Source organism: Perca flavescens, chromosome 13, assembly GCF_004354835.1.
Source record: "Perca flavescens isolate YP-PL-M2 chromosome 13, PFLA_1.0, whole genome shotgun sequence".
Classification (NCBI taxonomy): domain Eukaryota; kingdom Metazoa; phylum Chordata; class Actinopteri; order Perciformes; family Percidae; genus Perca; species Perca flavescens.
This window is the reverse complement of record NC_041343.1, coordinates 19,868,887-19,990,782: the sequence shown is the minus strand read 5'-3', so window position 1 is coordinate 19,990,782 and position 121,896 is coordinate 19,868,887. Positions and strand designations below refer to the sequence as shown.

General features: G+C 40.2%; 4 protein-coding genes across 16 annotated transcripts in view; 2 read left to right on the top strand and 2 right to left on the bottom strand.

The window, feature by feature from the left end:
* Positions 1-569: 569 nt before the first annotated feature.
* On the bottom strand, positions 570-17,933 carry afap1l1b (actin filament associated protein 1-like 1b). Of its 3 annotated transcripts, none has more exons than XM_028595154.1 (19): positions 17,777-17,933; positions 11,131-11,259; positions 9,178-9,258; positions 8,929-9,014; positions 8,731-8,851; positions 8,528-8,617; positions 8,162-8,373; positions 7,798-7,977; positions 7,574-7,666; positions 6,922-7,024; positions 5,794-5,949; positions 5,180-5,394; positions 4,817-4,962; positions 4,615-4,696; positions 3,500-3,608; positions 3,126-3,293; positions 2,286-2,452; positions 1,593-1,718; positions 570-1,450 (listed from the first exon to the last, which is right to left on the bottom strand). In XM_028595154.1, exons 1-19 carry the CDS (start codon positions 17,796-17,798, stop codon positions 1,424-1,426), a joined length of 2,313 nt encoding a protein of 770 aa, XP_028450955.1. In that variant the 5' UTR covers positions 17,799-17,933; the 3' UTR covers positions 570-1,423. The 3 variants fall into 3 exon arrangements, with proteins under 3 accessions (XP_028450955.1, XP_028450957.1, XP_028450954.1); XM_028595156.1 differs by lacking the exon at positions 17,777-17,933 and adding an exon at positions 17,067-17,232; XM_028595153.1 differs by lacking the exon at positions 17,777-17,933 and adding an exon at positions 11,518-11,720.
* A 1,150-nt stretch (positions 17,934-19,083) lies between these two features.
* LOC114566479 (actin-binding LIM protein 3) lies at positions 19,084-67,251 on the bottom strand. 9 transcript variants are annotated; one of them, XM_028594974.1, is made up of 23 exons: positions 66,438-67,250; positions 61,905-62,069; positions 48,754-48,937; positions 45,462-45,574; positions 43,424-43,550; positions 42,491-42,584; positions 41,973-42,060; positions 37,794-37,852; positions 35,772-35,852; positions 34,990-35,151; positions 34,773-34,802; positions 33,625-33,727; positions 33,244-33,348; positions 31,504-31,554; positions 29,347-29,484; positions 29,162-29,226; positions 28,665-28,806; positions 24,198-24,227; positions 22,356-22,414; positions 21,987-22,056; positions 21,803-21,810; positions 20,733-20,813; positions 19,084-20,545 (listed from the first exon to the last, which is right to left on the bottom strand). In XM_028594974.1, the coding sequence occupies exons 1-23, from the start codon at positions 66,454-66,456 to the stop codon at positions 20,432-20,434; spliced, it is 2,088 nt and encodes a 695-aa protein (XP_028450775.1). In that variant the 5' UTR covers positions 66,457-67,250; the 3' UTR covers positions 19,084-20,431. The 9 variants fall into 9 exon arrangements, 6 of the variants coding, with proteins under 6 accessions (XP_028450775.1, XP_028450776.1, XP_028450777.1 ...); XM_028594975.1 differs by having other exon boundaries at positions 21,987-22,053; XM_028594976.1 differs by having other exon boundaries at positions 29,347-29,463.
* A 17,269-nt stretch (positions 67,252-84,520) lies between these two features.
* Positions 84,521-92,835, top strand: adrb2b (adrenoceptor beta 2, surface b). 3 transcript variants are annotated; one of them, XM_028595496.1, is made up of 5 exons: positions 84,521-84,808; positions 87,225-87,282; positions 88,917-89,073; positions 89,187-89,478; positions 91,170-92,835. In XM_028595496.1, the coding sequence occupies exons 2-5, from the start codon at positions 87,244-87,246 to the stop codon at positions 92,212-92,214; spliced, it is 1,533 nt and encodes a 510-aa protein (XP_028451297.1). In that variant the 5' UTR covers positions 84,521-84,808; positions 87,225-87,243; the 3' UTR covers positions 92,215-92,835. The 3 variants fall into 3 exon arrangements, with proteins under 3 accessions (XP_028451297.1, XP_028451300.1, XP_028451299.1); XM_028595499.1 differs by lacking the exon at positions 87,225-87,282; XM_028595498.1 differs by lacking the exons at positions 84,521-84,808; positions 87,225-87,282 and adding an exon at positions 87,503-87,540.
* A 23,733-nt stretch (positions 92,836-116,568) lies between these two features.
* Positions 116,569-121,896, top strand: part of ubtd2 (ubiquitin domain containing 2) — a 15,049-nt gene continuing 9,721 nt past the window's right edge. The window contains exons 1-2 of the mRNA XM_028595404.1: positions 116,569-116,708; positions 120,204-120,440. Of these exons, the coding sequence (XP_028451205.1) occupies positions 116,639-116,708; positions 120,204-120,440 (307 nt within the window). The 5' untranslated portion in view covers positions 116,569-116,638. The remainder of the gene's footprint in view (positions 116,709-120,203; positions 120,441-121,896) is intronic.

Genomic DNA, 121,896 nt, shown 5'->3' with positions numbered 1-121,896 from the left:
CGGTACGTAACGTTAGCTTAGACCTCACAATGCGTTGCATTTCTCACTCCTGCTAAATTATTGTTCATAAGATGTGACATGAGTGACACATGCGGGTAGGCCAAGGCGAGAAGAGGGAGATTAGCTAACGTGGTGCCAACATATTCATAAAAAAAGTCATATTTGAATAGTAATTTCAGCATTTGAATAGTGTTGATTGGTTTACTATTCGAATTATATTCGAATTTCGGTATTTGTTCCTACAATGTACAGACAGGAAATGGAGGAGCAGCTCACACCTGAAAATAATTCTGACTAATTCTCAATCAGCTCTATGAACACATCAGGAAAATATAACTATAAAAGTATTGTATCATTGTCAGTTAGTACAAAGTGGCAAACTATATTGATTTCATGTATACTAACTGCAAAAGTGTGGAAATTTGATACCCAAACAATGTTCAAAGTGCTACAGTTTAACTTTGCCACTAGATGGCACTTATAGGTCACAGTTGTAATTCTGCTGTTGGTTTCTTAGAGTGAAATTGTAACAAAAAAAACAACACAATTAAACAGTCCGGTGTACAAAGTCTCTTGATATAATTTACTCCAACATGTGTGTATGTTATCTCTGTGATGAAAGCAGACACAGGCATTTATCTTCACGATTCTGAATTGGGGTGCTAAGGCTAATTTCCAAGACATTTGTGTAATTACAAATTACAACAAGATAAAGTGCAATAGGCAAATATATATATATATATAAAAAAAAAAAAAAATACACATGCAATGGTTAAAAACCAATGGTTTCACATTGCAATAATAAACATTTACTCATTTGTTTTTAGGAACAGTGTCATACTCAATATCCTTTCTTAATTGTTTAACACACCTAACAAGATATGGGAAAATTCTCTCACTAATAAAGATAACTTAAGGTAATAATAATAATTTCTTTACTTTAGTTTTTAATTTTACATTGACAAACATCCTGAAAAAAAGGAATAAAATCAGTGAAAGTCTTGCCTGGAACTCTGAACTTTGTGTTGATGAACCACACTCTCCCTTTGCGATGAATTTTTATGAAATAATCACATTTTCATGTTTTGCAGCCCTGTGCAAATGTAAACAGACATGCAAACTTACACAAACATATACATTTCATGTTCATAGTGATCCACATTAATACTGTACTGGTATATCAGTGAAGTCTGTCATATTTACAGTGGTTGAGACAGCACCTGTCCTTGCAAAGTTTCCTCTTTTTCTTGATAGGTAGGGGGAGGAAAGATTGTGTCAGGGTCTGTCCTCTTCCCCTTTCTCCTCCTCTTTTTCTTCGTCTTCTTCCCAGTTATCTTCATCGGTTTCTTCTTTTACACATCCTCCTGTCACAGCTCAGTTTTCTCTCTCCATGAATCCATCTGTCAACCCGTTTATGTTCAGTCTAGGTCCCCTTCTTTGACTCCCACTCCTGGAAGACATGACACAGCACAAAGTGAGGAAAACACACACACACACACACACACACACACACACACACACACACACACACACACACACACACACACACACACACACACACACACACACATACAAACAAACACACACCCTACCTTTGCCTTCTGCATGACGTTCCCCTTGGAGGAGGCGTGAAGAGACGGAGGGCGTTTACGAAGCTCCAATGCTGAGTTGATCGGCACAGTCTCATTGTAAACCTTTTCAACCTTGCTGCCCTGTGCCTGTACACACAAACACAAATGCCAGAGTCCACTCATTCAAAGGAAAAGTCAAATTTTGCTTTCATGGATTATTTCGTGGAGTCTTGTTGTCAACATGAGGTGGCCACGCATCCAGAGGAGACTCCAGGAGGTCACTGGCCACAGGTAAGGAACAGTCCAGCAGGTAAATCGCTGTAAGTCCGCAATGTGTCGATTTTAGGCTTTGGTTTTTGTACGGATTAAACACACACACAAGATACACATGTTAATTAGTGAACTTTAAAAGTGCTGACAGGCAGATTTTGCTGCTGGCTGTAGTTTAATTTAGCAGGCAGACATGAGAGTGTCTCATCTAACTCTCAGCAAGAAGGTGAATGAGCGTATATCCCACAATGTCCAAGTATTCTAAAGCAGTGATAAATCTGAAAAGATACATGTACTGAGATTTAGTATTACAATCCAGTGATGGGATATGTTCGCCATCTAAATGCACTTTAAGAATCTGACATCTACCAAAGATTTTCTCTTGACAGTTTATAGTTTTCTATAAGAATGATACAGGAGAGCATCTCTGCTGTAGCAACCTACCTTAATGCTGAGCTTGGTGTCAGTGGGAGGACCCAGTGCTCCTCTAGCTAACGATTTCTTCAGGTTTTCTTTGACCTCTGTCAGTCTGAGCTCCAGCTCCACCCTCTCCTCTTCTTTTTGTTTACACAATGTCTCCAGCTTGGCTAACCGCTGTTCCAGACCATGACCTGCGCACACACACACACACACACACACACACACACACACACACACACATACACAAACGCACACAAACACACACACACACACACACACACACACACACGTTAGTACTGCTACATAACTGAAGTTTAAAGTGCTTATATTATGCTTTTTTGTTTTTTCCCTTACCTTTATTGTGTCATATATCTTTTCTGTGCACATTATAGGTTTACAAAGTGAAAAAGCCCAAAGTCCACCCCAAAGGGACTTACCATCTCCAACAGAAAACACTGTTCACAAACTGCTCCAAACAGCTCTATTGCAGTCGAGCCTTTACTTCTGTGACAAATGTTCGTCACTTTGTAACACACGTTATAATGCTCGCCTAGCTGCTAGCGTGGCACGCCCTCATACTCTGCTTCTGACTGGCTGGTAGTCCTTACCTAGCTACTGTGCATGTGCGACTCCCAACAAAGATGGTACAGAAGTGTGATGCCTCAATCTGTAGCTAAAACAGAGAGCTCAACACACAGGGTGAAAAGAGGAGCTGCAGCAATGTGCAGTACAACAAAAATATAGTGTTTTTTGAAAATTAAACCATGTAAACCTATCCTGGTACAACCTTTAAATACAATTATGAACCTGAAAATGAGCATAATATGAGCACTTTAAACAGTGCTGGTGTGATTTGTCTCTGACCTGTAACACTCTTCATCTCCTCTTTCACGTCCTTCTTCTCCCTGCGGAAGGAAATCAGTGCATGTCTGAGCTCTTCCTTTTGCTTCTCCAGCTCTTCCTTCTGAGTCAGGTACCGCCTGGCGTCCTCCTCTGCACGCGTCTTCCCATACCGTCCATACTGATTTACATCTAACACAATACATGGCAGAAAATAAATCAACCTGCACCAGCATTGCTATGTATATGATGAGAAAAAATGACAAACTTGTACTTTTCACCACAATCATGAGCAGGGGGAGCCAGATGTAACATATCTAACAATTTTCAGCCAAATTTTCTATCATATCATTTTTATGTAGCCTGTCTAATCAATTATAAAACCAAAGGAGACTCACTGGAGGCGTGTCTTTTGACGGCGGCCTGTTGCTCAGTTTTTTCAGAGTCCCTGCTGGAGAAGGAGGCATGACGTCTCACTGGTGCAGCTATGCTCTCAACATCCCCCTCCTATAGGAAAAACAAGTACATTTTAAAAATCTAAATTTCCAGAGCCCAATTTATTTGAATGTATATATACACTCACCTAAAGGATTATTAGGAACACTTGTAAGATTTCTAATTAATGCAATTATCTAATCAACCAATCACATGGCAGCAGGTTCAATGCATTTAGGGGTGTCGTCCAGGTCTAGACAATCTCCTGAACTCCAAACTGAATGTCAGAATGGGAAAGAAAGGTGATCTAAGCAACTTTGAGCGTGGTATGGTTGTTGGTGCCAGATGGGCTGGTCTGAGTATTTCACAATCTGCTCAGTTACTGGGATTTTCACACACAACCATTTCTAGGTTTTACAAAGAATGGTCTGAAAAAGGAAAAACATCCAGTATGCGGCAGTCCTGGGGGGCGAAAATGCCTTGTTGATGCTAGAGGTCAGAGGACAATGGGCCGACTGATTCAAGCTGATAGAAGATCAACTTTGACTCAAATAACCACTCGTTACAACCGAGGTATGCAGCAAAGCATTTGTGAAGCCACAACACGCACAACCTTGAGGCGGATGGGCTACACCAGCAGAAGACCCCACTGGGTACCACTCATCTCCACTAAAAATAGGAAAATGAGGCTACAACTTGCACAAGCTCATCAAAATTGGACAGTTGAAGACTGGAAAAATGTTGCCTGGTCTGATGAGTTTCGATTTCTGTTGAGACATTCAGATGGTAGAGTCAGAATTTGGTGTAAACAGAATGAGAACATGGATCCGTCATGCTTTGTTACCACTGGGCAGGCTGGTGGTGGTGTAATGGTGTGGGGGATTTTCTTGGCACACTTTAGGCCCCTTAGTACCAAGTGGGCATCATTTAAATGCCACAGCCTACCTGAGCATTGTTTTGTTCTGACCATGTCCATCCTTTTATGACCACCATGTACCCATCCTCTGATGGCTACTTCCAGCAGGATAATGCACCATGATATTGTATTTTATCACTGGTACACGTGATGGTTCCTCACCATAACACTTTCATAGACGTCATCATATGTTCTGGAGTCTGTCGAGGCACTGCTGGAGGAGGTAGCAGTGGTAGTGGCCCACCTGAGAGGAAGAAAACAGAGACAGATGTATTTCAGCATAAAAGCCCATGAGACAGAAAGAGATAGAAAACTCTGGATACGTGCGGAAACACGCAAACATATACTATAGGAAGTGACTCACTGGAAGGAGTGTCTGGCAGCATGCCGGATGTCAGTAAGCGTATCGACGTCGATGTAGTCATAGTGCAGTTCTTCAGGGAGAGTGGTGCTGCCGGTCTCTGCAAACAACACACCCAGCCAGCGGCCAAGATCCTCTGAGCAGCTGGCCTGATGGACATACACACACACATATACACAGACACGCACACAAACGCACATAAACAAAGGTACTTGGTTTGCCAGAAAAATGTAGGTGTGTCTTCCCTGTGCACATATAAAACTTTCTGTCTCATCTGTGTCTACAGTGACATACAAATCATCAATCTGTCTACATTAAATCTCCTCTACCAGTTAAAATGGATCTTTTGATACCACAATACATTACCTCTAAAGATGCTAGTTCGCTGCCCGCCTGCAGGATGCAGAAAGAGAAAGGATGTTTGGGGCCGAGGCCTCCAGTCACCACCTCTGCACCTTGGAGTGGCACCACAATGACTGGTGGGCGCTGGTCCCCGGGGTCCTTCTGCAGGTACAAGCTACCTCCTCGCACAACACACCAACGCTCCTTCCAAGAGCCGCTCAGACACACACTGAGGAAGCCTGCAGAGAAAGACAGGAGGCATTTGGCAGTGATGAAAAGACGGCAGACATGTTTAGTCGCTATATACATGTATATATATATATATTCACACTTGTGAAATAAGTTGTCTGTTTCTTAATGTGTAAAGGATATATATTTAAGCAGTTTAACAAAATACAATTATGAATTATGAAACAATACTTTTACAGCACAATGGTGGTTTTTGCCTACAGCCTTTCTCACATATTTGGTATGTATATCATCTGCATCAACTTGTTTCAAACCAAACTAATGTTAAATTGCAAATACTTTGGAAAATAATCTAATCATCAATCAGTCACTTAAATAAGCATTCCACAAACTAACCAACCAGACAGTCAATCAACCAAAATAGCGTCGTGATCAATTTGTGTCCTCACCACAGCGTGGGTTGTCATGATGACCAGAGGACGAGGCAGGCTCTCCCGGTAAAGGAGGCTTCCGTTTGGAGAAAGTGATGATCCGATTAATTTTCTTCCCAGCTGCTCGGCTCATCGACCCCGTCAGCTCTGAGAATGCTCCGCGCTTCCCCCTGTCTGAAATCAAACATACCCTGGTCAGACTGGGCTGGGGCTGACAATGTGGTCGTGGAGTCGAGGAGAATTTCATATACCAACATATAGACCTCATCACTTTTTCTTGCTGCGTTTGTGTTAAATAATACTTTCTAATACAAAAAACATTTACAATTACATTAAAACAAAAACTTGTAATGTAACGTGGAAGACAATAAAAGGTTTCAAGTGGACATTCTTGCGAAACCACCAATTCACGACTCATTGTACTTTTAGAATTGAAAAATAATATGTTGTATTTAATTACAGAGATTTTTTTATATTCAGCATATCCCTAGAGTGTTTGAATGTCCAAACTGCATGTACCAGATGCCGCAGTGCTCTGTCCACCCTACTTCCTATGATGTCAGTGGGAGACAATCGCAGGAAGAGGACAGGAAGGATGTCATATCTGTCCGTGCCTCACTTCCTGTCTCTCCCTCTCTCTCATGTCTCTTTAGGTTCAGAGCCGCTCGGACAGTAAACGGGTTGTAACAACATCGAAACAACATGACTATGTTTGACCTATATTTTGACCCAACATCAAGGATCGCTCAGTTTATCTTTCCTGATTTTGTGGCTAGACAAACAAAAATATTGTACGTGCTTTTTATCAGACTCTTATAAGGATGTGTGTGTGTGTGTGTGTGTGTGTGTGTGTGTGTGTGTGTGTGTGTTTGTACTCGTGGGGACTTGAGTTCAGGACCGTGAGGACATTTTAGTGTTCACTTCCTTTAAAGACCATTTGAGTGTTAAGGCTCGGTTTTAGGTAGATTTGTGGTGCTAGCTTACCCTGCCCATTTACTGGACTTGACCGTTAGCTTGTGGCTAGCCAGTAGAGCAATATAGCATATAAGAGTAGTCTGCTGTATCCCTCAGCTTGACTAACTGAAACAACAATTATAAAAGAGTCAATAATAATCAATAATTGTTATCTTATGAAGGTAAACCTACTCAGTGAGTCTATGGTGTCCCGTCCTGGTCCCTGTGCAGTGGACTGGTTTTCTGCTGTCGGCCCGCTGTCTGAGTCTGATGCCTGCCGGTCACACTGCAGCACCTGGCAAAACAAAAAAGAAGAAACCTTTATTACTTCTTTTTCCTTGTTAAAGAAGTGGAGAGGAATGTTACATATCAACACATATATCTACCCTGTTTTGACAAATCCCTCTGTCCTTTAACAAAGCAAAATCATGTCAACAAAAATGACAGAAGTTTCTTGATGAATGGTTTATTGACTTTATGCATTTTTAAGCCTATTCTGAACATCTGGGTGTAACTGCCATGTCACCATGCATTCAGCTCGTTGGCTCTGCAGCTGTGTGCCAAAATTTTGTTGAGGGTATGAAGCTCTTTGAAAACTGGCCAGCTCAGCAACCGCAATAATGTCACCTCACTCACTGCTTATAACTAGAAGCCAAAGGAACAGTTGTGTCATGCGTGGGCTGAAAAAGCTGATGTCAGCGAAAGACAGTGAAATGTAAAAACTAGAGTATAGATTCAGAATGAAACACACCTCAGTAAATGAAGAAAAAATAGATATTACAGTAAAAGTCATTACTGTCAAATACTGTAGATAAACACAGTACATGCAGAAACACGTGCATACCTTGTCAAGCTCCAACTTCCTCTGTATGATGGGAGAAGTGGATCCATCCAGTCCTTCAGTGTTGCTACATTGGCTGCCAACATCTTGAACCACCTGGTTCAAGAAAAAGAAAATATTCACTTTAAAACAACCCTGTGTTGTCCCCCACAGCCCTATTCCCCCCACGTCGTGCCCCACTCCTGTCTGTCTCGGCACCAGCCCTCTGCTATAGTGAATATAGGTACCTTGAGCCACCGCTGGGCCTGCTCTTTACTCTGAACAGCCAGGACTAGAGCTTCGCCTCCAGGCAACGAGAATCGCAACTCATGTCTCTTTTTCCGGCCTTCCTTTGGGACGTAGATGACGTTGCACAGATTCAGCGGGAGCTCTGTGTGGGGAGTGCTCTCTTTGATGCTCTTATAGCACTGTAAAGGAGAGATATTGAGATACTGTAACTCCAAGTCACAAAAAAATTACTTTCATGTATCGTTTGATGCTATTTGATGCTATTTCACTTTGTACGAAAATCAGCACAAAATAACACCAGATTTTACATTAGACCCTTTGGTTCAAAAGTTTAAATAAAGACACATGAGCAGCTCTATTTACCTGCAGTTTATTGTCCCGGACAACGATAAGCTGTTTAGCCCATTGGCCAAAGCGTTTCTTTCGCAGCAGGAAGGCACAGATGCGGCAGTCTTTCACTGGTCCGTCGGGACTCTCCTCAGCCGTCCATCCCTGAGGTTGTTCTCGCCCTTTGGCCTCTTCTTCTTCTTCCTCGTAAGACTCGTAGGAGCTGCTCAGAGCATCGGAGTCATTGTCTGAGTACCGAAAATAACATGAATCATTTATTTACAACAACTTCTGGTTCTGTTCATTCGTGTATTCTAATTACTTCCAACCAGAACATGCCTCTGTTTATATTTGTATATTTGAATTGCTAACAGGAGTAAGCACAACAGAGGGTAGACTCACAGGAGTTTTTAGGCGGCCCATTAAGCCTGGTAATGGGGTAGTTATTGTCTGCATCTTCATAGTAGGCATCCTCCACAGAGTTCCTAGAAGCTGCAACAGAGGAGCGGAAGAGTCGAGATGAGATAAAAGAGAAACTTCTAATAATTCAGTAGGTTACAATATTTCATGAGTGTGCAAATCTGTGTTTTGGAGTTTTACGGAACTGTTCATGTTGGTGGTAAAGTACTGAGGGGTGGATCCAGGATGTAGAGGAACAGCCTCTTCATAGTAGTCATCAGGAAGGGGGGTGGTTGGCAGAGGAGGGGGGGGCGTGTCAGTTGGCGTCTGAGGTGAAAGTTAAACCAAAGTTTTAGTTTCCAGGACAACAGATGGACTGACAGTAGATACTGTAAAGGACTTACAGATTTATTGGGATGAGTCTTCTCTTCTTCGTCTTTGTGCTCTTTCTGCTCCACTGGAGACACACTGAGCATGTGCAGATCACAGTCTGGAAGAGGATTAATGTTACCATAACTATAATATATAATACCGGTACATGTTATAATATTGTACGTTTTGTAGATGTTGTGGTATGATGATTGGAAATAAACACTAATGTAACTAACTAACTAAGTCTTCATAACACTGAGCTGGTTTGAAGGTCTACTCACCAAAATCCTCAAACAGAGACTCTACAAAACTAGTGCCGTTGCCATAGAGACAGCTGTTCACGTAGACGTCTGATCCATTGACTGTGGAAAAGATAAATTAGGGGTTAGAAATAGGATCAAAGTTAGGGTTAGGATTGTGGTGTATGCTTAGGGAGTGGTGTAGTGCTCAGAGAGCTCTCAGTGACTATCAATACTGGACAATCTGCATCTTTAGACAAATATTGTATGAAATTGTATGGAGACCTACGTTTGTAAGTCAGACAACAAAGGAGCGAAGGTTGGCGCTTGAACATCTTTGTAACCAGAAGAACAAAGATAACTAAAGTCATAAAATGTGTGTGAAAGTTTGCTAAACCTCCCGAATCAGCTTAAGAAATAAATGCTCAAGGTATCTGGCTGTAAAAAGCTGAATTGAAGTGGAATATGCTAATGTGCTGTGTAAAAACCTGAAGAGAATGAATGGGCAGGGCAGCCTGGGTCCATTCATACAATTGTGAGGACGTGTTACTATCAGGATGTTTTGCTTTTCTCCTTTCTTTGACCTCCTCTCATTATCCTCTCTTAACTTTACATTTCATTATCCTCTTACTGCAATCCTTTTATCCTCTCTGACATCCTGCATCTCAGAGATAAAAAAGGATCTACTGTAAAGACCTCGATAAGATTTGATGTCCATGTGCATGTTTCTTAATGCAATACAACTACAGTACTTATGCGGTGTTGTGCATTTGCTGTATGGCTGGCTCATGACAGGAAGGATGCCCCATTGCAAGAAGATGAGTAAGAGAGAAATGCTCTGTCCTTGTCTGAGTAAACACTGTTGTAGTAACCTTGAACAAATTGCTCAACTCAGAAATGCTTCAGCTGCAAGAGTCACACTGAATGAATGTGTTGCAGGATGAAGCTGAAAAACCGCAAGCATGCTCCAATTACATCAAATAAATAAAATCTCATTTGTAGTTGTGCCTCATTTAACACTCTAAATTTACTTTTCCCTGTTAGACATTTAACATGTAGTCCTTGTTAAATGACATATTCTACCTTTGATGTGTCAACCCCCAGCAGCTTGAAATTAAGTGCTTACTTACTGACGCAAAAAGACTCAATTCAGGCTCAATGAAAGAATAAAAAATGTGTTTGGAAAAAGTAATTTAAAGGTCCCATGGCATGAAAGTTTCACTTTATGAGGTTTTTAACATTAATCAGCCTGCCTATGGTCCCCCAGTGGCCAGAAATGGCAATGGGTGTAAACCGAGCCCTGGGTATCCTGCTCTGCCTTTGAGAAAATGAAAGCTCAGATGGGCCGATCTGGAATCTTCTCCTTATGAGGTCATAAGGAGCAAGGTTACCTCCCCTTTCTCCGCTTTGCCCGCCCAGAGAATTTGGCCCACCCATGAAAAAGAGAGAGACATCATGGCTTGCAAACAAGCAAAGTGGCAGTTGGTCAAGGCCACACCCCCACCCTCCAACTTGCCCCCCCTCTTTCCTCTTCAATAGCATTTAAAGCTACAGACACAGAAATGGCACGTACTAAGAAAAGCTCATTGTGGGACTGGCTCTAGTGGCTGTAATTCTGCACCAAGGCTGAATTTCGGGAAAGAGACTTCAGATACAGTATTAGGGGACCACTGAGGCCTATATAAAAGCATCCAAAGAGCACCATATCATGGGACCTTTAATGCTTTGGGTCGAATGAATTAACTATATAAACAAATATGTGAGTGTTGTTTTTCCACGCTGTACAATAATTAATGGAAGCTATGTTTTGCCAACTGTAAAAATCACATCAGCAGGAGTTTATCCAAAATAAATATTACCATAGTTGTTGCAGTGAATTAATAAAGTTCAAAGGTGTTTGTCACATCACTGCACCTAACGATGCTTATAAGGTGAGAAATATATACCAGAGATGTTATGCACAATGCCCCCTCCATCTGAGACGTTTTTCTGTACCTGACAGCTGCATCGAGTCCAGGATGTTACGTATGGAGGCCATCTTGTCAGCAGTGGCAGGACTGACCGTCTCGTGGTCCAGCATCTTTAGCAGAGAGCCTAGCTCATTCACAAGTCGCTCCATTACAACTGAAAAACACAGAAGAACATACTATTATTATGTTTGCAGAATGAAATATAGCATATAGTATAAATGTATTTGTTGGTGTCGAGCACCATCATAAAAGGCCCATGCTGCGGACTCTTGGAACATGGTTAAAATTCTTATGCTATTACAACAAGTGCATCAAATATCAATTTAACAAACACATGCAAGGCCATACAAGCAAGTGCGAGCAAAACTGGCAGTCCACGAGGGGCATTAAGCCAGTTTGGAACTCAGCTTACCGCCTGTCGCAACAGCTGATAGGGAGGAGACATTTAGCATCCTAACACATTGCCCTATTAGTTTCCCTAGTCGGTGTTGTTGTGTATTAGTGAGTCTGTTCTCTCGTCGCTGCACCACCACGATAAAGTCCTTCTTTCAGTTTGGACATTTCAAGCTGTCTTTGAAAAATAAATTTTCATGTTCAACGCTGACATCCTGTGTGTGTGTGTGTCTGTGTGTGTGTTTTGTTGACCTTGACAATTGTTCCAAAAGCTCTGCCACACATCCTGCTCAGAGCCGACAGAGAGGAGGAGGAGGAGGAGGGGGGGGGGTGTTAGAGAGAAAGGAGGTGAAGAGGAGGGGGCAGGAAGCTTCCAGGAAATGGAGCCAAAGAAAAGAGGAAAATCTGTAATTTCACTAGAGATAGAATAGGATCTGGTTACCAAACTGCCTGAGTTTGGTTCATTCAGTTGGTCATTCATTCATAAGAGAGGCAGATGTTTGACATAAAGGACATTTGAGTCTTAAGCAGACAGCTCCAGTTCTATAGTAGAGTAATCAGCTGACCTTTCATTAAATACTGGCTATTGGCCACTATTAATATGATAAAGTATCATTCCTGCCATTGTACAGATGGAGTGGATCATTATGAGTTTAAGAGCTGCTGCTAACCCTAAAATTACTACATTTCTGTTTGGATTTCAGTGGAAAGTTTTACTGTCTCACCATGGCCCACATGCTCTTTAAGTGGCTTTTTCCACACTGCCAAGAAAAATATTTTGGGGAAACATTAAATCTTTGTCATTTTTGTCATTCAAATTTTTTTTTTTGTTTCACCCAAAACACAAACAATGTCGACAGGAAGTTCATGGACACTTCAGCAGGCATGCTGAAATCTCAACATGGGACATCAAATTGAGAAGTGTTTTCTTTAAACCACTGAGAAAGTAATCTACCTCCTCTTTAAATCTTCTCCCCGAATAAATTGAAAAGAAATCCCTTTTGACCTCTTGTCCTTCTTACAGTCTTACAGTCTGAATAAACTCTGAAAGCACCATACCAAATGTTTAATTTCATTTTTATTAGGAAGAACATTTCTAATAGGCCGTACAGTAGCCAGAAAAACTGACCACGTCCTCAGTGGTGACAAATCAGATGTTAAAATTCATGTAAAAAAAAAAGTTTTTAGTAGCAGGTAAGTAAAGATGTTCAAGGATGAAATACACTGAAAAAAGTGCAAGAGCTAAGAGTTAAAATAAGATCAAAACAGTCTCTTTCTTTCTCTCACACACAGTGTGAAGACAGAGAGAGAGTGAGAGAAAAGCCCTCAGTCTTCCAACCCCCGCGCCCCCAGTCTGACAATACTCTATTGTCTCCACAAGAGCCAAAATTAGATGACTACAATGCTCCGCAAGACCAGAGCAAACAACACAATGTCAGAAACCCGAACAAAAAAACAAAACAGGAACCAACACACACAGTCTAAGAGGGGTGTGGTGCAACACAGCTGCATGGTCTCGATCTATGGGCATTCAGGGTTAAAGGATACAGTATATCTCCAGCAGCTGTGTGTGTGTGTGTGTGTGTGTGTGTGTGTGTGTGTGTGTGTGTGTAGTAGTATTTCTCGGCCAGCAGCTGTGGTTTCCGGTCTTAGCTGTCGACAGAAGCGTCCCTCCACTCCTTCCTGATCTTGACTCTCTCCTCCATCCTACTGTGGGTCTCACCTCCTCTCGCTCACCCCCCTCCTTCTGCTTTCCCCTCTCTCTTTTTCCATTTCTCTCCGCCCTGCTGTTTCTCATTCTGTCCCAACCATAGACTGTAAAGGTCCCAACATCCTCGGTCGTCCTAAACTCTCTGTCCATCTCAGTTCACACTTGCTTCCAGATGTTTTTCTGTCACCATTCTCAGTTTATTCACTATCTATTGAATAAGCAGTTCAAGAAGTTTCTCTATTGATCTATTGTACTTCACGTATTCAGGAAATGTGGCAACACAAGCTAAAAAATAACAAGAGGCAATGTAATCAATCTCAGAGTAAACAAAGCCAGCAGTATGCATTTGGTCTATTTTCTGTTTCTTGAAGTCTAACTTTACAGTCAAGGCCGTCCATTCAATTATGTCTCTCTCCCTCCTCCAAGTCTGTGTACATCTCTCTCTCTCTCTCTCTCTCTCTCTCTCTCTGTGGGGGGACCGGAGGGTTCAGAGGCTGAGAATCAGCTGTTCTGGAGGCTTGCGGTCGGTCTCACCCACAGAGGGATCTTTGTAACCCCCCATTCCACACACACACGCTCAAACACACACACACACACACACACACACACACACACACACACGCAGCACAGATTTCCTTTTAGAATTTGGTAATGGACAGTCACTTACCTCCCCTACTCTACAGGGAGCACACACACACTTTTTTTAATTTGTCTCTTAAAAAGAAGATATAACCCTATACAGAGCAAGCATACAGTCACAAGAGTACTTTGGGAAATGTGTTTGTGTCTTTTACCCACATTTTTGTGTGTCCGCAGACAGGAGGAAGGTCAGTCATGAGACCTGAGCCATGCGACTCCCATTTGAACTGATTTAGCGTGTTTGGTTACAGCTCAGAACAAAACAACTACTACTACTCACTGATGGTGCTGTTTATCCCACCACAAAATGCCTATGGACAGCAGAGTGACAGAGAAAAGATACTTTTCTCCTCCTAACCTGAGGCTTTTGACTCCCATCCATTACACGTCTAACCTATCAATCACGCCAATCCAAGGCTAACCTTCTCCCTGACTTGCTGCTCCCATCCAAACAATCCCTCCTTTTTATTTTCCAACACTTTAGGACTAGGAAGAAATATATGAGTAGACTGCATTGAATTGTTGTTTCAATGAATCATGTTGCCTGAGGTACATAATTATCTGTAACAGTAACATTCACATTATACTTATGTAACATACGTTGTCATGCCTTTTTCAAGTTAAGAGAATTTCAAGCCTCCAAAATGTATAAAGCTGCTGTTTTGCACTAAAGCAGGCGCCCTCTTCCTGCCTCCCCCACACTCCCAGAGGTTGAGGTCCCTCCAGATCCCACATTCTCTATTCCACTCCTTTCTTTCTCTCCCCCCCTTTCTGATCCTTTCCTTTTAACTCCTTTCCCTCGCCTGCCTCCCTCCATCCCTTCTCCAGACACCCATCCTCTTCGGACGAAGGTCAGAGTTCAAGTCTTGGCGACCAAAGCAGCTCCCTCTCAGACAAAAGTCTACTTCAGAGATTCTGCATCCTGTAATTCATATTTTCGTGACAACGGAAGATGGTGTCACTGCTCGCCCGGGGTTAGCATTCAGTCTTATACTTCCCCTTCCCTTATAAGTCCCCTCCAGAAACCAAACTAGCGAAATCTTTGAAAAGAAACAGCTGGGGGAAATAAGTCGTGAAATCCTCTCTTTTTTCACATTCTTTCAGTATCTTATCATTGTCCTCAGATAGGAAATGGTGAGGAGACACTGTGGCACAGCATGAGTCTAATTAAAAACCCAGACTGTTGTGCTGTGGTTTCACCAGGTATGAAGCCATACCGCCATGGGAAAGCCACACTCCTTAATTAGCTCAACAAAGAACATGTTGATGCATTCTGGAGTAAAAAAGAATCCCCTTTCTTCCAGCTGAAAGAAACATTTTGACATTTTTGAATATAAAGCTTTCTTGCCGAGACTGATCTTCTAATCTATCTCTCTGCAAGAAACTAATTACACATCTTTCACAAAATATTAATCATTTCCTTTCAACCTGCAATGACGTATTTGTGTTTACACACACACATAGACAGAGACACCAACACAAACACTAGTATTTTAGTGTTTTTTCAGGTGTGATATGGTGGTGGTGATAACTGTCAGCTGGACAAAACATGATTCAGGATTTTTCCTGTATACAGTATAGTAGCAGAGTTATCGCCTTAGTTTCCACCTACACCACACCAACGTACAGACCTGCTGCTTTGGATATCTCTGTCGCAGAAAGTTGCAACTGCAGTAGATTAGCAGTACAGCTCACTCTGGGTTTACAGAGGAAAAGTCATTTCCCTGCCCTTTGAACAACAACTTAGAATTAAATCAATAAAGAGTTCTGGCCTTTTCTAACTCTGAAAGAGAGTTGAGCGAGGGGGGTGGGGGGAGGATCGCTGTGTGAGGAGGAGGGAAAGGGAAAAGGAAATATAAGGGAACCATGGTCGAGGTCAAGGCTTGTGACAGTCGTTAAAACAGAATGTTGCCCCTGTAGTTTTAACGCCGCCGTATCAAAAGCCATTTTAAGACCTTCAATTGGTACAAATTTGTTGCAGCTGTTGAGTTATTGGCTCAGAACACCATAATCAATTATTCCTGTTTTTTTTCCACAGTGAGAGTATGTTCTTTTGTAGGGCACAGCTGCACACTTGTTTGGCCACAAAGCTTGTGTCAGGTGTTTGAGAGGCCTTCTTCATGGAAAATATTTGGAGTTGTCACAGTACATTTAATGATGGCTGATTAATGATGGTCTCAGGGTCCAGGTGTTATGCATGCTGGCTCACTGTCCTGACTTACTGGGACACTTGAATAAAACAAGGGGGTAAGTCTCTCTCCACAACCCGTAGCTCCTATGGTGCCATTTTGATGCTAACAAGCCATCACCCGCCATAGGCATTCCATTGACTGCCATTCATTTTGATGTCACTTTGACAGTGAATAACTTTACATCTGAAGCGTTTAAAGACTCTATTTGTCCATTGTTTATTTCGAAAGAAACACGACAATGTAGGCTCCATTACCTTGTATCTCACGGTATGGCTCCCTAGCAGATTTTTTGTGAAAATAGGCTAACGATTGTGTCATAACCATGCAACTTACTGTCGCATAATAGAGGAATTACCGTATAGTACAGGAGAACCTTGCAGGCAGTTTCGACTCACATTAGCTGTTTAAGTTTAATAACTAATTTTAACTAGCATTTCAGTAAGCAATAATTAGCCGGTGCCTATGTTATCTCCTTACATATACCTACGCTCTCCGTCTCCGCAAGATTGGGAATGATTGAGATTTCTCTTGGCACAGCTACCAGAAGACTTACAACTTTCAGACAGGTTGCTCACGTCACATCTACGTCGTCAAGCTCAGTTGGAGGCTGCGCAGTAACGCTCAGCCATCACCGGAAAAAGTGCTTCTAATAGACTTCACTAGTCTCCGTCCAGAGCAACGGGATCTGTTGGTCCATTTATTTAACTGCCTACGGAATAAAACAGCCATTGTTAAAAATACAACAGCCATTGTTAGTGTTAGCAACACCTGTGCTTCTCCTACTATAACAAGTCAAAATGTCTGATGTAACTAATGTAACACTGGTAGTGAGTATGCTGTAACGCTGCACCCAGTGTGCAAATCCATATGCATAATGGGCCTATTAGATCAATCATCTGTAGGCAACATACAGGGGTGTTTTAACAAAGCATGAATGAATGCTTCATAATAGCCATTGTTTCCTTTCAGATAATCACTTGTAAGCCTTGTTTGCCAGATTTTCAATTCAGGCCACAGCTTCATCACCTGGTGTCACATAATGCAGCTTCCTGTTTGCAGCACTGTCGCCTGAAGGAGTTTGAAAACAGAGCAGCCATTGAGCTGCTTCTGCTGCTGCTTCACTTCCAGCGGCGCTGCTTCCAGCGGGGCAAATCTCCGTTGGTATCAGATTGCATCACTACCTGAGTGAGGACACCTCCTCCTCCATCCACACACACACACACACACACACACACACACACACACACACACACACACACACACACACACACACACACACACACACACACACACACACACAGCGCACCAACCGGCGTGTAGGTATTATGACATCACTCTCCAGTTACTCCAGCACACAGTAACCGGGAGCAGCAGCCAGCAGGGCGCGAGGCGGTTTTACTCAGATAAACTGACTGATAGTGCTTTCCTTTACATTTGTTAAATGGGAACTCAAATTAAATACAACGGTTGTAGCTCTGTTGTTTTATATGTTAATATGTAGCCTATCTCTTCAAAGCAACAAGCATGTAGGCTATATGCTATTTTAGTGTAGGGTATTTATCCTGTTTTGAATTGTGTCGCGCGTTTGTAACTATTTAACGTTATCTCCTTAGAAGTGTGCTTAAATATACATATGCCTTTATATTTATGGAGACTTCTTTACAAAGTTATTACATGGTTACTGTAGTTTTTCGCGGATATGAACATGCGATATTAAAAGAGAGACTGTTACTCACCACTTTGGCGTTTGGAGTCCATGTCGTTTTATATTTTAAAGTCTGGGTGCTTATTTCCGGTTAGTTGTTTGATTTAAAAGTTACGGTTGTGAACATGTGAGGCGTGTTCGCCACAGACACAGCGGAGCTCTGTCAGCCTGCTGTGCGGCCAAGTGAGTCAGAGTGGCCGCTACAGTTTATAGTTTGACTCGGCAGCCGCTGGTTCATCATCCAGAGCTCAACTGGGTCCTAGTGCTAGTCCGAGCAAGTCTACTAAACACTGGGTTTACCCATAGACCGTTTACTACACATTGTAAAGCTATAACTTTACATGTTACATGTGAATTACTGGAATTGTTGGGTCTTTGTAAATTATAGAGTGTGGTATCTGTAAAGTGTCTTGAGATAGCTCTTGTTATGATTGGATACTATAAATAAAATTGAATTGAATAACTCTAAGAGACTCCTATTGGAGCCACACTAGTCACATTTGAGGAGATGCAATCCACACTATACTGCTCATTAGTGTCTTCATTGTATAACTGCCAGTATTAAAATAATGTGAGGCACTTCACAAGAGTTTCTCTATTTCTTATATTCTACCACAATCCAGAAGGAAATTGTAGTTTTTACTCCACTAACGTTACATTTATCTGCCAACTATTGTTACTTTACAGATTAAGATTTTAAATACAAAAAACAAGTTTATAAAATATGATGCACTTTCATAAATAAAACTACGCAACCACTGAAAAGGGTAAACTCTAGGTATTCCTATACAGTCTGTGGCAGTGGTTTTCCAAGGGGTCACAAGAGCAGATAAACCAGAAACAACAACACATTTTTGTTACACAACCTCAGACTTTAAGTGAATTATTTTATCCCCTCAGGCCTCACGTTTTGGTTGAATTGGTGACAACTGGTGATGAGGCGTCACAATTAGACAGTGAGTGCTTAATGAGATCATAGGACAAAGTAAAAAATGTTGGCAACTACTGGTCTCTGTACTAATCTCTAGTACTGTTGGTCTGCTTTGCTGAACACAGTGAATGGTAAAGTGAAAGCTATCATGAGTAGTCATTAATTAATTTCTGGCAAACTACCTCAAATTACATTACAGCTCAGAATCTAATTACAATGAAGTCCAACATTTCCAGATATTCATGGAAGAACCACTTGAATCCTTTCAAGAAACCACTGACCCAATCACACCTGAACCTAAAACTAGAAGCCAAAAACAAACATACCTGTGCACCATCCCAACCCTCATCCTGTAGTCTACATTCAGGGGTCATGAAAAATAACAATGAAGACGATACATAATAAAATAGAGATGCTCAAATAATTTATTCAGAAGTTGTAGTGACAGACATGGGTTTGAAAATTATGATTGTTACTCCAAAAAATAAAAAATAAGTTAGTACTCAACACATTTAATGTGGACCTGCAACACACACACACACACACACACACACACACACACACAAACACACACACACACACACCTACCTCATGGTTTCTGTTTAGAGCAACATTTTTTCCATCTTTTTTTTTTCCATTTTCACATTCAATTACAAACTATGCAACACATTGTGTTCCCATTAGATCCATTTCAGCTCAGTTTCTGACACACCTGTGGTTGTATCCCTTCACCTTTTTCCTATTTCCTTTCTTCATTTTGAGCATTGTTTTGCATAATCATCCATGGAAATCCTCTATTTGTTATTTGCTGTAATTACACACACACAAACATGATTCAGTCTGGCGTAATCCAACAGCTGAAATTCTGAGCCGCTTCATGAGTGCAGCTGAGTATGAATTGAGAAAAACCTTGATTTCTTTAAATAAAATAAGAAAAAAACATCTTATTTTAAAGTGTGTGTACAGTACTACAACCTGATTTCTATGACACAGTTCATTCATAGTAAACCTTACAATCACATCATACTTCCAAAACCACTTCAGTCAACTGCACGGTCTGCTCATGTCATAGAGAAGAACTCTAAGCACTGATATGGCTTCAGAAAAACTGTACAATCATCTAACTAACTTGGAAGCAGGAAAAGAGACACACAGACATACATACAGGTATGTCTCGCTTCATTAGATAAATAAAAACACCATGTGTATGTCACATTCAATAAGCCTAATGTTAATGAGAATCACACTATTCTCGTCAGCTTATGAGTCGCTGATGATGATGATGATGATAGCGTATGTGTGACTAAATCTGGATCCTTTTTGCCTCCAACAATATGCCGGTCTGTCTTCCAGGCAGACTATTCGCTACCCAAGCTCTCTCACTAATTTAGGGCATAGGTGCAAGTTTGGCGCAGTGTGGCAAACCCTAAGTATGGTAGGATGTCCTCATCTGCTGCCTCTCAAAGTCCTCATGATCTCCTTCCTCTGATTCCTGTTTCTTTCCCCTTTTGGCCAGTTGGCTGACTTCATATGTATTGTTTAAGATGTCCACGTACACACAGGATCAGGACCCAAGAACAGTTCTGCTCTTGTTACCTCAAAGGAGGAGAGTCTTTTATTTCAGCCAGTTCCTCTTCCACTGTGAAACAGAGTCAATCTGGGGTCCACAGGCCTCTCTGTAGGCTCCTTTTCAGAGCTTGTTGTTGTTGGCGGAGGACCTGCACTCAGTTAGATGGTTCTCCTGGCTTAATTTTCTCAGAAGAGTCTGACCTGTTTCTTCAGTTCGTTCTTCTTCCACTGAGCAAGATGATCAAAGGCAGACATGGACATGCCAAAGACTCTGTAGAAGTCCTCTGGTGAGAGGTGACGCTGGGAGGACAGAGGAGACGGAGACATTTAGAGACATCCCTGTCGGTTTCAGAAATGTAATCAATAAACATTTTTTTTTTTTTAGACATGGCTCTATTGATAGCAAAGCTGGTCTGTCTGTTTTCATTATACTTTTGTCTGTCTATATAAGAAGTATATTTTGTAAAAGAGTCCTGTAGCTGTTTACCTCCAGTCTGGCTCGATCCACATCACTCGGGAGACGCTGCTGCCCTCTGACTGACACTATTAGGGCTTCATACGGGTAGATCTAACACACACACACACACACACACACTTTTTATATATTTTAGTCTAGTTAGCATTCTTACATACATCTGTGTAATTGTTGTAATTTCCTGATGCACTGCAAGTGGCTGGTCTTCATTTCTTTATGTATGTAAGTACACAATGAACTATAAAAATAAATAGGGCTGCAACTAACGATTATTTTAATAAATCGATTAATCTGTCGAATCAGATAAAAAAAAAGCATTAATTTACATCAACTCAATACATACATACTTGTTGTTTTAGTTAATAGTTGTGTAAAGGTAAGTAACCCAAATAGCAGATACAGACAAGACACACAGACAGACAGAAAGACAGACAGACAGACAGACAGACAGACAGACAGACAGACACACACACACACACACACACACTTATTCATTAAATTATTACCATCATTGTAGTAAGTGCAAGTTAAGTTCGTTTATACACCTCACACTATTATATTTGTCAACAATAACTGATATGGGACAAAGCACATAATATATACATGACAACAGATTGAAAAATTAATGGGTTAAAAAAGGCGAGTGAATAAAACCGTGTATTTAGTCTTGCAAAGTGTCAAAGCTTTTTTTCAGTTTCTAGGATTTAAAAGAAAAGTGTGGATTTGATGAATTGCTCTCAACTCTTTCTAATCCCACAAAAAATGATTAAGTTTGACAAAGTTCAACTCTGTTTTAATCTATTTTCTAGTTCATAAATCAGTTGTTGGACTTTGAAAGATTGACAGAATTTCCCCCAAGAAATGCCACAAAAAAGTCATAGCAAATTATTCCGTAAAGATCTCCACTCTTTTTTTGATTGAGAAGAAAGAGTAGTGAAACATATTGGAGTACTGTAAATATTATAGGAGTCAGTCAGCTTCACAAGTGGGTGTTACTGAGTGAGTTACTCTATTATCCACTGATCCAGACCTTTCACTCTTGGTTCAGTAACAGTTTGCTAGTTTTGGCTAGAGCATCTTACCTTGTATTCTGAAAGAAAATGAGAAGAGAAAAATACAGTCTCAGTCAGTTAACTGTTGGATCTGTTGTCACCTCTATTCCATCATAATATACAGTCTGACTAATGTGAATCCGGAGGGGAAGTAAATCTGGAGAAAACTAGAAGAACTGCGGATAAGCAGATTTAAACCGTACAATAGGCTTACCTCTGATCTGCCAATTAACTGCATTACTGCTGTCGTACTGGTAATGATCTGCACCCGCACTCCCAGGCTGCTAGAACACGAGAGCAGTTTAGCAAACATGGAGCGAGAGGATGTATTCCATGATTATAATGGAGGGAAAGGACCAAGTAAAGTATACAGATACCATATAGTATCTATAAAAAGTCCCATCAGTGAGGCATTATGTCTAATAATTTACCACACTGACAAATACAATAAAAATATAAAGATGTTAATTACTGTCTCAGTTAGCTTCACAGTTGAGTGAATGGCCATGCCTGTCTTAGTCTCTCTCTCCATCACACACATACACACAAAGATACACAGTAAGCATGGCATGACAAACATTACCCTGTTTAGTCCATTTCTGCCGTAGCCTGGCAACGAGGACGATTTGGCAATGTATGAGTCTGGAAGAACAAATATAAACACATAACCATAAACAAACACAGGAATTATGCACAATTAATATTCATGAATAGGAGCACAGTACCTCTGTATTCTGACAGTTGCTAAAGGATTAGAAAAGGGTTTCTAACATCTTTGTCATACAGTTTCTGGAAGTATCACTCTGGGGAAACAGTTTCTCCCATTTAGTCCAAGATTTCAAAAAATTACTGGAACTGCTTTTTAAACCTCGAGGCAACCACTGCCTCCCGAACACCCACCTGAGAGACTCCAAATAGGAAACGCAGATTGGTAAAATCAGATTGATATTTCAGTTATTTAGATGTGCCATTTCAGCCTCTGGTTATTACACTTACACTGTAAATAAAAATAAAGAAAAACCACAGTATATCTGCCTGCAAAAACAGGCCAATCTGTTGGAGGAACATTATTGCTGCTTCCTCTCACCGTTTAAAATTTGAACATGAACACCCTACCACTACACCGATAACATTAATCTTTTCTTTTGTTGTCACTCCTCCAGCATGCGTTGCATCTCCCTTGTAACCATTGGTAACCACCAGCATCCTAAGCATCCTTTGGCAGGCCTTTTTCTGTGTTGTGCACTGCTGCAGTTGAAGCAGCAGAGGGTAGTGGAGTCACATCGATCCCCTCAAGTCCTACTTCTGTCTTTCTCACGTCTACCTTCCCCTGCCTCTTCTTCACTATCTTCGTTTCTCGGCTTCATCATTCATACTTCCTCAGTCTTTTGCTCGTCTCTTCCCTCTCCTTCCTCCCTCTCTTCTGCTTTCATGCTCTGCCCTCCTCTTCTCTTTCAACCTTTTTCTCTCTCTCTCTCTCTCTTGTTTACTCCAGTGTTGAAGGGAATTAAATTACACAGCGATGTCAAAGAGCCAGGATGAAACACCATGATGCAGTAGAATGCTGGCCAGTGTGTAAACCTACTTTACAGCGTGTTTGAGACGCTGAACTCCAATGGGTTTGTCATTTACAACTCTCTCCTAATCTCTCCCAACAAAGAAATAAGATACAGTTTCATAGATTAATCATGGTGTGTGTCTCAGAAATATGCTTATTTCAACAAAGTGTGCCCTAATGCCAAACAGTGTAACTAATAGCCTAAACATCTCAGTTATCAATGCCTTTATAGTAGAAGTGCTGGTCTATAATCTCTGCTGCTATGTGAATCCTCACAGGTGTTCTAATCTAATGGCACAATCATGCTTCATATGGCAGTCTGCATTCACAAGAATGCATCTTTATGATGTTAAAAAACATATTTAGAGACCAAGTTGGAAGTTATTGGATTAAAATCAATGCAAGAGCTATACAAGAGATGGGGAAAGAGATCACAATACATACATTTTACAAAATGCAGCTGCATAACAGGTATTTAAAGTCCAAGTGTGGGCAATGTGATCCCATAAAACACATCTATCTTTACAATCAGAAGTGTAGTGTGTAACTGTGTTTTGTGAAACAGATGGCTGAGGGGTTCAGGTCAATGATCCTGGATCAGTGCTTCGGCTAAAGAAAAGCTGCTAAATGCAGGCCTAAGCTACAGCACCATTCATCTTCCCACCTGTAGCCTAAAAGAAAAGCAGGGCGTGTGTGTGTGTTTGTGTGTGTGTGTGTGTGTGAGGTGATAACAATCTCCGACTTAAAGCTCTGCCGCTGTCACAGCAGAACGGACAGGGTGGAGGGGATCAGAGGAAAGACGGCCCGCTGTGTTGCCGTCCTCTTGAGATGACCTCAGAGATCAAAACGCACTGATGAACCACTCACCGCTGTCTGCACTGTAGACAGATCTGGGAGCTGAGGACAGAGAGATAGCGGAGGGACACACACACACACACACACACACACACACACACACACACACACACACACACACACACACACACACACACACACACACACACACACACACACACACACACACACACACACACACGGGACAATATATTAATTTCATCAGCAAATCCACCTAGGAAATATAAAATACTTTGCATCAGAAGTCCTGTCTTAAGCCCAATAACACTGTAGTCCTAATCAATTACAATCAACCTATTTCTTAAAGAAATATTTGCTTTTAGAATAGATAACTTTCCTAAACACTGGTTTAAAAGCTTCTATGGAACTAAAGTTGTTTACATGATGTGTGCCAACTGAGCAATCAGCTGATGTTTCCCGACACCTGTAACTGCCCCTGATGAAAAACAAAAGCCTAAAACTAAAACAATGCCTCTGTTCAATATATATATATATATATATATATATATATATATATATATATATATATATATATATATATATATATATATATATATATATATATATATATATATATCAATAATATTCTCAGAAACGTAACGAAGAACGTAACATATTTTGTCATTTTTTGTGTCTACACATGGATACATGCATATTAGTGTCTGTATGATTGTTGAAACATGCACAGTATGTGAGACTGTGTTAAGTGTGGTTGATAAACCTGTCACATAATAAGAGTATGAGGACAAACGGTAATCTGAAACGAGAGAGTTAATTTTTTAGTTGAAGGAAAATAAAGAAGGCCAGCTGCAACATGCAGACAAATCACCATTAGGACCTACACATCATATAAAATATGAAGCAGCATGGGCCACTCATGTTAAAAATGCACATAATTATGGCATCTACTCACTGAACTTTGTAATTTTAATGGACTGTGCTGCAGCTTGAGATTATTTTTCTCAAACACAGGTGCAAGAATACGAAACAAAATATAGAGATCTTTATAGAGGAACAGATCTTTCATTTTATTATTTTCAATTTTATTATCATAACTGATGAAGTAACAATACTAAGAGTCTACAACCATGCTAGCAGCTCTGAGTCTCTACTTAGGTACAGCGGTGCTTTGAGGTAAATGTTAACGTCAGCTAGCTAACATGCCATTGCTTAGCAGGTATAATGTTCACCATAGCATGCTAACATTTGCTAATAAGCAGTAAATACAAAGTACAGTTGAGGCTGATGGGAACAACATTAGTTTGGCATGTATTTAGTCATATAACAAAGTATGTGACAGATTAAGAGTTTACCTGGTGAGGGCGCTCAGAGTCAGGGATCACCAAAGTTATTACAATTCATCCTAAGGGGAACATGAATGTGTGTACCAAATTTCATGGCGATCAACCAAATAGTTGTTAAAGGTCCCATGACATGCTGCTTTTTTGATGCTTTTATATAGACCTTAGTGGTCCCCTAATACTGTATCTGAAGTCTCTTTCCCGAAATTCAGCCTTGGTGCAGAATTACAGCCACTAGAACCAGTCCCATAATGAGCTTTCCTTAGAATGTGCCATTACTGTGTCTGTAGCTTTAAATGATATTGAGGAGGAGGGGGGGCAAGGTGGAGGGTGGGGGTTTGACCTTGACCAACTGCCACATTGCTTGTTTGAAAGCCATGATGTCTCTCCCTCATGGGTGGGCCAAATTCTCTGGGCGGGCAAAGCAGAGAAAGGGGAGGTAACCTTGCTCCTTATGACCTCATAAGGAGAAGATTCCAGATCGGCCCATCTGAGCTTTCATTTTCTCAAAGGCAGAGCAGGATACCCAGGGCTCGGTTCATACTTATCGCCATGTCTAGCCACTGGGGGACCATAGGCAGGCTGGGGGAACTCATATTAATGTTAAAAAAAACTCATAAAGTGAAATTTTCAAGCCATGGGACCTTTAAGATATTTCAGTTAAAACCACAAATGTGAACCTCATGGTGGCGCTAATGGAAAAGTCAGGGGATAACAAAAATCATTAGAATTCATCTTCTGGGGACCGTGAATGTTTGTACAAATGTTCATGGAAATCCATGTAATACAATAATAAGTAATAACATTGAGATATTCCAGTCTTGGCCAAAGTTGAGCTGGACCATTCAGTCACGCTGCTGACATGCCATAAAAATGGACATAAATCTGTTAAGTTAAATTAACTCACAAAGCGTCAATTATTTTGTAGGAGTTCATGTCACTTCTATCAAACTGTGGACATCCCATTTTGGAATGCGCGTGCTCTGAATAATAGATGACCACACAATATTTTTCTAATCACAATAATAACAGCAGACACTATAAACCAACAGTGATTACGCAGAACCAAATATCAACATTATCCACACCTCTCTCTGTCTGACCTCCCTGTGCACAAAGCTCATTTCCCCCCTCTCTGACCCTGATTTACCTCCTGGCTCCATGTCGTACATCTTCTCTGAACAGCTCCAAATTGCTTTAGCTTCTCACTCCCTCTCTCTTTTAAAGTTAATTCTCTCTCTCTCTCTCCTGTTATAACACCCTCTCTTTTATTCCCATTTGACCTCCACCTAAACACTCTCTCTCTCTCTCTCTTTCTCTCTCAGAGTCTCTCCATCTTTGTCTTGCCCTTACCTGTGCTGAATGCAATCAGGAATGGGATTAATGGGAGAGTTAATACAGAGCTGGGAAACTCCCCCCACTGTGGCTTGGTCGGCATCACAACGAGACACACATTCCTTTTCCTCTAAAGGTGACTATTTTCATTACCGGACCTCTAACCCTCACCACCACAGCCCAATCATCACCATTACATTAACTTGAACCTGAACCACAGTCTCAACCCTGATATAACCTTAAAGGACCATGTCAGTGTTTACCGATCATACTTTATAGTATTGACAACCGCAGAGCCGACCATGGTTCTTTAGATCAATTTTTAGCCATGCTAGCAGCTGGTCTGTCTGTCCATAACTTTGGTCCAAACTGAAATATCTCAACAACTAATTGTTCGATTGCTGTGAAAATCTGTAAAGAAATCATGGTGGCCAGAGGATGAAGCCTGCCGAGTTTGGTGGGGATCTCCTGACTTTTCCTCTAACTCCTCCATAAGGTTTTGTGTGAAAGGTCTACCTGAATTCTGTACACACGTGCCACGATTAACTGTAATAACTTTGGTGATCCCTTTACTTTTCATCTAGTGCCGGCAACAGTAGGGCTGCAACAACTAATCGATAAAATTTGATTACTAAAAAAGTTGGCAACGAATTTAATTATCGATTTGTTGTGTCGCGCAACTATTAGGCAACCTAGTCACGGAGATAAAAAGAAAATTGAGTTAAGCGCGGGGCGGAGCAGCGCGGAGCGAAAGAAAAGAAAAAAGAGCAGAGCGGGGGTAGAGGAAATACGGAGAGAGACCGGAGAGAACCGTAACGTTGTTCTGAAACACTCGGCGGAGGCAGAGAAATCAGTACGACCCAAGTCATCCAAGGTGTGGGAGCATTTCACACTAAATAAATCAAAAACGTGTTAATTGCAAGATAAGCAAAAGCGACACGGCATGGCACGGGCGCACCACGGTGATGAGTCAGCACCTAAAACGTAAACATGTTGGAGTCCTTGATGAGGAGGAAGGGAGTTCAACAGCAGGGTAAAGTCACTACACTATCCTACTTCTGTTCCGTTCTGAAGTGAGGAACGTACCGTCCCTCCAGTAGCTCTTCTGGTGCTGATGTTTACTCGTTATCCAGCAGACTAGCATGACAAGCTAGCGTTAGCTCGGTAATAACAGTAATAAAGCAGGGGTGGTATACTTTGCAAGACTAAATACACGGTTTTATTCACTCGCCTTTTTTAGCCCATTCATTTTTCAATCTGTTGTCATGTATATATTATGTGCTTTGTCCTATATCAGTTATTGTTGACAAATATAATAGTGTGTGGTGTATAAAAAAACTTAACTTGCACTTACTACAATGATGGTAATAATTTAATGAATAAGTGTGTGTGTGTGTGTGTGTGTGTCTGTCTGTCTGTCTGTCTGTCTGTGTGTCTTGTCTGTATCAGCTATTTGGGTTACTTACCTTTACACAACTATTAACTAAAACAACAAGTATGTATGTATTGAGTTGATGTAAATTAATGCTTTTTTTTTTAATCCGATTCATCGATTAATCGAAAAAATAATCGACAGATTAATCGATTATTAAAATAATAGTTAGTTGCAGCCATAATCAACAGGTAAACTTTCAACGTGGCAAATACTTTAGTTTATGGCCAAATACCTGCAAAACTAATGACATTTCCATCAGCCTCAGCTGTGCTTTGTATTTAGTGCTAATCAGCAAATGATGTCAAGTATGCAACATGTAGTAAACTGAGTAAATCTACAAAAACCAACCCTTACCGACAGATTGAAGAAGTGACAAAAACAGACACACACTCACGACCACAGACTTACAGCCATTGAGAGAGCTGTATTCCATATTATTCAGCGCCTCCTTGCTGCTACTGCGGGAACTGCGTCTGCTCCCCCACTGGTCATTGTCATGACAACCTGAACGCGCTTTCATCTCCTCCTTCAGGATCATCCTGCCAATTCCCTGTGGGGAGGGAAGGAGGGAGAAGGAAGGGAGAGTAGAGGGGAGGAATAGAAGGATGAGTTAAATAAAGGGGCCAGAAAAATGGGAAAATGGACAGATACACAGAGCAATAAGAGTTGGTTGAGTGGGATGGATGCATGGGTTGATAGATGGTGATGTGAAAGGTGGATGGTTGTTGTTTGAAAACATAGAGGAATGAACATAAAATGATAGAAGCAGAGGGGAGCATCATTTTGTATCATGTCCAGTGGGTGAGGTTGGTAAGAAACTTTGAATTAACCAGCAGCTCATTAAATATTGACAAACTCACTTAAAATATAAAAGGGAGAAGCAGGAGAACATCTTTCTTTCTTACCTTGTTTATATTCTGATTCCATCCATCATCCTCTCCCCCGGTCGAAAACCTCCTGACCCTGGAGACTAGAGAGAGAGAGATGGAGGAAATAAAAGGCAATGAATGAAAGATGGTAAGTAAAGAGTAAATACAGTTTATAAGCACGTGTGTGAAGAAGTGTGTTTCAGAACGAGAGGGAGCAGTACCTTTTGGCGAGCCAGTATATGGGTAGTAGTTGGAGTCTGGGTGATAAAGGCTGTTGCCGTTGGAGGTGGAAAGGCGACTGGAACTGAGGAGGTTTTCATTAGTCTTACTCTTACTGGCTGCCGGAGAGGAAGATATGGCTGAAGGAGAGACAATCAGAGAAAGCGAGAGAGAGAAATTGCAGAATTCTTCAACAAAATTTGTGATAACCCCCCCCCAAAAAAAGCATTTCTAGGCTGATTTACATGCTTAAAATAACAATAAAATGCAACTGCTTTAACGAAAATGTATTTGTTTGTTGTAGGTCTCTAATATGTTTCATTGAGGTGTCTTTTTGTGTGTGCGTGCAGGAGAAACAAGATGGACAAAGTAGTGCATTTACTTACAGAGGGGGTGGGCAACAGCAGGGGGGAAAGACGGGAGGAGGAGAAGGCATCAAAAGCAAGGGTACAAAGAACAGAAAGGAGGTCAGAGAAAATGTGATGGGATCTGATGCACAACTTCCAGTAAGCAAGCAAAGGTGTAAAGCGTGAGGATGAAATATCTTGAAGGAAATAGTTGAAGGGGGTTTGTGGCTATTGTTAGACAGTGAAAAGAGCGAGCGAGTGACATATAACAAAGGTCATATTTTGACTAAGGCTGTGGTTGCTTTAATGTAACTTTTAGGATGTGGACAATCCAAACTTACACTGGACACACAAGTCCAATGGAGCAATCTGTCCCCATATTTGTGATTTGTTAAACAGGGACAAATGCATTCATCATTGTTTCATGTTAAACATGCAGGACAGATGCCATGCAACATTGTTGATTTAAAACAGATATTAAAAAAGCATTAAGAAAAACATAAAACAAATCTCTCAAACTCTCGCTATCTTTCTCAGTTGTACCGTTGTGTACATGTCTGATAATGTAACCAAACACCACCTTGGTAGCTCTAAAAAGGTTTGTTTTTGAGCTGCAGCCAGGTTTGACTATGACATACAGTACATTATGGTACTAAATATACAGCACATATAACTGATTATGGTCCTTTGCCTTAATATGAAAACTGGCCTATAAATGATTTGTGCTGTAAATTAAAACTCATTCACAGAGCCCAGATCACAGATTGCTTGCTCAGACTAAAGAGAGATAGGTTTGTCAGCATTTTGTAGCTCAGCGTAACTCATCCAGAGGTGTTTCTGAGGACCTGCCATCTGAGCACTGATGGATCACCTAAACACTTAAGAGTATTTGGCGCTGCTTCTCTCAGTTTTACTTCACCTCTTGAATCCCCAATTGAATATGTGATCTCGCCTCTGATGTGGCTACAACTATCTAACATCACAGCTGTAGTTTAGTTTTAGCCAAGTCAGCTGTTATTTACAGTAACATTGTTATCCCCCAGGGGATTCACTTATTTATTAGGACCCAACAGATAATAAGGGATGTGATGTGTAGAGAATACCACAATCCAACTGTTTTCATTCAACATTGATTCCTGATCTGATGCAGTACTGTTGTTTTTCCAAATTACAAACATCTCTCTGCTTATAACTTGTTTTTAGATAAAGGTAACATAAGGCCAGGGATTGCTATGGTGCTAAACATGGAGCAGGTGGCCCACTGTGACTGTAATGTAGCTGAGCCTTACATAGTAGAAGATATTTTATTTAGAGATATTTAATCTACAAGGGTATAAAAGCAGCAAATCCTCACATTTGAGAAGATGGAACCTGTGAATGTCATTTGTCTTCTAAATTCAAACCAAAATAGTTGTTGAACAACTCATTGGTTAACTGAATAATCATTAAAGCACTAGAATAGAGTTTCAGACCTTACAGGACACAGGCATAATCTGCTGGTTGGTTACCAGACAAACAAAGAGCAAAATTTGAGATATTTTAAACACAGCATAATCTGATCCTCCATTCAGATTATCCTGCATCATCTGAGGAAATGCTTTCACTTCCTCTAACTACTTTCCTTTGAGAGAAGTTGTAGATGACTGAATGTCACCAGAAGCACCCGGTGTTAGACAGATCTTTTCTATGATTCATTAAATCAGACAAACAGAAGCATCTTTCATACTGAGAAAGCATTGACAACCAACCGCTGACAGGTAGATAGCCTGACAAAAGCTATTAAAAGCACAACATTGTGAGGAATCGACTAACCTTGTCTTTTATAGATGGGGGGTTTCCTGTAGATGTTGGTTTCCTCAGAAGCTAAGAGCAGAAACAACAACACAATGAGTCTGGAAAGCAAGAAGGAGAGGATAGGAGGAGAAGAGAGGAGAAGAGAGGAGAGGAGAGGAGAGGAGAGGAGAGGAGAGGAATCTGGATTGCCTTACTCATCCTGTCCCACCAAATTAGTTGTATAGATTAACAGTCTCTGAAACCGTAAAGCTGACAGCATGGTTAATAAACTTCTATGGCAAAGACAGTGCCATGCATCCAGACAACCTGACTGACGTGCAGAGAGGCTGATTATTACAGATTCACAGGCTTATTACTGGAAAGAGCAGCAGATGGCACAGGAATAAAGAAGAGGGAGGAGAGCACTTGAAGGGTAGAGAGAGGGCTGGATGAAGATGCAGAGGAAAAGATAAAGGTGAGAAGAGAGAAACTAAGAAATGAGAGGAGAAAGTGGCACCTTGTAGTTCTCATTTGATAGAGTTTTCTGTAAGCATTCAGCTTTGAGTGCTTGAAAAGCACTATAACATAGTATAGTTTGAGCTGCAATAAAACAACAACTAAAGCAACAAAAAAAACTATAAGAAAATACTTTCAAATTCTGCACAGTGCGTGCCACTAAACCTGGCAAAGTTAAGAGGTTTGACTCCTAATGGGCCATCCAAGCTAAATTTGTATGCACTTGTGATACTATGAGGCACTTTGGATAAAAGCATCTACCAAATACATTTTGCGCCATTTTGAAAAGCATGAAGGGAGTGCTGTCGCAGGGGCTGGCAAGGAATAACAGCCTCGGAAAAACTGGAGAGAGGGAACATGTAGTGAGAAATGGACTGAAGGCAGGAGGAGGGAATGATGGAGGGAAACCAAATGCACAGCTTGCAGTGAAAAGTAAAGGCCTTTTAAAATGAAGGGAACAAAGACAGAGTGAGCATTCAGGGGGGAGATTGATCAATAACTTGAGGCAATAACTTGATAAAATGGAGGGTTGATGGAGTGTTTAAATAAAATGGACTGGTATAAATTGTTAGATTAAAGCGCTCATATGTTATACAAGAGCTCCAGATCAGTAAGATAAATCAGACAGAGACTACCAACTGGAGTACAATAAAATAAGGATAACTACTGTATATTTTTTGGGATGGATGATTAATTTACTTCTCTGCTTAGATGGTTTGGAAAACTTTTAAGCATCATGACACCATTTTTATTATCGATGAATCTTTATAAAATATATAGCAAAAAAGGAAAAATCCCAGCCACAATTTCCCACAGCCCAAAGTGATGTTTTCAATTTATTTTTCTTTGTTCATTCAAAACCCAAAGATGTTTCCAATAATATAAAATGGAGAAAAGCAGCAAATCCCCACATTTGGCATTTCTGCTTGAAAAATGATAATGTATCAATTATCAGAATCATTGTTCATACATTTTCTGTCAACAGCTAACTTTAGCACTTGTCAAAAAATGTCAAATGACCACAGTCCGGTTAAAGGCTCACTGGGAATGAGGTTGTGTGTCTGTTAGGAGAGCATCTTGTGTAGATCTGGATGTGGGTCAGGGCCTTGGCTAGGATTTAAATACATTTGATGATTATTGGTTCCATAGAGTCTGGACTTTAAGAATGAGTACCGGTACATATTTGGAGGGTAGGTTACGATCTGACGTGGGTCAATTCGGGTTAGTAAACAGGTCAGGTCAGTGTTTCGGATGTCGGCCTACCTGGCACATGGAAATGCTTTGGGGCTTGGAAGATGGTGGTGGTGGGTGTGGCACACCTGGGCTCTGGCTGACTGTAATAGGGTGAACTCCTGCCACTCTCACTGCCTGCAGCCAGCACAGCCAATCACAGTTAGAGAAACCAAAGCATGAGCAACAGAATGGCCCACGTCCCCAAACAGACAGACAGGCAGACTGATAACCTGTGTGAGCATGTATATGTGTGTGTCAGGAGTGGTGCTGGGAATCCCGGAGCTCTGAACGGGACGTTACACCTTATTGCACCTACCTAAAGAGCTGGTATAGCTCTTCAGTTAGGGACTTTATATTTTTTCTGTGCATATGTGTGTGGTACGTGTGTCTCTGCTTGAGTGGGCACATTACCAGGGAGATAATAATGCAGTGGGGAGCCTCCGTTTGCGGGAGAGTCAGTGAAGGCAGAGCTGGAGGAACGCCTCGTTCTTAGTTCCACGCCATCCAAGAGATCCTGGAGAGAGAGAGAGAGAGAGAGGGAGAGAGGGAGAGGGAGAGAAAGAGAGAGAGAGGGAGAGAGGCTGTCTTAGAGTTATGTGCTTTCATTTACTAAATGCCGTAACTTTGACTACACAAGGCTACTTTTAAAACACAAATTTACGTTGAGAGCAGTTTAATATTCCATAATATGCGTGTGCCCCTAAAAGTTCCCTTAGCACACACATGCACGTTCATACACATTGATATACTGCAAGTTCTCTGGATATTAAGTCAGTGATGTGTGAATGTTTAAACCAGTTATGAGAAAAGATGGCACACAGCAAACTGTTTCTTTTGGGTGTCATTGCCCTTTAACTGCAAATAAACTATACTTTAAAGCAGGGGTCTTCAACGTTCTTAAAGCCAAGGATCCCTTAAGTGAAGGAGAGACAGAGCAGGGACCCCCTACTGCATATATTGTATTAAATGAAGTTCCATATTCAACTGGGCCTACAATAACGTGTAGGGCGGCCTAAAGCCTTTATACATGTATACTCCTTTTTTGCATAGAATACTAAGCTATTAAAAAAATAACTGGCATCAAGAATTGAGTTGGCACTAGTGATGTGTGACTGGTGGCTGTCTTGTTAGAAGAAGAAGAAGATGATGGCTGCGTATAAGCTAAAGCAAAATATATAAGAGTGTTTCAAGCATCCTGAAAGAAGGAGTTTTCTTGGGTGGTAGTAGAAGATGTCAATGAAACAACTGCAATGTTTTGCAAAGTTCGAGTCCAAGGCAGATAAAAGTGGATCACTTTTCAAAGGAACGTCTTCATTCGGGAAAACAAATGCTGGATTGCCATGATAAAAGCAGGCAGCATCTCACTTTTTTGTATAGGGTCCAGTAAAAATTGACTTTGGGCAAGCATAATTTTTTTTAACGTTGAACCCTGGTAGGTAAGTTAACATGAGGCCAGGGGTTGCTATGGCGCTAACAAGTGATTTGGTGGCCTGCTGTGACTCAATACATGCATTTATGACAGTGACCTCCAGAATAAAATTGTTGGGTGGAGTACTTACATGAGAGTATTGTGATAAGGAGACCAAGGACTGGATGAGAAGGAGAAAAAAAAATATTACTATAAGTTATGGCAACAAAAATGACTGGTCAATTACCATTAATCAAACTTTGTGTGTTTGTGTGTTTGTGTGTGTGTGTGTGTGTGTGTGTGTGTGTGTGTGTGTGTGTGTGTGTGTGTGTGTGTGTGTGTGTGAGAGTGTGTTTGTGTGTGTGTACCTGTCTGCAGCTGTATCGCTCCAAAGTGTCATCTGAGAGGTCTGTGTGGGCTTGGTCGGCCTGATAAGGGATGATGTCAGGCCTCTGGATGTCATATATGGCTTTGACCCTGGGCAGAGCTGCCAGCTCCTTATAGCCTAAAACATCACTGTCGGCTTTAGACTGGAGAGATAGAGAGAGACAGAGAGAGACAGAGAGGAAATGGAAACAGAGTCACAAATAGAACTTTTGACATAAAAAGAAATTCAGAAATAAAAACATAGACTAAAAATAAAGGGCATAGACAAAAACATGTAAATACAAAAACACACATAAATGGAGGAAGCAAAACTGACAAAGTTAAACAGAGGTGTGATCATAAACATGAACAGACAGTTGGCAGACTCACAGAAAAATACAGATACGCAGAAAATAACATAAGGCAGACTGACAGATGAGTAGGTTATATTAACATACCGGAAGGCGTGTTGAACGTCATAACTTCATACAAAATGAAAGAAGATTCTAACATTGACTGTAGACCCATAACTAAGGCTTTAAGGTGCTGCAGACATCCCAATATTTACGGACATAGTGAAGCAGGGGGACAGACGGGTGGTGAGACAGACAAACACACGGACCAGAAAGTCTGCTTGCAGACAGATAGGGTGGGCAGAAAGAGCTTTAAGGGACTCTTTGTGCATCTGTCGCCGTCAGTTATATTTTGATTGAAGGCTGTGACAGTGACAGATGAGGCCTAAGCATGGCATTGTTGGCGTAACCATGGCGACAGCTGTACTCACACAGATGAGCCGGTGAGGGGAGCCGAGGAGAGGAGAGGAGCCTGGAGGAGAAATGGATGCCGTCTCCGAGGTGCGCCTCAGCTGGTAGGACAAGTTTAAGAGAGTCAGAGTAGGCCTGAGGTCATAGTAAAGTAGTAGTTCAAGTACAACAGCCAGTTTTACTACATGTAATTACATTATAAAGATATTATAATAATAATTAGGGCGGCAAGTAACGATTATTTTAATAATCGATTAATCTGTCAATTATTTTTTCGATTAATCGATGAATCGGATAAGAAAAAAAGCATTAATTTACATCACCTCAATACATACATACTTGTTGTTTTAGTTAATAGTTGTGTAAAGGTAAGTAACCCAAATAGCAGATACAGACAGACAGACAGACAGACAGACACACACACACACACACACACACACACACTTATTCATTAAATTATTACCATCATTGTAGTAAGTGCAAGTTAAGTTCGTTTATACACCTCACACTATTATATTTGTCAACAATAACTGATATGGGACAAAGCACATAATATATACATGACAACAGATTAAAAAATTAATGGGCTAAAAAAGGCGAGTGAATAAAACCGTGTATTTAGTCTTGCAAAGTATACCACCCCTGCTTTATTACTGTTATTACCGAGCTAACGCTAGCTTGTCATGCTAGTCTGCTGGATAACGAGTAAACAGCAGCACCAGAAGAGCTACTGGAGGGACGGTACGTTCCTCACTTCAGAACGGAACAGAAGTAGGATAGTGTAGTGACTTTACCCTGCTGTTGAACTTCCTCCTCATCAAGGACTCCAACATGTTTACGTTTTAGGTGCTGACTCATCACCGTGGTGCGCCCGTGCCATGCCGTGTCGCTTTTGCTTATCTTGCAATTAACACGTTTTTGATTTATTTAGTGTGAAATGCTCCCACACCTTGGATGACTTGGGTCGTACTGATTTCTCTGCCTCCGCCGAGTGTTTCAGAACAACGTTACGGGTCTCTCCGGTCTCTCTCCGTATTTCCTCTACCCCCGCTCTGCTCTTTTTTTCTTTTCTTTCGCACCGCGCTGCTCCGCTCCGCGCTCAACTCAATTTGTTTTTTATCTCCGCGACTAGGTTGCCTAATAGTTGCGCGACACAACGAATCGATAATTAAATTCGTTGCCAACTTTTTTAGTAATCGAATTTTATCGATTAGTTGTTGCAGCCCTAATAATAATAATAATAATAATAATAATAATAATAATAATAATAATAATAACAAAGACATCATGCATATCTACTAGTGAAAAATAAAGAAGTCTATAAACTCTTGACACTTACCGTAAAAACAAAATTCACGCTTCATGACAACTGTGAGAGGGGTGATTTTTTTTTTATAACTCACCCGTTTAAATTATATTCATGGTTAAAGTTCTGCATAATTGAGGGCGTTACGCTTTGGGTGACAGGTGGCTGCCGTCACAGGAGGTGAGCATAGACTGTAGGCTTCATTCAGCCCGCCTCACCTCCATCCATGCTCCACCTCTTTGCCCATTTTTCGAATAATTGATGTCAAGCAATGCCAAGATGGCGACGGCTTGAGCCACTATTGACAGGCCACTTTAAGCTTCATGTTGGCTGTGCAGGTGACGTCACGGAGACTACACCCATATTTTATACAGTCTATGGTATGTACAAAGAACGTGGGACGGGGGTAAGGAGGACAATGGAAACAACTTCCTGTGAATAACCCATATTGGGTTATTTGCATTTTCATGGTAATGTAACTCTGGTAGGAAGTTGCCAAAGTGCAAACATAGAACGGCTCTTTGGATAAAGATAAGACTTTGTTATTGTAAAAAAAATATTTCATTTAATAATTATATTTATCTGGAGGACAGCCTTGATTTAGTTAGCTTCTTATAAAATAATGTAACTTGTAAAACAAGAATTAGAAATTTCAGACAAAGAGAAACACAGAGAGGACAGTAACAGAAATAGAGAGAAATGCCAGTGGGTTGTGGGTATTTTGAGTATCGCTCACCCTCAGTTTTCTCGCCAGCCGAGCTGCTTCTTTACACATGGGGTGCCAAACCTCTGAACCTGCACACAAGCACACACAATTTTAGCTTAGTTTATTTTGTTTACTGTGTGTGGGCAGCAGCCATACAGTTTTATGGGATCCTATGAAGAGTATCAGCCTTTCTCAAGTGAATCAACATCAATCAACACACACACACACACACACACACACACACACACACACACACACACACACACACACACACACACACACACACATTAGGCTGTGGAGGCAATTTGTCTGGTCTGAGGACAGAGGATAGAAGTCTTCTTGTCTCCCCACACAAATAAACATAAAAGAAAACAGAGATAGATAGAGAGAGAGAGAGAGAGAGAGACCTTTTCATCTAGCGCCATCATCAGGTCAACAGGTCCACACTGTTAATGACTAAACCTGTAAAACTAATGCCATTCCTTTCACCCTTAGCTGTACTTTGTGTTTAATGTGAATTAGTAAATGTTAGCTCAGAAAGTTAGCATTTTCATTGTGAGCACTTTATAGACAATAAAGTTATATTTAACTAAATGAATCAAATGAGAATGGTATCATCGTGTAAAAGAGACAGAGAGCAAGAAAAGAAGAGAAGTATATAAGAAGTATAATATTACATTATACTGTGCAATATTACACTTTGAAATGCTGTTTACTGTCTTTTCATTTCTTTTGTAATTTAGAAATGCACATTTATTGCATATCCTGTCCATATACATATGCTAAACAGAACCACTGCCAACATTGTGCTTTAACAGTTTTTTTTTTTAATTGAACTAAATTAAACTGAATTACACAATAACAAGAGGTGGGCTGAGATAAGAAAGAGAAAAGAAACAGAGGAAACTACTAAAGAGCAAATGATGAAAGAGGGAATGACAACAAACCACTTATGTCAGGATGTTAGAATCATGTGGAGCGAATAGTAATAATGACCAATAATAATATCCGCTCTGAGCGCATGCACACACACGCACACGCACACTTTCTCAGGCCTTGCAAGGAACAATGCAGGAACCGAATGGACTCAGTTAGTTGATCATGACTCTGATACACAACTACTATCAACACCATTAATCTGAACAAACAGACAGACAGACTCTCACACACACACACACACGCACACAATCACACACACACAGACAAATTCAACAACCACACACACTCACACACACAAAATCAATACTGCAGACAGAAACCATGCGAGGTGATTCAGTGCACCCCCGTTCTACCCACGCTCCTCAACTCTGCTGCTGAGCAGATGTATGGCCTTGGACTCTGCATCCTTTATCTCCTGGATGAGGAGAATCCAAATGTTGCAGAGGAAAGGAATTCAATCCAAAACAACAGCACTGCACATCACTTCTGAGAAAATTAGCTGCCTGAAATGTAACCCCCAATTTGTTCTCTGTCTTTTCATTTAAAAATAAAGCCTCAGCTATGTTTAGAGAGACTTTTATTTTATATTTTATTAACTTAATGCAAAATGAGGTTAATCAGTGGACAAGACCGGCCTCTTTATCTTGACTGGTGATATTCAAAAGAGGGGATGAAGGTAGTCGGTGAAATCTAGGGTAGCAATATTGACATTTGTGCTTATGTCATTTGAAATTCTAATGCTATAAAGCAGCAGATATTTAAATGGACTCAGGAGTTTTGCTTTTTGCTGAATCATGCTGCCATGAGAAACAGCATACACATCAGACTAATGTTACCAGTCAGATATGTACTATGATTTCTTCCATTCCTTTAACCCCCTGATGTCTGTTGTATTTAAAATGAGACTTTATCGAGAGTGTACGATAATAGATAAAGGTGCATGGATGCACTTAAAGGGTTAGTTCGGCTTTTTTGAAGTAGTCAGTTTATTGCCTATAGATGACAGTTGGAAATCTGCAATCAGTTTCTACTGGACTCGGCCTGAAACCATTAGTTGATTAATCTTTTATAGGCCTTTCAGACCGAACAAGGTTTGTGCTGTCCTTGCCGCTGGGTTCAGCGCACATTGCGCTACAATGCGCTTCCCACAAAGTTCAACCAGGTTCAACTTTGAGCACGAGCTCACAGCACACAGTGAAACACCATCGTAAAGTGGCGCAAGCAATTGTACTTGCTCATCATATTTTTTTCATCTTCTATTCCTTAGGTGAGATTCCTTCTATGAGCCCCTAGGGGTTTTATATATCTCACCTGCACAATCTTTATTTTATATTACTTATTTTCTTGTGTCACTTTCTTGATTTTATTGTGCAAAAAAAAAAAAAAATACAAATAAAGCCATCGGAAACAATAGGCTGCGCACAGTTGAGTTGTTACCTTTAATTTAATTGAGTAAACTGTCTTTAGATGTTTGTGAACATATTTGAGGGAACAATAAACACACTATTTTCATCCATCTGTCCATTTTAGGAGGTTAAACATTCACGATTAGTTCATAAAGTAGTTCTACACCCCCATGACCCCCCCACCCCGCCAACACACACACCACTTTTCATTCCAGACATGTATCGTGATATTGACTGCATGTGTGTGCACGTGTTGTGTGTGCATGTGTGTCGTAATTGAGTGTGTCTCACGAGGGTGATTGCTCAGCCCTCCTACATGTCTAAAGTCATCAAAAGGAGTGAATGTAACCTTGGGGCAGCTCACCAGAGCTCAGCACACACGCGGACACACCCTGCATTCATATGCAGACGCACACGTGCAAACATGAAGCAGATACACAGAAAATTACTCTTATATATTTATAGGCATACAATAAAACACACACACACACACACACATATATACATACACAGACTTCACGTAGAATATGCAAATGCTTAGTTTTAATGGTGGCTGTGAGCAGGAGAGCAGCTGAATGTCAATGAGGTGAAACAGGAGGCGTCAACCTGTGTGGCGACTCGGCGACACTGTGTGTCAGCCACATGTTATGCTACAGTAGCTCTACAGTTAATCTGGATTCAACTCAGTCAGGCTACATTATCTGTGCGTGTGTACTATTTGAATTTCTTTTTCCATTTCACCGTTATCTTAAAGAAACATTTGTGCAGTTTATAATTGCATGCTCTTATTTTCATGTGTGGCCTGTTTACACAACCATATCTCCTACATTATGTTCATAATGCAGCTGATTTGCATTAACATCAGGTTCTCAAGGAAATGCTGGCATTTTTTCTTCAACATATCAGACATGTTAATATTGTATTTATCTGCAAAATGTTCACAGCTAACATATTTCCTTTTTCCTACAATATAAATCATACAGTACAGCATGTATTCAAACTAAACTGTGGTTGAGGTATGGTCAGGGAAAGATCATGGCATTTAATGATGCCTTTTAATCATAATTTAGCAAATTAAATGTAGTTCCATAAATATTATGGCCAACATTATGGTGCATTTCCTACGAAACATCATTTCTAATGCAAAACAGCTGCTTATTAGAGCAATTTGCAGGACATTTGATTGGTTGATTTAAAAAGAATTGAAGCAAAATGCACATAAATTCAAGCTTGACTCACATGGTAAAGAAGGTTTGCCAGCATATCAACCTATTTGAATGCATGATTGAGCTTATTAACTTTAATTACTATTATCTAATTTGCAAAACAGATGCTTCTGGATGATTGAATTTAAACATCCGGTGAAGTCGTTTCATTCAGATTAATTCCGTCAGGGACAGCACAGAGTAATGGACATAGTGGAGGCGGAGGTTGAGAGGTAATTGACTTCAACCTTTGTGTGTACAAAACAAACATCAGCTGGGGGAAGGTGTGTTTGTGTGTGTGTGTGTGTGTCTTAACCAGAGTGGTATATGCGAGATCAATAAACTATATAAGGGTGCTTTGTTAAAAGCAGTCATTTATCAGGTGACCATATCCTACTTGCTCTCTAACTCTTTCTTTGTCTCACACACACACACACACACACACACACACACACACACACACACACACACACACACACACACACACACTCAGGCCATCTGGATACTTGCAGGGTTCAGCTAATTCAATAGATGCTACAAGTCTATTCTTTGCCTGTTAGCTGTACATATACTGAAGCACCTTTGTATGGCCATCTACTCACAAAACAACAAATCAATTTTACACTTTTTGTAGCATTTGTCTGGCTCTCCTCCCTCACCTGTAAGGTACATTTCTTCTCCTTCCAGGAACATCATATGACAGCGAGCACACCTGGCACAGCTGGGGTGGTAGTGCTTCCCTCCAGCCTAGAGGAGAAGAAAAGGAAAGGAAAAGTGAGAGGAAATAAATAAGGCAGAGAGATGCTAAAGCAGATGGCACAAATGAGGAAACGAGAACAGAGTGGCGGTGGAGAAAAAGAACGAGGAATGAAGAAAGGGGAGAAGCTTGATAATAAAGAGACAAAACAGTAATGATTAGGGTAGAGAAGATGGGAGAGTGTTGCTTTGTTGGTTTTCCAAAGCTGCTTCGTCATCAGTCCGCACTTCAGTCTTTTACAGTAAAGAGGGACAGCTGCGTTTTTTCGCAGCTTTTTATAGGCTGACACATACTGGCATGCATGCACACAAACCCACACTTTCCTTCACAAAGACACACACAGAATATGCACATTCTCCCTCGTGTTCCCATTTGTCTTAAAGCATACACACATATTCATACATGGAAAAGTGCACTCACCTCAAGTACTCTGCCGCTGATGTACCTGTTACAGCTATCACACCTGATCCCAAACTGAGTGTGGTAGTCAGTCTCACAGTAAGGTATCCCATCCCTGCCAGGGAAACAAAAAAGCAAGTTTCATTGTGTCTTCCAAATATGAACATTTAAATAAATACTGTGGGTGTCTAGTTGATTAAAAGACTGATTGAATAATTGCCAGTTATTGTCTTACAAATAAATAACTGATATGCAAAGGTGCTTTCCATGACTTGCCACAATAAGAGTGCTCCAAGTAGCTTTCTATTTTAACAACAGCTTCAAGCAAATTGGTCACAGAGCATAGCTTTGACTATAAAAGCCTAAACACAAGTAGTCTGGATCAACAGAACATTTCCAGGATAAAGCCACTCGCCGGATGTCCTTCGTGGATCGTACAATAAGGCAGGCCTGCTTTGTTCTTTTGGGGAATCACTGTGAAGATTTACAAAGAATATGTTTACAGCATTTACTATCTAACTGGGACGTTTGGGGACCGATTGGTGGGGATTGCTTTGGACAAAGTATGGTGATAGATTGGTAAGAGCAAATTACATTTAACCATGTATCCTGCTAATTTTAAAAGCTCTTTGTGTGAACGGTTAACATCATTTAATATTTTATGTGACATTTTCTTTTGCGGGGTGCAAATGTTCCACCAGAACAACTATTTTGCAGAGCCACCCTCGCTGTGTCCAGAACTTTGACGACTGAGACGATTGAGATTGTTTTAAAGAAATGTAAGCAACCAAGAATGTATGTGTGGTGTAGCCAGACCTTACTTCACAGCACTGTGGAGATCTGGCAATGTGAGATTAACAAACAAGCAGGAGAGGATGTGGTTTACTTATTTACTGCATTGGCTCAAACATAACTACAGTAGAGAGTGTACATATGGGGGATCAAGCCACCTACTTGCTGATGTACTCTCCAGTGAGCGCACAGCCGCACGTTCTGCATTTAAAGCAACTGACATGCCACTGTCTCTCCAGAGCCAGCAGAGACTGACCCTGTTTGATTTCCTCGCCACAGCCTGCACAGTCTAGAGAGGAGAGGAGAGGAGAGGAGAGGAGAGGAGAGGAGAGCAGCACTGAAAAAACACACAAAGATGATGAGAGCAGCTTCAACATTTTGAGCATTAATTTTGCCATCTTTCCTCTCTGTCCTTGTCTCTCTGCTCTGTCAATCTCACTTCTCTCCTCCTTCCTCTTTCTCCCTCATCCATCTTTCCTGTCATCATAGTCACACTGTCTTTGCCAGATGGAGCTACCACAACCAGGCTACAAGACTACCTGGAGCAGCAGGCCACCTTCTGTGTGTGTGTGTGTGTGTGTGTGTGTGTGTGTGTGTGTGTGGCTGGCTGCAGGGGATGTGGCTATGTTTTGCAGCATACAGCAGGTGGACAGTAGAACTCTTCTAGTGTTGTTTTCACCTGTGGGGGTATTAACAGTCTTAGGGCCCTATTTTAACGATCTGAAACGCAAGTATCAAACGTGAAATGCAAGTAGCTTTGTGGGCGGATCTCTGGCGCTGTTGCTATTATACCGGCGGGATAAATGACTCTTGCGCCCGACGCAAATCTAAAATGGGTTGGTCTGAAGTAGCTAGGCGTGGTTTGGGCGTAACGTGCAACAAACCAATCAGAGCGTCATCTCACATTCCCTTTAAGAGCAGGCGTGCTTGTTCCATGGCGGATTGCTATTATAACGGCGGATTTGCTTGGCGCACGCCAGCGGGAGCTGTCCGAGATGCGTCAAAGTAATAAATGCCCGTCAAGCGCATTTTCAGTAATATTTTTCCTTTTAATTATGTATGGTTTGCAAAAATTGTGAGTGCAAGATAGGGCCCTTAGTATGTCATTTTAGTTAAATATCAGTAGGCTACATTAAATCATGACCTTACCTTACCTTGGGGTATGGTGGGTACAGATGGATGTGTCTTGTATGTTTATGTGCTTTATGTATTTTAATTGTAGCAATGTTTAATGTTTGTTTTTATGACTGTAAAAGCCCTTCTAGGGACGGGCACTGGAAATTGGCAATAGCTATATAAATGCTGTGATGCTGTACATTGGAGATTTGTTGCACAAATGTCTATGTCTAAGCATCTGTCACTATTCAAATAAACGTGAAATGAAAAAAAAAAAAATGTCATGAAGAAACTAAAATAAACCAACCAGAGCCTGATTATGCCTCTGACGCCCATTGCCCAAAAACACATCAATGAGTGACACCGTTACACCATGCCCACGTTCCTACATTAATATGGGCACTGTAGTTTATTCTTAGTCAATCCTATATGCACTGTGCTGCTGCTGTAAATACAGCACTAAATTGTGTATTATTCCACGGCTGGAAATACAGTAGTCCCCTACAAATACATTATTTTACTACAGTTTTAAAGATTTGTGTTTACAGTACAAACAAAAGGAACGAAAGAGCCACAAAAACGGTAGAGAAGTTGGATATTATTGAACGATAGACTGAAACATGGTTGGTTTTGGTCTTTAAAAAGGATTTATTGACAGTATATAGTAAATATAATAATATACAGACTTTGATACTAAAAGCTAGAGGACCACTTATTTCAGCTTTTTTCCACATTTGTTGGAGAAGCAAAATTACACCTTAGCTATTTAACTCGCTGAAGAAGACAATCAGATGCCTCCGAAGTCAGTACTGTAAGTGGGCCTGTGAGATGAGAAATAACACCAATTCCAAAGCATTGCACTGACTCAAATTAATTGAATTGATTGCTGGCAGGCAGCTATGGTAACACAGAAGCTTTCAAAAATAACACAAGTTCACTTTATGCATTATGTTTTTGATAACTACACAGCTTGTAATGTATTATCCCTAATAAAATTCACCTTACATTTTCCAAATTTACAGTATAAGTATAGTGCAGTTTGCATGTGAATATGTGCATATGTTTGTGTGTGTTTGTTTCTTACAGCTTGGTCCGTGGACCTTGACGGGCTTGTCGCTTTTCAGAGTGTGTGAGCACTGCTGACACACACACTTCTTCCCACAGAAGGTCACCCTGTCTCCAATTGGGAATGGACTCCTGAGAACACACGCACACAAAAGATTTCAGTTAAGCTACGCAGATGTGGCATTCCAGAAATTTTACTTGGTTCCGTTCACCCAAATTAACAAAATGCATGCATTTCACCTGTCACTTTCACCTCTTACCCCCTAGTGGTACAGTATCTATCGTGCAGGATACATATAGTACATATGACAAATGCAACAGATATTTTTACCACTACCCCAACATATTGGATTGGATAAGTGAATGGCATTTCTAGTTCTTACAGCACTAAAAGTAATCAACAGCAAGTATTTGTTCAATGAAACAGTAGTGGAGTGTCAACCTTATCCCTCAGTTATACCCGATTTACCATCATCACCTGATATTGTAATGTCTTATTTCTCACCTACACAACCACATTAAAATGTATTTTACCAGATTGAAATATTAATACAAAAAGGCCATAAAGTACAAATCAAGACATACAGTAAATGTCTTTTAGCCTGAGGGCTCAGCTGTAGCCACATAGTGTGAGAGCAGAGGTTAGCACCTGCAATGCAGCCACTGCTAAATCAAAATTTGACAATAGTACAAATCTGTGTCCAGATCACAGCAAAGATTTCCAAAACTCCTTGGTAGAAAACAAGAAAACTGCAACACACAGGCTGATAAATGATAAAGTGGTCGCTGCTCTTCTACGGTCGCCTCAGAAACATTTTTCCTGAACATTTCTAATGTGAAAACTGTATTTCAAAAGCCTAATAATTATTTTGTGATGATAGACATTGTTATACAGTATATATATTTTTTTAAAACATGTCAGTAAAACAGTTTGATCGCAGGTTCCCATCCTATGTGTGTAACTTTAGTGACAAGGCTATGCTTCACATTTGGACCGTATCTATAAATCTAGACTTGGTATCTGATAACAAACTTCTGTACTACGGTGCCGCAACTGTGTTTAAGTAAATATACTTTGCTATATGATGCTGGGCAACATGAAAAAAATAGATATAACAATGACTATGATGTTTTTTTTCTTCAATATCTGTTTAGTTGCAGGAAAATCAAGTTATATGTCAAATTATGTCAAAAGGTTGATGTCCCTCGCATGTGAAGTCAGAATCTATATACTGCCCAGCTCTTTTTTATGCTATATGTTTGTCTCCTGGTTAGAGTTTTATACTCTGCACACATCAGAGAGGCTGTTGTGGAAGTCTGGTCAATGCTTGGACAAAAAGTCATTTGAGAGACACAATATTATTATTATATTATTGCAATATGCTGACACAGACATTTTCAAAATGAATAAACTTCCTTCGCAATCTTAGTACAGTGTGTTCTTATTCAGTAGAGTGGGCATACACACACACACACACACACACACACACACACACACACACACACACACACACACACACACACACACACACACACACACACACACACACACACTACAAAAACTGTCACTATAAGCAAACCAAAACCTAATGATACATCTCTACATCTAACATGTTATATATTTACTTTACTGCTCAGAAGTCACATTTCATTTAGCAATCCCTTTTATCACATTCACCCCAGCTTTGAGAGAACTGAACTGAAGCCAATACTACACAATTTCATGATGTATAATCAATAAAGTGAGAGCAGCCAACTACAATGGACATTAAGGTATCTTCCATATGAAATATTAATATTTTAAATATTTCAAAATGTAACTTGTTTGCTCTTGGATGTGATTTATCATCAACCTTCTGCTCCACTCTGATACACTTACCAGTGTGGACAACTAATTGTTATTCCAAAAACAATTATACTTACACTACTTAAAGGGGCACTCCACAGATTTTATTAAAAATATATTACATAGCCTGTAAAATGTATTATATGTCTTTCTAAAGTCTGAGAAAATAACCCTGGTGATGTAATGTGGAGTTTGAAAGATGTGGGAGTTTATCAGACAGACGGGATCGAATGAAATATGCCATCAAGTTGCATTATGGGAAGTGTAGAATCCAGGGTTTTTAGGTTGTTGTGATCCATACTAGGAACTAAAACTCAGGATAGCCGCTTCAAATTTTTATCATTCTTTTTTAAATCCGTCTCTGATAAGCTTCCCAAACTTTATGGAAGTGTGATGCTAAATCACTGGACTACCCTTTGAGATAGCAATACCGATTCCTTTTAAATTATGTGTCCAAAACCTGGTACAGCATTTGCCATTTATTTTCAGTAAAGCACTTTAAGGACAAACCTGACAAAAGGCACCCGGCAATAAACTTTGATTTGTTACTTTTACTGTAATAAGCTACAACAAGTTTTATTGACTGTGAATGTTGAAATTAAAACATTGCCTAAAGTGTTTCTCAGCACTGTCGAGATTCTGCAGTAGTTTTGGTGTACAATGGTCAGTGAAACCAAACAGACACAGGCCTTTACAGGCCCACAGGATGCATACATCATCTTCTTTTAATTGTAAAGTTGTAAACATTATACCACAGTAAGTGGTATAATGTTGTATAATGTAGTCACTAGGGGTGGGGGAAAAAATCGATACAGCATAGTATCGGAATTTTTTTTGTGGCAATACTGTATCGATACACAGACGCCAAGTATCGATCTTTTATGATATATGTGTTGGTCAGTTTGTCTGCTTGACAATCCCATTTTGCAGCAATAAAATTGAAGTGAGATGAACAGACAGAGAAATGTATCTTTTTAGATAAAACCGATGTTAACAAAGTTTTCTATTGGGGACATCATTTGAAAATGGGAAAAATTTGAAGTTGGAAAAAAGGTAATACATTGCAATATATTGCAGAATATTGCAATATGTTTAAAATCACAATAATATCGTATCGTGACATAAGTATCGTGATGATATCGTATCGTGAGGCCTCTGGTGATTCCTACCCTTAGTAGAAACACAAGTTACAAATGAAGCAGTGCCAAGCGGATCCCTGAAGACGCATGATTAAAGAATAGAATAACCTTCAATGAAAACTAGGATCACAGGAGGAACACGTAGAGATGTAAACAATAGTGTTAAAAATTAGAAATATTTTAATTCCAATACCAACCATACTATTTTTAAATATATTGTATTCCAATACTTTTAATCAATTCACAGAGCAGAAAAAAAGGATGTTTCGGAAAATTAGGCGAGAAATATACAGGAGTATGTTGCGACTATACACACAAACACTTACCTGCAGATGCTGCAGACGAAGCAGTGTGGGTGGTATGTCCTCCCCAGGGCAGATACCACCTCCCCAGTGATGTACTTCTCACAGCTGTCACACTGGGTCCCATAGAGCCGCTGGTAGTCTGCTGTACAGATGTACTCGCCAGAGTGGTGGAAGAAACCAGAGTGCACCAGATCACAGCCACACACTGGACACACCGAGAGAGAGAGAGAGAGAGAGAGAAAAACACTGAATCAGCTCACATCATCCCTTAGAAAATCAAGGAGAGAAAACTGTACTTTATGAGTGGTGTCAGAACTCTTTCCTCACTACTAAAGAAACTTCTTCAGCGCAAACACAGAAAAAGTTAGAGAGCTAGTCAGATAAGTAGAAAAGTTTGCATGCATCACGTATTTCTTATTATAAGCCATACCATGCTTTTAATTAAATCAATACATTTGATCAGTATGTATGATATTAAAATTAAGAAATGTTAGCCTGCTTTGAAACTAACACTGGTGTTAATCCTTTAGTCACCACTAATTACCTTAAACCGTCACTTTATCTTTATATACTTTTACCTAATAATTGTTTACACACACACACACACAAATATATATATATAAATACATACATATATATAAATACATATATATATATATATAAATACACATATATATATATATATATATATATATATATATATATATATATATATATATATATATATATATATATATATATATTAAATTATTTCTTAGATTCAGATTTTGCTTTTACTTCTGTGTGTTTGTATTTTTAGTTATTTAATGGAAGATTTTCATTGCCAACGACTACTTCTGTTATTGTTGTGCACATCATTAATAAAGAACTTTGAACCTTAATCTAGAGGTTTCACCTTGGTTTAACTGTAGTGAACAGCACACATAGCCAGTATTTTGCGTGTGTGTGGTGGTCGAGGGGGTGGGGTTGTTGAGAGTGCAATCTGTTGTTCTTTCTGACCTCTAAAGGGTTAATACTCTAATCTGGTTTTGGAGATAAGACCAGTAACAATCTAATCTGTTAATTTTTTACAGTAAGTTATGGTCGTCGGTGCAAATGAGATTATGGTACAGTATGTGCTTGCGTGTAAACCTGATTTTGTAGTTTTTGCAAGTGTGGGATAGATGCATGTCCAGGCAAAAAGTCACATGTGAGTGCACACACTGTGTTTACTATGTATAGTGACAGCATGATGTATAGCTTTTATTTAGCAAATGCAAAGTCCTTCAGCCAAATGATTGCTTCGGGTGCAGCTGTGCTGAGGGTGATGGGGCCTTTGCTGAGCTGGTTGGTTAGACAGTTTAAAACGGAGCTGAACAATGATTTGCTCCATCATTCAAGGAGGCAGGGAGCTTACTCTTACCTCCCATCAGTTGTGTTTTACAGACTTTATAACAGCCATTTGGGGGCCACAACTAACCCATATTCTCTTATTTTATACAGATTCTTTTGTAATCCATGTCCCCAAAATGAATTGAATCACTCATGCTGTCAGTGACAACGCCATACTGTCAGTATGATATAGCTTGTACAGTACAGGCCCAGACAGTGGAGGTATACACTGCACCTTGATACAACGTGGATGTACTGTACGTTAGACATTTGAAAGGCAGCCAACGGATCAACATATCTGACAGTGAATTGAATGCCTGGCCTCTAATTAAGCTAATGGCTCTAAACCCAGTGGAGTGAATGGATCTGATCTGATCCAAGCCAGTGTGTTAAGTGGCTCAGAGAGAAGAGGGAGAGAGGGAGTCCAAGAGAGAAACACGGTAGAGCAAGACAAGCAGTCTTGCTGCCTAATTTATGTGTCTATTGGAGCCAACCGGAAGACATAAAGACAGTAAAGCAACATTTAAGTGAACTGAAGTTTTCTTGCTATAAGCCTGGAGCCAAAGACATGAATCTTTTGATTTTCATTAAGGCTTTGGGAGGCTTTTATGAAGACCAAAGACCATGCAATCATGCCATGGCAGCATTTAATTCCCTTTAAGATGTATAATCTTGTAATATTTTGTAGATATGGACATGGTATTGCGGTTTCGCTGCACATTTTCTCGATGGTATGTCTGCAAATACATTACACCCTCTAAATACGGACCATAAAAAAATACTATTATTGCCAGGGGCCTCATTATTGTAAACAGTACAGGTAGATTGCTGTATAGTCTAGTCAAAGTTTATTTGTATAGCACCTTTCAATAACAAGGCAATTCAAAGTGCTTTACATGAGACATAAATGGCATTAAGACAAAACATAAAAGAATCACAAGACATTATAAAAATGGCTGATTTTGTATTTGTCTTAATGTATTTAAATTCTGTTTTTCTCTTTTTTCTTTTTCTATTTTTCCTGAATTATGCTAAATAAAAAACCCTCAAACAGGATGGGCCTCCTACAAACTCCTCACTGTCGTCCAAAATTTTCAGCAGCTTGACACAGATCTAATAGTCTGTTTGCATTATACATGTTGAAATGTGTGTCTAATGTGAATGTCCAACACAGATGTAATGAGGTTAAGTTCATCTTCATTACTGTCTTATAACCGAATGATTTTGTTAGCTGCAAGACGATTTTTCTTATAGGAAAGAAAAACTGGGACATTGTTCTCTAACACAAGAAACGCTGTACAGTATTTTGTTTTTCTCCATCTCCTCTGTCTTTGATATTGTATTCTTGTCATGGCAAAGCCACTGTCGTACAACTTTAAAATGCCAGCCTGACCTTTATCAGTCTGACGGAGAGTAAAGCTGTTTACAGTGAAAGAGTTACAGCTTACACACAATCACACTCTTCTGTATGCACTGTACACACATACTGCATATTAATACACAATTGTGTACGGCAAAAAATATTTGTTGTCGAGTAAAAGAAATGATGTCCAGCAAGGCAGCCATTCATTTTCTAATTATCCACTCGGATTCAAAAGATGGAGTTATGTGGTTTTCAGCCAGCTGCGACAATATGATATATGCAAACCTACTTACACACACACACTCTTTTTCTCTGTTTCCCAAAGACACACTTGAGGACGATAGCCGGGTCCTTTTCATCTATTCTCACTCTGCTGATAGCATTCACACATTCATCACTGTCTAAATGAAAAGCTATTAAGATGTGGAGGCAACAGGAAATAGAGGGAGCAGTTGAGGCTTGGCCGGTCTCTGGAGGGACCTCTGGTATATTTGGATTTTCGGATCACAGACCATTTTTAAAAACTGTCCACCACAGAACAAGATCCATGCATGCATTACAGTCTGTGCTTAATGGTATCCCATTTTAATATTCACCTGGGTAATATATGTTGTCATGATTGAAGATCATCAAGTAATATTTAAATCTAGGTTGGATCTGTTTAGCTACTCACTGCAGACTTTTCATGCATATTGTACTGTTTTTGTTTTATTACACTAGCATTATTAGACATGCTAGCGACATGGTTCTAGGGACTGTATTGTTTATCGATCCACCACTTTGGTTCAGACTAAAAAGTCACAACAACTGTTGGACAAATGAATTGCAATAAAATTTCAAACAGACATTCTTGTTCCCCTCAGAATAAACTGTAATAACTGACTTTCACTTTTCATGTAGCACCATCAGGTCAAAATTTCAATGAGTCTTTAAAGCTTTGGCTTATGTTATGACCAAATGCTAATGACATTCCCTTCGGCGTCAGCTGTATTTTTGTGCTAATTAGCAAATGCTAGCATACTACATACTAACACATTAAATAAAGACGGTAAACATGGTAAACATAACTTTGATAAACATGAGGACAAATTAGCATTGTCACTGTGATCATATTAGCATGCTAACGTTAACATTTTGTCCAAAGCACAGCTGTGCAAGGCTTTGCTGTCAGTGCATCTTTATTAGATTGACATTAACCTATTTCAGTTCAACTTGTTTGTTAACAGACCCAAAATATGCAGTAGATCAAGTAGGGCCTAGTAATTTGACAGGCCTATGATATCTGTACGATTAACATGAGGTCGCAACTCAGATCGAAATTCCTCTCGAAACCATTTAGGAATTATATATTCTTGCATTGCCAGACCTTCCTCTACAGCACTGCAGAGGAGGGTCTGGCTAGTCCACGCTAAGGCATGGATACCCGACCCGAGCCTGACGGGTCCCGACAGGTCCCGACGGGCCAGGACAGGTTCGGACAGATATTTAGAAATTATGGTCGGGTTCACGTCGGGCTCGGTCACATCAGCGCGATAAGGCATTTGTTGTAAAATGGTGCTGCGTCTCCTTTAAGAGAGCTCAGTGCGAGGAAGCAGATAGGTTGTATGCGACCGGAGCAGAGTTGGTGGAATAAGTTTAAGTTTTGTACACGGTGTGTGCGGTGTCCGAAATAAACCCCAGACTGAAAGCCAAGTTCAGTCATTTGCTCACCAGAAACAGGATATTAACCCCCACGTTATTCATGTTATAACGTCGGCCCTGGAGGTAACGAGTCTCCCCTGGTTTTCTGATCACGGTTGGAAACGAAGCAAGCAGGAAAGGTTAACACATCGAACATTTTAACAGCTTAACGGGCGCTTGTTGCCCTGTGCGCGCTGATGCATCTGTTGACATTTCCGAATGCCTTCCTAGAGTTGCTTAATAAAAGTGGGCTTTCCACACAAAAACCTAGCCTACATGTGTCATTTGTATGCGAAATTTTTTTTAACTGTGTCGGGCTCGGGTCGGGCTCGGACACAAATTTCTTAATGCCTGTCGGGCTTGGGCCGGGTTCGGTCACGGCTCTGTCGGACGCGGGCCCTGTTCGGATAGAAAGATTCGGCCCGATCCGGACTCTAGTACACCCACTCACACACAGAAAAACGTGCTCTGGTTTATTGGCATTTCTAAACCAATTACAATCGTCATGGGCGACATTAAGCGCCGGACGGAGCCACGGTGCCTCTGCAAAATAGCCTCGTGAAGGAACTTGTTTTGGTTAGGTGATGGTGGAACATGTCTACGTTCAAAGGTTGTTTTAGTCGTGCAACAGAAAACTCAGATTGGACAGATAGTCTAGCTAGCTGTCTGGATTCACCCTGCAGAGATCTGAGGATCAGTTAATAGTCCTCATAAATCCACCGGAGTTTAAAATTACAACACAAGGAAAGCGGAAGGTAATGGACATCCAGTCAAAAAGAAGGACATCCGGCGGAATTTCTGGCAGGACCGGAGCAATTCCAGAAGTGGAACGTCGTGGACATAGACTGGGAATTATATCAAAAGTGTGTCTGAGCCAAAGTAATTTCATTAAGCTAAATATTACATTTTGCAGATGTACAATGTAATTATAATAGAAGCAGGAAATGCCACAGCAGAGAACTCCCAGAATCAAAATGAGTATGCTGCCTGCTACCATCCAGTGCTCCTTCTCTGTATTTTAGTCTTTCAGGGACAGACGGGACAAATCTTCCCCCTGCCACTTGAACTTGCTGACTGCAGCTTAATGTTCAATAAGGTCAAAGACTTATCAGTCGCCTCTATGCCAGACCTGTCAAAGACCTTATGACCTCACCCTGACCCCACCTGTTGTCCCAAACCCTGACGCTTTTTTACATTCAGTCTCTTTTCTGAGTGCTGAATCAGCACGATTCCTTCAGTAGCTTATCAAAACCACGCAGTTCAGAGACAGAATAGTCATATACACCGTGATTTAGTCCTATTGTATATCATAATAATGAATCAGCAAACATCAAACTGTCATTAATGCTAAATTTACCGCATAGATTCAAGCAAACTAAACCTGGTGATTGTTTCTGCTAGACGGTTGATCCAGGGGCAGAGAGAGTTACAGCATTTTTATGACCGTCTACAACCATCTAGAGAGTCATCCCGCCTCCACTCTGTCTCACTGTGCAGTACACACCTACTAAGTCTGTGTAGGGACCGACCGGTATAACTTATTAGAACGTATTCTCACCAGACAGACATAACGATCAAAAGAGATTTCAGGGGGGAAATAATTCAGACCATATTATGAAATTAAAGGACAGAGAAGTTGATCATTTGAAAGTCGTCATGGTGGCTCAGTAAGAGGTGAATGACACCATCACTGCTGCAGTTTGGGCTTGAGTCACAGGGTTAGGACATAATCTGGAGGAACTCTAAAAAGTGTTTTTCATAACCTTGAACTGTTAGAAATTCTAGATAACAGCTTCCAGGTGTTGCAAGAAATAGAAAGTTGTCAGGGCTGAAAATCCCAAAATGCTTGAGCACACCTTTTGCAAGTCCATATTGCAGGTAGGGACTGAAGGGCAACATTGTTCAAAGATTTGTGATGGCATTATGAGTTGTTTGTATGTGTGCCAGCTGTTTACCATAAAGGGAATATTGAAAATATGTACATGTAACAGTAGTTTTGATATTTCTGGCTGTTTTGAAGAGCTAGATTTTTATAATGATAGTGATATATTGTAGTAGTGTATTATGCAAGGTTTTCTTTCTTTGTTTAATTGCAGCAAAAAGTGAAAGATCCTTCTAACTTTCGACTAAAGACCTAGAAGAAGGGGAAAGTAAGAGGAGGCTTGTACACAAAGAAATTAAATTACAGGTGACACCTAAATTAAATAAATACAAATCAATTAATACAATCATGCTCAGTGACTTTTTTTCTATCCTACTATCTATGTCCCATCCTTCACTCTCTGCACCATTCCCCTCCATTCTGCTCACTGGTGGGGGGTTCAGCTGCAGTTCGTCGGAGGCAATTTAAATACTTTTCTTCTACATCTGTTAACAGTGATTTGTTGAAGTGCTTGAGGTCTGGACACATACGCACACAAACACACACACTTGGCAGAAAGACAACAGATAATTATGTTTTTTTGTTTGCTGCCAGCGGCGCAAGCAAAGGGTCTGAAAAACAAAAGAAAGAGGCAAAGAACGAACTGATTTATAAAAGAAAGGATATAAATGAAGATGGATGCAAAAAAACAAGTACTCCTGGAGGCTTATATTTCTGATTTTGCTTTCAAATACACAAGAAAACATAGAAGCCTGCACAGGAACACACCAGCACAATCACCCACTGTGCAAATGCTCACACAAGGACACACACAAAAGAGTGCTGCACAGCTGAGCTGATACAGCGGTTAATGCTTCACAGTTTGTCCTTGAAGCCTCGTGTGAAGAAAGAGCCATCCGTGACTGTCTGTACGGCTGAGCGTACACTAATACTGATAAAATACACTGCTGGCATGTTTCACTACTGAAACACAAACTTGTTTCAAACTAAAGTGGGTCAGGCTTTGCTGTAAGCTTTACTAGGTGAGAAGAATAATACAGAGTATGTTTTATATTCTGTTGAGAAGGTGAAGACTCTGCAGTTGTACAATCCATCAAAATAAAATAAGTGTTTGTGTTGTAAATCACCTTCAAGGAGAGACTCTTCCATGAAAGTCTCCAAAAATGGGATTGAAATGTTTTGATGCACAGTGAGAATCAGACTATTTGGAGTATTTGTCCTTTTTTTCCCACGAATGATTGAGTTTGTTCTTTACAAAAAAGGATGCTGTAAGGTCACAGATGATGTACATGGCTCAATTTTCTGACGCAAAAAAGGAAGAGGAGAAGATTATTTTAGACACAAGGCTAAGACGAGACGTGGAGAAAAGTGAAGAAAGGCAAGACGGGAGTCAAGGGAGAGATTAGAGGAAGAGGAAAAGAGAAGGCATCATATGTGAGGAGAAAGGGAAGCAGAGAGCAAAGTGAGGGGATGAGGATGTGGAGGAACAGACAGGGGGGCCCATGGGAGGTATCAATGAGGCTATCGATCTGTCCATCCAGCGCACGTCTGCTGTCCTGTCCCTCAGCTATTCGCATCATCAACATGGGATGGATTTCCTTGCTGTAGCTCCTCTGCATTTGAATGTGTGATCAGGATGTACAGATCAAAGAAGAGGAGAGGAGCGAAAAAAGAGGGAAAATCTGACCAGACTACAGTCTAACTGAGGGAGTGGTTGGTATTAACAGTACAAATATGTGCCACAATATGGATTTTTCTACACTGGTATAGATTGGAGAATGGGGTTTTTAGTCCTTAAGTATTAACATTTGTCTGACAAATTGAGGAGTTACAACTGAATATTTGCATACCCAGGACATGCACATATTTCAAAAACTGGCATAATTTGCTTTAAAATGAGGGCAAATTTATGAATGTGTTGCATATTTTATAAGACATTTTATGAGAGCAGAAAGATGCAGGGTTGCATTTTTCTTTGTCTTATGAGTGATCAGTCTTGAAGACTTCATTGGTATGCACTGGGCTGGGTATTACAATTTTATTAAACAAAAATAAATTACAACATTACACATTACGACACAAATCTTTTTATTTACTTTTCAGCTCCTACTACGTGAGCCCCATCTCTGTGCGTAACGTAGAGTTTTTCCTGCATCCTAGACGTTTAACGTTAGACAGCCAATCACAAACATTATTAGATCTTGGTAGAAGCATGCTGCATGCTTATTGGCTCACTGACGCTATTGAGATTTTCTCCAAGGTATTGAAATTGGGTATTGAATGACGAGGCATTTTTCGATACTCAATACTTAAGAGGCAATTTGGTCGCTACATAAAAAGTACGGTACCCAGCCCTAGTGACAAATCGCTGATCAACTGATGTAGTGTGAATGAAGCCTAACTGTATGCTGCCCAAAGCTAAAACAAAAACAGAATATAGATTACATACCACCTAAATTGTTTGAATTGCTGTCTCATCAATCTCACTCTGCCCATCTGTTTGCATTTCTCATTTATCCCAAATCTCCTCTCTCAAAAAACAAATCTCTCATCAAACCCTAATAGCCACACCAACAGGCGATTACATTGTTTACCAAACAAAGATGCATTGTAACCCTGACATTCACAGCTACAAAGAATGTGAGACGAGAGAGTGACAGAGAGGGGAGGAGAGAAGAGGAAAAAATAAGAACTAAATTAAAGCTGCAAGCAGCGTTGGACGGGCCCTCGCGCCTCTGCGCGCGTCGGGGTGCTGGCGGACGCCGCTCCTTGCGACCGTGCATTTGCGCTGCACTCAGACACCGCAAATCGTCACCAATGAAAAGGGAACTCCCTGTTAAGTTCAATGATACCTCACACAAGACTCTACGTCCTACAGTTCATTAGCTGGGAAAGGGGGTGTGGCCAAAGCATAGGGGTCAGGGCAAACCTTTACCAATAAAAAAGGAAGTCTCTGCTGAGTTCATTGATACCTCACATAAGGCTCTACCTTAAACGGGTCACCAGTTATGAAAGGGGGCGTGGCTTAAGCATAAGAAAGAAAGAAAGAAAGAAAGAAAGAAAGAAAGAAGGAATAATAATTCCTTCAGTTTCAATAGGGCCTTCGCCGCTGTCGGCGCTCGGGCACACTGAGACGCCTGTGTACTAAAAGCGTACGATTTGATTCTTGTCCACTTCATCAGCAGATGTCAACTCAGCCCACAGTCCATTAGCTCACAGTCATTTAGCTTACTCTGCAAGATCAATTATTGTCAATAATAATAATAAATACTTTAATATCAAAGAGAGAACACTTCTGTCAATAAGTCTAGCTTGTGTCCTGTCAGAAGGAATGAGTGCTTTGACTGAGCAAACAATCAGTCAATTAAGCAATACATTATTCAACCAAACAAACAAACAATCAAAGCAGTTATTTTGGCTCAGGTTATTTTTAAGATCTGAAATGTTGCATGACACAAAATAAATAAAAAACACTCCTCTTTGTTGCTTTGTGGCTGAGTGCATTCAGGCAATGTATCTGGCAGAGAGAAAACAGTGTTGTCTTGCAGCATGCTTTGGGACTGTGTGGGTCCTGGCCTGTGAAAGGAGGTTAGCTGGTTGGAGTCTGACTACGGGCTGAAAACCTGCTGACTGCACTGCTATGCTAGCTGCTGACTCCAGACCTCTATTTGAGCGTTGTGTCCCACCTGCTCACTGGCGGTGCTCAAACATGCACAGACACACAAATAGTCATACATGTACACACACACACACACTCACAAATATATGGAAAAATGCAATTCTGACTTGTTTTCCCAGTTTTCAAATCTTCTATTCTATTTTCACTATTCTTTCACATGTGGAACATTAACTATTGCACCTTTTTATTTACACATTTTGAAGGTGGGGCTCAAAGAAAGAGAAAATAGCTATCATTTTTACATTTCTGTTTGTGTATGGATTAAACAAACAAATTCAACATGTTAACATTTGATTTTGAGCTGCTGGTAGGCAGAATTTGTTAAAGGTCCCATGACATGCAAATTTCACTTTATGAGGTTTTTTAACATTAATATGCGTTCCCCCAGCCGGTCTATGGTCCCCCATTGGCTAGACTTGGCGATAGGTGTAAACCGAGCCCTGGGTATCCTGCTCTGCCTTTGAGAAAATGAAAGCTCAGATGGGCTGATCTGGAATCTTCTCCTTATGCGGTCATAAGGAGCAAGGTTACCTCCCCTTTCTCCGCTTTGCCCGCCCAGAGAATTTGGCCCACCCATGAGAGAGAGAGACAGACATCATGGCTTTCAAACGAGTAAAGTGGCAGTTGGTCAAGGCCACACCCCCACCCACCACCTTGCCCCCCCTCTCCTCCTCAATAGCTACAGACACAGAAATGGCACATACTAAGGAAAGCTCATTGTGGGACTGGCTCTAATGGCTGTAATTCTGCACCAAGGCTGAATTTTGGGAAAGAGACTTCAGATACAGTATTATAGCCGGGACACACTTAGCCGATTATCGGCCATTAGACAGTCTGGTGAGGTCAGTGATGCGAATCTGTTCGGTGTGTCCCGTGCCGTCGTCAGTCTGGGGGGTTGTCGGCATTCATTTTGGCCGACCTGACACGTTCAGTTGCCGGCGGGGCAGTCGGGACTCACCCGGAAATGGGGAGCGGAATGAGGTGACTAGAGTCTCTCAAAATCTGACAAAAATCTTTTAAACTGACCTTTGTTGATCTGAAATGAAGACAGATTCAGCAACTGCATGGCCCATTTCTCGCTTAAAATGTTCTCAGAAACACGTTTCAGTGAACTATTTACTAACTATGTATTCTGAACGGCCGCCATGACGGTCTGGCTTTGAATTTCCGGAGAAAACAAACACATGTGACGCGTTCGTCCAATCAGCTGCTGGTTTTCATTTCCTGGGCAACAATACAGAGTAGCGCTGCCTGCTGTTATAGAGATGTATTACGTCTCGTCTCGTATTTTTGGTCTGTTCTGTGGCACTTTTTGGACCAACACGGGGAGGCTGATCATTTCGACTGGCTTTTCTGTCAACGGTCGGCTGTTGGCTATATGTGTAAGCAGCTTTAGGGGACCACTAAGGTCTATATAAAAGCATGCAAAGAGCACCATGTCATGGGATCTTTAACTTTGGACTGAGCCAGGCTAGGTGTTTCTCCCTGCTTCTAGTCTTTATGCAGAGCTGAGCTAATCTGCTACTCGCTCTATCTTTATATTTTATATATTAGCTTATAGACATGGGAGTGGTATCACTATATTTTTCTCATCTAACTCTCAGCAGGAAAGCAAACATACATGCAGATCTGCCTAAGATGCATGAAGTATCAAGTTTAACTACCATAATGGGCCTACACCCCATATACTGCACCTCACTTATCCAAGCCTCTGTTGGTATTTAGACATTAAGGGCCCTATTTTAACGATCTGAAACGCAAGTATCAAACGTGAAACGCAAGTAGCTTTGTAGGCGTATCTCGGACGCTGTTGCTATTATACCGGCAGGATGTTTGACTCTTGCGCCCGACGCAAATCTAAAATGGGTTGGTCTGAAGTAGCTAGGCGTGGTTTGGGCGTAACGTGCAATAAACCAATCAGAGCGTCATCTCACATTCCCTTTAAGAGCAGGCGCGCTTGTTCCATGGCGGATTGCTATTATAACGGCGGATTTGCCTGGCGCACGCCAGCAGGAGCTGTCCGGGATGCGGCAAAGTAATAAATGCCCGTCTTGACCGGGTGGCGATGTTGCTGCGAGGATTGCTCCCGGACCAGAATCCGCCGGAGTGTCCAATCCCACCGTAGTTCAACATCACTTCTCCTTAAGTCCTCTAATATTTCCTCATTTATGTCATCAACACATCCATGATTGTTGTGAAACACAACAAGCCACAAAGAATGCTGCGACTTTTTGAGGATTGTAATGTAAAGTGTCTCCTGATCTATCCAAACACCTGAAGTGCATTTTCAGTAATATTTTTCTTTGTAATTATGTATGGTTTGCAAAAATGGGAACTGCATGCGTCCGTGTAGATGAGAGAAGCAAAGCGTATGCGCGTTGTGCAAACGCTACATTATGGCCAAGCATGCGCCCCTAAAATAGCATCTGAATAACGCGCCACTGACTTTAGAGTAGGTTTTCCTGGTCAGTGGCGGAATTGTTTTCTGAAACTGCAAAATAGCACCAGGGAACGTTTGCGCCTGAACACGCCTCCTCTTTTCGCTGAACCGCCCACTAGAGCGCAAATACATTCCCTAATTTACCGACGTGCGTCTGTGGAGGGAAAAGTCTGCTGTGCGTCGGGTGCAAAATAGGAATGATACATGCGTTGGTGTACAAAGGCAATTGCGCTGAGTGCAAGATAGGGCCCTAAATGTGCACTGATTGTTCCCCAGTGGACTTCCATAATTATGTTGCAGTGGCTGTTATGTGGCGGTTATTTAGACATAATTACAATGCCTCTAATGATCAAAGATCTCCCCAACTTCCACTCACTGGGGAGATATTGCATGTCACTTAAGTTTTGTCAAATTACTGAATGTTTTTCTTAAAAAAAAAAAACGTGTGTGATTGACTTTGATCCTAGTTTATATTTCAGTGAAGCTATCATTGATTCAATTGTGTCGGCTCCTTCTTGTCTGAGTACTGCTAATTATTTAATATTTAATTATGCACATTGATGTGGTTGGAATACACACATGGAAACACAGGCATTAGTCCAAGATAGAAAACTAAATGAATATGAAACGTTGTGTGTGTAGGTGTGAGAGAATGTGGAGAATGGAAGTGAGTATGTGGGCATGTGTTAATGTGCATTGGATATACTGTATGGAAGCATGTTTGTGTGTGTACTGTAGGTGTGTGGCGGCTTTTTACCTTGGCAGGTGAAGCATTGAATGTGGAAGTGTGTGTTTTTGACACGCACCACCTCCCCACGACACACCTCCCCACAGCGCTCACACAGGATGGGCGAATTTCCACGGCTGGAGAGAGGAGAGCTGCTGTTGTTGTTCCCTCCATAAAGACCTGACTGGTACTGAACTGAGGAGAAGATCAAAAACATGTCACTTCTTGTCACAGTGAAGCCCTTCTTTTTGTCTTCCTGTCAACTGAATTCAAACATGTGGAATGACAAAAAAGATAAAGGATCTGATGCTTTTTTTCTCATGCAAGTGTCTTGTTACCAGAACATATGACAGTTAAACACAAGCTTTAATGTATAATGAATCAGAAAACAGCTGCCCGGGTTTGTCTTATATATAAAATAGAAGGCAGAAACAAATCAGATCCATAAATTGACCATTCTCAAATACTAGTACAACTGTTTGATTTGTTATCCCCCCTAAAAGAAATCCTGGTGGATCAATAAGCCAAAAACACACAATCAAATAGACACACAAATACAAACCTGATCACACACTTGACTGAAGATTTAGAGTAGATGGAGAAGGCTTAGTCATTGACTTTGTAACTAGTAGTTGCTTCTGCGAAGGCTGTTACTCTGCCAGGGAAATCACGACTTACAACCATTCATTCCAAGTTAGCGGCTTAAGAGAGAGACAGGTGTCGAGAAAGACGTAAACTGGCTGAGACATTTCAAACTGCTGGTGGCCTTCAGTATCTTATAGTTCTAATGAAATATACAGTTACTCATATACTGTAACCTACAAGTTTGTAATAATGTCGCAATGGGAAAGATTATTAAAACTATTACACATTACACATTTGCATTAATGTAGTACACTGTATATTTGTATACTTATACTCAGGGGTTAAATTGGGATTTGATATGTATGAAAAATAAACCATTAAATGGCACTTTCTGGAGAGTTTTGTGCAAAGAAATGGAGAAATCCAGTCTTACATGATATGTGCAAAATTGCAAGGTTAAGAGCCTATACTTTGCATTGTTATAGTATCAACAGGTATTAAGGCATTTAGCATTTACATTACTGTTAATCAGTCATCACTTGATTACACATTGTATTACCTTGTTATGATATAAGAAGTGACCCATACAATGTGCCAAACATAATGTGCTACATGAAGAGACAGTGAAGCATATGACAGTAGCAACAGCTGAGAAGATCTGGGTCTGTGGTGACCAGGTCCACCTCACACAAACTTCCTTCTCCCATTCTCTCTCTTTACTACTACTACTACTACTACTACTACTACTACCACACACACACACACACACACACAGACACACACACACACACGCAGGCAGCGGGGGGCCGCAGCTCGTGAGATTTTCTTTTTTCAAGGCAGTAAAAAAAGTGCACATCCAGCGCAACTAAGGATCTCCCAGGAACATTCATAAAAACATAAAGCCTAAGCCTACCTAGATGTGCATGTGCGAGCGGTGCGCGATGGTTGACGGACAATGAAATTAAGCAGCTAAAGTGCTGAACAAGAATCCGGCCGTGTTCCGACTGTTCTCATCTCAGCTCCACCGAGACAAATAGACTCAAAAATCGTCCATTTAATGTCAGAAATATCATGTTTTCAAAATCATCACTTTCTTCAAATTTTATGTGACATATTTCCAGTAGGCAACTGACGGCAAGCAGGCACATCCGGACACAAACGAGCAGGATTATGTACGGGGGGCTGAGCCCCTGAGAGCCCTGTCCCAATTTAACCACTGCTTATACTTGACTATTTACTTCTCTAGTCACTTCTATGTTCAGTACTTAGCTTTTTCTCCATCCAAATCAGAGTGGACAGCACACTAATAATTGCATTGTGCATTGCAACTTGTACACATGACAATAGAGTTTGGAATTTTAAATCTTAAAATATGCATGCAGAACATGAGACACACACACACAGTCACACACACACACACACACACACACACAGCTTTGTCTCTGTGATGGAGGGACAGTAGTGGTATATTGATTTTAATTTCCTGTAACAAGCAACTGACCTCTATCAGGTGGGCAACAATCTGAGCAAACAATTCTACTGTATTCTACTAAATTCAATTACATTACAACTATTGCTACTGCCTCCCAGAGTATTATGTAATCGCAGAACACACACACACACACACACACACACACACACACACACACACACACACACACACACACACACACACACTCAGGTTAAGCTGATGACAGCAGGAGAGAGACAGAAAGAGTTGTGGATCTATAAAGGTTTTCAGGACAGTGAGAGAGAGAGAGACAGAGAGAAAGGAACCGAGAGAGAGAGAGAGAGAGAGAGAGAGAGAGAGAGAGAGAGAGAGAGAGAGAGAGAGAGAGAGAGAAGGTAAAACTGGAACAAAAATATTTCCTAACAAATTGGATCATCAGTATGTGTTTGTGAGTGTGCGTGAGTAAGTGTGTGTGTGTGTGTGTGTGTGTGTGTGTAAGTGTGTGTACACTACAAAAGCTGGCATTGGCTCTGTAGCCAGATGGCAGCACAAGGACTAGAGCCACAGACATAGAAAGCCACCTGTGTGTGTGTGTGTGTGTGTGTGTGTGTGTGTGTGTGTGTGTGTGTGTGTGTGTGCGTGCGTGTGTGAGTGAGAGAGAGACTGCATGTTATTTTGTGTGTTTGTTATTATTAGACATGTTGTATGTTCTAGTTTATATAATTGATGGTGACATGGTGACATGTATGCACTGAATGTGCTTCAATGTGTGTGTGTGTGTGTGTGTGTGTGTGTTCTAAAGTGGCCTCTTCAACCAAATAGTGATTTTCTTTTCTTGTTTTTATTACCCAGTAACTCATGAGTAAAATAATTTATTATAAAAAAAACCTGAAAACAATTTTGTACCAAATCTTTTAACTCATGGCCGCTTAGATTTATCTTGTGACCCCATGGGGGAACCCGACCCCCATTTTGGGAACCACTGCTCTATGATCAGGTCAGCCATAATCTCTTCTGGTTTTTATCTGAAAAACTTGTAATCAGGTACAATTTTCCAATAATTTGCATGAAAAAGCAAAGACTAGAAGAACATCGAAAAATAAATCTGTTTGGCGACCCATCAGATTATATTGTGACCACTTTGGGGGTCCCGATCCCCAGGTTGGGAGCACTGGTCTACAACACCAAAACAACTGCTGATAAGAACAATGTATCAAACAGTAAATTTGTCTTACTTAACTTATGATGGTGTGCTACACTAGGGAAGACAAAGCATCTCAGATGCCACATCCTGAATTAATTTTTTTTTTTTAAATAAAAATGAAATTTAAATAATGTCACCTCTGTTTCCTACAATTCTCCCTCAAGGGGCTTTAAAGCCTGCCCTGTTTGACAGCAACACATTTATTCTGACCTTTGACCTTGTGCATAAACAGCTTGGATAAAAACCAGTTAGATCTCCCACAATGTGAACCAAACCAGTCAGCCAAAAGACAATTTTCTTCTTTCCTGTGGGAGATTTTTGGGGTTACAGTCGCTCAGCCAAGGCCCCTCTGCTACGCTGACATGGTCATAACTGTATCAGAGTGAAGCTCCGCCGGAGCCCTTATAGGGTTAAATATCTCCATTAGGTGAGTGGTATAAAACTGAATGGCTGCTAGAAGGTGTGGGAGCTGCTTTATATCTTTACACTGGAAAGCACAGTGTTGTCATTTCTGCAGAGCCACTTAGTTTTTTTATTTTTGAAAAAAACATTTTTTCTTTTAGGATTTAGTAGTTTCACATTAATAAAAACCTGCTTTATGTGGTTCTATGTTTAGACATTGAGACATTTTAATACGTGCTTGGCACAGTTTAGACCAAAGATGTGCTGCTTTGTCTACCAGCTATCAAAGAACATCAGGCTTCTTTTCTTCTCTCTGAAATATCCACGTAGCCACCATAGGCTCTTCTGACTATCTTACTTGACTACTATTGAGTGCTATAAGTAGGCCTACTGATTTTCCCATACACATTTATCAAATAACATGATGGATGAATTTAATGGGTCCTGTGACTGTGGGACTTTTTTTTTTTTCCAGTGGAGGAATCCCTGGTTGATATCAGAACCACAGAAATCCATCCTTTATCAATCCATGCTGCTTACAATCATCTCAAACTTACAATGGTGAAAATATTGATAAATGCTGTCAGCTATCAATACACATTATCAGCCTCTGTTTATAGCCTTCATTGACAGAGAGCCAGCTAATGACATGATGAAATACAGTGTCAATAAACGAGTCAGTGATCAATAATCTCAGTGAAGGGCTGTTTATGTATACTTTAGGTTAACCCTTCCAGGACACTATGTTATTGATTAAGCAGTTGCAAACACTCATGGACACATACAAAACGTGTGCACCTTAAACTCACCAGGACAAACACTTAGCCTACACATATGACACACACACACACACACACACACACGCACACACACACACACACACACACACACACACACACACACACACACACACACAGCTTACCATTTGTCGGTCCACTCATGATGTTAAGTGGAATTCAAACCGCTTGCATGATCCTCGGAGTCTGTATCAGTCAGTTCAATTAAGGCTTCAGCAGCAGGAGAAAAAAAAGCTCCAAATATGACAAGCACTCCTGTCAACTCTCTCTGCCCCTTTCCTACTTAAATCTTTCACCCTCTCTCTGTCTCTGTCTGGAGAGTGGTTCCCTGCTCCTCCCGTCAAGCGGATTATACTGCCAGGCAGCAGACTACTGTGCTACCTCTCCACCCTGCGTAAAGGGAGCCGGTTAAGGAATTAAATCGAAACTGACTGCACGTTCCTCCTCCCCCTCACGCCTTCAGCCTCGGCCTCTCCCACCCAACAAACCCCAGCGGTCCTCTGGTTCGGTGCAGAGGCGTCCATCCTAACCTGAACAGTGCGCTCCCGCGGACGCCATGCACGCCCCTGTGCGCTCCGGTGTGAAGGCTGAAATGCTGGATGGTGAGTTTCTGATGGTTTCCCAGACTCGGAGCTATCAGAGCGTAGCGGGCAGGACAGAGCTCCTCTCATGGTGCGAGAGCGCCACATAGCGTCTGAGCTCTAAACTGCCAACCAAATCTGAACGTAGTCTACAGGTACGAAAGTAAAATTTGTCTAGGGGGGAGACATTAAAATTATATTATAGATTATATACAGCCCTGGCAAAAAAAACAAAAAAAAACGGAACAGCTCTGAGTAGAAATAAAACCATAATACAAAATAAACTACCCCAAAATAAAAGTTACAATCGTAAACCTAACTTCCTATCAACGCAAACAGGAGAAAAGGAAATGTAACAAAAATGGCGGCTCTTTCCTACGGGGCTTCTTAGCAAGGGGCAGGGACGTCCGTGCAACAGCCTGTTTGGCCTTATTGGCTGAGATACCCCTCTGGAGAAAACACTTTGAGTAGTTTTCTGACAGAAAGATATGTGTGCAGGTAAGAAATATAGTTGGCTATTTCTAATTAAAATACATTTGTTTGAAAATTGTGCTGAGCGTCACGAAAAAAAAAAAAAAATAATAATAAAACCCATTTCAGCCACATTACAGTTCTTCTCTTTAGCACCTCCAGTGGACATTTGTTTCTCAAAACTGGCAGAATATAGGCTACCTGATAGTAGGCTACGTATTTGTGATGCTGCAAAAACGTGGCCAGAAGTAGGCTAGTATATCCCATGACACCTGTGGTTGAAAACATCAGTGTGGCCTTCATCAGCAGGTTCAAACCGCTCTGAGATGTTTTAGCCGTTGACATATATAAAATGGACCAACAGATCCCGTTGCTCTGGACGGAGACCAGCGAAGGCTATTAGAAGCACTTTTCCGTTGATAGCTGAGCGTTACTGCGCAGCCCCCAACTGAGCTCGAAGACGTAGATGTGACGTGAGCAACCTGTCTGAAAGTTGTAAGTCTTCTGGTAGCTGTGCCAAGAGAAATCTCAATCATTCCCATTTGCAGACTGAGAGCGTAGGTATATGTAAGGAGATAACCTAGGCACAGGCTAATTATTGCTAACTAAAATGCTAATCAACATTAGTAATTTAACTTAAACAGCTAATGTGAGTCAAAACTGTCTGCGAGCTTCTCCTGTACTGTATGGTAATTTCTCTACTGTGCGAGTTTTGAAGGATTATCTGCACATTTAAGATGTTTTTAATGGATTATCTAATCAAGAGGTTTAAAGTGATGGTTCGGAGTAATTTCACCCTAGGGTCCTTTGCACCATGACCTCGAGCCAAACAACCCCCCAGAAGCTTTTTTCACCTGGGTCGAACATTGGGAGAGTTAGCGTTATCAGCTGAATAGTTTAGTGCAGGCGCTAATGGATCCACGTTTGTATCTTGTAAATGACCCCACTAATAATGTCAGGAATGATACCAAACTTCTACAGTAGTACAAATAGGTTATGCACTCATAAAACGATGGATTGGAAAGTTTGTAAGTACACCAGAAGTTTATGTAAATAACACTTGCCTGTTGGCTTCTGCTCTCTGCTGCTGCTGCTACCGGCAGTAAGATGCTTAGGGACGTCTACAAATTACAACACCGAAAAGAGATACAACAAAAATATTTATTAATTTAACTTTTTTTTTTAAAGTAAGTGTTGTGGTATAACTAGCAGGAGACAAGTTATAATTGAGGTAAGTTTGGAGACATTACCTTATTTAATCATTAAATTAATACATCTTTTTGTTGTATCACTTTTTGGTATAAATAGACTTGCAGCACTGCAGCAGAGAGTGATTTAGAAAATGTCAAATATAAGTCATCATACAGGAGGTGGTGTCACAGTTGTTTCATTAGTCACTGTCCATGGCCGGGTTAATGTGTTCTATCAATTAGACTGGAATAGGCAACATATAGGTAAGCACAGTACAGCTACTATTATGAAGGTATTGTACTTTAGTGGTGCAAATTTCCAGAAGAATTTGCATTTAATCAAATAGCCTATTGACATGCGGTGAACCCTGGGACCAGTGCCTGCTTTGCCCAGGTTGGGCTCAAGGCACTGTACTTGGATTCATCCTCCTCACCATCTAAATGCTCCCCCTTGGTCAGATTATCCGGCAACATGGTCTCAGTATCCACTCCTATGCCGATGATACACAGCTCTATATCAGCACCAAACCATCCACTCAGCCTCCCCCCCTTCTCCCTGGTCAACTGTCTGCATGACATCAAAGCCTGGATGTCAACCAACCTACTCAAACTGAACAGCAATAAAAAAGAGCTCTTGGTTGTGGCCCCCAAGTCGCTGCTCCAGAAGGTTGGAGATCTCATCCTGGATGTTGACGGGTGATCCATTTGCCCGTCCTCTGAGGTCCACAATCTTGGTGTAATCCTGGACTCCACCCTCTCTTTCCATACTCACATCAAATCCATCACCAAATCTGCCTTTTTCCACCTTAAAAACATCTCCAGACTCCAGCCATCACTCTCTGACTCCGTGGCAGAAACCCTCATACATGCTTTTATTACCTCCTGTTTGGATTACTGCAATTTAGGGATGCACAAATCCAGATTTTTGGGGTTAATCCACTGGTTAAGATTCTGCCGAAACCGAATCCTACTCCCATCCTCAGTCCATTAATACAGTAAACACATTAATGAAGTAAACAATAACCACAGCCTCTAAAATAGTTAAATGTGTAACCAATGGTTTCTTATATCATCTAGACTCAGGTTTGGCTTTAAAATAAAGTTACAGGCTTCCAATGCCGGAACCAAGATGGCACTGCACGTCTCACTTTATTCCAACCCAATACAGTCAACTGTCAGAAAATACAACACTTTATTCACTTCCGTTTTGCCCGTCACAATAAAAGCTCTATGTTTACTGTAACTTCCTCTTAACCTTCAACTGAGAGGTTACACAATAAAATACCTTACAAATGTACCAACTTAATGTTGACACGCTCTTTTCACATCGTAGGAAAGCACATCGTTATCACCAGAAATTTTTGCTAACCAGTGTACAATGAAGGCATGTTGGGTGGGTGAAATTAGAAAGTAAACGTTAGCTAACAAGCATCAGTCGCTCCGCTCCCTCTGTAGGGAGACTCCGAGAGAATGGCTGACAGCCGAGGAGAGACTGTCTGGTTAACACAAGTTTTTAGCTGTGACTGTCCTTCCTTTGCCGTTTGCTGTGGCTGCTGCGTTTTGGCTGCTGTCTGTGGATTCCTTCATTCTTTCAGATTTCTCATGCGCAGGTATTTTGGCAGCGGTGATGTTGTGTGTTGTTTGGGGTCCTTCCCGCTGTGGGAAAGGTCGGCATTGGCATTGGCAATGGTTCGGCTTGGGTCACTTTCTTTTCTGGGTGCTGCCAGGCGGCGCTTTTTCTTCTTTCTCTTTTTCACCCCACCCCAAAACCTGGGGTCCTCAGACACTGGCCTGGTCTCCATCCCCGACACCACCACACCACATACATTTATCAGCCCCATCCCATGTTTAAAAAACTCCTCAAACATCACCTGTTCACCACAGACTACAACCTCCCTTAGCTTAGCCCCAGTAATTCTGTAAAGTGTCTTTGGGTTTTGTGAAAGGCGCTATATAAATAAAAGTTATTACTATTATAATTATTACTTATTATTATTTAGTCTGTAGTTATTTAATGTCCTCCTCTGTTGTCTAACTATGGAATTGTTTAATCCAGCAGTCACAACCATCACTGATCCAAACAGAGTATTCAGATGAATAAAAACCCATTTAAAACAGAATTCTAAGATAACCGACCACCACTCAAGGTGTTCAGTTAAAATTAAACAATCAAAAATATTGAATGGAGATCTGAGAAAAATGAAAAAAAATAAAAGATTGACTGCCAAACAGTTTATCACTTACTGTAATTTGACTAGCTCCAAAGAAGATTAAAACTATATCTGAAGTTATAGATAGATGGACAGGTGGATAAAAATACAAAAAGACTGACTAGACCACAGTTAAGCAAAGTCAGCCACGGTGGCTACAATAAACCAATCTGTTGCTACTAGTAATGGGGCCTATGTGTCTAATTTGGGGACTTTTTCTTGAAGGTGTTTTGACCCTAATCAAAGGTCAAATTCAGAAAAGGTCAAATTTGGTGTTTTGTCCATAAACCTCACATTTCTGGTATTACAGCATAGGTTTTGGTGCCAAAAAGCAAAGATATTCTACAAGGTAGTGTGCAAAAGTGGACCACATAAACAATACAACATTATAAAACATTTTTGGGCTGATGATTGATCTCTTTAGCAAGAAATTAAAATGCTCTAAATTGTCCGCTAAAAAAAATAATACTTCAGTATCAATACTATCAATTCATGCCTATTAGTGTGCTTGATTGTAGGCCTAGCCTGCTCTGCCAGTTCTAGTCTACACCCATTCAGAGCACAAAGTGCAGAGATCTCTGTTAAATCAAGTTTAATAGACATTGATGATAGCTGTTATCGGTTTTGCTTTCTTAGTCATAGTGCTCTTCTCTTCATGGTTGGTGATATTAGTGACCTTCTAGCCTTCTACATTTGAGCAAGCACACTTTCATAGTAGGGATGTAGCGATTACTGGTGTAACGGTAAACCACGGTAAAAATGTTGAAGATAACAATTACCATTTTCATTTAACCAAACCAAGAAGCTAATTGTTATAGATGGAATGGCAGTAGTACAGGAAATGGGAAAACCACCATGAATCACAATGTGTGCTCAATGGGCTGAACACTTCATAGTCATACTGGACAGAAAAACCAAAGATCCATGTAGTGTTTGATCGCTATGATCTCCCATCTTCACTGAAGATGGCCACATGGGAGAGACGGCAAGGTGGCAAGCAATCAACTGCTTACCATGTGGCAGACAGCACACCAGTGGGGAAAGTGTCTGCAAAGTAGTTCTTATCAAGTACCAGCACCAAAGATGAGCTGACTACTTGGCCAGGAAAGCACTTCAACACTTTGAGGGAAAACCAAAGGGTTTCATTGTCACTTCAAGGCAAGATGTCCTCTCAAACTGTATGTGCGCCATCTCCACAGCTCACAAGAAGAGGCTGATATAATGATAATTCTGCACAGTCTAGATGCTGTACGAAGAGGGGCAACAAAACTCCACAGAGTCCCCTGATACTGATGTGTTTATTCTTGTAATTTGACGGTACCATCAGCTATGCAAAGACACCTACTTCATCACTGGTGTTGGTAACAAGAAACGGATGATCTTGCTGGAACCAGTAGTTAATGCTCTTGGTGAGAGAGAGAGCTACAGCGTTATCAGGGTTCCATGCTTTCTCTGGATGTGATCAAACAGGCCGATTTGCTGGCAAGGGAAAGCTGACCTGTTGGAAGGAGCTAAATAAGTGCCCTTCAGAGGTCTGGTCTGCATCTGCTGTTCTAGGAACTACAGAGAAGCTGAGTCCTGACACTGAGAGAAACATGGAAGAATTTGTTTGCCAGCTGTATGAGCCCGGGTACTACTCTGACAGACCTCAGTGAAGTCAGGTGGAGGCTATTCACAAAAAACAGCTAGAATCTCAGAGCATGGATGGGAGGCTGAGGGAGATCAACTGGTGCCAGTAACAACACAAGATCTCCCTGCTGTAGCCACCGTAACAAATTTAATCAAATGTGGCTGCAAGAAGACAAATTGCATGTCACACTGTTCTTGCAGTTCTCAGAATATGAACTGTTCTGAGATGTGCCTGTATGTAGCAGATGAAGAAGTTTATGGAAATGTCAGCCAGGGAAATCTGGAGGGGATTAATGATGAAGAAGATGGAGATGATTTGCTTTAAAATGGTCGTAGATAATAGAACAGTTTCATAGGCATCAAAACTAGCGTTTTTCTGATAATTGTGGTGGTTGTTATTGTTGCTGTTTGTAAGTTAATACTTAACTTAGATATTGTTGATGCAAAGATTAAGCTATATGTCAAAAAACTGCAAGATTCAAGGCCAGAAATTAAGTCACCTGAAATGTATTATTATTATTATTATTATTATTATTATTATTATTATTATTATTTGTGCTTACAAGATCCAATGTAATGTTCCATTTTAAGCCTTGATACATTTAAAAAAAAAAAATGAAAATTCTGTATAATAATAATAAATACAATCATACTGTTGAAACTAACTGTTTTGTGAACTTTATTCAACATAGCCAGTGATTGAGGCGAAATTTCTGGTGTTAATTACAATGAAATATACAATTTCAGAAAAATAGGGTTATAACAGTTAAAAAAAATGGAGACATAATTTTTTCCATGTTCAATGACCCCTGAAGACAGTCCAACAACTCTCCAAAAATTAACATTTCAAACCCACAAAAACCACATAGGCCCCCTTGCTATACATAAAAACACCAGAGGGTGGCAGTACAAGTTAAGACAATATTCATGCAAAACAGAGCACTGGAGGGTGTGGAGGTGTTTTATTGAGTCCTATTACAGTAGTGAAATGTCAGAACAGAAACCAGATAACATAATTAGCTCAAAACTGTCCACCCAGGCTACACAAGATGCATTCTTGGTATTGTAGTGGTTTAACTAGCATTAGAAATGAATGCCTTTGTGTCTTAACATGAACTATAATCCACCCGAATATTTAAATGCAATATTTAGTATACTCTGATAAATTTAATTACTTAAAAAATATATGCATTTTCTGACACAAGTCAATCCAGTCCAAACAATATGCCTTTTTCTTTTAATAAACTGACATCATATTGATTTTTCTTTTTTATATATATATATATATATATATATATATATATATATATATATATATATATATATATATATATATATATATATATAGCCAACAACAGCCACAACAACAGCCACACACACAAAAACATTTTTATATTACCTTTCAAGTCTGTCCTGGCTCCTGGCTCATGTCCCTGTTATTTAAAACAATGTGCAGGACACTTCCTGCAAACACTGGCAAACCACTGAAACTTCCTCACATCTCCTGCTGATGTGTCTGCACAAGGAGGGAAACGTTTAAGAACAAGTTTACTGAACACAAGTCTATGGTGTGTGTCATGGCTTTTCTTGCAAACACCAGATACAGCGGACGTTTGATTCCTTCAGGAAGATCCCAGCAGTTATTCTGTGGCCTATTTCTGCCTTTCAGATGTGCTTTCAGAATCACAGAGCTCCAGGTCTTGGCTGATCAATCGGAAGTCGACTGGGGTCAGAAAAACAATCACTTGGTTACTTGGTTTGTGTGTCAGTGGGGATGTTCAGGTGTAATTAATGACCTATTGTCAAGCCTGTCTGCCAATTTCAAAGCACTAAGGACACAATAGGGCGTCCCTTCCCTTCTTTTAAATCACATAAGGCCTTGTTGGAGTTTTAAATACTTCATAAAACTGCAGCCATTTTTTTGTGATTAAGTAAGATAGATCATTGATTTCCACCGTTTAAAAGCCTTTGTGTTATAGCATTACATTCGTATTATGTTTTTAAAGATGAAATACAGAGGATCAGAGGTCTATTGTCTGTAAAAGATGAAGTAACATTGTTGATGGGCAGACCGCATGCAGCTTATGGGGAAGTTTAGAAAATATAGTTCCTGTCTATACAAATGATCTGAGGAAAAATAATGGCAGCAACCAAATACTGCACTTTATCTGACAGTGTTTTGGTGAAATGAGACACAAATGTAAGTTGAGAATTTAGTGAAACTATCAATATCAGTAAATCATTTGCACATTCAGTTTGAGATGTTCATATACTGTAACATGTCTCACTGACTCCACTTGTCTCAATGTCACATTTTATATCGTACACTACCAGGTAAGATGTTACACATCATGAAGAGGGCGCTGCAGTTTCAGTTCAAACAGTTAAATGTTGCTTATGGGCAAATAGAGAATTGACAAAAGTAGAGCCTGAGAGGGGAGTAAGTAGTCACATCCTCTTGGACAGGAAGTAACAGGCTTTATAGGAAATGTGGCACAACACCAGCCTATAAATACCACCGCAGTGAGACCAAGAGAGAGGTATTTGGCTCTAAGTGGCTAATTTTTACTGTGTGCCATTTGGTGATGAGCAGTGTGAAGAGGGTGTTAAGAATATTTGCTGAAAGAAAATGCGGATAAGAGCTGTGAAGAGCTAGAGCTAAGCGGAAGCTGCAAAGTCATGAGCAGAGGTGTCAAGTAACAAAGTACAAATACTTCTTTACCTTACTTAAGTAGAAATTTTGGGTATCTATACTTTACTGGAGTAATTATTTTACTGCATACTTTTTACTTCTACTCCTTACATTTTCAAGCAATTATCTGTACTTTCTACTCCTTACATTTTAAAAATAGCCTCGTTACTCCTATTTCAGTTTGGCTTGTTTTCATTCCGGCTTGTCATGGTTCAAAAAAACACACACAAAAAAAACTATCCAAATAAATCGCGCCATCCGGAGAGAGTGAATTTGATTATGGCTGGATGAGAAGTATAAACATATACCATTCCGACACCCTATTGGTTTGTACGCGATCCATCACAGACCCGGTGCTAATACGGCACCGGTGCCTTAACGACTGTTATCTACCGGACCGAATAGCAACGCGGATTTCTGTGCCTTATTTGGTGCTACTTAAATGCCTGCGCTTCTCTCTGATGCTCCAATTAGGACGTTAGAGGGAACTAAAACATCGCAACTGGAGTAAACACGGTTAAAATGCTGACAGCTAAACGGTGTAAAAGTGTGTCTGTATTTCACTGGAGAGGATTGTAACACCAGACTGTAGCTGCCGTTGTCTGAAAAACACAGAAGAGATGTGTCACTTTTTTCAGCCCTTCCGAGTTTGCAGGTATGATTTTAATATAACATTACATTCATTATGGCCTTTAGACATTTTTTCTTTTATGGAGGTGCGGTAGTGCACTATAGGTTTCTGTTTTGCGGGCTAAGCTTTTGTCCTTAATGGCATTTTTTCCCCCTTACATTACTTTTACTTTTATACTTTAAGTAGTTTTGAAACCAGTACTTTTACACTTTTACTTGAGTAAAAAGCTTGAGTTGATACTTCAACTTCTACAGAAGTCTTTTTAAACCCTAGTATCTATACCTCTACTTGAGTAATGAATGTGAATACTTTTGACACCTCTGGTCGTGAGATAATGTTGTGTTGGCTATTCAATGTGGGACTCCTTTCACATTACACGTGGTTATTTGATCCATTGTTGATATCAAATGATCAGTTAAATACATCTAGCACCTTTAACCAAGTAGAACTCCACATTTATTCATTTATTCATCACTCTTTAGGTTAAAATAGATGTCACCAGTCAGCATTTAAGGAAAATGCAAAGAGAAAATAAAGGCATATTCAAACAATTAAGGTAAAGACAAATAATGTAGGCTTCCTGTGGTCCATTGACATGTGTATCATCCTTCCCTGTTATGTCATAGCTAGACAGCTAATGCTGCAGCTCAAATTTGAAAATGATGGACTCTAATTTTACTAACAAACTACAACACTTTAAGACATGAGAAAGAGTGCAAAGATCCATCGTTCCTCCATTTTCAAATGTTTCTCTTCCTAACTGTTGATGAAGACAGTTATTGATAAAAGCCAGAGGAACCAACATTTTGAGAGAAGATTACGCTGTCTTTTGTTGCACAACATGAGGTTTTCTCTTCACAGTAAGACTGTTGCCAGTGTGTGTGTGTGTGTGTGTGTGTGTGTGTGTGTGTGTGTGTGTGTGTGTGTGTGTGTGTGTGTGTACAGTCACACTCCGTTGCAGCTAGAAATTATGCCAGATTTCACTCTTTTCGACTGGATGTCCGTTACCTTCCGCTTTCTTTGTGTTGGAATTTTAAACTCTGGTCGATTTATGAGGACTATGGTTAACTGTTCCTCAGATCTCTGCAGGGTAAATCCAGACAACTAGCTAGACTATCTGTCCAATCTGAGTTTTCTGTTGCACGACTAAAACAACCTTTGAACGTCCACATGTTCCACCCAAACAAGTTCCTTCCAGAGGCTATTTTGCAGTGACACCGGGCCTGCTGCCGGTGCTTAGCGCTGCCCATGACGATTGTGATTAGTTTAAAGAAATGCCAATAAGAGCACATTTTTCTCCAATCCCGGAATGCTGCGTGGACTAAGTGAGACTACAAGGAGGAGACTCTCCTCCCATTTGGAGACTAGATTCCAGTCCTGGTTTAAGTTACAAAGGTCCTGGTACACATTGTGTGTGTTTGTAGGTTTATCAGAAAGGAAATGGGACATGGGGAAGGTGAGGTCACTGTCATTGTGTGTTTTTATGTGTGTGAGTGTATGTGAGTATAATCACCAATACCTCCCATGAATAAGGGGTCATAAGTGGGCCCTTTGTATGTCAGGGTCCTGTGCTTTAAAGTGAAATTTATTGTTGATAAATCAGAATCTAGAGGTCAAAGGTCACAGTCCACACCAAAAACTTAAACATATTCATGTTCTTTCTCTTAATAAAAGATAAACCGCACCTCATGTCCACAGATCTTTAGATACATGATTTACAATACATTTCCTCTCACTTTGTTCCAAAATACATCAAGTTGTGTGTTATTCCCACGTACGGATGGTGTTATCTTTCATCGGAAGAAATAAAATAATCTCAGTCAGCCATTTTTGGTGAGGATAACAATGTAATGATTACACACAACCTTTATCTGCAAAGACACAAGAGACAATTAATTAAACTCAGAACAGCCGAAACAACTTTCAAAATTCTGTCTTTAAATATATGGCACCAGAGTTTTCTGTTATAGTAGATTAGAATACCTCAACATCTTTCTAAGCTGCTGCATTCGCTATCTCACATCGTTCAAACCTGAGTGTGGAGCCAGTTGGTTCACAGCTTTGGTTCGAATCCAAAGTAGTTGAAGCAGCTGCGTTTGATCAGACAAGAATTCTCTGAGCCTTCAGGGTACAGTAAAATAAATATCATCGTGGGTATCTCAGTTTAAGGTTGGAGATGATTTTTTTAACGGGAGACCTACATTTCAAACTGGGGACATGGAGCTAGACGTGGGCATTTACCAGACAGGGAGGTCTAAAAAAACAGTCCCTGTTTAGTTGCATTATAAGGAAAGTGCAAGTGTAAGGAGTGTGTAGCTTGACTTATAGTAGGGATACAAAGTCAGCTTTCCCCAGGAAGTGAACATGGTGAGTGATGAGACAGCGGATGCTAGTATGTAAATGTTCTCCCCTGAAATCCTCCAAGACATCAATATCAGCTACATACAAATATTTTTTTTAAATCTATGAAGCTGTAGGCTATCATGAAAGAAAACATTCACAGAATAAAAAACAGCCACTTCCATAGCTGTTGAGATGCTAAATGGTGATATTCAAAGAACACTTGATGCATCTGATGATCCTGAAGAGGTAAAAAACTGTTTGTTTGCAAATGGTACTTCAAAGGGGTTGACAAATGACACAAGTGGGAAAAAGGGATGCGGGTATCAGCACAGGATGAGTGAGGAAAATAAGGACAGATGAAAGATGAGCAGCAGAGTTCAAGAGTTACCCAAGAGGGAGACAACCAAAGAAAAGAAGCAGAGAGAGTGATGAGTGAGGAGAGGAGGCGGAGGGGGGTTATTAACGAGAAGGGAGGGACATGAAAGAAAAGACAGCGATGAGGGAAGCGAGAAAAAGAGAGGGTGAGTGACGGAAAGGAAAGTTGCTGACTGGCAGAAAAAGTGTTTATTTTTCTGCTCAAATGACTTGTCCCTGATCTGTGAGAACTTTCATTTTGCCTGTCCTAACTTGTCAACACCCACACAAACACTACACAGATAGTGTATGTACTGAAAAAGTCACTTGTATGATGACTGCAAAGTGATTCAAATTAGGGTCATTGTCTCTATCATTTTATCGTGACGCTGAATTTTTCTCGTCACCCTTCCAATCGTTCACATGTGTCAAAACAGCTGTCTCAGCCAGGTAGAGGTGACACGGGGGCTGCAAGAATACATAAACAACACGTCACGCATTCCACTCATATGATATGTGCTACAGCAAAGCCCCATTAAAGTCTGAAACAGCTCATCTATATCACATTAAAACATGACAGTTTACCTTCAAAATTCACCCTATTATTTCCAGCTACCTTTTTCGCAAATGTCATGCAAATTCTGAAAAAGAAAACACTATGCAACATCCTACATGTATACCTTTTTAACCCCCAAAAATTCAGTTTGGTAGAATGTGTAAGAAAACTACTTGTCCATGTACTGTAGCCATTGTCAGATCTTGGTAGAGGAAAGATAAGGGATAAAATCCAGACTAGTTGGTGCTGGATATAGAAAAAGGAAACAGTACAGTATGGTCTGAGTGGTCCAGATGCACATGTACAGTATATACTAAACAGACTGGGCCTCTTTTAGTAGAACAAATATGCTGCACCAAAACCCTGCAGAGGCTTGGGGTGTTGTTTTTTCTTTCTTCCTTATGGACGTTCACTGAAAATGAGAGAACTAACTACTGTTGCATTATTCTGCTACCGATGCATTCCTTTGTGTGAAATGTGTGTGAAATGTTTTCGACGCACTGACAAATAGTGTCAGGTAAAAACAAATGTGTCTCGACAGACAATTTGTTCTGCTCTTTAACATGTTCTGGTGATGACAACATCTTGTGAAAAAAATGTATGATGTAATACTGCAGCTGAAAACTTAGCTTAGCTGAAATCTTATCATGCAGCTTATCAGTACATTTCAGCTCCATGATTCTTGTGTGAACATAACTGCCTTATAAACTGGTCCCACCATGTAAGGAAGCCACTCAATACAGAGCAGTCTATTTTTTTTTTAGTTTCACTGGAAATTGGATTCAGAGGAAAGTAACAGAGAAGATTAGGGGAGGAAATCTACCAAAAAAAGACCTTGAGATGGACTCACACTGGCAAGCTAACAGAACCAAACTGCCTCAACATCCTCATTTTCCCCCCACTGTCATCTCACAGTAATTTTACTTGACTAATAATTATCAGTCAAGGAAAATTTGTATGAGATTGGTAAACAAACTGGGGCTTGGCTTGTGTTGAGTCATATGATCCCTTCACATGGAACTCATGAGGTTGTATTTTAAGTAGTTGAAGTCCTGTTTAAGTGTGATGTAGAAACACTGTTGCTAGGTGGCTGACAACAAAAGACAATGTTGCCTTTATCTTTTAGAAAATTGTGAATTTTGTACTGTTGATTTGAACTGAAGATATTTAATTAAAGGAACACGCCGACTTATTGGGAATTTAGCTTATTCACCGTAACCCCCAGAGTAAGACAAGTCGATACATACCCTTCTCATCTCCGTGCGTGCTGTAACGCTGCCTGACGGTTCCAGCATTAGCTTAGCCTAGCACAGATCCTGCAGGTAACTGGTTCCAACTAGCCTACTGCTCCAAATTGTGACTAAAGTGACAAAATAACGCCAACATGTTCCTATTTACATGTTGTGATTTGTAGAGTCACAGCGTGTACAAAAAACAACGTAACATGAGACACAGCTATCTTCTAACAGTAAACAAACCGGGAACTATATTCTCAGACAGGCTTGCTGCGAGCATATCACTCCGCCCAAGTACTATATTCTTCCGCCTGAGAATATAGTTCCCGGTTTGTTTACAGTTAGAAGGCGGCTGTGTCTCATGTTACGTTGTTTTTTGTACACGCTGTGACTCTATAAATCTCAACATGTAAATAGGAACATGTTGGTGTTATTTTGTCACTGCATGTTCTGTGCTGTCCTGATGCCGCTTGAGCCGTCAGACAGCCTTACAGCACGCACGGAGATGAGAAGGGTATGTATCGACTTGTCTAACTCTGGGGGTTACGGCGAATAAGCTAAATTCCCAATAAGTCGGCGTGTTCCTTTAACGTGACAAGAAAAGGAAAATATATATATATGTGTATATAGCTGTAGTTGCTATGAGCAGATATTGTATTGCAAGAAGTGATATCGTAGGGAAAACAAATGAAAGACATTAGCCGTGTTTCCATAAACCTATTTCGATGCACATTTTGAAGTATCGCATTAGCAAAGCTGAATGGAAATGGCAAACTTCCTCAATTTTGCAAGAACGTTTTTACGTTTGCATGAGGTGGTTTTTGCCTTTGTAAAAAAAATAGTTATGTGATGCACTTAATGGGATATGGAAACGCTTTTGCGGAATAAGTTCTGATGTAGCGAACATTTAACTCACATGACTGATCATCTGTTTAGCTGTCGACGTCTTCGGGATATTCCCATAACATGGACAGCATGAAACATAACCAATACTAGCTGACATGAAAGAACAAATAAAACTTGCCAAACTGAAACAAATTCCTGAAGAGCTCTCACCATCTTTTCTCTCATAGATGGGTTAGATGGCCAAGGCGACTTATTTTTAATGCTACTGTGTTTACTGGCCATGCGTAAAGCAACAAGATGCCAAAGTATGTCACAACTCTGCAGAACTTTCTATATACAAAGTCATGAATACCAAATCGAGGGTCACTCAAATGGACCAAGGATGATGCAGGGTATTGAGAGCTGGGTTTCTGGGTTGAACAACATGTTTCTTTAAAACGGTATGAATAAGTCTGCAACAGGCTTTGAGGTATGTTTTCTCTCTTTGGTGGGTGTGCCTCTGGTTTAGTGGCTGCGTCACAGGTGATATCCAATCAGCATAGACGTGTATGTAAACTCATGGTAATAAAAAGGCGGTGCGCTTTATGCACAACTGTTTGAGTTTAAACAAAACGGTTTGTACTTTTTGTCAGGGCTGGATGTGCCCTAGATAAAACAGCTGAAAAAGAGCGACTTTGAAATCGCAAATTATAGACAAGAATGAGCTCTGTGTAGGAGCAGAGTTATGGTTTCAAGGGATGGATACTTTAGGAGTTAGAAGGTGTGGCAGGTAGAGGAGGATGTGGAGAGAGAGAGAGGAAGGGATAGGACAAGGACAGGAAAAGGTGCGGAGAGGAATGTGTTGGGGCTAGACAGACAGGAGGATATGGCCATACTGACTGCAATATGTGTCTTTTCCCATAGGAAGACAAACAGAGAGAGAACATCTAAAGTAGAGAGAGGTTGAAACAAGAGGCATACAACTTTTTGCTTGTATTATCTTACCAGTTATGCCACCACGTGGTTTTTGCTCTTCATTTGGTTTCCTCTGCAGGCATAAAGTCCTTTGAATGAACTGCTTGCTGGCTCTGCAGCATGCACTTGCATGAGGAGAGTGACTGTTCACGCCAGAATAATGACTGCACATCAGCCGGGTGGTCAAAACATAATTGACTCAGGCATTAAAGATGAATCGCAGTGCTCAAATGATCACACAGAGTGTTATCACTAATCAGTCCTTTTGGCCACATGGATGTTGCTCTTGGCTTCTTGACAAACTTGCCCCATAAAGACATCATGACAAGCAAAGAGAAGATGTAAGGAGGAGCATGAGAAGAATGAACTTGAAAGAAAGAGAAAAGAGGGACGGTGTGAAGCTCTCATTGTGGTTAAAGTGTTTCCTTTTTGCTGACAAAAGCACACAGTGTGACTGAGGTGACGACAACAACAACAAAACATGAAAAAAACACATCAAATAAATGTGCTTTCTCTCTGAACATGAATACTCACTGAAACTATTCAGTTGGACATTTGGCAAAGTGGAGAATCTAATGATGCATTACATGGATGGCAGGCTGTATCCTGCGGAAATATACCATGACTTCTCTCCTCTAACATTACGTACATAAAGTTGCGCTTGTTTCTCCTTTATGAACTTGTATTGAACTCAAACAAGCATTTAACGTTATTAATAAAGGAGAGTACTGATTACGCAGCATGAATGCATGCTTTGTCAAGGGGTAGAAAAAATGCTGCTCAACTGCTGGCATGCTGGGTTCAGACTGTTTTAACTGTACCGCATGTGGGTCATGTGTGGGAGGATTTAGTTGTTTATGTGCAGATTATCATCAGCATAAAGCAGACAAAACACTGCGTTCAATTAAACATGAAAAAAAGTTTTAGCTCAATTAAAAATATAATTCAGCTAAAAAGAAAATGTATAAAAGAAAAGATAAACTTATCCTGAATGGGGATACTGTTGATGTGTAACTTACTGAGAAAGCTTATTTGTTGCTCTAGCTGTCTGTATGGTGTCTTGTTGACTTCTGTCTGTATAGTTCAGCCTGTACTAATGTCTTGTTGTTTCCTGTTGCTGTGGTCTAAAATCATTTGGCCAAAGGACTACAGTTGAATATTAGGCGGCTGGTTTACACTGGCACATTTACAGAAATGTTAATTAATGTGTCCTTTATACAATGAAGAATAAGAATAATAATAATAACAACTTAATAGTTTGAATAAACTGTGGAGCAGTGTGGTTCAGTGCAGTTAAACCCAACTTAAGCTAAAGTAAAACTAAAGGTGGGTTGTTGAGTAGCTGTTAAGCTGTCTGAGCTTACATCAACTGCAAATCTGATACAAAAGTAAAGCAAATCTCATAAAACAAATAAGAATATAAAATCATATTAATCACACAAAACACTATTTTTTTTTTCTTTGCTTTTAACACTGCAGAGTCACCGGCCTTGTGTACGATGCACCTTATGTCATATTTAATATATCCAGATCAATACAGATATACTTATTTCTTTGTTTAAAGGCAAAGAAATGCGCCATTTCAATGAGGTCATCCATGCCATTGTAGGCAATCCAGAAGCTTTTTAATTTACAGTGCCTTTTTAATACTCATGAATCCAAAAATCGAGTCACGCAATCTCCAATACCTATTCTCGTTCCGGCTGTCTATTAGAACACCAAGGACATTTCTTTTTGGGAAATAAAAATCTAAATAGTTTTATATTTGTGTTAGTTACAGTGTATATTTTTGTTTCCCCTGATTGCCAAGACTTGGGAGAACAATTTTCTGAAGCCAAAAGTTTTCATCATTATTGTTCTCTGTGTGATTCCAATACATTTCTGTGAGATTCAATTTCCTTTAGTTTTTTATAGTCATATAACAATTTATACATTACTGTGACATCCCTGCAGCATACATATCCTGATAAAAAAAAAAAGTATGTCAATTACTTGATTGTGCATAATAGGGTTGAGGTTATACAACATCATTTCACAAGGAAACTAGGCCAACCAAAGATTGGAAAAAATGGTTTAGACCTCAGAGGGTAACAATAAATGCAACAGTGTATTGTATGCAGTCTCTCAGAAAGATATAGTGAAGCATATGAAAACTTTATAGGACTTTAAAGTTGTTGTTATGTTTTAAACTGCTCAACTACAGCAGCACAGTCCCACAGCAGCCAAAAACCAAAGTGTGTTGTTTTACATGTATACTGCAGCTCCAATGTGTGAATGTAAAGTAGGGTGGTGCTGAGAAAGACCTCAGGAAACCTGCCATAAATAAATAAAGCTTAGAAACCTAATGTTTCTCAGAGAGAAGTGGGTGCTGTTGAGCTGTCAGTACACTGCAGACATGCAATATACACTAAAAGCCAATCCTTGTCCTCTGATAGGCTACTGTCCTGCTATGATGTCATGAGGGCTTGCTTATAAAAAGGGTGACAGGCTCAGCTGCTTCAAAAGGGCAAGTGTGGTCGAGGGCTGAAAGAGTGTGTTTATACATGTAGGCCTATGGGAAAGAGACAGCAAGGCAGAGTGTGCGTGTGTGTGTGTGTGTGTGTGTGTGTGTGTGTGTGTGTGTGTGTGTGTGTGTGTGTGTGTGTGTGTGTGTGTCACACACAAAATCTGATTTTCATAACGCAGTAGAAGAGGAAGAGAGAAAGCTGCTGACTAACACATTATAATGATACTTTGTGTTGTGGATTTAAAGGCGTTTTGATTATCAAACCTCTGGATTGTAAAGCACAGGACAGAGCCTGGAGGTAGGACAACTATGTTATGTCTGGTTTTTGTACATATACTTCATGCATACACAGTGTTCTCATGTGTGCATGCATACTGTATGTAGGCCTATATTTCAAAAACACCTACTCTTGATGACACCGAGGCTATTTTAAGAACCAACAGTCTACTGGTTGGAACATTTCAGAATTGTTTAAGCATTCAAATATTTTTACACTGTAAAAGGTGCAGATTTGTTACTCATTTTAACAATGGTGAGTTCAAAGTTAGTGTTAAATTAAGTTGTTATTGAGGTCTAATGAGAAATTTGAAGCTTTTCTACCATGTGGTCAGTGTAATTTTTGCGAATAAATTTACTGCACGTGTTGAAAGTAGTAGTATGAAACATTTAAAAAGCATCTTTGTGATATTCTTTTCTTTATTCTAACAGTTGCCACACAAACAAGACCTCTGACCAAACGTAATTTTGCAGAGATAAGTCAGAATTAGTTTTGAGTGTTAGTTTCTCAGATTCAGTGAACCCAAATCAGCTTTCATTTTTAAAATATACTGTTTAGTTTATGAGGACAGCAACATGTTTTATGGCTCAGTTGTTATTAGAGCATGTGCTTCTCTCTCTTCCCTCACAGTTTGGTTTATACTGTCATCAATTTATTCTAAGAAGCACTGCAAAAGCTGGTTGTTCTGTGTGCACGTGTATTTTTGTGTTTGCACGTGCACTTGTTTCGGTGTGTTCATGCATGAACTATTATGTGTATTTTTTGTGTGTTTAAGTGCTCACTATAATTACACCACCAAGTTATATTACTTAAATATTGGGGTATTTATGTCATAGAAAATCTTGTGTATATGTGTTTGATTAGTGTGTGTGTGTGTGAGTGCGCGCGCGCGCGCGTGTGTGTGTGCGCGCGCGTGTGTGTTTAGTCTAATGTATTGTAGTGGGTATACTGTACTGTATATATATTAGCCAGAATATGCCCTTTGGGGATGGGGGGCCAACAACTTAATTTCCTACATTGACACACTTTTATGCACCAATTTACAGTGAAAATACCTTTATTTAGCCCATGTGAAGAAGAAAAACACAGATGACAATTCAAAATATCTAAAAAATATAATAGAAAGTATGTTGTTGCGTGTCATTGGGCATTTTTAAGTGGGTATATGGAAATCCTGGAGTTTTCTTAGTGGGTATACTGTGAAAAACCTGCGTATCACGTAGATACGCGTGTGTGTGTGTGTGTGTGTGTGTGTGTGTGTGTGTTAAACAGCTCAGGTAGGGGGAAGAGCAGATTGAGCAGAGCTTCTTTTGCAAGCTTGATTATGTAATAGTGAAGGTAGCCGCCCAGATTATTGATCTTATCAATGGGGTCAGTGAACGAGGCACGAGGCACCATAAAAGGGTAATCAATGTAAAGTGTGAAAGGGTCAGCAGATTTAAGCTTTATGAAGGAAGCAACAAGTGCACTAAACCTTTGACAAGCAAATCACTCCTTTAGTTATATTGCCTAGTATTGGATTGCGTGCGGTGCATTTTCATCTGTCAGGGGCAGACACAGTGCCGTGTTTCATTAATTACAAAACAGCCTCCTAAGCATCAGTAATGGAATTTTTAAAATGAGTCTGCCCTCAACTTTCCAGCAGACCCATCATTTGCCCCACACTCTGTATTCTCTAAATTGAAATGTGTTAAGTTGAGGACATTTTAGGAATGATGACTGAATGATTGTCACACAACTGGCTGCTGTGGACGGCAGACAGCATGATTGACAGCATACTAACACTGACACATAATATGTGCGGTATTACCACATGTAATGACACTGTAAGGCTTTTGAAAACTTGTGAAATGGTTGTCATAAAAAAAATAATCTCGTCATGGTCCACCCTCGCATTTTGAAATGCATCCCAAAATTCAACACTTTGCTCATTGACCACGGGAGAACTGGGTAAACACTTGTGAATCAATGTGTCTTTTTACAGCTGGCGTTACCATGTGTTGTGAGTGTTTGTATTGTATTTGAATAAAGCCTACGCACATAGATCCATGCGTACATCCAGTTTACCAAACAAACAATGGAGGTAGTGTGATGTAAAAAGCATAAACCGTACATGATGTTCCCTTTTAGAAGAGCAACCACAAAAATAAATACACTGCCACCTACTATGAAACAAATAGGTAGAATGCAGCTTAGACAATAAGCAGCTACTGTGGGACGACTTATCATCCTAAACATTTGCTTACTTCACAGTACTTACAGTACTATCCCCCGACTGTCAAGATGAACAGTCAGAGTAGTAAACAGGGATCAGCAGGTGTCGGCTGTCAATTGAGACATTCCTGTAAAAGAGCCTTCACGCACAGCTAACCTGCGCTGTATGATTAAAAGTTAAATAAAGGCTGCAATATGTAATAAAATATGCATTGTCATTCAGTCCTGACAGGCGAGTCGCTATGCAGTGGTGGAAGAAGTATTCAGATCCTTTACTTACTGTAAGTAAAATTACTAATACCACACTTTAAAAACACTCTGTTACAAGCAAAAGTCCTGCATTGGAAATGTTACTTAAAGTGCATAGTTTTGTCTCCCCCATGAGGAATTCTAAGTAATGACAACAAAACTGTCGGCGCGTCTGCATGATACAAGCCTTCCGTGATCACGCACTCCCCCCCCACCCCTCCTCCACGCAGTTGCTAGTGGCCAAGGAGGACACGGAGGATTAAAATAACATGATGGACTCTTCAGGAGAGGTAATTATCTTCATTCAAGTTTCTCCATGCGAAAGTTGCCAGACGACACAATCTTCTGAACATAGCCATACTGAGAAATACGGAGAGAGTTATGTGGAGCTGATAGTCTTAATTAGCTTTGTATCAACTTATTTGGCAATGGCTTGAATGTAACGGATGTTGATTAATATCAAAAAGTTACGCACTAAAGCTTTAAGTTAAAGTCTATAAGTATCATCAGGAAAATGTACTTAAAGTATTAAAAGTAAAAGTACTCAATGCAGAAAAATCCTCACATTTTAGAAACTAGAAATGATCCAAACAGTTCTGTCAATCAACTGTTTAATTGGCTAATCATTTCAGCTGGACTTGTAGGCTAAAGCTGTCAGCTGAATGTAGTGGAGTAAAAAGAACAATATTTCTCTCTAAAATGTAGTGGAGTAGAAGTAGAAAGTGGCATGAAAAGAAAAGAGTCAAGTCAAGTACAAGTATCTTAAATTTGTACTTAAGTATAGTGCTTGAGTTAATGTACTTAGTTACAGTATAAACCACCACTGTTGCTTTGTGCAGCTACATTCGCATATAACATACTGTATATGTATCTTCTCACTGCAATACATGTCCAACTCTTCCATAGCAAAAATATGCAATAAGACAGTTTATGCACTGCTTGTTCTTGTTCTGCCAATGTTGATGCTGGTGCTCTTTTTTAATACCACGTCATACACTGCTGTGGCTCGTATAGCATTTCACAAGCATATATCATCCCCACAAAAAAGTTAACACTGGGGGAGCAAAACTCAAATGTATGCAAACCGCTGAACATGGTGAACTCATTATGACACCAAGGGAGATGTAACTTCCTCTGTGAAAGAGCACATTATGTTCATCACCTCTGCCAGGAAGGGAACTCTCACCAGCTGACCTTTGATCCTCTGAAAGGCTTGCTCCAATTTAAATGCAATTTGGCATGTTGTTCAGCAAAAAAAGATTATCTCGATATACAAGTAGTGTAATTTTATTTAGATTTATACCACATCATGCACTGTCTCTGAGAAGCAACAGGCCCCAAGCAGAAACATGCAAGGAAATGTGTAAAGACCCGCCTGGGGCTCTCCTGGTAAAGTTTGCGCATTATGTATTAAGGCTGAGTCCTTACTGGGCAGTCTGGGTTCGATTCCAGCCTGGGCCCCTTGCTGCATGTCATCCCCCTCTCTCTCTCTCTCATATGTTTCCTGTCTCTCTCCAAGCTATTCCTATCCAATGAAGCAAAAATGCTGAAAAATATCTTTTAAAAAGAAGAAAGATTCAAAACCTGAACTGGACCCTTGCACTACACTTTCTAACGCTGTCTTAATCCATTATGAGTTGTGTTGTTCTGTGTGTTTTGATTATAGATTATGGTACAAGTGAGTACCATCCAGCCTGTCTCAGCACTGGCTAACCAATCGCAGTACAACAACTCCATGGGCTCTCATGGGCTAGGGTACAATGATGTGGAGTTTGTGCTGCTGGGTGTTGCAATGGCTATTCTGGTTCTGGCCATAGTTTTTGGTAAGTTATTAAAAATTTCACATTTCAATTAGTTGATGGTTTGTTGGATTAATTGATTGAATCATCAAAACTTTTTGTTACAATACTCTGAATCTATCTTTTCTTCTGTCCAGGTAACATGATGGTGATTATAGCCATCCTGCGCTTCCAGCGGCTCCAGACAGTCACCAACTTTTTCATTGCCTCGCTGGCTGTGGCTGACCTTATCATGGGTTTGGTTGTGGTCCCCTTTGGCTCCCGCCACATCCTGCTGGGATACTGGCAGTTTGGAAACTTCATGTGTGAATTCTGGACAGCAACTGACGTGCTGTGTGTGACAGCCAGCATCGAAACCCTGTGTGTGATTGCTCTGGATCGCTACCTCGCTATCACCTCGCCGCTCCGCTACCCTACACTACTCACCAGGTATGTGACCAAGACATTTAGGTTTGGCTCTGCAGGGGTTGAAGTAGAACAGTTATCCAAGTTTAGAAACTTTAAATCAAAAGTGATTCTTACTAAGGCTACATTTACAGAGTAAATAGTAGAGTTTTGAGCCAAAAGCGATTTCTGTGTTTTTTAACTCCAGTAGAAGAACTACTCTCCATTTAAACTAACATGCCCAAACCGTATATCTCATAAACATTCTCGTATACTGGGCGTGTGCGTGCCGAGGTAACGTTCGTAGCTTAGTCTCAAAGAAGAGACGTCATGACCCAATCAGGCATAGAAACGTCAGTGTCTGTGTTTTCCAAGGGGGTAAGCGAGCATCTGGCAAGCGTAGCTCCTATGGCGCCATTTTGATGCTAACAATCACTCACCCACATTTTTACGAGTGAAAATGCCATCATTCACGTCACTTTCTGTGGGAATCAGGAATGTATGTATAATCAGATGTAGGCGACTTTGGTTCACTGAAAATATTTCAATGACAATAAACTGTTTATTGTGGACAAATGCCTCTGCCAAGAAACATACACAGACATAACATGTTTTAAATTATTCATTAATAGGCCCATGTATAAAAGAAAAAACACATTATCTGTGTCCTTTCCCGTTTGTTGTCCTGCAGATAACACAAAGAAATACCTGTCCATGTGCTGTTTCTATGCTCGTATAAGAAAACAGCAGCAAATATTTTGTTATTGTGGCCTCCATGTTTTCACACACCTGATGCTCTAGGTTACGGCCAACCGTTGGTGGCAGTCATGCAACAAGTTGTTATGCCAAACGCCAATATAACAGAAGAAGAAGAACATTCATTCCGACCATGTGAACGGTGGCAGTCTGAAAAACCACGTAATCACGGGGGCGGTCCCTGTTATTCCCAGGTGGCATGAACGCAGCATTAATCTTCAAGCTTAGTTGGAGGCTGCGCATTAACGCTCACCGGAAAAGTGCTTCTAATATCCTTCACTAGTCTCCGTCCAGCGCAACAGGATCTGTTGGTCCATTATATATACTGTCTATGGTGTTTCCAAAGGTCTCTGTTTGCGAACGTTGAGACTGCAACACAACCCCGCAGATTCCAAACCAAAACGGGGTCAGAAGTGTTTTCAAATTTCTCCAGGTTACGGGCTCTGAAACGCCAGAGCAGTGTGAATGCAAGGTGTAAACGTAGCAAAGGTTTCCATTTTTAAACCAAAACGTAGCAAGTAAATGTAGCCTAAGTAATTCAAAGAGAGGAATGCTGCTGCTGCACCAACTTCTATATGTTCAACCTGTTAATCAGTGTGGTTACAGTATATCCTCCCTCCTGCAGATTTGGTCCTCTAAAAACATTGTCCCAAAATAGGATCTATTTATTTTTCCAGTAGAAGGCCTTTCTTTATTAAACAAGTACAACTTAAAGGGGAACTGCTCAGATTTTACATATCAAAGTCCAAGTCTATTTACAGGTCTTGAGGACTACTACGGCATATGTGCAAAAGGTTGTATGAAGCCTTTTGTGGTTCCAGAGAGAGCTGCGGAAAATATGATATGAGGATTTTAGAGTACCTTTATTCCATTTTTGGACAGCCAGCATAAATCAATATCCCTCGCCTGCCTGTGTTTTATTCATCTGTGCACAATATTCTTCACCTGTATGCACTCTCTTGTCTCCTGCTGTTGACCAGGGGCCGGGCCTTTGCAGTGGTCCTCGGGGTTTGGGCAGTGGCCTCTCTCATCTCCTTCCTGCCCATTCATCTGAAGTTGTGGGTGTCTGATAAAGAGGAAGCTCGCAAGTGCACGGAGGATGAGTCCTGTTGTGATTTCAACACCAATATGGCATACGCTGTGTCTTCCTCAATTGTGTCCTTCTACCTGCCGCTGTTGGTGATGATTTTCCTGTACACCCGGGTCTTTCAGGAGGCTCAGAAACAGCTGGAGAAGATCAGAGGGAGGGAGAGGCACTTCTATAACTTGCATTACACTGCACAGCTGACTCCTGATAATAGTCCAGCAATAAGTAAACTCAGGGCAGGAACTGAGGTCGGAGAACAAGCAGGAGAGGACAGACTAAACATGCAGAAAACAGGAGGTATAGACACTGGTAAGGAGGAAAAGTTTGGAGAGAGTAGAGCAAGGACAGAGAAAGCGGAAGGAAAACACTCTGCAGCAAAGCGTCTTAAGTTCTGTCTGAAGGAGCGCAAGGCTGTAAAAACTCTGGGGATCATCATGGGAACCTTCACGTTGTGTTGGCTACCTTTTTTCATCCTCAACATCCTCATGACCTTCCTCAACTTGGGTGATATTAAGCTGCTCTTCAGACTCCTCAACTGGCTAGGATACTCCAACTCTGCCTTCAACCCGCTTATCTACTGCCGCAGCCCCGACTTCAGGCACTCCTTTCAGGAGATTCTCTGTTTGAAGGGCAAATGGGGGAGGCAGAGAGGGAGGAGAGGATGGGGATGGTGCAGGGACAGAGATTGTACCTCCAGGCCCCCAGTTAGGACGAATGGGAACTCAGACCTGAATGGTGTCACGGTGGTGGATGTTCAGCAGAGCTCAGGGGGGAAGGGCAGTTTGGAGAGCTCTATTCAGGATTGCTCACTAACTCTGGCTCCTCTGAATTCTTGCTGTGAGCAGGTTATAGATATAGCTCCTGGTTCCCTGACAAACTGGCAGGATAACAGTTCTGCTAATGGGAGCTGTAAGGAAAGTCTGGCTTCTATTGCTTGACCTATTAGGATATGAATTTACATTGTGTGTGCATTGTCGTGTTGTTAACATCAATTTGATGTAGCTCAAAATGTTTGTCTTGGGTTGAGAATGACTCAACGTTTTGGTCTTTTTTGTGTATTTCAGTTAATGTTACTGAGGTTTTACTTGTGGTCACTGTTCCTCTTTGCTGCTGCAGTTTTCTTTAAAACAGCTACACAAGTAAACCATTTTCAGCAGTATGTGTCAGCATTAAAAGTGAACACAATGCAAAAGTGAAAAAAATGTACAGCCTTAAAAATAATAATAATCAGACCAGGAAGACTGCAAAGTTAAACTAAACAGGCTTCACCAAATTGTTACTTACATCTGGGCTATTTTTAGAAGATGTCTTTTTTATTTTTGCCCCCCTCTATTTATACCAAATGGATAAAAGAAAGGTGATGTTATAATGGACTGCTTATGAATTAGTTACTACTGAAATACAGGACAAATAGGAGTAAAATATTTATACAGTTAACAAGTGAAAAGGTTTTAATGACTGCTCGATGATTACATTCCAAAATGCTGCTTTATTTAAAGCCGTCAAATAGGAAAAATCCAGATGTTGCTTTTGCTTAGTGTAGTAGTAGTGTAGAAAAATGAGCACAAGCTTGAAAAAGGCAAAGCATGCACTCCGTCTTCCCACAACTACAGTTAAATTCATCACACAAAGATATTGTAGCACTAACTGCTTACCACCAATGGTAAAAGATTCAGAATGTATCAAACAACATCTGTGGTATCATAGTTGTGACTGTGTAGCAGTGTATTGTATTGTACAATTGGAAGAGTGAAGATTAAAACAATTTTGTAAAAACAATTTAAATCTTGTATTCATTTTCTACATAAACCCGCCACATTTGCATTGCTAATAAGCTTGTTTACCAGCAACAAAGTTGCATATCCAGCAAAAACCATAGAGCAGAGATTAAATAATATATTTTGTTTGCCCTCTAGCTAAAAAGTCTTATTTCAAACAGAGGGTTTTATTTGAGATTTATATAATAACCTTTAACTGTTAGATTATAGATTAGATTTTCATTCCTGATAAACCTCACAGCTGGTCCAAAATCATTTACTGGTGTGGATTTGTGTGTCAGATAAATATTTGATACCCAAACTTTCTCTCTTTGAGTTTTCTTTCTTCATCACGCATTCACTGGAACTATTTTCGCTTTCTCTTGATACAAACATCAGCATCTACCCACTCTTTGCTTTTATCCTGTCAGCTTTTGCTCTCTGTTGTAGTAAGAACATTGTAGTCTGTCAGACAGAGCTGAGGAGATACTTTTCATGCAGTAGGATCTGTTTTTATATATGGTTATTTTTATATATAGGTATATATATGGGTACAAGGACGGAAAATGCTCCTGTGGGTCATATTTCCTGCCACCACTAAGGGCGCTAATTTATGAAAAGCTCCTATGGGTCATATTACAGCGTAGGAATAAACAACCTATCGTTGTATGGTTTGGAGGACTTGTTGGGAGAAGCTGTTGTTGGCAATGGAAATATTAGGACTTAGGCACCGTAAGGTGTAAACAGTTTGTATATTTATATATAAGTGATGAGGTCAGGAACTGAAGAGTTTTACATTGTTTGTTAAACTAAAAAAAAAAAAAAAAAAAAAATGTAGCAGTCAGATAACAAATTAATATAAGTGCTTACTTTTACATTGCTTACTGCCATACACATGCTTGTATTTGTATATCAATTTTTTTTTCAATTTAAAGGGACTTTATTTGCATGAAAGTTGCAATACCAATGTTGCCTAAACATCACAAGCAATACAAGCTGTCCAAACATTCGGACAGAACACAATAAACAGTAATATGAATATTATTGTGTGTGTGTGTGTGTGTGTGTGTGTGTGTGTGTGTGTGTGTGTGTGTAGAATCAGATTACATTATACTCAAATTACAAATAATCTCCTCTAGATTTAATTATTTAATTTGTGTCAAAATTACACCTGAACGAGGTATGAAGGGTCAAAAATTGTCTGTCTATACTTATGTATATATGTTTTTTTATTTTATATGTTATTTGTAGCTAGTACTATATTTGTAATTTACTGTAATGTGTACAGGACTCTGTATGAGGGGCCATCTGGGACAATATTGACAATTACCTCACATACATACGGGTGAAATGTTCTCACACACTCATTCATCATCACTGAAATGCTTTCATACACACTAGTGAAAAATACTCTCCCATACTATACTGAAACCTCACACACACACACACTTGAAATAATTTGGGCACCTGGATAGCTCAGTTGGTAGAGCGGGCACCCATATATAGAGGTTTACTCCTCCGACCTGCAGCCCTTTGCTGCACGTCATTCCCCCTCTCTCTCCCCTTTCATGTCGTCAGCTGTCCTATAGAAATGAAGGCCTAAAAATGCCCCAAAAATAATCTTTAAAATTTTTTTTTTTTAAACCCAACTGAAACGATTTCATAAACACTACTGAAACACTCTCTTTAACACTAGTAAAATGTGCTCATAAACACCACTGAAACGCTCTCATAAACATTATTGAAATGCTCTTGACACGCAATACGGAAACACTCTCATATATACTATTGAAAGTGAAGTCCTGTTTCCGTTCTGTATATGAGACCTTTTCAGTATAGTATGTGAGAGTATAATTTTACACTAGTGTGTATGAAAGCATTTCAGTAGAGATCATTTTACTTGCTTGTGTGTGAGGTAATTGTGTGTTTTTTTTTTTTTCGAAAGTCAATAATTTATCTGGTTCTCAAAAAAAGAACAAAATAGGTGTTTTACGTAATGTGTTTTTGTATAATGTCTGTTAATACATGTGGAGTGATTAAATAATCAGCACTAAAACACGAGTCTAAACTACAAAAAGAGTCATTTTATATATTTTTGCGTCTGTCTTGGGACACTGAGACAAATCTGAAACTTGCTTTGCTGAAACTAAAAATTTGTTTTCAGGTGTGTAGTTTTTAACCGGAGGAGTGGATCCTATTTTCTACCTCCATCAGACTCTCATGAATGTAATCTCTTCTCTGTAAATATGTATTTATAAGTAGTTGGATATTTCGGTGAGTAAAAGAAGTTTTCACATTGTATTGTTTGAATATGTTGCCTAGGTCTGTGTTTATGTGTGTGTGTGTGTGTGTGTGTGTGCGCGCATATGTGTGTCTTTGGGCCTAACAAGCACGCTTATTTAGCTGACTTTATGATTCGTTAATAAAATTATAATCTTATATATTTCACTTACAAATTACCAGTAAATAGTTTTTGATGCCACTTACAGACATCCTTGTGAAAAACAGCAGCACTGACACACGGTTTATTAGGCTGCATGCTAATCTAATCCTTCCTTTGAACAGTGCCAACTGCATTGCAAATTTTCATTTTAGGATTATGACAATCCATAACAGAAATTATGATTTGTCAAATGGCCAGTTGAGCTAAAAGGAAATTCATTGTGACAGAACACGCGCTAAATGCTGTTGACCAAGAGCATTCATCCAAAAATCTAATCAAATCTAATTCTCATAAGGCATATTAAACTCTGGAAAAACTTTTCCTCAATAGGCTCTTTGTCAACAAATAAAATTAGATCAGGAATGTGATTCTTTTCGCACTGCGACTTTAATCCTTTTTGTAACTAAGCCCATGGGACAGAGGTTTTTGTTCTTATTCAGTCATCCAAGTCATCCATGAAGACTCGGCTTGCCTGTTTGCAATCAAGTTAAAGTGTATGTGTGTGTGTGTGTGTGTGTGTGTGTGTGTGTGTGTGTGTGTGTGTGTGGGAGGCACGACGTACAGTGACAGGTGCAGGCAGTCACAGCAGCTACAGTATCGGCTGCTGCAGAGGAAATACAATCAGCTGCACACACACACACACACACACACACACACACACACACACACACACACACACACACACACACACACACACACACACACACACAGCTTAGCAGTTTAAAGGAAAACATACTGTATATATTTGTGTGTCTGTGTATGAATGTGACATGTTTCAATGGAACAAGTTTCCAATTGAAGTTTGTAAAGGTTAATGCACTTAACATGCATGTCTTTGTTGTGTGTCCTATATGTATCTTTTAGAGTCTTGTCTTTTTGTGTTTGTTGTTTGTATTACGGTAAAACCAGCAAATGGATTATCTTCTGAATGTTTGCAAGACTTTTGTTACATTAACTTAACACAAAGCACTTATACTAAAGTCTGTTGCACTTAACCAAAGTAACCACACCTAAGTGTACCTAAAACACATGTAATGGAAGTTTCCTGTTGCAGCAGGGGAAGAGTTTTCAAAGTTTAGTGAAGTAATAAGACAGTCTGAGACTAAAACCAAGTTGGGTTTTTGTATTTTATTAAAGATATATTTGCAAATAAGAGCAACATGAATTCACAAAAGGCCACAGCCCAGTGTGGAGTCAGTTCCTCAAATGAGTGAACAGAAACACCAGGCTTATATGCATCTTCAGAGTGACAGCACACACGCACTTGGCTTGTTATGACGCTACAATTTTTACATGCAATCTGATACACATGAAGACAATCAAGAAATACAAGAGACATCTTGGAGCCATCTCATCTCCCTCCTCCCTGTACGACTTTCACCCCACCAGCTACATCTTAACTGGCATGGGAAAACTAGAGATAGTTTTAGGGTGACCTTGTAGCCCCTATCTGTTCAGACAAACAGTGCTCACATTATGTTCAGGACTGGACGTCTCAGCAGTTAAGCAGGAACTGAGATAAACTGTCTTTCAATAATGTGAGAGAATTAAAGTAGATATAAAAAACATAAAAATATAAGGAATTATGCTTAAATGTAATTTTTCCCATTACACACATGCCAAGTAAACTTCTACATCATTGCATCAAGATGAGTGCATCAACCAACTGGAAGTCCATGAAAACAACATTTCATCTGGTGTTGCGTTACTCTTTAAATTTGTGTAAAAAGTTTCATCTCAAGTGACATTGCTCTGAAATCGGCTCTGGAAAGGATCTTGAGAAAAAGGTTCCTGTCGGTGGGTTGATTACATTTTAAGGGGACCATTTTCTTTGAACACAGATTTATATAATAATTAAGTCTTTAATTTAATCTCATTGGTAATGTTCTAATGTTTTTTTTGGACTTTTACAAGTTTGATAAGGCATATATTTGAGTAACATGTGGCTATTAATAGCAGGTAACATCTTTTTTCTCTCTGTGAACGTCATCTGTTTACTACTCTACCCCTTAACTTTTGATCTCATTTCAGTTCACGGTGGTGTGCTCATTAAATCGATTCAGAAAAGGACCATTTGAAAGAGACACTCTTTAAAGGTCCCATGGCATGAAAATTTTACTTCATGAGGTTTTTTTAACATTAATGTGAGTTCCCCTAGGCTGCCTATGATCCCCCAGTGGCTAGACTTGGCGATAGGTATAAACTGAGCCCTGGGTATCCTGCTCTGCCTTTGAGAAAATGAAAGCTCAGATGGGCCGATCTGGAATCTTGCTCCTTACATAAGGAGCAAGGTTACCTCCCCTTTCTCTGTTTTGCCAGCCCAGAGAATTTGGCCCGCCCATGAGAAAGAGACATCATGGCTTTCAAACGAGCAAAGTGGCAGTTGGTCAAGGCCACACCCCCACCCTCCACCTTGTAATTCTGCACCAAGGCTGACTTTCGGGAAAGAAACTTCAGATACAGTATAAGGGGACCACTAAGGCCTATATAAAAGCATCCAAAAAGCAGCATGTCAGGACCTTTAAATGTTTTACACCCTGCCACCTTCCTTTGCCACATTAGAGTATCTGCCCTCAATTCCCTTTGTCTGGGCATGTCTGTGTGTTATTTATTAAGCGGTGTTAGCTGACAACAGGAACTGGTATATATCCTGGCAGGCAGATGCAGTTTAATCCCTGTTGATCAAAACATAGACCCTCTAGGCCACATGTGTCAAACTCAAGGCCCGCGGGCCAAATCCGGCCCGTTGTAGATTTTGATCCGGCCCGTATATTATTTTGGGTTCACAATACATTTTGGCCCGCCTAGTTGTGCGCCAAACCAAAAACACTATAAAGTGTTTTTTAAACTACAATTACCTGAAATTCAAAGCAGAATACGGCAGATTTTCTGACTCTGAGACTCAGAAATTCCCCCAGAAGCAGCAGAGAGTTTTCATATTCAGGCTGTGAACAAGTTGTTGTTTAAAAAAAATGTATCATTGTTTTGCTTGATTAGCTAAATTCTATGATGGCTAAGGAACTCTTTTGATGACTTTTGTAGGGCTTCATGTCAACAAAAATGTGACAAAAAGCGTACACAAATGTTGGAAAAAGCAACAAATTTACAAAAGGGAGAAAAATGTCTGAGAAAGCCACAAAAAAGTCAGAACAAAAACAACAAAAATGAGGAAAAAAGCTACCAAAATGTTTAAAAAAAAAGTGACATGCAGTAGCAAAAGCACGTCAATAAACTCTACATGTCTGGCCCTTGGTGTGATTCTCTTTTACCAGTGTGGCCCTCTGGGAAAATGAGATTGACACCCCTGCTCTAGGCTGTGCCTCAGGCCTTTATACACAGTACTGGAGGGCTGGAGGTATGCCCTCTAGTATGTTAACACACACACGCACACACACACACACACACACACACACACACACACACACACACACACACACACACACACACACACACACTCTCTCCCTCTCTCTCTCTCTCTCTCTCTCTCTCTCTCTCTCTCTCATGCTCTCTCTCTCTCTCTCTGTCTCTTGAAATACGTACTTCTAAAAAGGCACAGACATGCAGTTACACTGTACATACACAAATGCTTGCATATGCACATGTGTGAGCATGCACAGATGCTCACTCGTGTTATATGTGCAAAGTTACACATGCAGCCACACATTACGTGCACACACTGGCTATGCAGAATATTCAGAATGCACATGCACAGATACGCAATGTCCTGAATGTGTGTGAGAGAGATGTGCCAAGTGTATCTTATGATCACAGAGAGTTTATAGATGGTGCTGCCTGAACTGAAGCCGACCCAACATCTCCTGACAAAAAGCAAGAAAGACAGTGAAAACAGATATTTTGACATTGCATTTTTCCTTCTGTTGGTGTCACACAAATACAAACACCACATTTCTCCAAAAGTGGTATGAAACCCAAAAGCTGCATACTGTATCGAGGTGCAGTATTACACCATTAATATCTGGCTTTTGTCTGCAATGAGAAAGGTTACAGTTGGCATTCACTCCTGGGACAAATGACTCTGCACAGGCTTTCCAACTCTTTTTCAATGAAAAAAAACGAGCACTATAGCTCCAAAAGTCACCAAAATTTGATTTGCATAAAGCTTTGTGGATGTATCGACTGACTGCTTGCTGTGGAGAGGGTCTGAAAAGTCGCTAAATCTAACAAGAAAGTCTCCAACTTGGCATCCATATATATTTCTACTGTTTACTAACCCTATGTTGTAAGAGTAGCATATCTCTTTTGGAGAATAGCAGAGCCAGTATAGTGTGTGTTGTTGCCTGGAGTGTGTGGTGGAGCAAGTCTTTGGCCTTTGGCGTTAGTTACTGACCCAAAAAGTCTCCTTTAGTGTCTCAGTCAGATGCAGGGGGCTTTCAACTACTTCCAATGTAGTCTCATCCGCAGGGATTTGACGCTCTGGGTACTACCCCTTTGGCGTCATTTTTCAACATGCTTGGTCGGGACCCCTTGGCTTCACTTTTCATCTTGCAGTGTAAGTTAGGGTTAAGGCCCTGACACACCAAGCCAACGGCATACAACGCTCGCCTCTCGTCAGCCCTCATCGCCTTTGTCTGTGCCAAAAATTACCACTGGACCACACCGCACAGACTACGGCGGTAATATATTCATCATTCAACAACATAAGGGAAACTAGATACCTTTGCTATGATATAGCAAACCACTAGTGGTGTGCGATACTGCAAAATTTGGTATCAATCCGATACCAAGTAAATACAGGGCCAGAATCGCCAATACTGATACCAATACTTTTTAATAATTAAGGCAGATTCATCATCAAATTGCTAAATCAAAATGACCTTTAAGTGATTTCGTGATTTTTCCTTTGGATTATTAATAAGTTAAAACCCAAGACAGAATTTTCATATGCTTGTACCTCAGCGGTAAAATATCGATCTCATTGCACTGGTATTGATCAATATCAATACCAACGTTGGTATCAATATTATCAATATTTGGATCGATCCGCCCACAACTAATACCCACAACAAAACAGCGTTTGCTCTAGCCAACAGCAGCAAAATCGAACAACCGAACAGCGCCTGCAGTCCCTCTGCTTCACTCCCCGCCAGGAAGACAAGCGGTACCGGGAGATGGCTAACTAGACTGTGCCGGGCTGTCATCTGTTCAGCAAAGAAGTCTCCCTACAGTGGAACTGTGAATGGCCCGCTACTGGCTCATTAGCTAACGTTAGCTTGATAATTTCCTCCACCCAACATGCCTTCATCATACACTGGTTACCGTAAAATAAGTCAAACAAACATGTCACTCATCTAGAAAATTTTACATGGGGTGGCAAAGGGGGGGCAAGAGGTCTTGGCAGGGTGGCAGGGGTAGACGGTATGTGGGAATCCCTATATGTGAATGGCTTTAACCAAACAAACACAAAAATACTTTTAATACTTTTCAGAGCCATATTCCTCAGCCACTAACAAAACCAATTCTTCCTTTAAGAAGTCATTGTTTGATGGGTTTAAAGCTTGTATACCCCTCATTATCTTGCTGCTAGAGATTGAAAAGTGCCTGTCCACCTCACTGATCATTGAGTCTATGATGGGAATGAATATACCTATTCTAAACATGGACATAGCCAATGCATATAAGTGACATTACATATTATCCTACTGTACGGCAATTTATATGCTAGAAAAATAAAAACATACCATGTGGTCCAGGGGTAACTGCAGGCCTCTTCCTCCCTGTCATCTTCATCTGCCTCCTGATCACTCTCTGCCTATGTCCCTCTCTCTGAATCTGGAGCCTCCTCTTCATCCCTCACTGATTCTTCTTTTTCCTCATCTCCTTCACTTATTTCCTCTTCTCCTTCTGTGGTCTTCTCCTGCTCTGACCCTCCATGGTCTCTCCAGTTTACTGCCTTCTCCTTCATTTCCCTCATTCTCTTCCTCCCTTCCTTTTCATGTTTATGCTCCAACTAATTTCTTCAGCTACTCTAAAGTCGATATGTGAAAAGCTGTGGTTATTCTTGTATTACATTACAGGGCCCTGTAGCTAATGAGTACTTTATAACAAATATAAAATCAAAAAATATTTATCACATGCACACAACAGTTATGTTTCGACTAGGCTACTTAATCCTATTGTATTTGTTATTTCCCCAGTTGTAACCTGGTTTAATTTGTGCAGAATTATTGCTGTGATATCTGAGAGGAAGTGGATTTTATAGGACTGCTTAGCTAATCAAATAAATATATCTATCTCCCAACTGGCACTGTATTGTGTGTTATAACGTAACATCGGCGAAACGGCGACCATCAGTAACGTTATGGATACAAACAAGATTTTATATTTTATATTAAGCTGTTCTTGTCTTTACTAAAATCAAAACTAATGTGCTCTTACAAATCACGAGGGAGCGATTTGACTTTTGGCTAACGTAATAGACTCACTGTTTTTGCTGATGCTGAATCGTCTTTAGCATACAATACATTCATTACAAATGCAACTTTAAGTTAAACATGTGTGTTTAAACTTCACCTGGGGAAACTCACTTCACCTTCAGAGGCTCCGGGGCAGCTCAGTCTCTCCAGCTGGGTTGCAGGGCCACCGCACCGCAGCAGACTCGCTGTGTGAGCCAGACTGAGCGAACGCCGCTCGCACGTTTAAATCAGGGACGTAGCTAAGTATTTGAGGGGCAGGGGGCTAATAATACATTTAAAATAAAAAATTAAATTGTTCACTTTTGGTAAATGTATTGTTTAGTTCACTGTTTTGAGAAGCTTGTGGACATAGTGGCGGGTTGTTTTTACAAGTTCAGTTTTTGGATCACCAAAGTTAGGGGGGCAGCTGGGCGGGCAAGGCTCTAGAGTGGGGGGGCACCTGCCCCCCCCTTTCCCCCCTGTAGATCCGCCCCTGTCTGGCGATAGCAATGTGCTTTCCTTAGAGTTGACAAGAGTGTGTTAATTAAACATTAACTTCTTACATTCTACTAATTTAGAGGCTGGCTAACTGGTAAGCTAGCTTGCTTGCTATGGGGTTTTGTTTAGCGGTGCAGAGGGTGCAGAGAGAAGTCTATTACGGACTTTATATTAAATATCACATTGTAGGATATTAGTTTATTAAATGTTTATTTTGCAATGTGTAGGTATGTAGAGATCCTTTAAAAGACGTGTAATGTTGGACTAAATATGCCTAAGCATGTAGTTATGTATATCTTGTATGCTATGTTTGCCATTTTATGAACCTGTATGTTTTTAAAAGGAACATTCTAAATGTAATCTTTGACCCGTTTTGACAGCTCTTCTGTTTATTGGATTGTTCAGATGAGATGAAAAATGAAAGGGCGTTGGCAGTCCCAAGTGTTGCTTGATGCAAGTGAAAGAAAGACACTGAAAGATAAACACACACAAAGCATCTGAGAAATACGGACAAACAAATTTAAAATCCGTGGGGGAAATCATTTCTGACTGCTATCAAACGGCGCAAAAAAACAACGAAAACCAGGAATTACAACCAAAGACCCTTGCATTTCGGTTATGGGAACAAACATATCACTGTATCCAACCACAACATGATTCAACACTGCACTGCTCATTTCTGGTAGCTTTGGTCTAAATAAGGCCAATCTTATCTTGCTCACAAGTCATTATAAGGCAATACACTGACCAAGCAACTAACTGTAAATGAGACCCGTCATCTGGTTTTGGATCTCAGCCCTGATCACTCGAGCAGGGTTTTTTTTTCGTGCGGAAGTGGGGAGTGGTGAGTACTTTTATTTTACACTTACAGCTTTTAAACACTTTAACACTACCAGACATATGAAAAGATTTTTAGAGGTGCTGGTAGGTGAATTATTTTCTTTGGACAGAGCTAGACTAGCTGTTTCCCTCTGCTTCCGGTCTTTATGTTAAGCTAAGCTAACTGTCTCCTGGGCCTGGCTGTAGTGTATTGTCTAACCCTCGGCAAGAAAGTAAGTAAAGTGTCAAACCAAGATAGACAGGAAAGATGGAGAACATTGAAGGTAACACATTTCAAGGGACACCTATGCTGGGCAAGTTTGGTGCTTCTCAAGGTTGTGCGAGAGCGAGCTGTGAAGAACTCAAACTGTCACTGAACACACCACGTACACTATACAGTCTATGGTACAAACACTTACACAAACAGACAAAACCTGCAGATCCTTATGGCTGTTCAGAAGTATAGATGAAATCCCAAGAAGTCGTACTACAGAAAAAAACTAACATTAACAATCAAACTAAAAGGATTCTCACTTGATGGTATTTCGGGGCCTTGGTGTTATTTTGGGAGTTGAAAGTCCTAATCTCAGGGTGTTGAACATCTTATACCCTCTGTTAAGAATGACTTGACAGATCTTTATGTTTCTGATGTGAGCAGGTGAGCTCATTTGGGTTTACTAAATCAACTCAGTGAAGAGAATTTTAAACAAAACCTTGTGACATTTGTTTTGGATTATATATGTTATATTACACATTTTTTTTTTTTTTTAAATGTTGTCTTCATATTGTAACAAATTTATAGAGGCCCCGAAGAAAATAAATGTTTTTTTTCTAAATTTACAAAATAATTTGACTTTGGAGTGCCTGTACAAATCTTAGAGCATTTATGTTTTTTGATACGACGACGATGTTCAAGGCAGCAGCTCCCTCTGGTAGCTTAGCTGTTAACCAGCAAACCAGTCAATTTGCTGCCAATTTGTCTCAGTGGCCAAAAAATCCCCTTTCCACTTCTCAGAAAGGATTTTCCCCATAGACCACCTTTATAAAAGAGGATACCTTTGACAGGACACCTGAAATGGCAAAGAAGGTCAATTATTACTCTCTATATTATACATTCTTATATTTATACAACTTCCCCAGAGTCCAGAAAAGCAATTTGAATGGGTGTGACCCAATGAAAAGTTTATAAGCCACATGCCTGTTTATTATGTGTGCATTATGGAAATAACACTGTTTACAGAACATGGTGTCTCTGCGTGAGATTGTGGGTTTTGATGGCTCAGTCACACGCTAGGTGCCACTTCTGCTTACTTTTTAGGGAAGAACCCATTATTAAGGAGGAAAAACAGATAATTGAGTGATTGTGTGTGTGTGTGTGTGTGTGTGTGTGTGTGTGTGTGTGTGTGTGTGTGTGTGCGTGTGCATGTGCGTGTATACTTGTTTGTACTTCCCTGTTGATGAAACAAGATCTGGGTATTTTCCTAAAGTGGTTCAAACTGGTTTGTAGCTCACCAACTGAACCAGCCCGTGCTCACCCAGATGCAACTTATAAGCTCATAACAACCAACTGACAATTATATTTCTTGTTAGGTGGTGACCTGTCATGGCTGTAGTAATTAGAGCAAACAAGAAAGTGAGGTGACAAAATACAAAAGTGCCAAATTTAAAAAAACACAGGATTTTCACTCAGAAGACTGGGGGTCATGTCCCATGTGAACCCAAAAGTCAAAAGAGTTTTAACTATGAGTTTTATAGACCTTAGCCCTTGACGCAGTGACGTCCATGCCAGTAATTTTACGTGACTAATTTTTTGTTCCCAAAACCTAACTATATGTTTAAAACTGCTCCCATTATGTTAAATAGAAGGGTCTCATGTTTACAATCACGTGATTGTGACAGTAACTAGAACGGTCGTATGTGTCGTTTTAAGAATCTTTGGAAATCGACCCATATTGTTGTTCAGATATTTGGCTGTGTTGGACTGAACACTTGTAGGGCTGCCAACGCTATATATGGTGTAACACCAGCTGTCTGGGCAGCCTTGGCAAATGGCTGCATGTGTGCATCCATGTTTGTATGCATATTCACGTGAGTGCAAGCATATTTGTAGCTTGTGACAATGTATATGTCTGCGTAACCCATGTAGCTTTGTGGGTCTATGGTACAGTTCCAGGGCAGCACAGGCAGTTAAATATTCCTGATTGTCCTGCTGTCGGTCTGCATCCCATTTGGCAAGCATCGTGTGTTGTCTGACGTGCAACCAAAGACTTAAATTCATACAGTTTGAATTTATTTTTATTTATTTGCACAATACAATCAAGACAACAGAAACACAACAAGAAATAAAATAAAAGAAAGATTGTGCAGGTGAGATTAAGAAAGACCCCTAGGGAATCTCACCTAAGGAATGCAATTATAATGTGAATATCTGCAAATATTTTATACCACTGTGAGTTTGTGACATCTGACTTTAGATTAACTTCCTTTCTCCTAATACAAACTAAATTATACAAATGCACTGCATTTAACAGTTATTTATGACACCAGCACTGAAGGAAAACTAAATATGTTTAAGTTAAGTTTCCTTCTCCCAGTCTGCACCCTGGTTTACTTCTGAACAGCGCCAACTGAAAGCCAGAGGTCGCCAACTGGAACGCCTCTATAGAAAGACTGGTCTCACCATCCACAAACAAATGTTTTTTCCCATTTACTTTCCTATAAAGATTCTCTTTCCACTGCAAAGTCCAACTATTATACAGATTTAATCAGATCAGGTTCTGGCAACTCACAAGCACTTTTCTCATTGGCACATAAAACACTACGCCCACCTGATTCTCTTCCATCTCATTTTTACTCCACTGACTCCTGTAATTCTATTATGACATTTTTTAATACTAAAATTGACCGTATTCATGAACAGTTAGCCCCGGAGATCTCAACCCTCAAAACATCCTCTGATTTTCAAATATCTTCTTGTTATCCTTTTTCTGACTTTACCCTTCCCTCTGTTGCTGAAATAACCAACCTTGTTTGCAAATCTAAACCATCAACCTGCCAATTAGATCCTCTCCCGACTACACTGGTTAAAGCTTGCATTCACTCCCTGACCCCTCTTATAACTGCAATTATCCATTCCTCTCTTATCACTGGTATTGTTCCGTCATCCCTCAAATCAGCTGCAATAAGCCCGTTCTCAAGAAACCTGGAGCTGACCCCAGCAACTTCAACAATCTCCGCCCAATTTCCAACCTCCCCTTCCTTTCAAAAATCCTTGAAAAAACAGTTGCCTCTCGGATTCATGACCACCTCTCCCAAAATAATCTCTATGAACAGTTCCAATCAGGTTTCCGTCCCCTACATAGCACCGAAACAGCTCTTGTTAAAATAACCAATGACCGCCTCACGGCTGCGGACTCTGGATTCTTAACAATCCTCATCCTTCTGGACCTAAGTGCGGCTTTTGATACAATTTCCCACACCATCCTCATCGACCGACTAGCCTCCATTGGATTATCTGATACACCCCTGCACTGGTTTAAATCATATCTTTCTGTACTCAGTTTGTCCAACTCAAAACTTTCAGATCCCACTCTTCCTCCCTCTCCTCTGGTGTTCCCCAAGGTTCTGTCCCTGGACCCCTTCTGTTCATTATCTACCTTCTCCCTCTTGGCCATATTTTCCGTAAACATAACATTCAGTTCCATTGCTATGCAGATGACACCCAGCTCTACCTATCCACTAAACCCACCACATCCCTCCCTCCCACCTCTCTATCAAATTGTCTTCAGGAAATCAGATCCTGGTTCTCCCTAAACTTTCTCAAGCTCAACAGTGACAAAACTGAACTCCTCCTTATTGGCACCAAATCAATCCTCTCAAAAATAAATGACTTCTCTATCTCCATCGACAATTCATCTGTGTCCCCCTCCCCCCTAGTTAAGAGTCTGGGTGTCATCCTAGATAGCACTCTGTCATTCCAGTCCCATATCAATAACATCACTCGGTCAGCATATTTCCATTTACCTAACATCTCTCGCCTGCGCCCGTCTCTCTCCCCCAACAGTGCTGAAATTCTGGTTCACACCCTGGTCACCTCCCGACTAGATTATTGCAACTCTCTCCTCTATGGTTTACCTGACAAATCCATTCATAAACTACAACTAGTCCAAAACTCTGCTGCCCGCATCATTGCCAGAACCCCTTTCATCAGTCACATAACACCTGTCCTGCAGCAACTTCATTGGCTCCCCATGAAATACCGCATCATTTACAAGATCCTCCTCCTTACATTTAAAGCTATCAACAATCTTGCCCCTCAGTATCTCACCAAGCTTCTCCATATTAAAACACCTACCCGTTCTCTCAGGTCATCTTCCTCCATCCAGCTCATCCTCCCACCTGCTCGTCTGGTCACCATGGGGTCTAGAGCTTTCAGTCATTCAGCCCCCCACCTCTGGAACTCTCTGCCCCATTACATTCAATACTCCACGTCCATAACCACTTTCAAATCTCACCTAAAAACTCATCTTTCAGACAGGCTTACTCTCTTTAATTCTTTGTTTAATGTATTGAGTGTTTTATTGCTGATTTTCTAAGGTGACCTTGAGTGTTTAGAAAGGCGCCTATAAATAAAATGCATTATTATTATTATTATTATTATTATTATTAAGTTCATATTTTCAACAATTTCCTCTCACTAAAGAAACAAATACCAAACTCATCAAACTCTTGTGTCCATTGTACAATATTCTTCTTTATGTTAATATGCCAAAAGTGCTACTAGTGTTTACAACTCAGCAGAAATTCCTAAAGGCATTCTAAGAAATCCAATCATTGCACATTAACAGCATCAGATAACAATACATCAGCCCCGATTAGATCTAATTAGATTCAGATTAGGTCGTCACTGAGACACCTTCTTAGCCTGGCAGACAGAGCGCCACGCCAACAAAGAGAAGAGAGGCGCAGCCACTTTAATTTAAGCTGGCTGTCTGAGGCTGTTGTTACTCCTGTCGTTTAATTGTGACTTTTATTATCCTATCAGGCCAGGATGCATTAGGAGACGACTGTGATGCAAAAATCAAATTTGACTTGCGCTGCTACCGAACAATCCAAACAAGACATGGAGGTGTCTCTGGCTCACTTTGTGATCACATTTCTGTGTTCACTGGAGGTAACCCAGCTGTGACTGGCAATGTAAACATACATAGGAAGATAAATAATGCAGATAATGCAGATAGTACACATTGAAAATGTATTGTAGCCCTGCATGCATCATTGCCACTTTCAGGCCTTGCGTGAATCAGATTTTAGAAAGTACCTTGGAATTGAAAGGTCAAGACCTCCATCTTTAGAGGTTTTGTATGAAGCTATCAGTTGGTAAAATATCTATTTAAGCATTCCCTTGTCAAACAGGAGACTCTGCTGGTTTATTTCATTATGTTGCCTATTGTGCTTTAAGCTCTGCCAAAGCCAGCTGGATTTTTCCACAGCCAAACAACATTGCTCATTACAGAGGACACTTGTGGAGTTCAAACAAGTTAGTATAAATGTTGTGATGTTGTACTCAAGGAGGGAAAACTCAGGAAGACAATTGCATTTTAACCTCTGATCTTTCAGAGAATTAAAAAAATATACCTAAACAAGTTTATTTCACCACTGTGTTTTGTTATGAATTGCCCTATTCTATATTCACAGATACATATAGTGTTATCTCCACTCCTTCCAATCAAATTTCCTGCCTTAATGAAACATTTGAGGCAATTCAAAAGCTCTGCTGATCATGATAGAGTCTCCTCTGATCATATGGGTAATTACTGTAAAAGCTGAGCAACCACACAAACCAATGACTAAAGTAAATCTTTTTATGACTGAATTACAAAACTCTGATTATAGCTGTGTCCTTGTAAAACCTGATTTACCCATCACAGCTAATCAACTTTGGGCTTTTGGATCCATATTTCACACTGTAGCTTAAGGGTTATCACACATTAACATTTTATCTGACGAACTGAAACAACACCAACAGTCTAAAACAATGAAAAAATTAAATTTATAATCCATTAAAGTTATAATCCATTTCATAGTGGTTATGGTCATAATCTCATTTATATAAATGTCAATTTTCACACCGTGCAATATTGCTTCAACTAAGGCTTTGACTTGTTATTATGGAAGCTTTTCTTTAAATAAATGGCAGTGGCAGTGAATTACTTGATATTTAAGGACACAAGAGCAGTGATATTTTTGAAAAATGTTAAGATGGTAAAACCAACATGTCCTCATACCTATGACATACCTAATGACTCCAAAAAACAACATATATTCTTCATATGTTCTATTTACGGCCGCACGCTGGTCATTTTAAACAACTTTTGGCTTCACATTGGAGATGAACTTCAGTCTCCTGAGTGACAGTCCTGTGTTATCCATCCCCCCCACACACACACACCAGACACACACACACACACACACACACACACACTCCAACCTACCTCCTTATTTTATACAGTATATATATTTTATACTTCACCTTCACCTCACTTCCTCATTTGCTTCCGCGATAATTACTACAGCCACGAGAGGTCGCTGCCTAACAGGGTCGTTTTGAGCTGCTTGCACAATCGACCTATACGGTCGTTTTCTGGTTGAAAAAGTAAAAAAAAAAATGGAGGTTACAGTTTATATTGAGATCTAATTCTGCTGACAGTTTAGGCTCTGTCTCATTCATTTTTGGTTTTCAAAAAAATTACTAGCAAGTCTTGTTTGTCTTTTTGTATTTATCTAGGGACAGTTTTGCTCATGGGCCAGATCAGAGTTGAGATTTTCCCATTTTCCTCAAATGTTGTGGAAGAAAACAAGGATCAAACATTCATATTATTTTATAACAGCTTAGGTTAGTATTTCAGTTTTGAGTTCCCTCACTTGAAATACTCCACCATCTTAAATCACCAGTCAGAACAGTGAAGATATGTAACAAGATTTTTCTTGGACATCAATGATACATTTGCTGTGAAGAGGCATGTACAGTAGTGTCATGTATTGGGTGTAAAGGTTTACATCAAGAGAGATTAGCTGTGTTTATATTGCAAATGGAGCATAGGTGGTGTGAGACAGACTTCATATGACTGAGCTTTACCATAACAAGTCAGGTCTGTGTGTGGGCTTTGTGTGCGCACACACACACACACACACACACACACACAGAGAGAACTTAAGAGACAGACTCTCAAATGATAAGATATATGAAGCCACCAGTACCGCAGCAGTAATGCCCAAAATAAGTAAGAGGAGTTCAGCTTGACTTCTCTCTCTGTCTCTTAAAATTGAGTCAATCACATTTCAGCTCTAGCAGTGATGGTAATTGTATGGTTTCATTATGGTTGGGTTGATGTATTAGTAGGTTCTCCAAAGTGGACGTCTGTTATGGTCTCATGACTAAGGGCTATTAGTGCTATAATGTAAAGTCAGAGTCTGATAAAGCATCCATTAAATTGCATTACACCACCTACAGAAAGCTCACAGTAAACCCTTGAGTTCTTCTGCATTTTGTGGTGCTGCAGGCTGAGTTCAAAGCAGATTCAAGTTTAGGTTCCTGACAGCACTTCACACAAAGAAACATTGATTTACAAAGTTAAAATGTGATTAGAATCTTCTTATTAGATTCCTGTAAATAAATAAGAACTCAGCTGTTTAAATACATTGCAGAAACCATTTTGGTTTTAGCAAGAAATACATCTTTGATTAATCTGTGTCAGTTAAGCACATCTGGATTTTAGGATACTAACCTTATTCCTTAGAGATTTGTCCCATATTGGTCTAAATTTAAAGGGGGTTGTCCATGAACAGCTCATCCTCACAGTGAATATTTGGTCCTCAGATGTTCATAGGGATTCAAGTCTGGGCTTGGACTCGAGGACTTTAACATTCTTGTTCATGAGCTAGTCCAGTGTTGAGCTGGTTGGCAACTTACATTACATACAACATACATTATTGCTGCAGACATTCATATACAGGTTCTCCTTAAGAAGTGTCCTACATTTGGCTTCAGTCATTGTCTCCCTGTAAGCTTGAAACTCCCCTTGTCTCTGCAGATGAAAAGCCCACCCCAAGGAGATACTGCTGCTCCCATGCTTCACAGAAAGGACTCCAGCCAAACATACTGAAGCACTTTGTGTGTATTTAACAAACCACACATTTTACTTCATGCTCTCAGTCGTACGTCTTTTTGCAAATCTTTCATCCACATCTGCTATTGCAGGCAACTATCTGTAATTCTGTCACATTTTTGTCATCTTCTAATAAATCTGTGTTCTTGTTAAGTCATGGCAGTTCATGTTTATACTTTCCCACCAAACAGTATGTGCCAGAAAATATAACACAGGACTTGATGAAACTGTGCACAGGTGCTAGGAATTAGCTAGTAATGAGCCCTATGCAAAGGAGGTGAGTTGGGATCACTCTCCACTGTTTTTCTCGCCCCTTATCGCCCCCGTCTATTGCCATTTATATTTAAAAGTTAGTATTTGGGGCTGAAAGCTGGTGCTATCCTGTTTGCTTCACACTTCCACCAGTATTCCACCGAGGGAATACATTATTTAAAAAAAAATTTTTAGGCCTTTATTTGGATAGGACAGCTTAGGCTTAAAAGGCAAAATTCTGACCTGCAGCAAAGGGCTGCAGGTCAGATTTGAACCTGTGACCACTGCGTCGAGGAGTAAACCTGTATATATATATATATATATATATATATATATGCGCCGGCTCTACCAGGTGAGTTAACCAGGGGCCCAGAGGGGAATACATTTGATTTTGTTTGATCAAGGAGACAATTTTCTTGCTGCTTCTTCTAAATGGTCTTTCCGGTAACCTGTACTTCAGAACTTGGCATTGTGAACGCTGTTTGTCATTGTGATTTTGAGTTTCAACCTATAAAAGTATACACTATTTACAAATACACACTTGAGGACCACAAACGTAATAGGAGAGCTTATACCCACACTGATGCAGATACATTTGACAATAAATCTTTTTTTTCTGCATCTACACTATAGAGACACTTGCTCATTCTGATTTTCAGTCTTTTTTTTCCTTTTCATATTGTCATTCCCTCATTCGCTCTGTCCCCTGTCTCCATCTCTGTTTTTGTTATCAGAAATACGACACAGTGGAGAACCAGTGGAAAGGGATTATGTTTGCTCTGACACAGCAAATAATTGTAAATCAGTGACAGGACAATCAAGCAGGTGCTGTCTGCCAACCTGCTTCACACACAGCTGGATGTGAATGATTTTGAAAGCTCCAAATGGCCCAGTCTCTCCAGTCATCATCAAACACACTCTGTGGTTATACAGGTCTGGGTTGAGGTTGGGGAGGGGGAGGGTGTCTTGCTTGACAGACAACAGTAAATCAATGGATCCACTAGCAGCCCTATCTTCAGCACAGATGGGGCTGTTGAACAGTTTCCAATGGACAGACAACTGGGGCCGCAGCATCAGATAGATAATAGGGCAGATGTGAGGCTGAAGACTTTGGGCCAGCGCATGAGCCAGGCAGTTAAGAATAAATCAATGACAAGCCAATTAACGTCTGTGTCAGCTACTCTGCTGGCTAGATGAAAGAGGAGGAAGGAACAGAGCCTGCTGAAGAGAAGAAATGGTGTAGCTAGTGAAAGCAGCAATGGAGATAGAGATGAGAGAAAAATGCCTAATAAAGAAGAGTTAAATTCAAAAGTCTGTGAATAGCAAAGACTGCTGTTCAGTGTCTGATGGTCCTTTTTTTAACCTGAAAGAGAAAGCCTTGTGTGTGAGGGTTTGCCTGCATAGGAGACAGACAGCTAAAAAATTACTGTCACAGCAGAGTGAACAACCAGTGTGGCTATTTTTCAGCTTTCTTGTTTTCAGCCCACGTCATGTTTTTAATCACGCATCAGATCCATGATGTTTTTTTGTTTTTTTTTGCTAAAGTGCATGTGAGTGGTGCATAATATATATCCCACAGAAATGTTACAGTATGGACAACATCAGAAATGATGGCAGACAAAAAAGTGCTGATAGGGCCATTGGTCTTAATGTAATTACACTGTAATTGCACTATGTATCTGTAATTGCACTATGACAGGTGCAATGTGTTTTCACTGGAAAACCACTGAGGGTCTTAAATTACACTTAATCTTTAGAACATGGATGCTCCTGGCCTTATAGCCTCCATCACACACTCAAATAAAATATGTCTCTCTGTTTTGTCTCTTTCTCTCACACACATAGTATTTGGTACCTCAGTCTGCAGTTCAGACTCTCCGGCTCCATCTACTGACTGAGGCATGAACAAGCAAAAGACTGTAAATGTATTCTATTGTAGTGCTGCAAATATCAGGCAATCAATAACTGATCACACTTTAAAAGTAAAAGTTACATTAGACAACCACATTTGTAATTGATTCATGTGGCATAGGTCAAATTGGTCATATTCTTGTTCATAACATACAAGGAAATCTGCAGGAATGCATGCAATCAATGAAGAAGTGTCCTTTTACTTCTGCCTTGTTATATTTAGTAGCATGCACACATTCAGATGAATCAGATGTTTTCTGGGTTTCTGTGACAAACATTTTAATACTGTATTTTAAAAACTACATAAATGTGTTTTCCTAGCCTTGATATGCAAGATATCATCCTACAGTATGCCTTGAGTGTCTTATCTGCCATCAAACTCTTTCTGATGGCAAAATGCTTTAATTACACTTTTTGTGTGTTATATCAATTCAATAATTTTGCTATTATTGCTATTTGTAATTGATCTTTCTTTCTCTATCTTATCTTTCTATTGTAGGATAAAAGAAAGTCACTAGAGGTCACTGTAGTTCACAGAAATAAACTTGTCACACTTTCCATGTGTTTGGTCAACAGCCTATTCTTGCCTTGTGGGGGCTCTTTTTCACAGCTTGCTAAAGCTTCTAACATTGCTACAGTGAACAAACAGCAGTAAGTCAAGGACTTTAATTGGAACCATACAACCACATGTTTTTACAAGTTTCGAGATTCCTTGTAAGCTTTTTAGGATTGCTATTTCCATGTGGGTTTGAGATTCAATAAAGCCTCAGTAATCTCTATATTTAAACCCCTTGGTCCCAAAAAGAGCAACATTCCCAGCTAATATCACTTCTCTCAGGCGACACACAGTATCACTTCCTGAATTGGAGTCTATAGCACAAAAGACTGTGCTGAATCTCATGCTGTGACCTTGATCACAGAATATGAGTGACATGTCAAGTGTATTCTGAGTAAGTTGTTACATCATATTACGTCATCCAGACAATCAGGAGAGAGATTCCAAGTAAGCTCTCTGCTGCATAAACATGTATTCTTTCGGTTCCTAGCGATGGGAAATAATTGTAATTCCAGACAGCTTTGTTGTAAAATAACCCTCGCTATCCCGTTGCTATTGTGTCTGTATGTGTAAACACATGAGTGATTGTGTGTGTGTGAGAGAGTGCATGTGTCAGTGCCAGTGTGTCAAATTACACTCAAGTCTCTATGACAGTCCTAAAGATAGTGACCAGGCAGAAGTGTGTTGATCTGGTGTAACATTGCAGTATTTGGATCTTATTTTTTACAGTAGGTTTGGATGCAGAAATAGAGTGAGTAGAATTACTATGACAGAAGAGAAGAAGAGAAGAGAAGAGAAGAGAAGAGAAGAGAAGATTACAATACAATGTAACAGAACAGAATAAAAGTGAAAGGGAGAGAATAGAATAGAATAATAATTTAATTTCACTGTGCTGTGTTGTCAACCTATGCAACCAATTGTGTTAAAACCTAAAAAAGACTCATTGTATAATAAAAAAACCTCTCTGCAAGACAGACTAAAATAGAATAGAATGGGGTAACTTAATTTCACTCTGCATGTAAAATCAGATTTTTATTAAAAAAAAAAATACATATAAATTGTGCTTGTTTGAATCAACAACCTACATAATCTAACCACTAAAACCTTACTATGCATGAGAGATAGAATAGAACAATAACACGTTGTGTTGTGAAATCGGATCTACCTACATGTGCATGTAAAAACCCCCAAACTATTGTTTTGGGGTCTCTAATCTCTACTATCCAAGAGAGTTAAAGGATGGATTAGAATAGATGACCTTGCCTACTGGTTAACATGAGACCAACAGTAACAGCAGGTGGCTTCCTTGGCATTCACAAATAGCCTACAAGGATAAGTAATTTGATGTGTCTTCTTCAGGACAGTGAGCAGCTTCTCTGAACACAAAATATCACAGCATGTGTCAAAATACATTATCATCAACAGAGTCTAAAGGAAACATTTACTGCCCCAAAAAAGACGGCATCCTTTTCTTTTCTTTTTTTTTTAAAGTAGGCCAAAATTGAATAGACTTCACATTGACTTTACATATATAAAGCTACCAAGTACTTGCACATACATGCACACTTGAATTGCACATAGACACATAAATAAGTATACATAAATAAGTATACTGTATGTACAGTATGTGCATGGGGTAGAAGGTTGGGACCAGGATTTGCTACCAGGTTTTTTGCAGTCATGTGATTCCAGTGACGTATGATTCAGATGGAGGGCAGCAAGTGTTAACCAGATTGGTTTGGTGAAATTTAATAAGTAATATTGACTGGATGAAAGTTTGGTCCTGTCCACAAAAGTTCCCTCTAAACGAATATTGTAAAAGAAGTGTCATTTAAGTTGATCCATGGATTCTATCCTATTTTATCCAACATTTCTTACAAGGATTAAAACTTGCTCCCATTTATTTTGGTTTTGTTTCCAACTCACTTTCCAACTACCCCAACTGACATACATTTATACTAATGCACACATACATACATGCATACGTATACATACATACATGCATACATACATACATACATGCATACATGCATACATGCATACCTACATGCATACATACATACATACATACATACATACATGCATGCACGCACATAGCCTACATGCATTCATGTGCAAGTGCTTAGTAGTGGTAGCCTATATTTGTGCAAGTCAAGTATTCAATTTGGGCCTAGGCGGCTTCTAATACCACTTATCCTTTGTTCTCTCTCCTCTCTTCCTCCTCCCCCTCTGCTTCAATCATCTCTCGGTCACCTTGTAATGATGTGAGCCTCTCTCTATCTTTTTTCTCCGCCTTGCCCACAGATGAAGAAGAGGATGCCTGCTGCGCCCCGCCAATACTGAGAGGAAGAAGGGAGGGAGGAAGGGAAGAGGAAAGGGAGGACTGGAGAAAACGAGGAAAGGACGCGAGGGAGGAAAGGAAATAAAGAAGGAAAGGGGAGGGGGCGGGGAGAGAGAAACGCAAGAGAGGGGGGCTAGTAGATGTAGCTCTAGCTGTGGGCCGGGGGGTGAGCTACCAAGCCCGGGCTGCTCTGCCGAAACATCCATGGGTGGCTGTGTCGGGAGCCACCACGACTCCTCGGGCAGCTTAAACGAGAACTCGGACGGCACAGGAGGTAATTTACAGTTCTTATCAACGTCTTTTATTTAGGGCATACAAGCTTGGCTTCTTTTAGGGGGGCTTCCTGTAGGCTTTTTGTATGTTGTCCTGGCTGGAGGTCTGCTTCCATTCCTTAATACCCGAGCCAGACAGAGCCGGAGACAGACACGTACGGTCCTCCTGGGTCTCCCCCTCCACAAAGCGGGGCTTAAAGCGATAAATGACGCCTTGTCGCTACTTTGTAAACTGGGCAATATTTACTGTGCGACGCTGCCTTCCTTTGTTCTTTGGTTTTTGACTGAGCTAGCCGGCTAAAATGTAGCTTAGTTAGCTTGCTAGCTTTTCTGCATAACAAATATGGGTCACAGATGGCAATGGCATGCAAGGGAGTGATACAGTCTGATTTTAATTATGTCCTGACTGTTATCTTAATGCAAGCTGCATGCTTTAATGTTAGGCTTTTGTATTTTACTGACTGTTTTGTATAAGCGAGGATTTGGGGCATGTTTAGTGCTGGAAAGTGTTGGGGCGAAGAGAAGAGGAGGTGTCAAAACTTAAAGGGTGCTCCAGCTTTATGATAAAGAAAGTGTGCTGTAATGTGCGGTTATTTGGTGAACTAGGCAGATAGCAATCACAATGCTGTTCGTGAGCAGAACAGAAAAGTAGCAGACTGCAATGGATTAGGTTTATTGTAATTATTGAGCAATAAACACAGTAGTGAGTGCAATAGCCTACCTAAGGTTATGGGTCATGAATACCCTAACTAAAAAATATTTTAGGGTACACTATTTACCAGTAGGTCTTTTCTGCTGATACTATAACTTGGATGATTGGTTAAAAACCATCAAAAAGTGCATTCAATCTATTGCAAGTACGCTGGTTCAAAAACTGGCATAATTCAGTAGTTTACAGAGGAGATATTGACAGGGTACGGCGGAAAAATTAATGTCTTCCTTTTTGCCACTACATCCGTCTTGACTTGTGTGAATATCTCCCAGACTTCATGGGCATCTAGATGTCACATAAACAGGTTTCAGAGATCCCTTTATCTGTGGAGTGTGTATAGTAACAAAAAGGCATGCAGTGTTAAAACAGATGCAGAGGAGCAGCTGTTACTTGACACCTTGCTTGATGAGGACAGAGACAAGACATGACTCAAACACATGTAAATGTATCTTGTGTATTTTTTTACCAAAGTAGGTGTTATTATTAGGTTTAGTTCAAGCGTACATTTTAGTATAAAATCATCTTTTACACATACCGGCCCACATCCAACCCTAAGGATTATTGGGAATTACTGAAATACAGGCAAGTAGGCCATAGAGCTGTAACAATTCCAAATTTGACTGTAAAATTAATTGTCTCAGAAATAAATGCGATTAACAATATAATTGTCTCTTTTAGTAAAAAAAAAAAAAAAAATATATATATATATATATATATATATATATATATATAAGTATTACTTTTTCAGACGTATTAGTCTTTTGGTTATATCACTGTTATGTGACCCAGATAATGTAATAATACTCTTTATTATTATACAACATTGTATTTTTGTTCTTAAACTGGAACTATGGGGAACTAGAGGAACTTCCTGATGCTGGCCTCAGCTTCAGGAAGTATCGCTTGATATCAGGTCTCACGATGTACCGAATTGCTTCACGGCACTGCACACATACACCCATTCAAGAACCAGCTAGCAAGGTAGCGATGGAGTTTTTCACACTATTGTCATGGCTGAGCCAGCAAAAAAGAAGCAGAAAGCTAGGAAAGCACTGTCGCAGGAACAGAGAAAGAGGAAACGACAGACTGACCGAGCGAGGAGTCAGACACAAGTAAACATAGGAGCTGCCAAATATCTATTCTGAAGCTGTAGGGGGAGCTCTATAGAGAAACCTGCGAAGAAATGGTCAAAACTGCATAGCGCCCCTTTAAATGAACATAACATTAACAATAGAACATTTATCTTCATCAATAAAAAAACAAAACACCAATAATCACTGATATAATTGCAGTTTGGCATATCTAAACAAAATCACAACTTCCAACAATTACCATGAACAGTCATACCCCTTAGGACCTTAGATAATGTTAACAATTAATTGCGGTTAAACACAGAAACAGCGATTACATTAAATAATTGCGATTAGACAATTGTGTAATAATTGTTACAGGCCTAGTAGGCTAGTGTTTAGACGTAAATTAGTAAATGATGAGCAGACAGATGAGCTGGAAAGTAGGCTATTGCAGAGGTTTGAACAAACAGACAAGCAGTTGGTGATACACGTGAATGCAGGCATGCATTTCTGTAAGATAGCTATTGATAAACTGCATGCAGAACCTTTTTTTATATATATACTCTGTTTCCGTTTCTAAGTACGTTTTACATAACCACATGTGTGATGTTTATGTGTTTTCTGTTCCAGTTTATTGCTGCAACATCTAAATTTTGTCCACAGGCGCAAATAAAGTGTTGTCTTATTTTGTCAACCAAGGACCTCATCTACCCTCCATCCCTCAATTAAGTACCATAATCTGGTCATGTTAAAAAGAGAATACTTCTTCCACAGTCTGTACATCTTGGATACAGGTGAATTGTAACCAAAGAGGGAAAAAGTTGTGTAAACAGTCTGTCAGTTAGAACTTATTTACTACAAACAGCCAGTTGAGGGTTGGTGTTATCAGACTTTCCCATGTGATCATCAGAGTACATGTGTACCAGCAGCAGGTGTAACTCAATACCTTGATCCGTCATCCTCTCCTCTCTCCTCTGTCTCTGTGTTACACACACACACACACACACACCTCAACACACACACACACAGTTCTGTACCTGTTGTCTCTTTCGGTGTTGATCTAGGTGTTGTTATTCATCAGCTATTCTGCTCCAGATGGAGCACTGTTAGATGCTACAGTATAACCCTAACCTTGTAACTGGGTTTAGTAACACAACACATCTAGTTTCAGTTATGCTCAGTCTGAGTGTGTGCTCCATGCTCCATGTATATATTATGTGATGGTGTAGGCTCATGTTCAATCTGTCATCTGTGCTTGGGTGTGTTCTTGAACAATCTTAAAATACTGATGCTTTGTTTGACATAAATCTTAACTCTTCTTATTCCCTGTTTCTCCTTTACTCTTCATCCCTACTTCTCATTTTCATCCTCTGTGTATTCCCCCCACCTCTCTCTCTCTCTCTCTCTCTCTCTCTCTCTCTCTCTCTCTCTCTATCTATCTCTCTGTGTCATCTTCCTTTCTCACATCCGTATTTTCTCTTTTTTTCATTTCCTTATCTTGGTTATCCCTTCTTCTCAACCCCTGGTTCCTCTGTCTATCCCCATTTTTCTGTCTTTACTCACATCCTTTCATTTACCCCACCCTCACACTGATACTCTCTATATCTTTCTTTTATGGTTACTCTCCTTTATCATCCCTCCAACCCTCCTGTCTTCCTCCATCTTTTTTTTCTCTCCATCTCTCCTTTCCTCTCTGTCGTCCTCCCTCCCAGTGGCTCTAGGGCGTAACCAGCCCCTGAAGAGAGAGCGGCCTAAATGGAAAAGTGACTACCCGATGACTGAAGGCCAGCTGCGCAGCAAGAGAGATGAGTTCTGGGATACGGCGCCAGCATTTGAGGGCCGGAAGGAAATCTGGGATGCGCTGCGAGCTGCGGCCAGCGCATTTGAGAGCAATGACCACCTGCTGGCTCAGGCCATCCTCGACGGGGCCAGCATCACACTGCCGCACGGTAACACATATTTCCACAGTGATAGATGTAGCAGATAGTGTTTGTTGTTCTCTCCATGAAATGCCTCTGGGGGGACTTTATGTAGGACATTGCAGTTGATGATTATCAACTCAAGAATTTCAACTCCCTCTTCCCAAGTTCTCTAGAGAAACTAAACCTCAGGAACCCAGCTGTAGAGGATTTCTTAAAAGTTTGAGGCGTTACTGTATTCTGCAGTTAGTTTTTATGTGTATGAACTTTAATTTTAAGATTTTAAGAATTGTTTGATTGCAAGTTAAATAAAATACAGGAAGAGACAAGAATCCATTTTAAGAAAGACCAACCAAGGGACAAGGTTTAGCAATTTTAAGCAGGTTAGAGAATGTGGTGTGTTCACACTGTAAAAAGTGACAAAAGTAAGTATACACAAAACAGTCAATAAGCATACTAAAAACTCCTTGATTTTTCCATGTGCTGTTGATGTGGAGCTGCAGCGATAAGCCAATTAATCGATATGTCAATCAACAGAAAATTAATTATTACATGTATTTTGATTATAGAATAATTGTTTTAGTCATTGAGTTAAGCAAAAATGCATTTGCTGGATCCTAAAACGTCAGGATTTAATGCTTTTCTTTGTCATACAAATGATGGCACACACTGAGGGTGACTTGCTTTCTTTCCACCTGCCAAATATTCATCTAGATCTAGAAAATTAAACATGATGCTGCAACTGAACAGACAATTTCTTGCCTCAAATTTATTTTATGACTGATTTTAGTGGGTAGTTTCAAAACAGCGATCCTATTTGTTTAGTTCGAAAAATGGAAGCAAAAAACATCCATCCCAAGCTAAGCCTGCGTTCACATAGACTGCAGCGGTCCTCAAGTGGTCCGGTGAAAACGCAAGCCTTTCAATTCATTTTGAATGGGGGTAGTGGGTTTAGGCTGCGATGGTGGGGGCCACAGGGGGGTGCCAGAAAAAAACATAGTGGCCTGAGGTGTTTTGTTATAACCCCCCAATGTAGCACAAGTAGCCTTTATATATCACAATTACTGTTTTCTGTCAGATCTCAACGTTTCTGACCACACAGAGAAAGAAAAGGTGTTAAAAAATATATATATATTTTATGTATATTTGTTATCTTGTTATGAATATATAATATAAAATATATGATACATAATATATACAGGAACTATTTAAAGTTGAATGAGGGATGGGAAAAATAACAAGCTTCGGCTTCGTCCCGCTCCTTTTCGGAAAGAGTAAACATATTGTTTGTAATACTTAATAGATATTGTTTTTCCTTTTGGTGTGTTGCTACACACTTATTGTGTTATTATTATTTTTTATTTTATTATTTTTTGTTCGATATAAAAATAAAGAAAGCATTCAGCTGTTACACAAACTTTAAAATTTTCTTGTGGCAGCGATAAAGGCTGTGATGTTCCCAGTTTACTATACGGGACTTTCACAT

What these genes read in the sequence shown, in the direction of transcription:
- LOC114566479 (XM_028594974.1), bottom strand. An exon ending in GGCTGGCGAGAAAACTGAGG is followed by an intron (nt 35,853 to 37,793) that starts GTGAGCGATACT and finishes TTGTCCTACCAG; the next exon opens with CTGAGGCGCACCTCGGAGAC. An exon ending in CCCCATCTATAAAAGACAAG is followed by an intron (nt 29,485 to 31,503) that starts GTTAGTCGATTC and finishes TCTCTCCTTCAG; the next exon opens with CCATATCTTCCTCTCCGGCA.
- afap1l1b (XM_028595153.1), bottom strand. Translation starts at nt 11,557, where the DNA reads ATGCTAAATGTCTCCTCCCTATCAGCTGTTGCGACAGGCG. An exon ending in TCATGACAACCCACGCTGTG is followed by an intron (nt 5,395 to 5,793) that starts GTGAGGACACAA and finishes CTTTCTCTGCAG; the next exon opens with GCTTCCTCAGTGTGTGTCTG. An exon ending in CGTCAAAAGACACGCCTCCA is followed by an intron (nt 3,294 to 3,499) that starts GTGAGTCTCCTT and finishes GTATTGTGTTAG; the next exon opens with ATGTAAATCAGTATGGACGG.
- adrb2b (XM_028595496.1), top strand. Translation starts at nt 87,244, where the DNA reads ATGCAGTGGTGGAAGAAGTATTCAGATCCTTTACTTACT. An exon ending in GGTTCTGGCCATAGTTTTTG is followed by an intron (nt 89,074 to 89,186) that starts GTAAGTTATTAA and finishes TCTTCTGTCCAG; the next exon opens with GTAACATGATGGTGATTATA. An exon ending in TACCCTACACTACTCACCAG is followed by an intron (nt 89,479 to 91,169) that starts GTATGTGACCAA and finishes GCTGTTGACCAG; the next exon opens with GGGCCGGGCCTTTGCAGTGG.